We start from the raw sequence: 144,179 nt of genomic DNA on the forward strand, positions 1-144,179 counted from the left end.
CTCCCTCCCCCCTATCTCCCCTACCCATGGCATCTGCTCTCCCCTCTCCTTCTCCCACCGCCCCCTCCCCCTCTCTTGGCAGGTCCCCGGAGTCGTACATGGATAGTGAACATTCGCGCGCCTGAGATGAACGCCTTGTGTTCTGTGTGTGCCGTCGTTTTGTGCTTCAGTGATTCAGTGTTATTCGTTTTGTGCCCCTACGTTCACGTGTGACAATGTTCGTCTCTGTCTGTGTCGAAATGTCTGAACAATTTTATCTTGGACTCTACGCCCGTGAACGGCACCTTGTATTTTAAACAGTGTTTCTCTCCGTTTATGTGTCCACCATGTTTTTTCTTTCAATGTCTTCAATTGTATATTTGTGTTCTCTGCGGCTAAAGAGCGGCGCCGTCTGCTGCTGCATGGCCTGCCTGTAATACAGGTTTCAAAATACCAATAAAGAAAAAAAAATACTGTTAACGACTAACGCTGCAACTACAGCAACAAAGATATGTTTTTATTATTCGATGTTAGCTGTAGACTAAATTAATATCTGAATTCTCTGTTCATGAACGACATCTGTTCCCCGACCCTGCACACATGAAGTAATCACACAGCGCGCGTGGAATCCTCTGGTATATGTGTACATAAAAGTTTTTTGTGCAAAGCTTTATAAGAACCGTGCTACTGACTTACTAGGATCAGAATTCTTAATAGTAAAAATTAAAACCATGGTGCGCGAATTAACAACAAAAGGCGCCATAAAAATACTTACAAGATTTAATATCCCACGTTATCTAAATGGCACATTGCATGTTGCAAGGTACCATGAAGACCACAACTGATGCAACCACCAACGGCAGTGAGACTTGATGAAAACAGTTGTTAGTGATAATTTAGGTCCGGAGAGCGCCAAACATCCCTGAATTAAAATTTTTATAAAAGTAGTGGTCAGGAAGGTCCACCAGGGGCAATACATAGACCCAAATGTAAGAACAATTAAAACAATAATATCGAACTGACACGTGGTAACGTGAAATCGTCTAGACTGTTGAACATCTGAATGTTGAGATGACATCGCGTAATATACCGGTTTATACAGCCCCCACTTTGATAGCACCTATATATCATCAGAAGTGGTAGGTGTGTTCTTACAATGAAAGTCTATGAGAAACGAAACTTCTCATCGTCCTACATAATACGACAGAAACCGGACCTAAAGACGACACTTACCAGGAGGTGCTTTCACACATGTGTGTGCGGAATGAACATGCATTACGCACAGTAGTGTGTCCGGAATGAGCATTCATTACGCACAGTAGTAAGGCCGTCAGAATTGGTTTCATGGGTTAAAGAACGACATACTCCGTGGTGAACATGTGGACCACCAAACTGGGTAAACGAGCGTGGCGCGCGGATGACAGGAAGAGTGCGAGACATGCGCGCCATCAACCACTGTGGTGTCCTGAAAAAGCACTACGCTGACTGGATCGTCGAAGTCGCTAGTATAATACAGGGTGTTTCAAAAATGATCGGTATATTTGAAACGGCTATAAAAACTAAACGAGCAGCGATAGAAATACACCGTTTGTTGCAATATGCTTGGGACATCAGTACATTTTCAGGCAGACAAACTTTCGAAATTACAGTAGTTACAATTTTCAACAACAGATGGCGCTGCGGTCTGGGAAACTCTATAGTACGATATTTTCCACATATCCACCATGCGTAGCAATAATATGGCGTAGTCTCTGAATGAAATTACCCGAAACCTTTGACAACGTGTCTGGCGGAATGGCTTCACATGCAGATGAGATGTACTGCTTCAGCTGTTCAATTGTTTCTGGATTCTGGCAGTACACCTGGTCTTTCAAGTGTCCCCACAGAAAGAAGTCACAGGGGTTCATGTCTGGCGAATAGGGAGGCCAATCCACGCCGCCTCCTGTATGTTTCGGATAGCCCAAAGCAATCACACGATCATCGAAATATTCATTCAGGAAATTAAAGACGTCGGCCGTGCGATGTGGCCGGGCACCATCTTGCATAAACCACGAGGTGTTCGCTGTGCGTTTCGGATCTGAAAAATGGGCCAATGATTCCTTTGGAAGAAATGGTGGCCCAGACCAGTACTTTTTGAGGATGCAGGGACGATGGGACTGCAACATGGGGCTTTTCGGTTCCCCATATGCGCCAGTTCTGTTTATTGACGAAGCCGTCCAGGTAAAAATAAGCTTCGTCAGTAAACCAAATGCTGCCCACATGCATATCGCCGTCATCAATCCTGTGCACTATATCGTTAGCGAATGTCTCTCGTGCAGCAATGGTAGCGGCGCTGAGGGGTTGCCGCGTTTGAATTTTGTATGGATAGAGGTGTAAACTCTGGCGCATGAGACGATACGTGGACGTTGGCGTCATTTGGACCGCAGCTGCAACACGGCGAACGGAAACCCGAGGCCGCTGTCAGATCACCTGCTGCACTAGCTGCACGTTGCCCTCTGTGGTTGCCGTACGCGGTCGCCCTACCTTTCCAGCACGTTCATCCGTGACGTTCCCAGTCCGTTGAAATTTTTCAAACAGATCCTTTATTGTATCGCTTTTCGGTCCTTTGGTTACATTAAACCTCCGTTGAAAACTTCGTCTTGTTGCAACAACACTGTGTTCTAGGCGGTGGAATTCCAACACCAGAAAAATCCTCTGTTCTAAGGAATAAACCATGTTGTCTACAGCACACTTGCACGTTGTGAACAGCACACGCTTACAGCAGAAAGACGACGTACAGAATGGCGCACCCACAGACTGCGTTGTCTTCTATATCTTTCACATCACTTGCAGCGCCATCTGTTGTTGAAAATTGTAACTACTGTAATTTCGAAAGGTTGTCCGCCTGAAAATGTACTGTTGTCCCAAGTATATTGCAACAAACGGTGTATTTCTATCGCTGCTCGTTTAGTTTTTATTGCCGTTTCAAATATACCGGTCATTTTTGAAACACCCTGTAGATGGCAAATGTACACATTTGTGTTCCCGTAGTTAACGGCAAACATATAAAAGAGTATGTTAATACTCCATTGTGTCTAAGGACATATTAATAGACAAAGTACATAGTAATTCTACTGCACGTGTAGGCGAGGGGTAGCGTCTTTCATTAGAAATCAAAAGGTCCTTGGCCCAGGTTCAAACCCCGCCACTGCCTAAATATTGAATAACAATCATCACCAATATCGACCTCATTCTGCCAACGGCCTTGTCAAAGAGGGCGAAGGAACAGACAGAGGCTCAGGGCACCCTCTTGTACCTGGGTTGGGAAACTGCCCCTAAAAGGCGGAAGAACCAGCAAGCATCAACGGCATGAGGATGCAGAGGGCAATGGGAACCACACACAACGTGTATCCGCAGGACATGTGGCCTGTAATTTGAGAAAGTGTCATGATGATCTACCCATTGGCAAAAGATTCCAGACTAGTCGCCCATTCGGACCTCCAAAGGGGATTGGGAAGGCCAAGGCGATCATGAGAAAAAGATTTTATTTCAGTATAAAACACAGCCAAAGTTGCAACTTCGGTTGTCATGTTGAAATATTATCACAAGTTGCTCAACTTACAGCATCCCAACATGCTGGAAATTCGTAGAAAAAGACTGAATAACTAAGAAGTGGATAACGTTCTACTAGTCAGGGCGTGAAATGTCAGAAGTATGAACGTAGTAGGGAAGTTAGAAAATACGAAAAAGGAATTGCTCAGACACATTCTAGATGCAAGTGAAATGGAAAGAAGAGAAGGATTTATGATAAGGTAAACATAGGATAAGATTAACAACAGCAGAAAATGGTAAATGGGATCAGGATTCATTATGAGTAGGAAGGCAGGACAAAGAGTAAGTTACTGTGAACAGCGCAGGGATGGAGTTGTTCTCGTCAGAATATCAGCATATCAACACTGACAAAAGTAGTTCACGTGTACATGCCGACGTTGAAAGCTGAAGGTGAGGAGATATAGGGAGTATATGAAGATATTGAACGGCTAATTCAGTACATACAGGGTGATGAAAGTCTAACAGTCATGGTGGATTAGAATGCGGCTGTAGGGGAAGGAGTAGAAGAAAAGGTTACGAGATAATATGGGCTTTGTAGTAGAAATGAGAGAGGAGAGAGAGACTAACTGAGTTCTGCAATAAATTTCGGATGGTAATTGCGAATACTCTGAAGAACCACAAGATGTGGAGGTATATTTGGAGAAGGCCGGGGATACAGGAAGATATCATTTAGATTACATCATGGTCAGGCAGAGATTACGAAATCAGAAATTAGATTGTAATGCATACCCAGGGGCAAAAAAATCAAATGGCTCTGAGCACTATGGGACTTAACTTCTGAGGTCATCAGTCCCCTCGAACTTAGAACTACTTAAACCTAACTAACCTAAGGACATCACACACACCCATGCGCGAGGCAGGATTCGAACCTGCGACCGTAGCGGTCGCGCAGTTCCAGACTGAAGCGCCTAGAACCGCTTGGCCACCCCGGCTGGCACCCAGGGGCAGATATAGACTCAGATAACAGTTTATGATGAGGAGTGGACTGAAAATTAAGAGAGTGATCAGGAAGAATCAATGTGCAAAGGAGTGGAATAGGGATGCACTGAGGAACGAAGAGCTGAAATTGAAGATATCTGAGGCTATAGATACTGCGACAATGAATAACTCAGTAGGCAGTTTAGTTGAAGGGGAATGGACATCCCTAAAAAGGGCAGTCTGAGAAGTGGGAGGGAAAACAATAGGTGCAAGGAAGATAGCTGCGAAGAAACCATGGGTAATGGAAGAAATACTTCTGTTGACTGAAGAAAGAAGGAAGTACAAAAATTTTGCGGGAAATTCAGGAATACAGAAATACAAGTTACTTAGGAATTAAATAAATAGGAAGTACAGGTAAGTTAAAGCGAAACGGCTAAATGAAAAAATGTGATGAAATACAGAAAGAAATGACTGTAGGTAGGACTGACTTCGCTGAAGTTAAAAGCAATGGCGGTAACATTAACAGTGCAAAGGGAATTCCATTGTTAAATGCAGAGGAGAGAGCGGTTTAGTGGAAGGCGTACACTCAAGGCCCGTATGAGTGTGAGGACTCATCTGATAGGGTAACAGAAGAAGGGACAAAGTCGACACGGAAGCGACAGGGATGCAGTATTAGAATCAGAAATTAGAAGAGCTCTGGAACACTTGAAATCTAACAAAACCGAAGGGATCGATAACATTCCATCGGTAATTGTGGAATCATAGGGGGAAGCCGCAGCAAAACGATTATTTACATTGCTATGTTGAATGTATCACCTTGGCGACATACCATCAGATAACGTCATCCACAGAACTCCCAAGAGCCGAGAAGTGCGAGAATTACCGCATGATCAGCCTGACAGCTCGTGCATCCAAGTTGCTGAAAGAATAGTATAGAGAAGAATGGAAAGGAAAACTGAGGGTGTGAGCATCAGTTTGACTTCAGAAAAGGTAAATAGGCGGTTCTGACTTTGTAGGTGATAATGGAAACAAGATGAAGAAAAATCAGTGCACATTCATAGGATTTGACGACCTGAAAAAAGCTTTCGACAGTGTGAAATGGTACAACATGTTCCTTAGAAAGATGGATAGTATACAAAATGCACAAGAACCAAGACGGAACAGTAAGATTGGAAGAGCAAGAATCAATTGCTGTTCAGTCTGTACATCGAAAAAGCAATGACGGAAATAAAAGAATGGTTCCAGAGTGCTATTAAAATCCAACGTATAAGGATATCTATGATAAGATTTTTTGATGATCTTGCTACCCTCAGTGAAACTGAAGAAGAATTACAGGCTCTCTTGAATGGAATGTTGTAATGAATACACAATATCGACTGAGAGTAATCTAAGAAAGACGAAAGTAAAGATAAGGGGCAGAAGTGAGAACAGCGAGAAGCTTAAAATCAGAATTATGGATCACGAAAGAGACGAAGTTATGGAATTCTGCTACCTAGACAGCAAAATAACCCACGACGGATGGAGCAAGGAGGGCATAAAATGCAGAATAGCTACGGCAAAATAAGCTTTCCTGACCAAGAGAAGTCTTCTAGTATTAAGGATTTTAATTTGAGGAAGAAATATCTGAAAATGTGACAGAATTGAATAGAAGCAATTGAGATGTGGTGCAACAGGAGAATATTGAAAATTAGGCCGATTGATAACATAAGGAATGAGTAGATTCTCCGTAAAATCGGTGAGAAAAGGAATATATGGACAACACTGACAAGAAGAAGGGGCAAGCTGACAGGACATGTGTTAAGACATCAAGAAATAACTTCCATGATACTAGAGGGAGCTGTAGCGGGTAAGCATTGTAGGAGAACACAGAGGTTGAGACACATCCAGAAAATAACTGAGGACGCAAGGTTCAAATACTAATCCGAGATGAAAAGATGGCACAGCAGAGGACGGGCTTCAAACCAGTCAGAATAGTGACGAAAAAAAAGTGTGTGACGCCGAGGAGTAGTACATAAGAGAAAGATAAGGGTATGTGAATGGGAGGCGGAAAGAAGGAGGGATGCTGGTTTGTGAGAGAACTGGAATGAAAAAAAAAAGAAAGAACGAGGAGAGAGAAGGATGGTATTGGAAAGATGGGATGAGTGGATGAGAAGAGAGACTGGTTGAATGAAAAAGACGCTCTTGTCACTCCTCCCGTCCTAGTTGAAAAACCTGCACTCCTTTCCAAACACTGAGAAATCAAAAGATGTGCTCCATCATCGATGACTTCACCATCGACGCTAAACCCTTTACATCGTTTTCCACCTTTGAGTTTCACAAAACTTGAAGCTCTTTGCAACGAAGTATAAGAAGCAAAAATAAAAAGAAATTCAAAATCGGTGATTTGTCTTTTCTCATCCTTTTCGACTGAAACATCGCACGTATCTGACGACTCTGCATAGCTGAAGGTCCGAGAACCCTTGTGGAGAAAGGAAATTCAGCAAGCAGCACAAATTGTATGCAATTTATTGGCAGATGGGTTCCGAAGCTCTCTAGTTTCAGCATCAAGGCAGTCATCATCATTTGCTTGGGCCTTTGTCCCACAACAGCGCGTGGTCGGCCTTGTTACTATGGATTCAGCAAGGCCCTCGCCGTTAATCCGCCGGGTGGATTCCAGTCAGTGCCGGCGTACCTACCCGAATCCATGAAGCAACGCATTAGCGCCCTAGGCTAACCTGGGCGGTTCAGCATCAAGGCAATAAAGCTTCGAAATCTGTCTACTAACAAATTTCATACCACTGCATCTACATCTACATTTATACTCCGCAAGCTAAAAAATGGTTCAAATGGCTCTGAGCACTATGGGACTTAACATCTGAGGTCATCAGTCCCCTAGAACTTAGAACTACTTAAACCTAACTAACCTAAGGACAGCACACAACACCCAGTCATCACGAGGCAGAGAAAATCACTGACCCCCCCGGGAATCGAACCCGGGAACCCGGCCGCGCTCCGCAAGCCACCCAACGGTGTGTGGCGGAGGGCACTTTACGTGCCACTGTCATTACCTCCCTTTCCTGTTCCAGTCGCGTATGGTTCGCGGGAAGAACGACTGCCGGAAAGCCTCCGTGCGCGCTCGAATCTCTCTAATTTTACATTCGTGATCTCCTTGGGAGGTATAAGTAGGGGGAAGCAATATATTCGATATCTCATCCAGAAACGCACCCTCTCGAAAACTGGACAGCAAGCTACACCGCGATGCAGAGCGCCTCTCTTGCAGAGTCTGACACTTGAGTTCGCTAAACATCTCCGTAACGCTATCACGCATACCAAATAACCCTGTGACGTTCGCGCCGCTCTTCTTTGGATCTTCTCGATCTCCTCTGTCAACCCGACCTGGTACGGATCCCACACTGATGAGCAGTACTCAAGTATAGGTCGAACGAGTGTTTCGTAAGCCACCTCCTTTGTTGATGGACTACATTTTCTAAGGACTCTCCCAATGAATCTCAACCTGGTACCCGCCTTACCAACAATTAATTTTATATGATCAATCCACTTCTAATCGTTCCGTACGCATACTTCCAGATATTTTACAGAAGTAACTGCTACCAGTTTTTGTTCCGCTATCATATAACCATACAATAAATGATCTTTCTTTCTATGTATTCGCTACATTACATTTGTTTATGTTAAGGGTCAGTTGCCACTCGCTGCACCAAGTGCCTATCCTCTGCAGATCTTCCTGCATTTCGCTGCAATTTTCTAATGCTGCAACGTCTCTAAATACTACAGCATCACCCGCGAAAAGCCGCATGGAACTTCCGACACTATCTAGTAGTTCATTTATTTGTATTGTGAAAAGCAATGGTTCCATAACACTCCCCTGTGGCACACCAGAGGTTACTTTAATGTCTGTAGACGTCTCTCCATTGAGATCAACATGATGTGTTCTGTTTGCTAAAAACTTTTCAATCCAGCCACACAGCTGGTCTGATATTCCGTAGGCTCTTACTTTGTTTATCAGGCGACAGTGCGGAACTGTATCGAACGCCTTCCGGAAGTCAAGGAAAAATGGCATCTACCTGGGAGCCTGTATCTAATAATTTCTGGGTCTCGTGAACAAATAAGGCGAGTTGGGTCTCACACGATCGCTGTTTCCGGAATCCATGCTGATTCCTACAGAGTAGATTCTGGGTTTCCAGAAATGGCATGATAGGAGAGGAAAAAACATGTTCTAAAATTCTACAACAGATCGATGTCAGAGATATAGGCCTATAGTTTTGCGCATCTACTCGACGACCCTTCTTGAAAACTGGAACTACCTGCGCTCTTTCCCAATCATTTGGAACCTTCCGTTCCTCTAGAGACTTGCGGTATACGGCTGTTAGAAGGGGGGCAAGTTCTTTCGCGTATTCTGAGTAGAATCGAATTGGTATCCCGTTAGGTCCAGTGGACTTTCCTCTGCTGAGTGATTTCAGTGGTCGATAGGTATTCTTCCTCCACGAAACGAATTCTACAACTGCGGACCTACGCGTTGTAACCAGTCGCCAGATAGAAATGACCTAAGACTGGGGAATTTATATTCGTTCTTGTTGCAGAAAAGCTAACTTGATCACTTAAAATAAACGGACTGCGGTGTCATTTAAATTCAGTTTGTAAATACACAGATTTTGCGAAAATTTGCCACAAGTTTCTGTTAAGTAATGCATGCCTGTCCTGACAGAATAATTACCGATTTAAAATGATATTGCACAAGAAGGGAATACTCCAACATGTACGAACGCACACATTTGCAATCGCTGTTATCTCTAACCAACTGAATGACCAGGAGATAAGGCTGGTGGGCCAATATGTGGTAGTATGAACAGGGCAACTGTACTGATAAGGTACAATATGTCAGATAGCCATCACAGGGTGGGAGCTTCGTGTTACGAAATTCTGAGAACATGTGACGAAGTTTGATATCCGCCGCGATAAGAGTCTGGAAAAGGCTGGGCGGTCGCATGGCGCAATCGACAGCGATCTTGATGAAGGGAGGACTTAGTTCCAGTACTGGTGTACTGCGTAGTTTGTACTAAATTCTACAACACCAAAATTCACTGCAAATTTTGGTTCTATTGCTTTTAGCTGACTCTCTCACCACAGCACAAACAATTGCGGCTAGAGTAGGGTAAGAAAGCAGATAATTTTTGAGTGATTAATCTCGATTAATTATTGTCACAAATGAACTGCAGGTAATGATATATCGGCACATAGGTAGCGACTTCAGTTGCGCATCTTCCTGTACAGAACATCTCGGATGATAGACATTCGTTTCTCAACTGCGACAGTTTTATTTAAACAACAATAAAACATCCAAATCAAACTAGGGGCTATAGTGTCCCTTTCCATATATTTGACAAAAGAACTACACATGCGTAATGTTGTGTGAACTTTAATGCCTAATTGTGATACGGACGAAGTGACGAAATAACTTTAAAGACAATTTATCGATTCTGATAATCGAAAAAAGACATTATTCTCCATGATTTAAGATCATATGTGTAAATTTAAGTACTGAACACTATAATCTTTGTTATAAAAGGACTGGAAGACAATGAACTTAGTCGCCTTTGATGGTTTCTTGTGTCTTAGCTATTGTTTGAGTGCAGAAGGTACGATTGTATTGCGATAGCTTTTGTCTTGCTTTCGTTTAATTACTAGAACATAATTGGTGTATAAAAGAGTTACGAAAATATAATAAGCTAATCTGGAGTGCAGAGTAATCATTTAAGGAACCCACACCACATTTGTTATAACGCAAGAGTTTGTGTAGCATTTTTTGCAGCTGCTGCGGAGCTAGCTGCGATCATCTTTGACTGAGAAAGTTGGCCGCCATTACGCGGTGCATTTAAACTTTTTATTTCCACAGGAAATACGACGAATCCGGAGCAGAAGAACTTATTTAAAAATACTATCAAAATTAAGTAGCATCAAATCACAAGATTTATTTTATCATAAAGTGACTATTTTCAGTTATGCAATTTATTATAGGTCAGGTGCGTCTTTGCATAAATTTTATTACGCTAACGCATCTGATATTATTTGTAGGGAGCCTGGTGCTCGTTCTCAATCAGAATTTGAAGTTTTATTTGGCAACCTGCAAATATAATATTGCTTAATTGTAATTCTTTCTTAGAAGGTTTTATGAAAGATAGCTTTACGAAATTTAACTTCACGATTTTAATAGAATCCTCAAACAACTTATAGCAGAAAGAGACATTACAGGGTTTCGTGGGATTAGAAATTTTATAATGATAAAAATATAGAACAAATACGCTGTAGAATTTTTTGCATTGACGCAAATATATAAAGTAGTCGCTTTTGTCTTCAGTTTGAAGACCGTATTGATGCTGTTTTTCGCGCTATTATATCCTTTACAAGGCTTTGTATATCTTCATAACTGTTAAAAACTACGTCATTCGAACCCGTAGTAAAGCCTTGGTCTTGTAGTCAAGCCTTGAGCAAAAATTGAGGAGTAGATATGTTACCAAATTATACCTTCCTCTTTCACAAATCAAGTACGCAACGAAACATCGTAACATCTCCGTTCATTTATATAACAAGAAGTGAAATGTCCACAGTTGTGGAAAAAAAGTGGGAATAATCATTCATCAGCCGGCCGCGGTGGTCTAGCGGTTCTAGGCGCTCAGTCCGGAACCGCGCGGCTGCTCCTGTCGCAGGTTCGAATCCTGCCTCGGGCATGGATGTGTGTGATGTCCTTAGGTTAGTTAGGTTTCAGTAGTTCTAAGTTCTAGGGGACTGATGACCACAGATGTTAAGTCCCATAGTGCTCAGAGCCATTTGAACCATTTATCATTCATCCCATGACCACGGGTGCCTTTCATTGGACACTGAGAGCTTCAAAAACGTGTATGTCCTCGTGACACCTATGTGGCATGCTCTGCATAAGTTTACGGAGGTTACCGAGTAGTAACTGTTCCCACTCTGCATTGGGAGCCCTTGAACAGTCTTGGATAGTCTGCGGTGGAGCAGAACGACCACGAGTACGTCTGTAAACACCTACAACATATGCTCATTGGGGTTTAGGTCGAGGATCACCGCTGGCCTTTCCACTGCTTCAGCTGAAGTGGAACTGTTAGTTCCGCCCCATTTACTACTTCCAAACGATCTCAGTTTGATATCGCTAAATGTTGTCTGCGAAAGAGGATTACGTACTATATTGACGGCTTATTATTTGAAGAAAAAACACCATGAAGTAGTAAATTCCTTGTTAGCAGTTGTCGAAAACTGGAGAAGTCCGATTTAGGGACCGAGCGAGGTGGCGCAGTGGCTAGCACACTGGACTCGCATTCGGGAGGACGACGGTTCAATCCCGCGTCCGGCCATCCTGATTTAGGTTTTCCGTGATTTCCCTAAATCGCTCCAGGCAAATGCCGGGATGGTTCCTTTGAAAGGGCACGGCCGACTTCCTTCCACGTCCTTCCCTAATGCGATGAGACCGATGATCGCGCTGTTTGGTCTTCTCCCCCAAAAACAACTCAACCCGAATTTAGGAGGAAACAAATAGACTTCTTAGGGCACACTGTGTCGGCAAAAGGTATTCTCTATGGTCCGGATAAAGCTGCAACTCATTCAAGAGTATCCTATACCCAGGACCAAGTGGAGATTGTCCACGTTCTGCGGTGTGATTAACTTTTATAAGCATTTCGTCAAAATGGATAATGTTACTATCCCTTATCTGCGTCAGTTGGCAGGAAAACGGTCGCTGAGGCTTTGGGACGGAGATGCACAGAAAGAATCTTGTGCCGTGCACCGCGTTTAATTTCGCGTTATTCCCGCGGATGTAGAATGCCTATGGCCGCAAGAGAGTGTTGCAGTCGCCGGTAGAGGGCAAGTCGGAGGAGGAAGCAGTTGAGAGGTGCTGCGACGTGGAGAAAAGGAGTGTGTGGCGAGGGGCGCAAGACAGTCGGCGTCTTATTGTGGCAAATAGAGATGGGCAAACTGAAACACGTAACGGTTTCGAAACAAATGAAACAGTACAATGTAATGTTTCGATACGATGTTTCGAAACAGTGAAACAGTTTGTGTTTTGTAATCTAATAAACCTACACATTTTATCATCTTGAATGTCTACTGTATAAGTATGTCCATATAAACATAAATGAGGTGCGAGAGTGCTAATCATATCGCAGAATGTATGAAACTATCACTTAGGCGTCTTGGCAGTTTCGTATTTCCTGAAGCAAATGCTCTGCTTTCGTGTCGTGTGACTTTCATACTTTTCAATTGGCTGAGGACAGCCATAGCTGAAGACAGAAGAACCACCACGAACGGAACTGGAGGTGGGAGCAAACTGCAGAAACAACGGATATGCTACTGGGGCTAAAAATGGCTCTGAGCACTATGGGACTCAACTGCTGTGGTCCTAAGTCCCCTAGAACTTAGAACTACTTAAACCTAACTAACCTAAGGACAGCACACAACACCCAGCCATCACGAGGCAGAGAAAATCCCTGACCCCGCCGGGAATCGAACCCGGGAACCCGGGCGTGGGAAGCGAGAACGCTACCGCACGACCACGAGATGCGGGCGATATGCTACTGGGATTCCCACATTCCGTTAGTATGGGTAACATACCCATCTCGCTAATTTCCATGCACACAAAGGGAATCATTGTGGATAATAGGCACCGTGACTATAGACTCACAAATAATGCCAAATAATTCGAATGACTAACAAAATATAACAGAAAAAATTGTCTTTTAAGGTGTTTCGAATCGTTACTATAAATTCACTATGCTTCCCAGCCCTTCCCGTTCACCATTACACTATCAGTGATACGTCAAACAGATTGCTTGCAATTATACTTACATCAAATTTAAGTATATGTCTAAAACTGTCACTTTACGCTTTTTTTTTATTCAAAATGTTGTAGGCCTACTTGCGTTTCTTAATATGATTACTGTACATGACCAGAGAAACATACGTTATTAAAAAAAAAGTGAATGATTTTCACATATTTATTATTTTGAATGTGAATAGTATGCGTTGTTTTATTGTTTGGTTAGTGTTTATAAAGCAGATGTTACGCCATTTCAGAATAGGACAGTCAGATAGAAACGAAGCTTTATTTTCGGATATCTTAAGCTTCATGCTATTGCTTGTCAAAAAGATTTCGACACTCTTGAAAGAGTTTCATGAAGTGGTATGTTGTTCCAGTACCTGTGCCGAGCCCGAATCTCGTCCGACACAGCGCGGAATGAAACATCACTGTTTCGATACAATTAGTCCGTTCCAAGCAGAGGTGGACTGAAACAGCCTTATTTTGAAACAACGATACAGTTTCTCTGTCTGGCTCGAGATCGAATTTGGTCCGGTTGCCCGAGACAGGGGCGGAATGAAACACCACTGTTTCGAAACAGTGAACCACAGCCGTTCCGAAACACTGAAACAGTTCCACGTATAGATACACTGTATCGAAACATAGAAACAGTGGCCAAGTCTAGTGGCCAAGCGTCTGCCGTGGCCCGTCGGCAGGAGTGGTGCCTCTGCTCACTACGGGTTTAACGGAGCCGAGTCTCGGTCGCCGCCGTGAACATTGCTCGTTAAAAGCTCCTTCGGCAGGATGCACAGTATTCGGCGTGTCCTCTGCCATTGAAGTTGCAAGCAGTTTGTGCCCATTGTGGTACCGGGTCGGAGTCCAGTCTGACCTTCGCAATTACTGCATGCGGTGGCGTCTGCTGGGTGATACCTGTGGTGTCACCGCCAGACACCACACTTGCTAGGTGGTAGCTTTAAATCGGCCGCGGTCCATTAGTACATGTCGGACCCGCGTGTCGCCACGGTCAGTAATTGCAGACCGAGCGCCACCACACGGCAGGTCTTGAGAGACTTACTAGTACTTGGCCCCAGTTGTACGACGACTTTGCTAGCGACTACACTGACGAAGCCTTTCTCTCATTTGCCGAGAGACAGTTAGAATAGACTTCAGCTAAGTCCATGGCTACGACCTAGCAAGGCGCCATTAGCCTTAAAGTGCTTGTATTTAAAGAGTCTCATTTGTATTGTCAAGAGCTATGTACCACAAAGATGGATTAAAGTTAAGTATTACAGCAGCTACGTACTTTTCTTTATAGCATTCATTACGTATCCTGTTTCAGACCTCACGCCAGCCGGCGTGTGTAACGCGTGCATTTCGGCTACTTCCGAGTGGCGTGGCTGTCTTGCTACGCCACAACAATACCCGTGGGTTTGTGACTGAGTAATCTTCGCTACATCCTTCTCTCGGCACTCTCTAAGCAAGCGTTCGTCAGTGGGAGCTGGATTTTACGAGATATCGCGGTGAGCATCCGATTAGTGTTCACGTCACTAGGTGTCGCGTGGTGGCTATTTGACTCCGTATCCTGGTTTCCCGTTACTATATTTATAAATGTGTTATTTCTCAAGGTTTTGCCTGGTACTACTTCACTTCAGTTCTGTCCATGTGTGTGGATTTGTGGTTGTCGCTATTGGTTCAAATGGTTCAAATGGCTCTGAGCACTATGGGACTTAACTTCTAAGGTCATCAGTCCCCTAGAACTTAGAACTACTTAAACCTAACTAACCTAAGGACATCACACACATCCATGCCCGAGGCAGGATTCGAACCTGCGACCGTAGCGGTCACGCGGTTCCAGACTGTAGCGCCTTTAACCGCTTGGCCACACCGGCCGGCTTGTCGCTATTCCAAACTGATTTTAGAATCTAAGGGTATAGAATACATATACAGTTCTTCTGATTTACGAATTTTCCTTTATAGTCACTGAAAATTGTTTAATCTGGCTGTAGTGGACTGACAAGACAGCCAGTCCACAGTGACGGGTAACCGAAAGGCACGCGTTTACACACGCCGGCTGGCGTTAGGTCTGAAACAGGATACGTAATGAATGCTATAAAGAAAAGTACGTAGCTGCTGGAATACTTAACTTTAATCCATCATTTGTATACAGCATTCTTGATGATACAAGTGAGACTCTCTCTAGATATGGTTAATGGCGCCTTGCTAGGTCGTAGCCATGGACTTAGCTGAAGGCTATTCTAACTATCTCTCGGCTAATGAGAGAAAGGCTTCGTCAGTGTAGTCGCTCGCAAAGTCGGTTGTACAACTGGGCGAGTGCTAGGAAGTCTCTCTAGACCTGCCGTGTGGTGGCGCTCGGTCTGCGATCACTGACAGTGGCGACACGCGGGTCCGACATGTACTAATGGACCGCGGCCGATTTAAAGCTACCACCTAGCAAGTGTGGTGTCTGGCGGTGACACCACACTGGCTACCTTACTTCTGAGGCATGCCTATAGTTTACTAAATTGTTTGTAAACACTAAAACAACCTAAAGAAAAATTTTATGCCTCAGTAGTCAAGAAAAAGTTTGACGCATAACGTTCGCACTTTTCTGCATTTGTAGTATGTTTAACCCCTTCGTGCCCTACCGCAACGGGATGGCAAGGCAATTCTGCTGGCAGTTAGCAGAGCATCCTATCCAGACAGTAGTATGGGATGCACTTGCACCTACCCGAGCGCGGCGGTGTGGCTTACGAAAGCTCCCGCACGAGGACAAACGCTACCTGCCGCTGACCCGTACCTAGACTTTTTCGCCCACGTGATCGCTATGGATAATTTTGGCACCGTACCTTTTATCTGGAAGACTGAGAGGAGATCAGCAACTCCATCTCAGAACTACTCAACATGCAAACTGGAAAAAAAATAGTGTTGTAGTTTATGAGCGTCGAAAATGTAGCTCAGTTACAAGAATAAGCCCCTCCAAGCTACACTCACGTTCAGACTACTTATAATAACACACTGTGTCTTGTCGGCTGGAGATCGTGGAAATTATAGATCCTTAATTTCCTCATTGCTTAAATGGTTCAAATGGCTCTGAGCACTATGTCACTTAACTTCTGAGGTCATCAGTCGCCTAGAACTTAGAACTAATTACACCTAACTAACCTAAGGACATCACACACATCCATGCCCGAGGCAGGATTCGAACCTGCGACCGTAGCGGGCGCTCGGCCCCAGACTGTAGCGCCTAGAACCGCACGGCCATCATTTGCTTAACGCTGAAGCTCCAATCATTAAGGCGTTTACAGCACAGGCAAAGCGTATTTTACTATCCAGGATATGGAAGTGTTACTCAAAACCTGTTTCCAGACCAAAATAGCACAGCGACACCTCCTGTTGCACTAATAGATGCTATTGGGACCAATACGCCGTGCACGCTAGAATTATTCTAGAAAGATAAGCTATGTAAACAAATGTGGCAGGTTTCCTATTTTGTCTGAAACATTTGTAAATCGAATTTCAGTTTATAATAATGTACTTTTCAAATAAAAATCAAGAAAACACTTAAACGTATACATCACAGTTAGAACTAAAACTGTAAATATTACTGCAGATAGGAATTAATTAATTACCGGTTAGACAGGCTAGGAAAATGTTTCCTGTTTGTCAGATGACTTTCCTGAAAACAAGGTGCCTTTTCGTCTGTTGATACCCGGAGATCTCGTCAAATGAACATACTGACAATCTCACGAAAATGAAAAAAACTAGCACTGTAGTAGTTTGTTAAATCATTATACAGCGAGTGAATAATATCCTTATGTGACGATCAACAGTGAAAAGACGAACCCAAAACTTCGTTTTCTGCATTCTCTTTTTATTTCTGACTGGCACACAGAGCTACTACCTCTTCCATTGAGCGTAGACTGAAGGCACGCCTTTGGCGTCCCTGCTGACGCCTCATCCTGGCAGATCTGAGAGCTGCCAGCAGAACCGCCGTCGCGTCCCAGTGTAGTGGGGCCCTTACATGGTCCTAGCGGGAACGACAGGTGCAGCAAACGTGTGCACCAACATCACCTGCGGGTCGGTGAACGGAATGTTGTTGTTGTGGTCTTCAGTCCTGAGACTGGTTTGATGCAGCTCTCCATGCTACTCTATCCTGTGCAAGCTTCTTCATCTCCCAGTACCTACTGCAACCTACATCCTTCTGAATCTACTTAGTGTATTCATCTCTTGGTCTCCCCCTACGATTTTTACCCTCCACGCTGCCCTCCAATACTAAATTGGTGATCCCTTGATGCCTCAGAACATGTCCTACCAACCGATCCCTTCTTCTGGTCAAGTTGTGCCACAAACTTCTCTTCTCCCCAATCCTATTCAATACTTCCTCATTAGTTATGTGATCTACCCATCTAATCTTCAGCATTCTTCTGTAGCACCACATTTCGAAAGCTTCTATTCTCTTCCTGTCCAAACTATTTACCGTCCATGTTTCACTTCCATACATGGCTACACTCCATACAAATACTTTCAGAAATGACTTCCTGATGCTTAAATCTATACTCGATGTTAACAAATTTCTCTTCTTCAGAAACGCTTTCCTTGCCATTGCCAGTCTACATTTTATATCCTCTCTACTTCGACCATCATCAGCTATTTTGCTCCCCAAATAGCAAACGTCTTTACTACTTTAAGTGTCTCATTTCCTAATCTAATACCCTCAACATCACCCGACTTAATTCGACTGCATTCCATTAACTTCGTTTTGCTTTTGTTGATGTTCATCTTATATCCTCCCTTCAAGACATCATCCATTCCGTTCAACTGCTCTTCCAAGTCCTTTGCTGTCTCTGACAGAATTACAATGTCATCGGCGAACCTCAAAGTTTTTACTTCTTCTCCATGGATTTTAATACCTACACCCAATATTTCTTTTGTTTCCTTTATTGCTTGCTCAATATACAGATTGAATAACATCGGGGAGAGGCTACAACCCTGTCTTACTCCCTTCCCAACCACTGCTTCCCTTTCATGTCCCTCGACTCTTATAACTGCCATCTGGTTTCTGTACAAATTGTAAATAACCTTTCGCTCCCTGTATTTTACCCCTGCCACCTTTAGAATTTGAAAGAGAGTATTCCAGTCAACATTGTCAAAAGCTTTCTCTAAGTCTACAAATGCTAGAAACGTAGGTTTGTCTTTCCTTAATCTTTCTTCTAAGATAAGTCGCAAGGTCAGTATTGCCTCACGTGTTCCAGTATTTCTACGGAATCCAAACTGATCTTCCCCGAGGTCGGCTTCTACTAGTTTTTTCATTCGTCTGTAAAGAATTCGTGTTAGTATTTTGCAGCTGTGGCTTATTAAGCTGATTGTTCGGTAATTCTCACATCTGTCAACACCTGCTTTCTTTGGGATTGGAATTAATATATTCTCCTTGAAGTCTGAGGGTATTTCGCCTGTTTCATACATCTTGCTCACCAGATGGTAGAGGTTTGTCAGGACTGGCTCTCCCAAGGCCGTCTGTAGTTCCAATGGAATGTTGTCTACTCCGGGGGCCTTGTTTCGACTCAGGTCTTTCAGCGCTCTGTCAAACTCTTCACGCAGTATCGTATCTCCCATTTCGTTCTTCATCTAAATCCTCTTCCATTTCCATAATATTGTCCTCAAGTACATCGCCCTTGTATAGACCCTCTATATACTCCTTCCACCTTTCTGCTTTCCCTTCTTTGCTTAGAACTGGGTTTCCATCTGAGCTCTTGATGTTCATACAAGTCGTTCTCTTATCTCTAAAGGTCTCTTTAATTTTCCTGTAGGCAGTATCTATCTTACCCCTAGTGAGATAAGCCTCTACATCCTTACATTTGTCCTCTATCCATCCCTGCTTAGCCATTTTGCACTTCCTGTCGATCTCATTTTTGAGACGTTTGTATGGTGTGAACGGAAAGGCGAGCTTTATTTACGCACAGAGCCTGGCTACGGCCGTGTGCTTCATCTATGGCGACAGCCGGGCACCGCCGCGGGACTGACTACGTGTGGATGACACGCCCACATACGCCAAGTGGAGCAAATGTTGTCTTCGTTTAATGGTGTCAGTACGACTCTGAAGTTAGATTTCCTTCAGTCCACTAACGAGTGTATTAAAGACTAATGAAAGAGAGGGGGGAAACGGACACTGGCATTTGGTTCTCTTGTTAGCAGTTACTTACAAGTGGTGCATTTGCTACTAGGGCAATGACCTGTTCACTAAACAAAATAGCCCTTATTTTCTTATGGAAAGGAGGGAGTGTGAAGAAGAATGTGTTACACTTCACCTGAGATGAAAAACTGTGGTGAATACTACGGTTAAGATGAACTCACACTGTCATCAGTGGCGTGAACTAAAATAACAGACAGTGTGCTCTTGCGGAGTACCATCAGCTATGCATAAAAGGGGCTGACTCAGCTGTCTGCAAATGACAGACTGCAGATATATAAACCAGGAGACTTTTGTTTGAACTGCTATTTCTTCACAAGCAGTCAAGGTCTGCTTCAATGAATATTTCGTCTTTAAGGGACGGAATTATTAAGGCCATAACTGTTGATAAATACGAGTAAAACAGTTTCTGCTTCAGTCACTTGCTAAATCTGCCACTACGCGCTTCGATGGTTTATACCATCATCTGCAGGTGTAGAACTGTTTATTTACATATCTGGTGTAGGTAAAGAGCAGAGACATCTTTTCACACGAACAGACCAAGGGTACTGTAGGTTATGTTGCATCTTTTGCTAATTATTAAATTATTTATTTAGAACAGGCAGCTTTGAGATTAAAAGACATGAATTTTTGGCAGTGGATTGTACTTAGAGGGACGGTAGAGTTGTAAAAAGCCTCCATAGCTTTGCCTGATGTATGTCCTCTCCGCTGCACATTACGTTTATACTGTCACTTCGAAGATGTATATGTTACAGATATGCTTGTTTACATTGGATACAAAGATAAAAGATGCTTTCTATACAGGGTGTTACAAAAAGGTACGGCCAAACTTTCAGGAAACATTCCTCACACACAAATAAAGAAAAGATGTTATGTGGACATGTGCCCGGAAACGCTTAATTTCCATGTTAGAGCTCATTTTAGTTTCGTCAGTATGTACTTCCTCGATTCACCGCCAGTTGGCCCAATTGAAGGAAGGTAGCGGTGACTTCGGTGCTTGTGTTGACATGCGACTCATTGCTCTACAGTGCTAGCATCAAGCACATCAGTACGTAGCATGAACAGGTTAGTGTTCATCACGAACGTGGTTTTCCAGTCAGTGCAATCTTTACAAATGCGGAGTTGGCAGATGCCCATTTGATGTATGGATTAGCACGGGACAATAGCCGTGGCGCGGTACGTTTGTATAGAAACAGATTTCCAGAACGAAGGTGTCCCGACAGGACGACGTTCGAAGCAATTGATCGACGTCTTCGGGAGCACGGAACATTCCAGCCTATGACTCGCGACTGGGGAAGACCTAGAACGAAGAGGACACTTGCAATGGACGAGGCAATTCTTCGTGCAGTTGACGATAACCCTAATGTCAGCGTTAGAGACGTTGCTGCTGTACAAGGTAACGTTGACCACGTCACTGTATGGAGAGCGCTACGGGAGAACCAGTTGTTTCCGTACCATGTACAGCGTGTGCAGGCACTTCAGAAGCTGATTGGCCTCCACGGGTACACTTCTGCGAATGGTTCATCCAACAACATGTGCCTTTACAAGTTGTAAGTAGGCTGTTTAGGTGTTCTTATTGGTAACGCCACGTAGCGCTCTGTATGAAAAATCACTGGCTGTGCTGTGTACAGTCTGTGGCTAGTTTGCATTGTTGTCTGCCATTGTAGTGTTGGGCAGATGGATGTGAACAGCGCGTAGCGTTAGCGTTGAGCAGTTGGGGGTGAGCCGCCAGCAGTGGTGGATGTGGGGAGAGATATGGCGGAGTTTTGAAATTTGTAAGACTGGATGTCATGAACTGCTACATATATTATGACTTTTGATGACTATTAAGATAAATACATTGTTTGTTCTCTATTAAAATCTTTCATTTACTAACTATGCCTATCAGTAGTTAGTGCCTTCAGTAGTTTGAATCTTTTATTTAGCTGGCAGTAGTGGCGCTCACTGTATTGCTGTAGCTTGAGTAACGAAGATTTTTGTGAGGTAAGTGATTTGTGAAACGTATAGGTTAATGTTAGTCAGGGCTGTTCTTTCGTAGGGATTATTGAAAGTCAGATTGCGTTGCGCTAAAAATATTGTGTGTCAGTTTAAGCACAGTTACGTATAAATTTTTCTAAGGGGACGTTTCAAAGTACAACATGTGGTTCATGCACGATGGAGCTCCTGCACATTTCAGTCGAAGTGTTCGTACGCTTCTCAACAACAGATTCGGTGACCGACGGATTGGTAGAGGCGGACCAATTCCATGGCCTCCACGCTCTCCTGACATCAACCCTCTTGACTTTCATTTATGGGGGCATTTGAAAGCTCTTGTCTACGGAACCCCGGTACCACATGTAGAGACTCTTCGTACTCGTATTGTGGAAGGCTGTGATACAATACGCCATTCTCCAGGGCTGCATCAGCGCATCAGGGATCCATGCGACGGAGGGTGGATGCATGTATCCTCGCTAACGGAGGACATTTTGAACATTTCCTGTAACAAAGTGTTTGAAGTCACGCTGGTAGGTTGTGCTGCTGTGTGTTTCCATTCCATGATTAATGTGATTTGAAGAGAAGTAATAAAATGAGCTCTAACATGGAAAGTAAGCGTTTCCGGACACATGTCCACATAACATATTTCTTTCTTTGTGTGTGAGGAATGTTTCCTGAAAGTTTGGCCGTTCCTTTTTGTAACACCCTGTATAAATATGTAGAAAAGATACACATTTATCTGGAAACGGTTTAATCGTTATCTTGTAGAAAAGAAACATGTTTACGTAGAAATCATTTACTCTTTTACGATACGATTCTATAGTGCCTGTGTTATTGTGATAACGATGTCAACTTCCTTTGGAGATCCATGCGTATCCAAACGAACAGACAGTGCGGCGACCACAGCCGTTATGAAACACATCAAATGAATCCGCAATTGCGAATAAGGACTGTCATCAGATGTAGAATGGAATGACGGCAGTGAAAATTGGTTGCCGACCGGGAATCGAACCCGGATTTCCCGCTTATCGCGAGTGGTCGCCTTAACATTTAGCTATCCGTGTACGACTAACGGCCCGACCCAAATTTCCATATGTCGTCAACCATGCGTCTACGACCTGTACTCGCACATTTATCATCTATATACTCGTTCAGGTCAGACGTTGTACTTGGAAGCCACTTGCCCGGTATAGGCAGATAAATACGATATTGCAGTGGCTATGTTATTCTGATTATGATGCGAAGTTCCTTTGGACATGCATGCATGACAGATCGAGATACGTTGTCATCTGCAGCAACACGACGGAATTTCCATCCGTCTTCGATCAAACAGGCTTCCATTGTAATTTACACTGCATCAAGTTGTTACACTGCATGTGCTTGGTTCTGTGGAGTTACTTTATAGTGTAACGCGTAACACAGCCGATAGATGGTGAATGAGTTTACTTGTTGCATACATTGAAAACGAAATATCATGCTATGCAGTAAGACCACATGTAGATTTAAAAAGCTTGACGTTAATATACGTGTTCATGTAATTCTTTTGAGCAGTGGATTCTTTTAGCCCCATCGTACCATAAACCTTTCTTCTCCATTAGTTACCCAGTCTACTCACCTACAGCATTCTTAAATAGCACCCTAACTCAGAAGCTTAATCAACCCTCTTGTGAGACTGTCACAATCCAAGTTTCACTTCGTTGCGTGGCTATGCTCCAGGCAGATATTTTCGGGAAATTCGTTAACACTCATATTTTCAATGGATGTCAGAGAACGTGAAGCATCCAGGAGACATGATCATACGTTAATGTAAATTCGTACACGTACATATAATCGGTGGCTGTGTAAATGATGGGACTTACAATTCTCTGTGACGGGTAGAACGATCACCAATGTGCGTTAGTGTTGCTCGTGTTGACTGTAGTTTCCAGGCTGAGTAGCGTACATAAGGGGAGTGAAAAGCAGGTGTTGAGCGAACATTTTGAAGGAGGTGTCATGTACCCATGTGGGACAACATTATCAGCGCCTGACCAAGTCCGAAAAAGGCCTCACGAAACAACCTCTTTAATTATTTTTGATTAAACACTGACCTACAGAATTTTCCCTGACAGCGACAACTCGGACTTAACCTAATCATTTATTACCCACAATATACAAGCCCAACGCAATCTGACTACTATACATTGACAACATGACTACCAATAATTAACACAAAATAATGGCTCTGAACTGCAAGAAATCCTAACAATAATACAAATCCAACAGATATGAAATTAAAGAAATATGAAACTATTTCCAACTCCGAAAATTGCCTAAACTCATTTCAATTACGAATCCCGAAATTCGAAATCCCATTCATTTTTATAAGTCACGTACCTCACAGAAAATCTTCATAACACGAACTACAGCAATTACAGCAGGTAGCAACAACAGCCAGCTAAATAAAAATATTCTAACTACTACAGATTTTAACGACTAGGAGGCATATGGTTAGCAAAAAGAAAGATTTTGTTGAAGAGCAGACAATGTATTCAAAAAATTTTGCCTTATTCATGTGACATCCATTTCCAAAAATTATATAGTTGTGAATAATTGCACTAATCAAACATCATCAACAACATCCATCTTCATATATAGTCCTTGCGTATTTTCTTATAAACACATCTCACTTTACAATGCAAGTCCTACCAACACAGAGTCTCCACTAAGAATACCATGTCCATACACTTCCCTATCCACTCGCTAACTGTTAGTCCGTCCAACCACAGAATCTCTTGCCGAGGGTGCAGAGCGCTGTCAGCGATGTTAACACAGTGTATAGCACTGCCAACATACAAACAGGCTACTTACACTCATTGTGTGTTTCTATTTGGTCGCTTGGTCGAAGCTTGCAATATCGAGATTTCCAGGGCATTCGGATGTGACAGTGACCCAGTGTTAGACTGTGCATAGGGATGTGAAGGTTCCGAGACCCATGTGTGGCTACCACAAGGAAGGACCCCGAAATTGTGCACCATCAGTTATAAGAGAACCTCCCCATTGAACCGTTCTGAGATTTAGTGATAAGAGGGCCCAGATCAGACACGAAAATAGGAAGAAGGTGTACTGGACTGTGAAAAATAAACAAAATAGAAACAGTGAACAGTCCAAGGACAAGAAGTGCATTACGCAGCAACCTGAGAGGGCAATGGCGTCGTGGTTACGTGGTCACGGTATTAGAATGTCAAGTGGGCGAGATATGTTGAAACCTCCCTGGCACCATTTACATTTCTTGTCGCTATTCGCTGTATTCAAATTTGTGTCTGTATCGTAGTGTAACGTCCGTTTGAGACAACGAGGTGTAAGTTAGGGACATAATGACAGTTGATTCTTCAAATTTCCTTCGATATTATTGCACTTTTTATCGCTATAAACACGCCTCCCCCTTCACTGTCCAGCCTGTCTCTGCGGTATACATTCCAATCTGAGTTTACAATTTCATTACTGTTTACATCTGGTTTCAGCCAACTTTCCGTCTCTAGTACTATATAGGCATTGTGGCCGTTTATTAATGAGAGCAGGTCTGGAACCTTTCTATAGTTTGTGTGGTGCCCTGACTGGGAGGCATCGACTGCCGATTAATGGTGTTCTGTTCAGCAGTTGTGTACAGCCGTGGATAACTATCGCTGGGGAATATGGTAGCGACCAAGGGTCTATTGTTCCATTGTTCCGGGGAGACACAGCGGTTTGGGAAGCCATCGCGTACGACTTTCCGTTCCTGGTGATAGAGACGGAGGGAACTAACGGTACAACAGTAGGACGAGGACATCTAAGACCTCACGTGTTGCCTGTTGTGCAACGGTATGGTTGTGCGATTCTTAAATAGAACAGTGCTCATCTACAGGTCTCAAAGTGTCTCTCTGGAACTTCAACTGCCGCCCACTGCCATTATTTCTGATATCAAGGACGAGCTACAACAGTGTTCGGACAGCTTACCTCACCAGAAAATACGTCTTTATGACAATGTTGACAGTAGGATCGGTGCATGCGTCCTGGCCACAGACTGTGCAACTGCCGCGCGGAGTGGCCACGCGGTTTAGGGCGCTGTGGAACGGATCGCGCTGACCCTCCCTCTGGAGGTTCGAGTCCTCCCTCGGGCATGTGTGTGTGTGTTGTTCTTAGCGTAAGTTACTTTAAGTAGTGTGTAAGTCTAGGGGCCGATGACCTCAGCAGTTCGGTCCCTTAGGAATTCACACGCATTAGAACATTAGACCCGTGCAACGTCATACTTATAAGTGGGCTCACATGGGCCAAATTCTTTATAAATTTGACGCGACTGTAATCACTGTAGTGGTATCATAGAACTTGTCAAACCGTGAATTTTCGTTTTGTTTCATCCTGCACTTCTGGGTGCTTCACTTTCGTGTCAAGCAGTTTATATCCGATTTTAAAATCTTGATATTTTCCATAAATGATTTCCTTACTACTGCCAGTTTGCGTTCGATATTTACTTCTGTCTGTTACTTTGATTTCCAAATAACGAAACTCATTTACTGTTTCAGTGTCTCTGTCCTTAATCTGATTCCCTCAGCGTCACCTGATTACATGTGAGTACCCTGAATCTACTTTTGTCGATGCCCTTCTTATATCTTTGTTTAAAACAAAAAGTCCCTTGCTGTCTCACTCCGTTCTCACCTACTGCTTCCCTTTCATGACCTTCGACTCTTTCTAACTGCAGTCTGGGTTCTTCGGAAGTTCTAGACAAGTTTTCGAGGCCCTGTAGTATGTCCCAAAAATTTTCACATTTTCGAAATATGTATTACAGTCAACGATTGACAATTGTCAGTTGATAAAAATATAGTACTGCTTTTTTCATCTTATTTTCTAAATAAGTCATAGAACCGGGTACAAAAATTTATATCTAGGAATAGGTACCAGCCATGAGACTGGTATGAAATGAAATGACGGTATGGTAGTGATGACACAGAGATCCCACCTGGGGAAGTTTGGCCGCTGATGGACAGTGGAAGGAAATTGAAGCAAGTGAAAAAAAAAACTTTTCTTTAAGTGGCAATGTTGAGGATGATATCACAAACTGATGCATAATATTGACAATAATGTCTTCGAAACCGCGTACAGGAGCACTGGAAGTGAATGGTATTTATATTTTTTGACGATGCCATTACGGCTTTATCACATTAGGACAAGGTGTAGAACATATCTGAAGATGATTATTACTGACTGACACTAGTCATCGTCGAAGGACTGGAATAAAAAGACTGGAACAAAAATCATTTGGAAGTGAAATAATTGTCGTGGGAAATTCAGAGAAGAATAAACGGGACGCAGTTGGGGTACAATAGTAAGTCATGATACACTGTGTGTCAGTGAAGTAAAATGAAGATAAAGATTCCTGGTCAGATGAGTACAGCTTAATATAGAGACTAGCAGAAAGTAATGTGACGGGAATAGAATTCGTTAGGAATAGGAAGGTAAGGCAGAGAGTGTCTTCGTGTGAACAGCTTAGGGATAGGATTTGTCTCGTCAGAAACTACAGCAAACCAACGACAAAACAAAAAGGTATAGATACCATTGTCAGAACCAATAGATGAAGGGAATGAAAATGTACATGTGAATGTTGAACGTGTAATACATTATGCAAGGGAAGATAAAGACCAGATACTTATAACACTGAATCGATGTAACAGGGTGAGGAATAGAAGCAAGAGTTATGAGAAAGTATGTGCTCGGTAGTAGGAGTAAAAAAGGACAGTGTAATGTAGTCGGGTTAAATCAGGTGGTGCTGAGGGAATTAGATTACAAAAGGCGAGACTAGAGGTAGCATATTTGTATTGCCATTATGGTAGCAAACTAACTGCTGATGGCCGGCCGCGGTGGTCTCGTGGTTCTAGGCGCTTCAGTCCGGAACCGCGCGACTGCTACGGTCGCAGGTTCGAATCCTGCCTCGGGCATGGATGTGTGTGATGTCCTTAGGTTAGTTAGGTTTAAGTAGTTCTAAGTTCCAGGGGACTGATGACCTCAGACGTTAAGTCCCATAGTGCTCAGAGCCATTTGAAGTGCTGATGGCCAATGTAGACAGGGTATAAAATGCTGAGTGGGTATAGCAAGGAAAGCTTTCCAGAAGAGGAATTCGTTAACATGGGATGTAAATTTAAGTGTGGGAAAGGTATTTGGCTGGAGAGTACGGAAGTCAAAGATGGACTATAAGCAGTTCAGTCGAGAAGAAAATAGCAGCTTTCGAAGTTTCATGTTATAGGAGAATACAGAAGATTAGCTGTGTACGTTGTGTTACTCATAAGGAGGTACTTAATTGCATTGGGAAGAAAAAAACTGTTGTACTGCATCACTGAAAGAAAGGATCTGTCAGTAGGACACAGTCTGAGACATCAAAGAATTGTCAGTATAGTACTGCAGGAAAATGTGGATGGTAAAAGCTGTGTTGGGAAACCAAGACATGAGTACAGTAACCAGGACCAAATAGTTGGAGGTTGTACTTGCGCAAGCACAGACTAGCGTAGAGAGCTGCGTCCAAACATTCTTCGGAATTAAGGCCACTACAACATAAGTAGCAACAAGAAAAGATGACAACTAATTGACTTCTACAATAAATTTCAACTACTGATAGAGAATACAGGGTGCAATAATCTCAAGAGGGGAAGGAGAACTGCAAAGGACGTGGAAGCATGGCAAGATTCCAGCTGGATTACATCATTCGGAGGAAGTAGTAACCAAGTGATTGTTCGGGATCGTGTATGGAATTTATGAGTCTGAAGACATACCCACAGACTTTCGGATACATATGATCCACATAAACCGACGATGGAAAAGGCAGATAGTGCGAGAACTATCACTCAGTCATCTTAACAGTCATGTACCCAAGGTGTTGACAAGTAAAATATAAAGAAGAAAGGAAACGAAAACTAAGGATTTGTTAGATGTAAATCAGTGCCACCCAAGGACAGAAAGACACCAGAGACGCTGTTGTGACTTTGAACTTGATAGTGGAAACAAAATGTAAGAAAAATCAAGACACTTTTGTAGTATTTGTCGACAAAGAAAAAGAAGTTAACACTGTAAAGTAGAACAAAATTTTCGAAATAGTCAGGAAAATAGGTATAAGCTGTAGGGAAGGATGAATAATAAGCAACACGTAAAAAGAGCTAGGAGCAGAAAAATTAGGATGGAAGACCAAAACGATGGAGCTTGAATTAGAAACGCTGTAAGATAAATACGTATCTAGACTAAAGTTTTCACTCTGCAGTAGAGTGCTCGCTGATATGAAACTTCCTGGTAGATTACAACTGTGTACTGACAATTATACTTGGATGGTTCAGTCGGTAGGGCACTTGCCCGTGAAAGGCAAAGGTACCGAATTCAAGTCTGGCACATAGTTTTAATCTGCCGGGAAGTTTCAGGGACGTACCTTCTTCCCTACTGTTTAATCTATACCTCTAAGAAATACGTAAAATAAAGGTTCGAGAATGAGATTAAAATTGAAGATGAAAGGATAGGAGTAATAATATTCTCTGACGACTTTGGAATCCTTAGGGAACGGGAAGACTAACTGCAGGACATGCTGAATGAAATGAAGTTTCTAATGAGCAAACGCTATGGACTGAGAGTAAACAAAACGAAGAACAAAGCGACGAGGAGTAGGAGGAAAGCGATTAGTGATAAACTTAATACAGAATTGTGGAGCACGAAGTAGGTGAAATGAAGAAATACTGCTGCCTTGGAAGTAAAATGACACGTGACGGACGGAGAAAGTAGGGCATAAACAGAGTAGCATGGGCGCAGAGGGCACCCCTGTCCAAAAGAAATCCAGCGGTATTCTACGCCGGCCTTGTAAGATTGGAGCACAGCATTGCAGAGATGGAAAGAAGGATAACCGTAAAAGAATGCAACCAAAGTATTTAAACTGTGGAGCTCTAGAGTGACGATGAAGGTTAGGTGGACAGGTAAGATAAGAAATTAGGAGATTCTCCACAAAATGGGGAATACGAGAAAAACTGTGAAAGGAAAATGGGACTGGATAGTAGCATATTCGTTAAGAAAATGAGGAGTAACACCCGTGTTACTTGAGGGAGCTGTAGATGGTATAAACTGTAGGGCAAGACAGAGACTGAAATATATCCAACAAATAATTGAAGACATTGGGCGAAAGAACTACTTTGAGATGATTATGTGGCACTGGAGAACAATTCGTGGACTGCTACAAAAAGCCAGTCATGAAACTGATGACAAAAAAGGAAAAAGTTACTTAGTAAATACAAAGATTCTACAAAAATTAGCTACAGTTTCTGTTCAGTATTCGATGTCTGTCCTGATAGAAAACACAATGATCCAGAAAGACAAGCCCCCAGATGGCAATATTGCATACAACCGCATGGGTGCGTAATTGATTAGAACTGTTGATATCGGGAGCATTGAGGACGGCCAAGAAATTAAGCTAGTGGGAGAATATGTGACAGCGTTAAGAGGCCTCCTCTGATAAGGCAGAATGATTGCGATGGTTTGTCATCACAGGACAGGGGGCAAGGCTCGCCCTTTTAAAATCGTGTTACACGAGATTACGAGCAGGTGACGAACTTCGATATCTACCTCGTTAAGCAGCTGTAGGTGGCTGGTCGTGGAATTCCCCGTGATGCCGGGTATCCTGATGACACGAGATAAAACGAAGTCTTGATTAGAGTACTGCATTTCGCATCACACTTGCAAATTCCCTACAAATTATAGTTCTGTTGCCCTTTACTAACGCTTTCACGATAGGGCAAGTAACTGCGACAGGAACAGAGTTCTGGCGAAACTGTTATTTTAAGTGATGAATCTCGACTTATCACTGTCACAAATGACAAAACAGGTCGGCATCAAGGTAGAGACTTTTATGTAGAGCACAACAAAACGCCCAGCTCAAAATATTGCGTTCTTGGGATTAGAAATTTGAAGACGACAAAAGTAAAAATACATGGTTTCGTGGTTCGAACTGTTGGAATTAAACCAAAAATCTGAAGAAATTATTATTTTTGTTTCTTTGTCGTCTTCAGTCCGAAATCTCCGTTCGGTGCTGCTCTCTACGCTGGTATGCTCGGAGCATGTCAGTGTATCTCTGTACAACTGTTGAAACCTATATAAACTCGAATCATTTTACTGAAATCAAAGCTAGGTCTCCATCTTCACATACTCCCCCCACCCCCCCACCCCCCATGACTTCCGACTTCCCACGTTGAACAAATTAACGTTTCCTTGATGACTCAAAATGTGTCCCGTTAAACAACCTATTCTTCTAGCCAATTTGTGCCATGAAGCTCTCATTTCCCCTGTTCGATTAAGTACCACTTCCTTATTTACATGATGTAAGCAACTAATCCTCGACGATCTTCTGTAGCACCACATCTCAAAAGAATCAACTAGCTTCTCGTGTATATTACGTTACGCAGTCGCACAAGGCTACGTTCCAGACAAATACTTTAGGAAAATTCGTCCTAACACTTACATTCTATTTTGGTATATTTCTCAATTTTCACCAACGATTATCTCGCTATTGCCAGTTTACGTTTTATATCCTCTTCTGTCATCGAGTTAACTTGCTGTCTAAATAGCAAAACTTCTTCACTACTTTCTGATTCTCATTTCCAAATTTTGTACCCTCAGCATCACCTGATTAACTTAAACCCCATTTCGTTATCGTGGATTTACTTTTGTTGACACTCCTCTAATAATCCTTTTCAAAAATCTATCTATTTCTTTCAAGTGATCTTCCAAGTCCCATACTGTGCCTGACAGAATTATGATGTTACAAGCGAATCTTATAGCTTTTATTTATTCCTTCAGAACTTTTACTTCCTTTTCCGAGTTTCTGCTTGATTTCCTTTGTTGGTTGCTGGGTGTACCCGATGGATAACATCGGGAACAGGCTACATGAACGCCCCAGGCATTGCTCGATTACTACTTCCCTTTCACGATCTCCGCTCTTATAATTACAGTCTGCTGTTTTTGTAAGCTGTAGTTAACATTCTGTACTATGTATTACATCTCTGCTACCTTCAGAATGTCAAAGAGTGTATTCCAGTCAATGTTGTCGAATCGTTTTTCTAAATCTAGAAATAACATAAATGTAGTTCTGCCTTTTCTTCAGTTTCCCTTTTATCATACGTGATGGAACCGTTTACACACTTAGAAATACGGGAATAAGGGCCAGGAATATTTTTCTCTTTCTTCAAAAACCTGACTAAAATATGTTGGGTATGTATAGGATGTGGAATATAATCAGTTCCTTTAATTCAAAATGATTTATGAGTATTAGCTTAGCAAAAAGAAACTGAATACTTATCATAACACTCAAATACTTTTCTAAACTTTGATAATACTTTGTCAATTTGATTTTGTCACGAAGTTCGAAGATTTTCAGCGCTGGACGTTGGGTATGTTGATCTATACGTCTATATTTATAAATGCGCCCTTGTGAGGAAAATTCAATCTACATTTCTCATGTATATTATGGATAAGTGGTATAAATTTCACTGTCTGCTTGTTAAGACATAGGACCTCTTTTTCATTGTAACTACATAACACGTAATACACAGGGTGTAAATTTTAATTTGAAAAAAACCAGAATAACTCGAAACATAAGCTTCACACAAAAAATGTTTAAAATTCAAAGTTGATTATTTTCGAGGCGGTAAAATTAGCCTGCCACCCCAGACCCCTAGGGGTCGGGCGGGAGCCATCTTTAAAATTTCAAATGGAATCAAAATAGAATCAGATTCTAAATAAAAAGCTATGTACATTTTGTCTTAAACATTTGTTTTGATTCTTGGTACTGGGGGCTGCAATTCAAGAAAATCCATGTTCTCATTTTTGCATGGAAAATGGTTATGGATAAATAAAAAATACTTATTTACTTCATAAATTTTAATTCGCTAAAACTAAAACTTCCCTCTCCCCACAGGGTGGGATTTGATAGGAATTAGAGTTTTACAACTATTGACTCAAATATTAATTTTTTCCACATATTCGGATAAGTTTTGTTTGTTTTGTGGTCATGAGGCCACAAAACATTTAATTATGAAACAAATCATAAGAATAGCTAAGTAACTAACCAAACATCAAAATTTATGAAGTAAGTAACTAATTTTTATTTATCTGTAACCATTTTCCACACACAAATGAAAATATGGATTTTCTTGAATTACAGAACCAACTACCATATCTTTAAGACAAAATGTACATAGTTTTTTATGCCAGCCAAAGGGGCTGGGGTGGTGGGCTGATTTTAGAACCAGCAGATGTTCCCCTCGAAAATAATCAACTTTGGATACTACACATTTTTTCGAGTTATTGTAGTTTGTCAACTTAAAATTTATACCCTATATATTGTATTATGGAACCACATGCAACGCCATAAACGCTAAAGACAATTTTTTCTATAAAAATGTCAGTCCTCCAACCTAATGCAACGATGAAATATTTTTAGATGTGTGTACAATACGAACAAAAAGTGTTTAATTGAAGGAGAATTAATTGTAACAATTTCATGTAGATTGTGACCGGCAAATGAGAAAAGGACACAGTGCCAAGAAAACAGAATCTAGAATCATAATGTAGGAAAGACCTGAATATCCATGGTGAATAAGGAATCATTTTCTTTAAGATATTCTTATGAATCCTCAACGAACAAACCTATTACTTCTATTGAATATTGCATTAGATGATCAGTGAGAAAAGCTCGAATTACTCTCCTTATGTAAAAAGTAACAACCAATTTTCAATATTGTAGATTTCCATTCCCTTTATATTGATGCATAACACAAAAATGTATCGTGATTTGCAAGTACTTTAAAAATTGAACAAAGTACACTCCTGGAAATTGAAATAAGAACACCGTGAATTCATTGTCCCAGGAAGGGGAAACTTTATTGACACATTCCTGGGGTCAGATACATCACATGATCACACTGACAGAACCACAGGCACATAGACACAGGCAACAGAGCATGCACAATGTCGGCACTAGTACAGTGTATATCCATCTTTCGCAGCAATGCAGGCTGCTATTCTCCCATGGAGACGATCGTAGAGATGCTGGATGTAGTCCTGTGGAACGGCTTGCCATGCCATTTCCACCTGGCGCCTCAGTTGGACCAGCGTTCGTGCTGGACGTGCAGACCGCGTGAGACGACGCTTCATCCAGTCCCAAACATGCTCAATGGGGGACAGATCCGGAGATCTTGCTGGCCAGGGTAGTTGACTTACACCTTCTAGAGCACGTTGGGTGGCACGGGATACATGCGGACGTGCATTGTCCTGTTGGAACAGCAATTTCCCTTGCCGGTCTAGGAATGGTAGAACGATGGGTTCGATGACGGTTTGGATGTACCGTGCACTATTCAGTGTCCCCTCGACGATCACCAGTGGTGTACGGCCAGTGTAGGAGATCGCTCCCCACACCATGATGCCGGGTGTTGGCCCTGTGTGCCTCGGTCGTATGCAGTCCTGATTGTGGCGCTCACATGCACGGCGCCAAACACGCATACGACCATCATTGGCACCAAGGCAGAAGCGACTCTCATCGCTGAAGACGACACGTCTCCATTCGTCCCTCCATTCCCGCCTGTCGCGACACCACTGGAGGCGGGCTGCACAATGTTGGGGCGTGAGCGGAATACGGCCTAACGGTGTGCGGGACCGTAGCCCAGCTTCATGGAGACGGTTGCGAATGGTCCTCGCCGATACCCCAGGAGCAACAGTGTCCCTAATTTGCTGGGAAGTGGCGGTGCGGTCCCCTACGGCACTGCGTAGGATCCTACGGTCTTGGCGTGCATCCGTGCGTCGCTGCGGTCCGGTCCCAGGTCGACGGGCACGTGCACCTTCCGCCGACCACTGGCGACAACATCGATGTACTGTGGAGACCTCACGCCCCACGTGTTGAGCAATTCGGCGGTACGTCCACCCGGCCTCCCGCATGCCCACTATACGCCCTCGCTCTAAGTCCGTCAACTGCACATACGGTTCACGTCCACGCTGTCGCGGCATGCTACCAGTGTTAAAGACTGCGATGGAGCTCCGTATGCCACGGCAAACTGGCTGACACTGACGGCGGCGGTGCACAAATGCTGAGCAGCTAGCGCCATTCGACGGCCAACCCCGCGGTTCCTGGTGTGTCCGCTGTGCCGTGCGTGTGATCATTGCTTGTACAGCCCTCTCGCAGTGTCCGGAGCAAGTATGGTGGGTCTGACACACCGGTGTCAATGTGTTCTTTTTTCCATTTCCAGGAGTGTAGATTGAAGATGCCTTAGAAATATGTTCAACAACTTGCAGTCATTCCAGCTTTCTAAATAGATGTTCATTAGACTTTATTAAAAATCATTTCTTTCTATCATATAATTAATTTATGATTAGATGACATCTGTTCTATAAATTAAAAATAATCTACATCTTTGGAATTGTGAAAAATTATTTATTTTACATGCAAAAACAAACTTTTATGCTATTTCATACTGTGATTTTTTCTTAGTAATTTTACATTTTTAAAAAAGAATATTTGATTTCAGAAAATATAACAGCTGCCAAAATTTACAAATCATGGAATTAATAATTTTTATAGAAGCATGCGTTCCATAGAATCACACATGCATATTCCACACATGATCGCGTGAGGTGGATATTACATTAACCCAAGACTTATGAAAAATTCTTGAAATAACTCTCTTTTCACTAGTGTTTAATCTGACAAATTATGTGAGTTACGTTTCTCTCGTCTGTATGTTACACACTGGTGTAATTGCTAAACATTACATCTTACCAAAGTCACACATACCGCAAAAATAAATTTGCACGTTTCTCTGAACTAACCTCTTCCTAAAGATATTAGTTTCCTAGAGATTCTATATGAGTTACCAGAAAGGCCATGTATTTTAGGGCAATAGCCAAAATGTTACACTGAAGCGCCAAAGAAACTGGTATAGGCATACTAATTCAAATACAGAGACATGTAAACAGACAGAATGCTGCGCTGTGATCGGCATCGTCGATATAAGACAAGAAGTGTCTGCCGCAATTGTTAGATCGGTTCCTGCTGCTACAATGGCAGGTTATTAAGATTTAAGTGAGTTGTACGTGCTGTTATAGTCGGCGAACGAGCGATGGGGCACAGAATCTCCGAGGTAAAGATGAAAATTGGTTCAAGTCGCTCTGAGTACTATGGGACTTAACTTGTGAGGTCATCAGTCCCCTAGAACTTAGAACTACTTAAACCTAACTAACCTAAGGACATCACACACACCCATGCCCGAGGCAGGATTCGAACCTGCGACCGTAGCGGTCGCGCGGCTCCAGACTGTAGCGCCTAGAACCGCTCGGCCACCCCGGCCGGCGGTAAAGATGAAGAGGGGATTTTCCTGCACGACATTTCAGAGTATACCATGAATATCAGGAATCCAGTAAAACATCAAATCTCTGACATTGCTACGAATGGAAAAAGGTCCTGCAAGAATGGGACCAACAACGACTGAAGAGTATCGTTCAACATGACAGGAGTCGCTGCAGATTTCAATTCTGGGCCATCTACAAATGTCAGCGTGCGAACCACTCAACGGTACACCATCGATATGGGGTTATGGAGGTGAAGGTCCACTCGTGTAGGCTTAATGGCTGCGTGATACAAAGCTTTACCCCTCCCCTGGGCCTGTCAACACTGACACTGGACTGTTCATGACTAGAAACATGTTGCCTGGTCGGACGAGTCTCGTTTCAAATTGTCTTGAGAGGATGGACGTGAATGGGTATGGAGACAACCACATGAATGCATGTACCCTGCGTGTCACTAGGGGATTTTTCAAGTTGGTGGAGGCTCTGTAATGGTGTGGGACGTGTGTACTTATATGGGACCACTGATACATCTAGGTACGAATCTGACGGGTGACATGTGCGTAAGCATCCTGTCTGATCACCAACATCCATTGATGTCCATTGTGCATTCCGATGGACTTGGGAATTCCAGCAGAACAATGCTTTCACTGCTTGTAAACCCCGGGACGCCCACTCAGCGGAGCGAGCAAAAAACGGCCCGATGAGAAGACCGCTTGGGCAAGTCACCACTGGCAAAAAAAATATTGTAAAAGTCACACTACTGCTATTAAACAGCACATTGATGCCCAAAACTGAAGAAAACTTCCACAAAGTAAAAACGACATGCCCAAACAATTTATCAAACTGTTACTAAGAGGAGAACTTCAAAGCGACTAGTTATCAACAAATATTTCCATATCCTGCCCAAAGAAGAACCAAGAAGCAAGTAAGAAGCAGAGACAAAGCAGGAAGAACAGAAGTTGAAGATTCGCAAGATTGAGACCAGGAAAGAAGATGGGTGAAGAATAGACGACATACCTTCCCAAATCCCTATCCTATTGTAAACTAGTCGTCTGCGAAGTATTAACGAAAAACGACCGCTTTCAGCGACACATAACGATGACTTTCACGCATACAAAGCCAGTAAACCCCCATTCCATTATGGGACCTCCACAACAGCAACACACACTTGCAAAGCCAACAAAGAACGACGAACGAAGCTGTACATCAAATACTTGCCCACATCCATCTCGCTCAAGTCCATCACCTTAGTGCAAAAACATTCGCCAACCACATGCTTAAACATTCATAGGATTGTGTGAATGTGTGAAATCAAATTATGTGATGTAGGAATTGTGCAAAAGAAACGTGTGAAAAACTAAATAAGTTAAGCACACCAGACAGCTAATAAACTACAAAATAACAGCCATTGACTATGGACTTAAGTAAAAAATAGACTATCGATAAAAATAAGTCATTAGTTCTGAGATGGACAGTATATAAAGAACAAAAGTACGGTATAATAAACACTAAAACTATATGCCACTTATTATCTCCTCATAAAAATAAAAGAATAACTATATTTTACTTATTTTCTCCTTATAAAAACAAAGAATAAAAAATTATCTTGTTGGATGCTTTCCCTTTTTTTAAACATTTGTACCATTTGTTAGGATAATATCTCAATACTTGTGTATGTATATATCTTTGTCAAAGCATTTCTTGGAAATAATTCTTATTTGTTAGTGTAACAGTGTTGAAATGAGTGTCTAGAAACAAAAACATTTTACTTGTACATGATATTTAGAAAATGTGTTAGGAATAGATTTTACTTAATTGCCACATTTATAAAAAAATATTTCTAAGAAAATCGATGTGAAAGACTCCTCACTTTCGATAACAAACTTCTTTAAAAACAAACTACACACTTAAATCAATAAAGAAAATAATTAAAAATTAATAATAATATAAAAATATTCTTCTCTTGTCAATATAAACATATTTTTGAGAATAATGTGGAAGAATATAAAAATATAAATTAGTAATATAAACTAGCATAGAACCAGAACAGGGAGTGCAGTGGAGCTGACGCTGAAATCTTTAAGTATTTGGTTATATCATCGCTAGTCTCACTGAACTCTTCTGAACTCTACACATCATGTGTGGTCTGGCGTCTCCTTACCAGCATCAGGTCCCAGGTTCAAACTAGTCAATTCCCTAAAAAAACACGCTCAGAGCGTCGTTGCGCGAAAGTGGTAGGGAGACACGACTTAGAACAGACAGACACCACGCAGAATGTTAGCGTCTGAGCCACAGTACAGGGGAGCCGACAGAACTTGTCTGCTCCAGTTTTAGATGGCGTTTGTGCGATCTCGGCTCGATTATGGGTGCACGGGGTATGGGTCTGCAAGGCCCTCTTACTTAAAGATGTTGGACGTTCTTCACCATGAAGGGCTTCGGTTGGCCATGAAGCATTCAGAACTAGCCCCATACCAAGCCTCTGTGGAGAGGCTGGTGAACCGCCACTGTTTTGTGCTGTCCTTAGGTTAGTTAGGTTTAAGTAGTTCTAAGTTGTAGGGGACTGATGACCATAGATGTTAAGTCCCATAGTGCTCAGAGCCATTTGAACCATCTTTTGAACCGCCACTTCATATGCGGCGGCGGCTACTTACGGTGCGCGGGGCGTATAAAACTTTCTCCACACCATTCACACCTGCATACCATACCGTTGCTCAGCTTCCTCTGGCACAGCTATTTCATAACCGGCAGCGAGCGACGAGGCCCTATGGGATTCGAGCACAGGTTTGCCTCTCTGCTATGGATATGGCTGGTCTTCATGTTTTCCGTCGCGGTTGGAGCATATTTCCACCTTGCCTCCTCCGAAAACCCAGAGTTATTTTAGATTTGACTAATTTTAAGAAAGATTGTAGATCAGATGTTACATTCCAATCTCAGTTTTTTTAACATTTAAGATGCGCATCATGGTTTTACCGTCTTTTACACTGATGGCTCCAAACAGGAGAATTTCATTGGCTGTCCTGATCATGTTACCCGGATTCGCCTCCCTGATGGATATGCCGTTTTCGCAGCGGAGCTCCACGCGATCCTGAGGGCACTGGGGCGGATGAATCGTGTTCGGGGCGATCGATTTCTCCTCTGCTCCGATTCTCTTAGTGCCTTACAATCATTGCAGAATCTGTACCCAACCTGAGGAGATGGTCCAGCTGATATATGACCAACTGTACGTGCTCCAACGGCGGGGTCAGGAGGTGTCCTTCTGCTGGGTGCCTGGTCATGTAGGAATATGGGGCAATGAACAGGCCGATCGGGCTGCCAAGGAGGCCTGCAGAGAGCAGGATGTGGTCCGGTGTCCTATTCCCTTGCAGTCTGTCATTTCTGCACTCCACAAGAAGTACATGGAGTTGTGGGAGGAAGAATGGCTGGCGGTGACGGCCAATAAACTGCGGTTGGTGAAGTCAACAACTCGGCCGTGGCGTACCTCCTGCCGGGTGCTCAGGCGGGAAGAAGTGACCCTCACGCGTCTTCGGATTAGGCACTGTCCTCTCACACACGCTTTCTATTACGGCGGGAGGATCCCCGGATTTGTGATGCTTGTGGTGTGCACATCTCTGTCCGGCACATTTTAACAGACTTCATTTTATACCGTGATGCAAGGGCAGAAGCACAAGTTGATGGGGATCTGCCCTGTGTTTTAGCCAATGACGAGAGGTGTCTGTCTAGGGTTTTAAAGTTTCGTAATGTGTCTGGACTCTGGCCTAAACTTTTAGGCTGGAGGTTTTAGCGTATTGCACAGTGGCTGACTCGTCCCTTTTTCCTTGCGGCCATCCAGCCACAACCATCTGCTATATTGTTTTTTTTCCCCCTCTACCACTTTCTTCCTGGGTTGTCCATGTTTTACTGCTGGCGGCATGCTTCGTTCCACGCTTCGGTGTGAGTAGGCACATACACTCCTGGAAATGGAAAAAAGAACACATTGACACCGGTGTGTCAGACCCACCATACTTGCTCCGGACACTGCGAGAGGGCTGTACAAGCAATGATCACACGCACGGCACAGCGGACACACCAGGAACCGCGGTGTTGGCCGTCGAATGGCGCTAGCTGCGCAGCATTTGTGCACCGCCGCCGTCAGTGTCAGCCAGTTTGCCGTGGCATACGGAGCTCCATCGCAGTCTTTAACACTGGTAGCATGCCGCGACAGCGTGGACGTGAACCGTATGTGCAGTTGACGGACTTTGAGCGAGGGCGTATAGTGGGCATGCGGGAGGCCGGGTGGACGTACCGCCGAATTGCTCAACACGTGGGGCGTGAGGTCTCCACAGTACATCGATGTTGTCGCCAGTGGTCGGCGGAAGGTGCACGTGCCCGTCGACCTGGGACCGGACCGCAGCGACGCACGGATGCACGCCAAGACCGTAGGATCCTACGCAGTGCCGTAGGGGACCACACCGCCACTTCCCAGCAAATTAGGGACACTGTTGCTCCTGGGGTATCGGCGAGGAACATTCGCAACTGTCTCCATGAAGCTGGGCTACGGTCCCGCACACCCTTAGGCCGTCTTCCGCTCACGCCCCAACATTGTGCAGCCCGCCTCCAGTGGTGTCGCGACAGGCGGGAATGGAGGGACGAATGGAGACGTGTCGTCTTCAGCGATGAGAGTCGCTTCTGCCTTGGTGCCAATGATGGTCGTATGCGTGTTTGGCGCCGTGCAGGTGAGCGCCACAATCAGGACTGCATACGACCGAGGCACACAGGGCCAACACCCGGCATCATGGTGTGGGGAGCGATCTCCTACACTGGCCGTACACCACTGGTGATCGTCGAGGGGACACTGAATAGTGCACTGTACATCCAAACCGTCATCGAACCCATAGTTCTACCATTCCTAGACCGGCAAGGGAACTTGCTGTTCCAGCAGGACAATGCACGTCCGCATGTATCCCGTGCCACCCAACGTGCTCTAGAAGGTGTAAGTCAACTACCCTGGCCAGCAAGATCTCCGGATCTGTCCCCCATTGAGCATGTTTGGGACTGGATGAAGCGTCGTCTCACGCGGTCTGCACGTCCAGCACGAACGCTGGTCCAACTGAGGCGCCAGGTGGAAATGGCATGGCAAGCCGTTCCACAGGACTACATCCAGCATCTCTACGATCGTCTCCATGGGAGAATAGCAGCCTGCATTGCTGCGAAAGGTGGATATACACTGTACTAGTGCCGACATTGTGCATGCTCTGTTGCCTGTGTCTATGTGCCTGTGGTTCTGTCAGTGTGATCATGTGATGTATCTGACCCCAGGAATGTGTCAATAAAGTTTCCCCTTCCTGGGACAATGAATTCACGGTGTTCTTATTTCAATTTCCAGAAGTGTAGTTTTCCAAGCTTGTTTCCTGTGTTTTACTTTCTGTTTTATCTTATTGTTCTGAGTCTTTTCTTGACACCCGTCTCAATCTGTTACTGAGCGGGCGCTGAAGACCTTGCCGTCGTGCGCCCCTAAAACCCTCTCCATCCATCCTGTGATTCGTTGCCATCATGAAAAAGGCATATTGGTATGAAAAGAGTTTTCTTTGATACGTTTTAATGTCCTACAAGAAAGACAAATGGGAAAGAAAGCATCATAAATTGCTACTGTAAATAAGCTCCCATACCATGAATTCGAAAACCTCTACTCCGTCACTAGACAACAAAGAGAAGTAGTCTTGAGTTTGGAACTACTATATAGATGAGTACAAACATTTGTTCACGTAATAATTTTCTTAAGAATTTTTTTATTATCCACATTTCTCATAATAATAGAAAATAATGTGCTGCAGAAGTAGTGTTCATTGCTACCAGAGTACATATTTTGAGCTTAATATCTGCAAAAATGTTTGTTTCTTTACGGAGGAAGTAAAGTGCAACCTCATACTGCGTTCTTAGCTGTGATGGAGCGACACTGTGGGAATGTGGTATTTGAATCTTCGAATAGGTGCACGATTCATAGAATTACAGTTGGTGGCAGATTTCGTCTATTCTCAATATGTTACCAAAATTGCATGTTTAAAGTCGGTGGTAGACTTGAGACATAGTCCGAAACCGTACTAAATACTCTCCCTGAAAATTATTTGGAACAGTTTGTTCATATCCCAGACGAAGTGTAAATGGTATTGATAAGTTGCTAGATCTCTTAGTGAAAAATAATTCTGAGCAAATAGCGTCATAACTGATAGGTAAAATCGGAAGCACAAGGAAGTTCTAGTGAGATAGTAACAAAATCCACCAAGAATCAAAACAAAATACATGTGCTTGAAACAGAAAATACAAACTCGCTTGACTCGCTGTTAAGAGCTAGTTCAACTATACTATGTTAGGTTGGAAAATGTAGCTAAATTTGAAGAAATGGTGTTGGCTGCAGTTAAGAGTTTTGTACCAAGTAAATTAATAAGAGACGGGAAAGTTCACCCGTGGTACACAATCAGGTGAGGGCACAGTTGGAGAACAAAAAAGCATTCCACATTTAAAAGGACGCATCATCTGCAAATCGGCAACAGTTTTCAAATGCTCGGTACACAGCGCGTACGTCAATACGAGACTTTTTTTAATAATTTCGAGAACGAAATTCTGTCTGGAAATGTGGCAGAAAGTGCTAAGAGGTCCTCGTGGAATGCAATGTATACCAACGACAAGACACAATCTATACTTTCACTACGTGATGACGGAGGTAATGTTAGCGATGGCAGTGCCACTAAAGCAGAATTACCAAACACGGCTTTCCGAAATTCCTTCAACAAAAAATATACCTGAAATTTTGAAAAACACGGTTCAAAACAACTACTAACATGAGCAGTTTTGTAGCAGATGCCGTCAGTGAAGCGAAGCAGCTTTTATCGCTTAATAAGAGCAAGTTTTTCCGTCCTGATATGCTATTGTAACTATTTTACTTACACACCTTTTCGATGTTCTGTGGACGAGTGTAGTTGTATTTCAACATCCGCATCTATTCTCTATAGTAAAGTTAATGGTAGATGGTACATCCCGTTGCACCACCTATAATGGTGTTGTCTATTCTATTCACGTATGGAGCGCGGGAAGAATGACTGTTCAAATGCCACTTAGCATCTGTAATTAATCTCGCCCCCACGACCCATGTCGGAGCGATATCTGCAGGATGGTAGTATATTCCTAGAGCTATCTTTCATAGCTGGTTCTTGAAACTTCGTAAGTAAACTTTTTCGGGAAAGTTTACACCTATCTTCAAGTGTGTGCCAGATCAGTTCTTTCAGGATCTCTGTGGTACACTCCCGCGGGTCAAGCGAATCTGTCACCATTTGTGCTGCCCTTCTCTGTATAAATTCAATGTCCCCCTTAGACCTGCTTGTTAGGGCTCACACACAGTTGAGCAATATTGTACGTTGGGTGACGAGTGATTTGTAAGCAGACTCCTTTGTATACAGATAGTATTTCAGCAGTATTCTGCCAACAAAGCGAAGTCTATCACCTACTTTATCCACGTCTGAACCTATGTGATCGTTCCACTTCATGTCCCTACGAAGTGTTACATTCAGGTATTTATAAGAGTATAGTGATTCCTACTGTGACTCACGGATACTGTACTGGTAGGAGACTACGTTTTTATTTCGTTTTGTGAAGTGCAGAATTTTACATCTCTAAAAATTTTATGCAAGTTGAAAATCCGTGCACCACTTCGATGTCTTATTAAGATGTGACAACATTTGTGCAGCTTATTTCTGACTGCACTTCACTGAAGATAGCTGCATCATATACGGGAAGTCTGAGGCTACTATTGGCATTGTTAGCAAGGACATTAATGTACGCTTCCAGAATGTGTTATGAGAAAGGTGTGATTTTCGTTTCACGTTTTCGATACTTTCGAAATCCGTGTTGGTTGGCAAGGAAGAAGTTCAAGATACCTCATTACGTTTGAGCGCAGAGTAGATGTATAAAGATTGTAAAAAAAATTAGTGTCAAGGATATCTGACGGCAGTTTTGTGCGTCACTTCCCTTATGCTTGTAAATCAGTGCATTCTTCCCACTACTGGCCAGGGATTTTTGTTCAATGGATCTACGGTAGATTGTAATTAACTCAGCAGAACCTGATAAGGATTGCATTGCACCAAAGCATTCCGTCTTCAGGCCACAAGCTGCCCATCGGGACCATCCGAAACCTAAACAGCCTACTTAACAATACTACGAGAGGGGATATATCGATACGTGCTGCTAACGCCGCTCACGGTCAGGCAAAACGGCAACTCAGTGACAGTAGTAATTTAAATTAACGAAGTGAGGTGCAAGTACGTTAAAAACGAAGTGTAAAATACATGATGGCGGGAACATGAGCCACGCACGGCTCATAACTCAATTTTATTTTTTATTTTTTTTTTCTGAGAGCAGGTTGGTTTTATTCAGGATTCCTATACACCATATTTTTCTCTACTCCTTTGGTTAAAAAAACTATATTTTTAAACATAATCTCCGTTCAATAAGACGGTCTTACGCCACTCTACTGTGGGGAGTGGGTGAGGGGCGGGGGGAGGGGAGGCATGCCCGCATGGTCCACTGTACGAGGTGCATTCAAGTTCTAAGGCCTCCGATTTTTTTTCTAGTTAACTACTCACCCGAAATCGATGAAACTGGCGTTACTTCTCGACGTAATCGCCCTGCAGACGTACACATTTTTCACAACGCTGACGCCATGATTCCATGGCAGCGGCGAAGGCTTCTTTAGGAGTCTGTTTTGACCACTGGAAAATCGCTGAGGCAATAGCAGTACGGCTGGTGAATGTGCGGCCACGGAGAGTGTCTTTCATTGTTGGAAAAAGCCAAAAGTCACTAGGAGCCAGGTCAGGTGAGTAGGGAGCATGAGGAATCACTTCAAAGTTGTTATCACGAAGAAACTGTTGCGTAACGTTAGCTCGATGTGCAGGTGCGTTGTCTTGGTGAAATAGCACATGCGCAGCCCTTCCCGGACGTTTTTGTTGCAGTGCAGTAAGGAATTTGTTCTTCAAAACATTTTCGTAGGATGCACCTGTTACCGTAGTGCCCTTTGGAACGCAATGGGTAAGGATTACGCCCTCGCTGTCTCAGAACATGGACTCCATCATTTTTTCAGCAATATCTGTTACCCGAAATTTTTTAGTTGGTGGTGAATCTGTGTGCTTCCATTGAGCTGACTGGCGCTTTGTTTCTGGATTGAAAAATAGCATCCACGTCTCATCCATTGTCACAACCGACGAAAAGAAAGTCCCATTCATGGTGTCGTTGCGCGCTAACATTGCTTGGCAACATGCCACACGGGCAGCCGTGTGGTCGTCCGTCAGCATTCGTGGCATCCACCTGGATGACACTTTTCGCATTTTCAGGTCGTCATGCAGGAGTGTGTGCACAGAACCCACAGAAATGCCAACTCTGGAGGCGATCTGTTCAACAGTCATTCGGCGATCCCCCAAAACAATTCTCTCCACTTTCACGATCGTGTCGTCAGACCGGCTTGTGCGAGCCCGAGGTTGTTTCAGTTTGTTGTCACACGATGTTCTGCCTTCATTAAGCTGTCGCACCCACGAACGCACTTTCGACACATCCATAACTCCATCACCACATGTCCCCTTCAACTGTCGATGAATTTCAATTGGTTTCACACCACGCAAATTCAGAAAACGAATGATTGCACACTGTTCAAGTAAGGAAAACGTCCCCATTTTAAGTATTTAAAACAGTTCTCATTCTCGCCACTGGCGGTAAAATTCCATCTGCCCTACGGTGCTGCCATCTCTGGGACGTATTGACAATGAACGCGGCCTCATTTTAAAACAATGTGCATGTTTCTATCTCTTTCAAGTCTGGAGAAAAAAATCGGAGGCCTTAGAACTTGAATGCACCTCGTAGACTTCACACATAGCTCTGATGACAGCCACACACATATCGTTCAGCATCTTTCTGTCTTTAGCCCTATGCTTTGCTTTGTATCTGTTACACAATAATTACCGCATATTGTTTTATATGGACACAGAAGTATCTAGTTTTATCTGTCTGAAACGCTGAGGTGCTTCTGCCGAGAATAAACAAACCAGAGCAAATCTGAAAAGTTACATGGTAGCCACGTTGTAGCGTTTGAGGCTCTGAAGGGATTAGGGTCGCGTCTCCTCGATGCCATTTTCTTTTTCACTGTATTGTCTCTTGATTTTTTTAGAAGCGTAACAAAAATATAACCAAGGCACGTCGAAGATGATAATACACTGCATCGCAAACGGGTATACGACACAGTCATTTACTGCCAGGATGTGTCAGTGTACGCAGACCACAAGAGACAACGTTCTGGCACTCGTCCAGTATGATTGTTTCACTGCGCGTGGAATGATAGCCATGTGAAGTGTTCAATCTCACTGTGCCCAGAAATGGCGCGAGACAGTGGTACAAAGCCAGCTTCGAGGGCCTGGCTTAAAAATGGTGTCAATGCCTCAGTAAGATAATGTGTTAGTAGACACATGTATGGAACGCCACCAACTCATTAACGAGACCATTTTCTCTGGATGCTCGCAAACCGAAACCGAAAGAGGTTCGCTCTAATCAGGAACTTTATAGGCTTGCCTTCGCTGAATTGAACGAAGAGCGTGACTGGCACCACATGATATTTTCAGATGAACCATTATTTAAGACGGTGAATGAGGGTCCGGGGATGGTTTATAGGTCGCGGAACATGTTAGGAGCCACATCCATTTGTTGGCTGGACTGCAGCCTCGTGCTGAGTGTGGATGTCATCACATGGAGCCAGAATTTATCCTCATCTCGCCTTGGAGCAGAATCTGCACGTCATGGAACATACTATGCTGCCAGTTGTGGGGATGTTCTATCCCTGTGGAGTGATCTAGTTCCAATGGGATCGCTCACCGGTTCACACGAGTCATACAATTCAGCAATGGCTTTTGCAACAGGATACCGTAGACCTAGTCGACTGGCCTGTACGAGCACCGGACTTGAATCCCATAGAAAATTATGGTTCAAACTGAAATGCAACATGACCTTATACTGACCTACAGCGGCTCCAAGCACACCTGACCAACAGTGGGACCTTGTATTGGATACATGGGAGTCTCGTGGACAACGAGACGTGTTTCCAGAGGCTGACCGCCTCCAAGCCTCGTGTGATGAGGTCGGCCAGTAGTGGGTTGACCTCACACTAGCCTCGTCCCTAATGCGAAACTTTCCTTGTCTCACGTTACTCCACATTAAGACATTTGGTAGAACTGCACCTTTCATCATCATCATCATGATTTAAGACTGATTATGCCTTTCAGCGTTCAGTCTGGAGCATAGCCCCCCTTATACAGTTCTTCCATGATCCCCTATTCAGTGCTAGCATTGGTGCCTCTTCTGATGTTAAACCTATTACTTCAAAATCATTCTTAACCGAATCCAGGTACCTTCTCCTCTGTCTGCCCCGACTCCTCCTACCCTCTACTGCTGAATCCATGAGTCTCTTGGGTAACCTTGCTTCTCCCATGCGTGTAACATGATCCCACCATCTAAGCCTGTTCGCCCTGACTGCTACATCTATAGAGTTCATTCCCAGTTTTTCTTTGATTTCCTCATTGTGGACACCCTCCTGCCATTGTTCCCATCTACTAGTACCTGCAATCATCCTAGCTACTTTCATATCCGTAACCTCAACCTTGTTGATAAGGTAACCTGAATCCACCCAGCTTTTGCTTCCATACAACTAAGTTGGTCGAAAGATCGAACGGTGCACAGATAACTTAGTCTTGGTACTGACTTCCTTCTTGCAGAAGAGAGTAGATCGTAGCTGAGCGCTCACTGCATTAGCTTTGCTACACCTCGCTTCCAGTTCTTTCACTATGTTGGCATCCTGTGAGAATATGCATCCTAAGTACTTGAAACCGTCCACCTGTTCTAACTTTGTTCCTCCTATTTGGCACTCAATCCGTTTATATTTCTTTCCCACTGACATTACTTTCGTTTTGGAGATGCTAATCTCCGTACCATAGTCCTTACATTTCTGATCTAGCTCTGAAATATTACTTTGCAAAACTTTCAATCGAATCTGCCATCACAACTAAGTCATCCGCATATGCAAGACTGCTTATTTTGTGTTCACATATCTTAATCTCACCCAGCCAGTCTATTGTTTTCAACATATGATCCATAAATAATATGAACAACAGTGGAGATAGGTTGCAGCCTTGTCTTACCCCTGAAACTACTCTGAACCATGAACTCAATTTACCGTCAACTCTAACTGCTGCCTGACTATCCATGTAAAGACCTTTAATTGCTTGCAAAAGTTCGCCTCCTATTCCATAATCTTGTAGAACAGACAATAACTTCCTCCTAGGAACCCGGTCATATGCCTTTTCTAGATCTATAAAGCATAGATACAATTCCCTGTTCCACTCATAACACTTCTCCATTATTTGCCGTAAACTAAAGATCTGGTCCTGACAACCTCTAAGATGCCTAAACCCACACTGATTTTCATCCAATTGGTCGCTAGTGCTTGTGTAGCGTAGGGATAGTGTCTGTGATTGGTGCGCCGCCCTTGTAAGTTGCGCTCTGATTCATAACTGTATCTTTGTTAACTGGAAATCCATGGGTCATCATTGCACTTTAAATTTTACTTACTGAATTCGTGCTACTTAACAATACATGTAATTTGAAAACAAATGCACAGAAACGTCAGTCTGAATCAAAATAGAAATGGTGTCTTCGTATGAGACAGAGAAAATAATTTCAACCAATGTAAAAAAAAAATTAAAATTATATATTAATACCTTCAGCTGCTGACAGGCGGTGATATATATCAACGGGGACAGCTGAAAAGATGTATCCCGACCGGGAGTCAAACCCGGGATCTTCTGCCTATATGACAGACGCTCTATCCATCTTAGCCACCGAGGGCGCAGAGGACAGAGTGACTGCTGGGACTATCTCGCACACACCTCCCGCGAGACGCACGTTCTCGCCTTATATATCCACACACTACATTCTTAGTGTGCCTACTCAACACACTCATTACTCGTGGAAGAATAAGGAGATCCCGGGTTCGAGTCCCGGTCGGGGCACACATTTTCACCTGTAACAGTTGATATATATCAACGCCTGTCAGCAGCTGAAGGTATTAATGTATAATTCTAACTTCGTTCTAGAAGGCTGCAGCTCATCAATGGCGTCTGTTCTTTCGGACATGTCCGAAAGAACAGACACCATATCCATATAAGTATAATGTAAGAAGAGGTTGTCCCTCAAATGACAATATTCTCTTCCTTACTGCCTCTCCTACATTTTCTGCGTTTCTCGTGCAAAAAAGTGCAGTCAGTGCATAGAAAAGCTGTTTTTCACTTTAACATCCTTCGGACGACGAAAGATTGCATTCCATGCACTGTGCCCATTTATCTGTGTTATTCTTCAGAGAGACGATCACTGCAGAATATGCATTCAGTGTCTTCTTCTTCAAATTGCGCACCTGAAGCACTGTCCCCATTTACATTTGTATCAGATTCCCTATGACGATGATTTTGTTTCCTTCGTTTTTCTCTTTTGCTTTTTCAAGAACAAAATTTTCGCCTCTGTATCCTACAATTCCCCTACAGATTTCTTCACTTTGAACTGCTTGAAACGTTCCCTGTATAGAGACGGTGTTAGCTACTTAACACATTCAGCTTGCATATTTTCGTAGCTGGCCGGATACCATTTGGACTCACATTTACTCCGTGTTCGCGCCTTGTATGTGTACTGCAAAATCATTATATGGCGGTTACATGGGTACAGTCCCATTTTCCAGAGGTCGTTATATCATTTTCCATTGTTATGCGTTGTAAATAGTCCGATGCACTCCACACAAGAGTCCGCATTTTATGCTCGGAACTGCATGGTAAACAGGTGATTTAAGCACAGTGTTTTCTTGCTTTGTCCATCAAGTATTAGCACAACAGGGTCATCACCGAAGGGATGCCGGAAGTCAGACCACTTAGTAAAACCATGAGCCTGAATCCAGCTATTAGTGTGACAAGTTGAAGTTATCCTAATTTCGAGACAGGGTGTCCTAATACGCCATACTATTGGGTATTATGACACCCACGGTACCGTATATTAGGAGAAAGCTATCTTGCGGTATAAACCTAGCCTCACATACGAGCTGCTGAGTTAGAAGGAAAGTTCTTTATAGCGAGTGTGAGGAACATACTCTTATGAATATTGAAGCAGCAATTGATCAACTGCCCGCATCTCGTGGTCGTGCGGTAGCGTTCTCGCTTCCCACGCCCGGGTTCCCGGGTTCGATTCCCGGCGGGGTCAGGGATTTTCTCTGCCTCGTGATGGCTGGGTGTTGTGTGCTGTCCTTAGGTTAGTTGGGTTTAAGTAGTTCTAAGTTCTAGGGGACTGATGACCATAGCTGTTAAGTCCCATAGTGCTCAGAGCCATTTTTTTTTAACTAATCAACTTCAGATATTAAAGCCCTACATGCACATACACATGTCAAGGACTTTCGACAATATCCACCTCCGCAATTATCTTATTGTCACTACTCTTGGTCTTATGCGCTGTGAAAGCTACGTTGTGACACTTCCCAACAGAGCTGAGCACATAATGCAGTCAGAATCTACGCAGTCTCACATTAGCGAGACTGTAGTAGCCGGCCGGTGTAGCAGTGCGGTTCTAGGCGCTTCAGTGTGGAACCGCGTGACCGCTAGGGTCGCAGGTTCGAATCCTGCCTCGGGCATGGATGTGTGTGATGTCCTTAGGTTAGTTAGGTTTCAGTAGTAGTTCTAAGTTCTAGGAGCTGATGACCTCAGATGTTAAGTCCCATAGTGCCATTTTTTTTAGACTGTAGTAGTAGACACCTCTTCTTTCTATTCAAAATCATTTTCAGTAATAAAAATATTATCTTGACAAGTTGAAAACAACATCAAATCAGCAAATAAATAGCATTTTTTAAAATTAAATTCTAACTGTAGGAAGCCAAGCCGTAGTGCATCCGTCATCTGGCGTCTGTAATTTCGTTCCCGCATATCACAGAAATTCTCGAGTTCTACATTCCTCGGGAAACAGGGACAAACGAACCAGAATTTCCTTTGAGAACCATATTCTACGTTTTTCCTTCCACTTGGAAGGCCGTACAATATACATAAATAAAAATAATAGGATATACCAAAAAGAATCATCCGATTTAAAAAAAGTCTGAACTATTATGTTATTTGAAACATGTGCGCGAACAATGTAGTGCTGGAAACAGAAAACTCTCGAGTTTTACATGGTTCCCGTTAGGCAGCAGCAGAGTGCGCCCACTTCAATTCCAGTAAAAATTGAGTCTGGACAACAGAAAGCGTTTTGTTCTACGTTTTGCGCAGTGCAGTGCAGTATACCTCTTCAGCAGTAATAACTCTTCAGCAGTAATAACTCTTCAGCGGTAATAACTCTTCAGCGTGACTTTCGTAGTAGGTATGGGGTGGATCCTCTCACAGCACGGAGCACTAGAAGATGGCATGAACAATTCCGAAAAGCAGGTTGTTTGTGGAAAGGCAACTCGGCGGGCCGTCGCCGAGTGTCTGACACAGACGTCGAACGCATTAGATTAATTATTCATTCCATAGACCTACAAAACAGGGGATCCTCCTGGGTGTGGAACATGTCAGATAAACACATTACAAAAATTTAATTAGGAAAACTTAAGTTTCATTAATTTTAATAATCGTCAGCCTAAAAACCGTAAAATTATATACGTGAATTAAAATTAAACTTCTAATATTTACAGGTTTAATACGTACATCTGCTTTCATTAAATCCATCATTCACATTGTAGCTAATCACTTGGCTATTACAACCATGTATTGTCAAAAATTAAAGACAATGAATCATTTCAATGATCCTCAGTTAAGAACAGTCAAATTATGTACAAGATTTAAAATTAAACTTCCACTATTTACAGACTTAATACTTACATCTGCTTTCTATACATCCATCATTCACACAGTAGGTCGTTACTTGGCTGTTACAACCAAATACTGTAAAAAATTAAAGTATAATAAATTTTCATTAAAATGGTCTACTGGACTTGTTGAGAAATTCACGGATGGAACAGGAGTTGGCAACCAAAACTTCTTTTAAATTATGTTTAAATTGTGCCTTATCTGAAACTAAACTCTTAGTGCTTCCTGGTAACTTATTGAAAATGTGCGTTGCTGAATATTGGCCTCCTTTCTGGGCAAGAGTAAGTGATTTTAAATCTTTATGTTTATTGTTCTTATTCCTAAAATTGATTCTGTGTACTAAGCAGTTAGTTGGAGAAATAGATGTATTATTTACAACAAACTTTATTAAGGAATAAATATACTGAGAAGCTGTGGTTAGTATGCCCAATTCTTTGAATAGATTTTGACATGATGTCCGCCATAGTTTCGCAAGGAGTCCGCAGAAATCCGTTCGCCGTGCAGCTCGACAGCTCAACATGCCCCCAATGTTCGTCTCGCGTGGTTGCGTCGCTGTTAACACATGAAACCGTACAAAATCCAGCTGCTGCAAGCTCTTCTTGAAGCTGACAAACAACAGCTTGTGGATTTCTGTATTTTTGTTCTTGTCAAGATGGAGGATGAGAGTTTTCTTCCACGCTTAGTGTTTAGTGACAAGGCTCCATACCATTTAAATGGAAAGGTGAACCATCGCAATGTGAGAATATGGGCTACTGAACAAACACATGAAGTTGTACAACATACGAGGGACTCTTCAAAATTTTTCATGGGAGTTTCATGGGAGAAGGGGTATGGTCAGTTTTTCTTTGTCGAGAACACTGTTATAAGAAGCACATACCTCGATATTCCTGAGAACATTCCATCCCCACAGTTGGAGATTGATTCGAACGACTACGTTTACCAACAGCATCGGGCATCGCCACACTCGCATCAGGAAGTGCAGGAATTTATGGATCGGTGGCACTCGACCAAATGATTGAGCCTTACATTACTGACCTCCAAGGCCACCAGACCTGAGTGTATGTGTTATTTATCGTGGGGGTTTATAAAAGACTCTGTTTATGTGCCTCCCTCACCAACAACAATGAATGAACTGAGACATCGCATAACAGCAGCTGTGGAAGCTGTCACTCAAGACATGCTCGCTGCAGTGTGGGAACAATATGAATACCGCACTGACACATGCCATGCATCCCAAATGGTTCAAATGGCTCTGAGCACTATGGGGCTTAACTTCTGAGGTCATCAGTCCCCTAGAACTTAGAACTACTTAAATCTAACTAACCTAAGGACATCACACAAATCCATGCCCGAGGCAGGATTCGAACCGCGACGGTAGCGGTCGCGCGGTTCCAGACTGTAGCGCCTAGAACCGCTCGACCATTCCGCCGTGCATCTCAAGCGGGGCATATTGAACACCCATGAAAAGATATAACAAAAAGCTTTTTGACTTTCCCGTTCATCAAAAAACAAAATTCATTGTATATGTTCATTAGTTTCAGAAATATGGACGTGCCAAATCGGATGATTCTTCTTAATGCACTTTGTATCTTCGAGACTAAAAATTATGAGCTAGTCGTTAAACATCTATTCCCTCTTATTCAATTTCATTTTAATGATCTTTTTTTGTTGCATCTGTTTTCCCGTTAAGCGAGTAGCTTAAGGCATATAGACAAGACTTTCTCTTCGGCTACTTTATTTGCTCCTGATTGTTTTCGAAAGAGGCTTATATTTGAGTGTGAAAATTGATTAAAAAACGGGTATGTCATTACCAGTTGCATTCGTTCCAAAAAATTCGTTAACATGTACAGTCCTGCTCAAAAGTATCCGAACGACCTGAATTGCATTTCGCCTGCTTCTCATGCACCCAGCCTACCGCATCTGTCTAGCAGGTCCTGTAATCGCTCCTTGGTACAGTCGTTTGACTATTGAAAATGGTTCCAACAAGTCACCGCTAGAAAACACTGCTCTGTATCGGAATAACTCAAGATGTAAAGTAATACCAAGATACTAGAAATATCAGGAAACACCTTATCACAGGCAGGACTCTCCTTAACGCTTGTAAGCTTGTAAGTAGGCTGTTTATGTTTTCTTATTGGCAACGTTACATAGCGCTCTGTATGAAAATCACTGGCTGTGCTGTGTGCAGCCTGTGGCTAGTTTGCATTGTTGTCTGCCATTGTAGTGTTGGGCAGCGGCAGCTGGATGTGAACAGCGCGTAGCATTGCGCAGTTGGAGGTGAGCCGCCAGCAGTGGTGGATGTGGGGAGAGAGATGGCGGAGTTTTGAAATTTGTTATACTGGATATTATGAACTGCTATATATTATGACTATTAAGGTAAATACATTGTTTGTTCTCTATTAAGATCTTTCATTTACTAACTATCCCTATCAGTAGTTAGTGACTTCCGTAGTTTGAATCTTTTATTTAGCTGGCAATAGTGGCGCTCGCTGTATTGCAGTAGTTCGAGTAACGAAGATTTTTGGTGAGGAAAGTGATTTGTGAAAGGTACAGGTTAATGTTAGTCAGGGCCATTCCTTTGTAGGGATATCAGAAAGTCAGATTGCGTTTCGCTAAAAAAATATTGTGTGTCAGTTTAAGCACAGTCATGAATAATTTTTCAAAGGGGACGTTTCAAGCTCACATTTATTGCAATAAATGACATACCTGAAATGTTACCACTCTCTTTATTACGTCAGATAGGTAATGCACGTAGTAAGTTCGTCGTATTCATGATTTCCTCTTCAAAGTAACATACCGTACTTGTTATTTAACACAAAATGGCAATAAAAATTTAAGTTATTCACGAGCAGGTAGTTGAGAATATGTATGAACTTTAAATGACACCGTCTCGTTCTGCATATGGATTCAAGCCCAGGTCATGCAGACTAAGATTTCGTGACTAACGAAAACTAACAGTTATTCCTGACTAGGCATACAGAGAGTGATATACCTCGATTTTAGACAGTATCAGTTAGCAAATATCAACTTTAAACTACATAAAGTAAACATTTTTAACGGACGCGAATGCCTACCCGGCATCTATTGTCCCTGTTAGCGAACTACGGGAGATGTTAAATATTGCTTCTTCACAAGTAACGTACTTGAAATGTCGTGAGGTAAAGCTTTGTGGTGGACAGGGATTCGAACCCAGAACCTAATCGGATTGTTATCGAAGAACAATCAACTGTGACCTACGAGATTTTCTCGGCTGTAGCTAGATGTTTTAACTGACATGACGAGCCGAAACATTAACTTTTTCCTTCCCAGGACTTCAACCCGGCACCTATCGCTGTTATATTCTAGAGAAAACTAATGTTAAATGTGGGTTTGTTACATCAGCAGCTACATGTGAGCATGTTTGAACTAGAAATAATATGACGAAGAGTTCAGTGCTGACTGGGAATCGAACCCCACACATATCGTTTCTACACACAAACAGACGTCAGCTACCGAATTTTTCTCCACCATTAGCTCGGAATAACATCCTTGAACTTACAGTGATCTCGTAAATAGTTATATGTCTCACTGGGAGTCTAAAACGTCAGATATCGTTAGTGTTGCCAACAAATGAAAATGCATCAAAAATCAAAATTATTATCCACCAACAGATAGGTGTTCTCATGCTAGAGCTTGATAATGCATAATGAAAACCTTAGTGCCTGGCCAGGATTCGAACCCATTCACGCGCAGTTTGTGGAGATGTTGACGAATCTGCAGTTTTGAACAAACAACGAATTGTAGTCGAGCTGTATTGTCGGAAAGGAATCAAATTCCGCGTTAAGGGCGGTCTGAGTTGCATTCCCAGTTCAGAACCTATTTTATCGGCATACAGTAGCTCAAATAAAAGATGGAACAAGTGTCCTGTGACCCTACATAGCGTTTGTTTCGTCACTAGAAATACGTAATTAATATTGCGGTTCATCCTAACGTCTACTTGGTAGAGAAGGAACATCATGTTTAATGTGAATTTCAGACCACAATGCCATTATACCTTCTTCATTTAGCGTAGCCAGAAGAGAATAGAATCTGTCTCTCCCTATCAAAAATCATGGGCAGAAGATGGCATAGAACCGAGACCCTAAGAATGCGAACCCATCATCAACCGTCCACGAAGCTTTTGAATTATGTATCGGGAGAGCGCATCGTGCCAAAATAGTCACAAAAGTATTTTCTACATTAGCTGTCGTGATTCTTTTTGATTCATTTTCCTATCATATTACCGTTGCGCCACACTGGATAAAACTTCTGACACACAGGCTCCCTGTAATGGTTTGCTGCATGTTGAGTACATTCGTTTACTTGGCTGACCGATGGTTCAAATGGCTCTGAGCACTATGAGACTTAACTTCTAAGATCATCAGTCCCCTATAACTTAGAACTACTTAAATCTAACTAACCTAAGGACATCACACACATCCATGCCCGAAGCAGGATTCGAACCTGCGACCGCAGCAGTCGCGCGGTTCCAGACTGTAGCGCCTTTAACCGCTTGGCCACTCCGGCCGGCTGGCTGACCGAATCGCCATGAACTAGCTGCCACGGCTATCCAGTGCATACATTCGAGTCTGTTTTGTAATCACCGAAATAAAATCACGCAACTGCCTCCTGCACAGAACTGCCAACAGTGTAGGATGCAGAAATTTAAATAGGAAGTGTTCCTTTCCATTTGAGCTATTATATTGCGCTATCTGTTTGTTGAAACCGTCCTGCAGAAACGCTGTAACTGTCTGTCTCTCAGAATTCTAGATCCGGCCATATGTATTATCTCACAGCACTGTGGAATGCCGAAGTACTGGAGTAATTGTTCACTTCCGGAGCAGCTGTAGCTACATGCCAGCTAGTGGCGTAACAATAAGCGTTGTGCACTGTAGATAAGAAGTCGTGAGTTTGTGTACATTCCCTGCTACATTTTTTAAAACGCAATTCTGCTGTCTGCTGAAGTTATCAATTTAATGGAACTTTGAACAGAATTTCCCTTCACTTCTCAACCCAAAATAGTCGCATGTGGGAAAAGGGCCAACTTCTGCAACATTTTGTTCTTTTCAGGTTTAATAGGCGTCCAGGCAGCAGATGTATCTCAAAGCTTTTGTATTATGTATCGGGAGAGCGCAACGTGCCGAAATAGTCACAAAAGTATTTTCTACATTAGCTGTCGTGTGGTAGTGGCATTTTATTCTTCTTCAAAGCTTGTTTGATAGATTTAACTCAGAACAGGTTTTCTACGTGCATGTAATCAATAAACTGCATCCGCATTGTCAGACTGTTATAGATAACATCAGAAAATTCGCATATATCGTTGACGATTAGTTTCTATCTCGTGTTTAGTATTGTTTTAACAACACTGAAAGAAACCTTACGAACATTGTGCACTGTATTATAAGAAATGAAATGAAACTACCCATGATAACCTTACGACGAAAGTCTGTTTTAATAAAACTGAATATCTGTACACAAGTGTGCCTCTATCGGCACGAATTAGTAAAATACTAATCACTTAGATTTCAATTAGGTCTGTGTTTAATTGGTATGTTGTGTCATGCTCAACAGGTATGCAAATGCGGCATTTCATAAATAAAGTTACGTATTCCTAGAAACCCAAAATTTGCTTGTCAGCAGAGGAAAGAGGCGTTACCTGTTGTGCAGCATTGTAAGTTTTTCACCATTGCACTATGAGTCGAAAGCATTTTCTAGCGATTTCCTTATCGATGTTTGATCTGACTGCCTGTAGCTCTTTCACAGAAGAGATAAAAAATGTTACAGCCAGCAAGACTGGAACCGCAAACCCTTACAGACGCTTTCCCACAGCTCAGCACGTTACCACAGACCTAGGGAAGGGGCATGTATCTACATTTCGCCTTACTAGGTCAATAGCGACTACAACTCGTAAACCGCTGTTTAAAGGACGAGATTAGTTGCGATTTACACGTGCAACGACTTTCCTGGGCTGAAAACAGTAAATTTGAAATATTTTGTCACAGCTCAAGCGATAATAACTCAGATTATTCAATGGAAATGACAGGAAAAATCAAGTGAACTTTGAGGCTTAATTCCGTGCACACCAGGAAGTAATTCGTCGATCATAGAGTTGCCAAACATACGTTGCCTTGTTGCCAATTCTCATTTACAGTACCAGCAGGAGGAAGACGAACCGATGTGATCCTACAGCGGGCTGGAAAGTGACCATAGCTGGCGTGTCAAAGACGCGGCTGCTACGGCCTGGAATACGTAATGCGTCTCATTCGCATTTCAGTAACTAAGTTTAGGGACTGGAGCGTAGTTACTAATAATACTCAGACTGACTGCTAACTAAGCATCATAAATCAGTAACTCTCATAGTTGTTTTTATATTTCTTTCGTAACTATACTCAAAACTAAGAAACTCGTTCACGGACGTTTTCGTGCCTCGCCGATAGTCGAGCACAACAAACAAATAGAAAGAAAAAGAGTGTGTGTGTGTGTGAGAGAGAGAGAAAGAGAGGGAGAAGAGAGCGAGAGAGAGAGAGAGAGAGAAGAGAGCGAGAGGGAGACAGAGAAAGAGAGAGACAGAGAGATTAAAGTAAAAAAGAATGAGAGGGGAAAAATTGTTGTAAAGAAATTGAACACTGGTATGTAAAGAAATCTTTAATTAAAATGACACGTTCCACATCATTACGAAATGTCGTATTCATGATCTATGGGACAAGTATTAATCTAATCTAATCTAATCATATCTTATTGCTGACTCGTCATGAAGAGTCACGAATTACCGAAATTTTCGCCAATATCAGTAACAAAATCTAAACTTGAAAATGAAAGACGACAGCTTTTGTAATAAACTGGAGCTCCTATGAAGACCCTTTCATCCCTATTAACTAACCACGACAGATGTCTGATATACCTCAATTCAGAAGTAACAAAGTGTGTTTCCATTTAAAGATGAAGCGCATGATGTGAAGTTCTGTGACGGAGATACGAACCCAATACGTAATCGGATTGTTAACTAAGTAAAATCAAATGTTACGTATCGGTTTTTCTTACCAGCTGCTAGGTGTTTGAATCTAAAATAAGGATACAAATTTTTGTGCCTGAGCGACAATCGAATCGCACTCCTATCGTTCTTCTTTATCGTCCACGAATATAGCTTAAGTATCAATTGCTTACCCACCAACAGTAAGACGTGTGCGTGTTTGACCAGATATTGTTGGCAACACATGAACAGACATTAAAAATGCACGTTAATTTTCACCAGCCGGCCTGTGTGCACGTGATAGGGCTTGAAATGAAATTATGAATATTTTTATACTGGATCAGGATTCAGACCCACATACTTACCTTTGGAGGAGACCTAGAGAATTTTGCAGTCTTGGGAAAAGGAACGAAATGATTGAACTATACTGTTCCGGGAGATTCAGATCCTCGAAAGAGGAGATACGAATTCGAATCACAGTCCAGCACCAAATTTTTCAACGTCTGTAGGCCAATCAAGTACAAGTAAAATAAGTAACGTACTTTCCTTTATATGGCTATCGGTTAATCAAATAAAATAAAATTTTATAGTGTAAGTAAGTTTACTGGCGACAGTATTTCTGTTTACCGTGACCTCCACCTATGTCATTTCCCAACGTAAACCGGCTCTGCCCAGTTGGGAATGAAGGAACATGAAGTTTAATGAGGATTCTGGTTTATATCATCTTTCTCTTAAGATTACCAGAGGCAAAGTAAATCTGTTTGTGGCTCTTAAAAGTAAATGCCTGAACCCACGCATTGCACTTGTGATAGATAGTTCGTTCCACCAGACCATTGTGGCCACATTTCCCTGCGCCAGGAGTGTGCTGTAACGGATGATGTGCTTATCTTACAAAATTAGTTGCGGTGGAAAAAATGCGAGTCTATTAAATGGTTAAGTAGAAGTAGCTTCTGAAGTGGAGATTATGCTATACTCATGTCAGCAGAATGTAAAGACTCTTCTGGGCATCATAGCTTCGACGTGAAGCTATTTTGAAATTTTCACTAATTCAGGGAATTTATTTGTTCGAGAAAATCTACTGTGAAGTGTGAACTTACCGGATAATTCGATTATTACCGTCATTATTACTATCATTTTCTTCATACTGCTGCTGGAACACATGTGCTTGAAGATCATTAAAGCCTTTTGGTCATTATAGAAGTAGTTGCCCAAGAACAGGTTCTTTCCCTGTCTACGGAATCCTTTTCATGTGAATATCAGACGTCAGCAATTAATTGTAGATCACATTGAAACTAAAGTAATTGTAGAAGACGTTACTTGATAACAAAAACGCGCTGACTTTCTTCATTTACTTACGCCTAGAAATGGCTGTCGAATACTGCCAAACCAAAAGCCAAGGGATCTTACTGCCTTCCGATATACGTCGCTGTCAGTTCTTCCATATGATTTGTGCGACGTGACCTATTTCAAGTTGTGTATGGCAGAGAATGTTTTAGAAAATCGACTCTTTTCCTTTGCTATAAACAGAGAGATTTTCATTCTAAGCTGTCCAAGTCCATAATTTTCGCAATATTTGTTCAAATTTAATATTCGCTTATATAATGTAGGAAGTATTTCACAGTTGCAAAACTCGCATCCGACTCATTGTCCTTACACTTAGTCGCTGACCATAAATTCTAGCTCAGAGTGACGCCAGTTTAAGTAACCTAATGTAGCGAAGACTGTTTGCCCGTGTCTTTCTCACCGGAAAATACGCAATTCACTCATTGGGCTCCATAAGTACACTGTAACAGTAATTTTTGTGTGTATGCAATGCATGCGGATTGTAGAATTTAGTGGTGCTCTCTCTTCCACTTCTGTATACAATATGCCTGACTTAAGCGGGCCCTTTGTCATTACAGGCCTTGGCAGTGCATCATATTGATAACAGTAATGTGCATATACTGACAGCCTCACTGTTCGTTTTAGCTGATCTTGTAATCATTTCAATAAAACAACATGACCTTCCAGTGGGAGACATTTCGTCCCCCTTTTCCTTCTGTTAAATTTGTCAGTAAGCTTTTTGCCTTCCAGCCAGCGAAACGCGGCAGAGTACGGCCGGTAAACGATTCACAAACCATGATTTAGTGCCGTTAAGACGATTTATTTAAACATTGGCGTAGCTGAAGAAATTTAGTTTCTTCTTAAATCGTCTAAAAATGGTTCAAATGGCTCTGAGCACTATGGGACTTAACATCTGTGGTCATCAGTCCCCTAGAACTTAGAACTACTTAAACCTTATTAACCTAAGGACATCACATACATCCATGCCCGAGGCAGGATTCGAACCTGCGACCGAAGCGGTCACGCGGTTCCAGACTGAAGCGCCTTTAACCGCACGGCCACACCGGCCGGCTTAAATCGTCTTATGCAGCAACGTTCACAGATATATCAAATAGGAAAAGCTCTGTATGCAGGTATGAAGGTTGTAAAATAAACTTCCCACAGTTTGTGTCAGGTTGATCTTTTCGTCTGATACCACTGCGTAAGTATTTTGTCAAAGAGATATCTCAAGCAGTGTTCCTGTAGCTGTGGAAATCATTGGTTGAAAACGAGTTTAACACCAATGGATAGCCGGCAGGGGTGGCAGAGCGGTTTTAGGCGTTACAGTCTGGAACCGCGCGACCGCTACAGTCGCAGGTTCGAATCCTGACTCGGGCATGGATGTGTGTGATGTCCTTAGGTTAGGTTAGGTTTAAGTAGTTCTAAGCTCTAGGGGACTGATGGCCTCAGAAGTTAAGTCCCATAGTGCTCAGAGCCATTTTTTTGAACCATTGGTACAGTACTGCTAAATATTCAAAATGATTATCAACCTAAGTCTGCGTTCATCCGCAAACTGAGGCGTATTTGTAATATTGATGCTAGACTGTGTATCCTTGTCTTCCTTGAGTGGTCATTGGAAGGCGCTTACACACACGTATACGAGGGTAATCCCAAAGGTAAGGTCTCCTAAGGGACACGCAAGTGCCAACGCAGGCACAAACGAGAGGTCCTAATTTTAATGCCGAGCAGAAACCGCAGTGTTGGCTGCATGTGCCACGGTGATAAAGAGCAAGACTACGGATACGAAGGTCTGAGGTTCGATCCGTCAACAGTCTCACGATTTTTATGTGTCATTTTACACACATTTCCCCTCGGGCAGTGTTTTTTTGATGTGAAAAATGTCGAGTTGCATTGCGGTCCGAAAGGCACGTTAAACTGTAGGTTCCCCTATTAACTGCCTACGTAAGTCAACTCAAAGGTCGGAGGAGAGCAACGGCACACCACCTCCAACAAGACCGTGTCTATTAAAGCACTGTGGTGTTCAAAGCGCTCTTTCGACTGTTGACCGCTTTACTTTACTATGGGATCCAAAGTTAATGATCTTCGGGTTATTAACATTTTTGTGTTTTCATGCTGCAGCTTTGATACTAGTAAATGTAAGTAACCCGCCGAGCACTGTCACCGATCGAGTTGTCAAGGTGGTAGACGACGATGCTGTTGACCCCAGTTACAATCTTGGTCATGGCTATGTCTCAGTCGAATACCTCTATGTCCCTTTCTGCGTGTTTTTATATATACTTTTAAACACTTGGTACGCATCCAAATTGATATCTGATAGAGCAACATGTTTTCCGTGCTATATATCGGACAACAAGTCAGTGCAGCGAGATTTAGTTTGTGTGTTAAACATGGTGCAAGAAATATTTGTGTTTTGCTTGCTTTTATGATAGGTTTCACCCCACTGAATGCGAGCAAGCTCACGAATAGACTGTCAATAACTGGAATTACGCAATAATACACCTAAAAGTTGTATTTTTGCATTACGTATCCCAATTAAAATAACTGTAAACAGGTTACATGTCTATTTGCTTATTATTCGTGCTTCTTGATGGTTTCCTCGAAAAATAAAAATAAAAAGAGAGACAGAGAGAGACAGAGAGAGAAAACAGAAATGTATTTCAAACACCAGGTCGATGACGCCATGATCGTCTCGTCATGTAAAGCAAGAATAGTTGATAGTTAATATCTCGTTGTACTAGCGATATGTATGGCTACAGGGTTCTTTCTTTTCTCTACAAACAACCAGAACAGAATTCAGTAACGAAGTGGTAAGAACACCTATGCAGTGCGCTAATTAAACACTCGGCCTTTCTTGGTTATTTTGTTAATCGTCTGTAATGCAGTAAACATCCTCGATTATTGATTTGTTATTACTACCATAGTTATTGTGATTCGTCACCTCACAACAGCTTTCCTATAACTCATTGCCACCGATGCACGTAACGAAAGGACCAGGATGAATGGAATGTGGGGTGTTTCGTCACGGAGAATATACACATTTATCTCGGATTCTTGTGTTCAGGGTAATATGAAAATCTCAATAAAAGAAGACGACAACGGGATGCCGGTGATGCAGGCAATAACACCCAACTATTTCTGTCGACTTAACATCATGACGACAGACAAATTGGCGTCTCACTTTATTCTGATTATAATTCGTTAGCCTTCTTGTGACCTCGTTTTAATACCTCGTCGGAGCAGGCATAATATTTTGCTTTTTGAACACCGAACAATAATATACCAAAATACTGGATGGAAGGATACAAAGGAACAATCAAACTCATGGGTGTGGATGCAGTTCATCATTAGAAGACTAAACAAGAGGGAAACATTACAAAAGCAATGAATACGCTGGTTAGTATACATTATTTGTGTAGATCTGCAGATGAGAAAGCACAGATCTGCACAGTGCCCACATCTGAACTTTAGTTTCTGTCTTAAATGGGCATAATTTTTAGTTTCTTCTCTTCTGAATTTTCAAATGAATTGATTATTACGTGGTATAGAATAATTAATGGTTCAAATGGCTCTGAGCAATGGGACTTAACATCTGTGGTCATCAGTCCCCTAGAACTTAGAACTACTTGAACCTAACTAACCTAAGAACATCACACACATTCATGCCCGAGGCAGAATTCGAACCTGCGACCGTAGCGGTCACGCGGTTCCAGACTGAAGCGCCTAGAACCGCACGGCCACACCGGCCGGCTTAGAATAATTAGTTAACTGTGTTTCTTACAGCTTCCATTCGCACAAAAATTTTTCTACATTCTCGCGCAGTTCATGAAATTCTACTTGTATGATCACAAGACTGCACATAGATGCAATCGATTTCGAGATGCAAAGTTTTTGTTATCTTACTTTTCATGACATGTGGGCAAAGTTGATTTCCAAAGACATTTTATTGTACTTAAATAATATTTTGTCACAAAGTAAAAAGGTAAGTATTTTATTCGTATATATTTTGTGGGAATCTGTAATCGTGATGGAAGATTACACACCCGAATGTTTGACACAACTGGTAGGAGAAAACGCTGCGTATTAACCAAACCCCGCGCCTCCTCTCCGAATCCTCCTACGACACGAGCACGGGATTCTCCTCCTATAACTCTACAGAGCTGTTCCTAGCACAGCTGAGAATAGGCAACATCGTCACAAACATTTGGCAACACTGTGACAGTGCAATCACTTCCGCGTATGGTACTGAATTGACTCGCTAAATTCGCATCATATTCCCTTTCCATTTGAATGACTCGTGCTATATAATCCTCTTGTAACCTAAGACACTGAGACAGAAAATTCAATTTTTTGGCTACAGAAATGCTGTTCTTCACATAAATGACAACTTTTATTATCTTTCACGATGCTTTATGAGTCTGAGCGACCAATAACATGATGAGAGTGGCGTACAGGCAGCAGTGTGTCCGTAGCCCCGTGAAACCGCCCGTGTCTCATATTGCAACGGTTCAAAGAGTCGTCAGTTCTAGCCGTCGTAGGAGCCAGCGTGTGCGAGCTTTTTTTTTTTTTTTGTCCTCTGTTTTATGGAGCTGCGAACTTCCAGAAAGAATTCTGTAACGAAATCAGTAGAAAACCTTCACACATCAAATCCTCTTAGCAGCTCGAACCAGTAAGTAGTGTTAATGGTCATAGATCTCGGCTTTCTGACTGCCAAGCTGCTTCACAATACAAGCGCCTCTGAAGAAATTCGAATCGACCGTCAACGATACGAAATTCAATATTGTTCTTCACTTAACACTCACATGCCAGGGTGATAAGTATGAAGGAAATGAACTGATAAGCAAATGGCAAGAAAATACTTTCAGCTCATAGTGCAATGGTGAAAAACTTACAATGTTGCACAAAAGGTAACGCCTCTTTCCGCTGCTGACAAGCAAATTTTGGGTTCCTAGGAACACATAACTTTGTTTATGAAATGCCACATTTGCACACTTGTTGAGCATGACACAGCATACCAATTAAACACATACCCAATCGAAATCTAAGTGAGTAGTATTTTATTAATTTGTGCCGATAGAGGTACGCTTGTGTACAGATAGTTTTATTAAAACAGACTTCCGTCGTAAGGTTATAGTGAGTAGTTTCATTTCATTTCTTACAATACAGCGCACAATTTTCGTAAGGTTTCTTTTAGTGTTGTTAAAACAATACTAAACACGAGAGAGAAACTAATCACCAATGATATATGCGAATTCTCTGATGTTATCTGTAACAGTCTGACAATTCGGATGCAGTTTATTGATTACATGCACGTAGAAAACTTTTTCTGAGTTAAAGCTGTCAAACAAGGTTCGAAGAAGAATAAAATGCCATTACCACACGACAGCTAATGTAGAAAATACTTTTGTGACTATTTTGGCACGATTCGCTCTCCTGATACATAATACAAAAGCTTCGAAATGCATCTGCTGCCTGGTCCTCTATTAAACATGAAAACAACAAAATGTTGCAGAAGTTAGCCCTTTTCCCACATGCGACTATTTTGGGTTGAGAAGTGAAGGGAATTATGTTCAAAGTTCCATTAGATTGATAACTTCAGTAGATAGCAGAATTGCGTTTTAACAAATGTAGCAGTGAATGTGCACAAACTCACGACATTTTATCTACACCACACAATGCTTCCCATCAGCCTACCAGCTAACACATAGTTACAGCACCCCCAGAAGTCAACAACAAGTCCTGCAGAACTTTCGCTTTCCACAGTATTGTGAGATAATGCATACAGCCGGGTCTAGACTTCTGAGAAACGGACAGTTACAGCTTTTCTTTGCACTGCACGGCATTTTCAACAAGCAGATAGGGCAATAGAATAGCTCAAGTGGAAAGGAACACTTCCTATTTAAATTTCTACATCCTACACTGTCGGCAATTCTGTGCAGGTGGCACTTACGTGATTTTATCTCGGTGATTACAAAACACAGTCGCATGTATGCATTGGGTGGGTAGCCGAGGCAGCTAGTTCACAGCGATTCGGTCAACCAAGTAAATGAATGTACTGAACGTGCAGCAAACCATTACAGGGAGCCTGTGTGTCAGAAGTCTCATCCAGTGTGGCGCAACGGTGATATGATAGGAAAATGAGTCAAAAAATAAGGGGATTTGGTGGTCTGTGGGTTTGATGACAGGTTCGCACTGTTAGGGTTTGGGTTCGATTCCATCTTCTGCCCGTGATTTTTTATAGGGAGAGACAGATTCTATTCTCTTCCGGCTATGCTAAATGAAGAAGGTATAATGGCATTGTGGTCTGAAATTCACATTAAACATGATGTTCCTTCTCTACCAAGTAGACGTTAGGATGTACCACAATAAAGTTAGGAGTGACGACATGTAGAAACGCTAATCACCAGTATCCTTTCTTATATTTATTATTTATTTCTAGTGACGAAACAAACGCTATGTAGGGTCACAGGACACTTATTCAATCTTTTATTTGAGCTTCTGAATGCCGATAAAATAGGTTCTGAACTGGAATGCAACTCAGACCGCCCTTAACGCGGAATCTGACTCCTTTCTGACAATACAGCTCGACTACAATTCATTGTTTGTTCAAAACTGCAGATTCCTCAACATCTCCACAAACTGCGCGTGAAGGGGTTCGAATCCTGGCCAGGCACTAAGGTTTTCATGATGAATTATCAAGCTCTAGCATGAGAACACCTATCTGTTGGTGGATAATAATTTTGATTTTTAATGCATTTTCATTTGTTGTCAACACTAACGATATCTGACGTTTTTGACTCCCAGTGAGACATATAAGTACACTCCTGGAAATTGAAATAAGAACACCGTGAATTCATTGTCCCAGGAAGGGGAAACTTTATTGACACATTCCTGGGGTCACATACATCACATGATCACACTGACAGAACCACAGGCACATAGACACAGGCAACAGAGCATGCACAATGTCGGCACTAGTACAGTGTATATCCACCTTTCGCAGCAATGCAGGCTGCTATTCTCCCATGGAGACGATCGTAGAGATGCTGGATGTAGTCCTGTGGAACGGCTTGCCATGCCATTTCCACCTGGCGCCTCAGTTGGACCAGCGTTCGTGCTGGACGTGCAGACCGCGTGAGACGACGCTTCATCCAGTCCCAAACATGCTCAATGGGGGACAGATCCGGAGATCTTGCTGGCCAGGGTAGTTGACTTACACCTTCTAGAGCACGTTGGGTGGCACGGGATACATGCGGACGTGCATTGTCCTGTTGGAACAGCAAGTTCCCTTGCCGGTCTAGGAATGGTAGAACGATGGGTTCGATGACGGTTTGGATGTACCGTGCACTATTCAGTGTCCCCTCGACGATCACCAGTGGTGTACGGCCAGTGTAGGAGATCGCTCCCCACACCATGATGCCGGGTGTCGGCCCTGTGTGCCTCGGTCGTATGCAGTCCTGATTGTGGCGCTCACCTGCACGGCGCCAAACACGCATACGACCATCATTGGCACCAAGGCAGAAGCGACTCTCATCGCTGAAGACGACACGTCTCCATTCGTCCCTCCATTCACGCCTGTCGCGACACCACTGGAGGCGGGCTGCACGATGTTGGGGCGTGAGCGGAAGACGGCCTAACGGTGTGCGGGACCGTAGCCCAGCTTCATGGAGACGGTTGCGAATGGTCCTCGCCGATACGCCAGGAGCAACAGTGTCCCTAATTTGCTGGGAAGTGGCGGTGCGGTCCCCTACGGCACTGCGTAGGATCCTACGGTCTTGGCGTGCATCCGTGCGTCGCTGCGGTCCGGTCCCAGGTCGACGGGCACGTGCACCTTCCGCCGACCACTGGCGACAACATCGATGTACTGTGGAGACCTCACGCCCCACGTGTTGAGCAATTCGGCGGTACGTCCACCCGGCCTCCCGCATGCCCACTATACGCCCTCGCTCAAAGTCCGTCAACTGCACATACGGTTCACGTCCACGCTGTCGCGGCATGCTACCAGTGTTAAAGACTGCGATGGAGCTCCGTATGCCACGGCAAACTGGCTGACACTGACGGCGGCGGTGCACAAATGCTGCGCAGCTAGCGCCATTCGAGGGCCAACACCGCGGTTCCTGGTGTGTCCGCTGTGCCGTGCGTGTGATCATTGCTTGTACAGCCCTCTCGCAGTGTCCGGAGCAAGTATGGTGGGTCTGACACACCGGTGTCAATGTGTTCTTTTTTCCATTTCCAGGAGTGTATTTGCGAGATCACTGTAAGTTCAAGGATGTTATTCCGAGCTGCTGGTGGAGAAAAATTCGGTAGCTGACGTCTGTTTGTGTGTAGAAACGATATGTGTGGGGTTCGATTCCCAGTCAGTACTGAACTCTTCGTCATTGTATTTCTAGTTCAAACATGCTCACATGTCGCTGCTGATGTAACAAACCCACATTTAACGTTAGTTTTCTCTAGAATATAACAGCGATAGGTGCCGGGTTGAAGTCCTGGGAAGGAAAAAGTTAATGTTTCGGCTCGTCATTTCAGTTAAAACATCTAGCTAGTGCCGAGAAAATCACGTAGGTCACAGTTGATTGTGCTTCGATAACAATCCGATTAGGTTCTGGGTTCGAATCCCTGTCCACCACAAAACTTTACCTCACGACATTTCAAGTACGTTACTTGTGAAGAAGCAATAATTAACATCTCCCGTAGTTCGCTAACAGGGACTATAGATGCTGGGTAGGCATTCGCGTCCGTTAAAAATGTTTACTTTATGTAGTTTAAAGTTGATATTTGCTAACTGATACTGTATAAAATCGAGGTATATCACTCTCCGTATGCCTAATCAGGAATGACTGTTAGTTTTCGTTAGTCACGAAATCTTAGTCTGCATGACCTGGGTTTGAATCCATATGCAGAACGAGACGGTTCGTCGTGTCATTTAAAGTTCATACATATTCTCAACTATCTGCTCGTGAATAACTTAAATTTTTATTGTAATTTTGTGTTAAATAACAAGTACGGTATGTTACTTTGAAGAGGAAATCATGAATATGACAAAGTTACTACGTGCATTACCTGTCTGACGTAATAATGGGAGTGGTAACATTTCAGGTATGTCATTTATTGCAATAAATGTGACCTTACAAGCCTTAAGGAGAGTCTTCCCTGTGATAAGGTGTTTCCTGATATTTCTAGTATCTTGATATTACTTTACATCTTGAGTTATTGCGATACAGAGCAGTGTCTTCTAGTGGTGACTTGTTGGAACCATTTTCAGTAGTCAAACGAGTGTACCAAGGTGCGATTAGAGGACCTGCTAGACAATTGCGGTAGGCTGGTTGCATGCGAATCAGGCGAAATGCAATTCAGGTCGTTCGGATACTTTTGAGCAGTACTGTACATCGCATGGAATATCGTCTACATGATGATATCCATTACACTACAAGATTCATAATCTTTGCATTCCCTTAATTCTGATTATTCCCTTTGTACTACTAGGTAATCATTTCTTTCTGAGATACAGGAGTCCGTTTTCCATTGCTCCTGCAAAGTTGACTGTTGTTGTCATATAAACTGTAGTTAGGTGCCTTTAAGCTAGAACTTGTCGGAAAATTAGCTACGATCTGTTACATGTAATCCATATTTTATGGTATGAGTAGCTAGTACAAAGCAAAGAACACAACAATTACCTTTCAGCACGTTACTTTAACACAATACAGTTTTTAAACTCGACTTCACCCTATTGAGGAAAAAGGCGAAGTAGAACACTGAGGCATCTTTTGTAGTGCTTCCAAGTGGAAGAGTGATAATTTTACTGTGCAGTACAATAGGGTCGTATCCGTGGTCGTTAGTACAGAGGTCCTGGGTTTGATTTCTGGTGAAAGGAGTTTATCATCCCTAGGTGAGGCTTTAACCTCTAACTAGATCTTGGAAGTCGTGCAATGGCGAATAACAGATAGAATGGTCCACGTGACAACATTTTACTTTTAGCTTCAGCCCACAGGCATTGGTTTGCTTTCAGTAGAACGTCTGTTCAAAGTCCCGTCTTGTCAACCACATTTAGATCCTCCTTCCACAAATCACTTTAAGTAACTTCTGAACCGGCTCCTTTGAAAGACACAGCTGAGTTCGTGCCTCTTGCGTCACCACTAACTTCTGGCTTTTGAATGTTATTCTTGGGTCATCACTTCCTCATACATGCATGCTGATAAGTATGTATAGTATGTAAGTCTGGAGAGTATGGTAGCCACAGTCATTGACGGCAGAATCTTCTGAGTCGTCAGACTGCGTTACATTTCTCTGCGTACTACTTCACTGCTCGACATTTGAACCTCTCTGCTGGGACCTTTCTCATGACTCCACTGTTGCCTTTTGATGGCTGATCACTGGCGAAAAACAGTACCTTGTTCACTTATAAAAGGCTATTTTCCTGCGCTGTCTTAGAGGAGCTATTCAGTAAAAATCTTGCGGTTACTATTGGTGGACTGTCGTCATTTGGCAGATACCGAAAGCAGTTACTGACAGAGAGGAGGAATCCAAAATAGCGTCGTTTTTACGTCGTCTCTATTGTCTCCTGGCAGCTTTTTATGTTCCTCTTTCGCTGTGATTGAATGTTTCTTTCAGCGATACGGATAATCACGAATATGAAAGCCTTTGGCCGTCATCTCTATTGAAACTGTACTCGTTCTTCGTTGTTTCAACTGTCTCACAAACTTTCTTTCTAGGAATGTTACTTTCTCTGGCTAGAACGCATCCACAGCCTGGTTACGGTTTTCTTGATGCTCCAATACCGTTGATCCTTCCTTTTGTTTTAAGAGTGAGAGTCGTTCGTGATTTTTAGCGTGTTCTTTCACTGTTCTTCCAATGTCGCTGAGATATCCTTTGCCGCAACCACTTGTCACTTCATATACTCCCATTGTGAGTGGGTGGTCAGGCATATCCATTATTAGGTCTGAAGAAGACTTTCATCTTGTGTATAATACGAGTATTACGCAGCGTAACCTTTATTTAATTGATAAAGCATTACTGTAATTAACGGTTAATAAGTCACGCTACCAGCTTTTTACAGTACTTAATTAAATTTCCTTTATGTACCATTAAATCAATTTAGTGCGCGTCACCTCTAGCGCAGCTTATAACGTAGGTTGTCTGAGTACGACAATTACTTACGCAATAACGTTATCTAGCTCCCTTGGTACATGCAACACATGATTGCCGACTGAATTACAGCTGTGATTAATGAGACAGATGGACGGAGTTGAAGATAAGTAACTGAAAGTCATAGCTTTATTTACATTTAGCGTGAGAGATAGGATAAAACAAAACAGCAGCTCAACACTTTGAAGTATTCGTTTTCATCATTCTTATTCTGTTGCTTCTTTCTGAAAATGCAACCACGAGGTCAATACGCTTTATCACGTGTGTTAATTGATTAGAATTCATAACGCATCTGCACTGTCTGTCAGTACTTTAAATATGGCTGCAGAAAACTGACCACTGTCGTATCTCGTTCGCTTCAGCGTATCTTTTTTATTGCATGTGTTTCACAAACTCAGAATATTTTGGGTATAAATACAGTTAATCTAGAGCAGGGCCGCACAAACACGGAAAACCGCACGCGTGCAAAGCGAGGTGCAGCGAGTGCCTGGACAGTGCATCGGTTCAACTCGGCATACTTCGCCTCAACTCGGCTTGCTAGGTGAGGCCGACGCTGTGCGCTGCCGAATGCGCTGCCAGACGGCTTAACGGCTTAGTCAACGTTGGAATACGTAAGCGCAAGACAATTACCGGAATAATGGAACCATCTGCTCCAAAAGTCAATTTAAACCGGAATGAGAACTCTCCTACTTTTTTGTGCGTTGTGACGATAAAGCCAAATGTCTAATCTGCGGTACACTAATTACGTTTGTTAGAAAATCGTCTATTGAAAGGCACTACAGCAAATTGCATTCAGAAAAGTATAGTGATATAACAGGGGATGCCAGAGAGGAAGAATTACGGAAGTTGCAAACTCTTGCAGAAGAGAATTCTGTATCTACAAACGAGGTTTGTTGCAAGTACTTTAGCATGTATATTTTGGTGAAAGGTCATGCGAAACGAAATAACATTTGTTTAGATTGCTTAGTTTTCGTATTCGCATAAATTATTTCTAACATATCTTTTTTTCTCTGCTTTAGAGTGAAGAAGATGAGGGGTGTTGCGAAAGGACTCTCAGAGCTAGTTACAAAGTTGCTCTACGTTTAGCAAGAGCTGGGAGGCCTTTTATGGACGACCCATTAATAGAAAACATTATGTTGGACGTAGTAGAGACAATGAATTCCACATTAGCTCCCGCGTACAGGAGAATACCACTTTCCAGAATGACAATACACCGGAGAATCAACGACATTGCTGAGAATTTGCATGAACAACTGGCAGCCAAATTTAAAAACTTCCTAGCGTACTCCATCGCACTTGATGAGTCCACGAATATTAACGACACGGCTCAGTTAGCAATATTTTTGCGTGGCGTGGACGACGACCTTCATGTAACGGAAGTGCTCCTGGATATGATTTCGTTGAAGGACACTGTTACAGGGGCGGATATTTTAGCAGCTGTTGAAATGGCAGCTGAAGGAATAGGACTCCCTTGGGAAAAGCTGTTTTCCGTAACCACAGACGGGGCACCAGCAATGTGCGGTAAAGCAAAAGGGTTTATTGGCCTACTGCGGAAAAAAATTAACCTGCCGAATTTACCTTCCGTTCATTGTTTTGCACACCAAGAGGTTCTTTGTGCGAAAGTCATCGGTCTTCAAGATGTGATGAAGGTAGTGGTGCGTATCGTGAACTACATTCGTTCTCATGGACTCACTCACCGTCAATTCAAAGAATTTTTGATTTCCTTTGAAGAGGAGTATCCAGATATTCTCTACCACGCTGAGGTGCGCTGGCTGAGCAAAGGGAAAGTGATTTCCCGAATTTTACGACTACGCCACACTGTAGCTGAGTTTTTGGAGAGCAAAGGACGTCCGGAGCCACTTTTTCATGACCCTGAATGGGTAGCTGATTTAGGAGTTTTAGCAGACATTATGGCTCTCCTAAATGATTTAAGTCTGAAACTCCAAAAAGAAAACAATCTCATCAACGATATGATCAGCAAAATAAACGCTTTCCAGTATAAACTGAAGCTACTCAAAAACAACCTTTCAGAGAAAAATCGCAATACTTTCCTGAAGTAGGTAAGCGAGATATAAATTGTACCTTTATTAAAACAGCCTCATTTTTATAACCGTATGTTTTTGTTTGACAGAATCTGTGCAGGAAGGAGCGCGCTTTGAAAAATACATCGAGGTGCTACAATCCCTTGAAAATGCGTTTAACGACCGATTCCAGGTAATGTGCCGGTATATGACATACAGCTAAATAAAGGAGATTGCGTTACATATGCAAGTGTAACATTACATTAAAACCAATAGTACACATTACATGTTTATTAAAATCTGTCGCATTTTAGTACTTGGAAACAACGGCTTACATTACTTTCATTTATTAACATTGGCTTTGTTATTGTTTCAGGAAATTACCTACCTGCAGCCAATTCTCGATGTTTTTGTGAAACCTTTTTCGATGGATATTGAAAGTGCGCCTTCCGATTTACATTGATTTGCAAAGCGATGTTCACCAAAAGGATGTGTTTTACAATACAAAAGGTTTGCTCCAATTCTACCAGAATTTACCGAAGAAAGAATTTCCCAAGTTACACAGAGAAGCAGCGAAGATTATTTCTATGTTTGGTTCCACTTGTGTATGTGAAAGGTTTTTTTCTGTTTTGTCTTGAACAAAAACTAGATTGCGTGCGAGTATTTCTAATTGTAATTTAAAAAATTCTCTCAGAATTGCTGTCAGCCAATCTCTTGTTCCAGATCTTAGTAGCATAATTTTAATTAAAATAAAGAGCCCATAGGAAGATACATTTGTGTTGAAACCAAATTTAATATTGTTACCATTACAGTTACTATATAAATCTCTTTTGTACCGGTACATCAAACTAAGCTCTCCACCTAGTGTATATTAGTATTTGGCAATGACGAAGACAACTGGGTAAAAGCTTTGAAACAGATCGAGACAGGCGGCGCGAGCGACACAAGCTAGGGAACTGAGAGGCAGCGCTGTTGCGCACAGCCGAGGAGTGGGGGGTCTGCACCGTCGTCAACATAGCGCAGCCGTCTTCTGCACTCTGCACTGTGCGATGCACCGGTGCATGCACCTTGTGCGGCCCTGATCTAGAGGAACAAAAACGTAAAAGCTGTTACCTTCATAAGGAGCGTGCTAAATCTGTGTGATGCTTGCACACTGGAAAAGCAGAAAATCTGAAGGAAACGTTTTCTTAATCTTTCTCTGTCAGTAGTTCGGTGCCGTTTTTACTGCATGGAAGTACTGCGCATTAACTTGCAACAGACAAGTAATAGTAATTTCTATGTACAAAGTAAATAGTGTCAAAGTAAGAGTATTTCAAGAAAGCCGTCCATGTACTACCATTACTTCTTCAAGGGCCGTAAATAAGAAAACTCTACGGTGAGAAATTCTGCTCATCTGGAACCGTGCAGTTCGTCAGGACTGTGCTTTACTGCCCTTCGGTGCTGGTTGAATGTTCCGTCAATTATGATACAAAGTGTGTTTGCTCTTGTTTGCATGTTTCATAGGGCCTTGACAACGTGCAAATGCCACAAATTGCAAATTGCGAACTGTACCGAAACTGCTGTGCCACAGCGCATGAGCAACAAACAGCTTGTGCTGTTAAGAAAAGTAAAATAAACAGATTTATGATGATGAAAAGTCACTACAGCGTGTATTGGTGAAAAAAATAAGAAACTGTGTTTTGCGTTGAGCAGAATCTTTAAAAAACAAATTAACTGTTGAAGTAATCGTGTTCACGAAACGTGACCTCGTACATCAAGATAAAAAGGACAGAACAAATCGAAATTCCTGCTGTAAGTCGCAGACCGCGAGTACACGTCTGATCGTTAATGTCACGTTGTAACGTCCTATCTGCAAGTTACGAAGATCTAAATCGCTTTTTCCATCAGCTAAACTTCCAGGTTCGGCTGAGGCAACATACAACTGCTCGCATGCACCGGATGTATACATTTCCCGGCATATACAGTTCTTACAGCTAGCAAGCCAGACAACTGGTGTGGACTTCTCATTGCGTGTATACGATCTGTCCTCAAACACAACCTAAGCACACTGAACCACTGTAAGCCATTACAAAATGCAATTTTTGTTTCTTTTTTGTATTTTCTTTATACCGCTGTCACTATTCGCCACAGGGTAGGGGTGATTCTCTGTAGTTAATAGGGACGTGGAGCAGCTACTTAAAAGATAACTGAACCTTTAAAAATAAGATATTTCATTTCAACAAACAAAAATTATAAATAATATTAAAAACCTGCAAACATTTTATGACAATTGACACACTTTTGCCTGATGGTTTCACCAAACGCGTAATGCTCTCTGTTGCACTTCGGATTCTGAAGAAGTGCTGCAACACCTGCTTTCTTGAATTTGTACTCATCGGATATACACTCCTGGAAATTGAAATAAGAACACCGTGAATTCATTGTCCCAGGAAGGGGACACTTTATTGACACATTCCTGGGGTCAGATACATCACATGATCACACTGACAGAACCACAGGCACATAGACACAGGCAACAGAGCATGCACAATGTCGGCACTAGTACAGTGTATATCCACCTTTCGCAGCAATGCAGGCTGCTATTCTCCCATGGAGACGATCATAGAGATGCCATTTCCACCTGGCGCCTCAGTTGGACCAGCGTTCATGCTGGACGTGCAGACCGCGTGAGACGACGCTTCATCCAGTCCCAAACATGCTCAATGGGGGACAGATCCGGAGATCTTGCTGGCCAGGGTAGTTGACTTACACCTTCTAGAGCACGTTGGGTGGCACGGGATACATGCGGACGTGCATTGTCCTGTTGGAACAGCAAGTTCCCTTGCCGGTCTAGGAATGGTAGAACGATGGGTTCGATGACGGTTTGGATGTACAGTGCACTATTCAGTGTCCCCTCGACGATCACCAGTGGTGTACGGCCAGTGTAGGAGATCGCTCCCCACACCACGATGCCGGGTGTTGGCCCTGTGTGCCTCGGTCGTATGCAGTCCTGATTGTGGCGCTCACCTGCACGGCGCCAAACACGCATAAGACCATCATTGGCACCAAGGCAGAAGCGACTCTCATCGCTGAAGACGACACGTCTCCATTCGTCCCTCCATTCACGCCTGTCGCGACACCACTGGAGGCGGGCTGCACGATGTTGGGGCGTGAGCGGAAGACGGCCTAACGGTGTGCGGGACCGTAGCCCAGCTTCATGGAGACGGTTGCGAATGGTCCTCGCCGATACCCCAGGAGCAACAGTGTCCCTAATTTGCTGGGAAGTGGCGGTGCGGTCCCCTACGGCACTGCGTAGGATCCTACGGTCTTGGCGTGCATCCGTGCGTCGCTGCGGTCCGGTCCCAGGTCGACGGGCACGTGCACCTTCCGCCGACCACTGGCGACAACATCGATGTACTGTGGAGACCTCACGCCCCACGTGTTCAGCAATTCGGCGGTACGTCCACCCGGCCTCCCGCATGCCCACTATACGCCCTCGCTCAAAGTCCGTCAGCTGCACATACGGTTCACGTCCACGCTGTCGCGGCATGCTACCAGTGTTAAAGACTGCGATGGAGCTCCGTATGCCACGGCAAACTGGCTGACACTGACGGCGGCGGTGCACAAATGCTGCGCAGCTAGCGCCATTCGAGGGCCAACACCGCGGTTCCTGGTGTGTCCGCTGTGCCGTGCGTGTGATCATTGCTTGTACAGCCCTCTCGCAGTGTCCGGAGCAAGTATGGTGGGTCTGACACACCGGTGTCAATGTGTTCTTTTTTCCATTTCCAGGAGTGTATTTGGGAGAACAGAAACATTTGAATCCGTTTTGCGAAGAAAAGTTCCGTTGCACGATTCATCTGACACTTTTTCCAAGATTTTTTCTATGTTTGTTTTGATCCCCATATTATAATAACAGTTCACCTTTATTCATATCCTTTATGAAAATTCGCTGCCGTCCATGCCATTGGGTTCGGCATCTTCGTCACCATGCTTTGTTTTCCGTGTCATCCACTTCGGACGCTGAGTATCTTCTTCAATACTCGCGAAACCTTGAAGCGAAATACTTCAACAACTTTTTATGGGCTTTTTCGGCTACAGTGTTTTCTTGATCATAGCAAATTTCTTTCATAAACGTGATCTTCCTGTCACTCAAGAAATTTTTCACATTGTCATTCTTATCTTCAATTTCAGGAAGCAGTATATCTAAGACTCTGTTTCTGGTAAAAGAAAACGTGCATAGCATAACAAATATTGATTTTATGCCTTGTGCCAGAGATATCTCCATGAGAGGAAGGTTTTTTTTTTATAGATATGATGGTTTTACATTTGGCACTTTCAAGCATCTTAGGCCTTCTCTCTTTCATTGGCCTGAATAGCGCAATATCTAACGGCTGAACTAGGTGCGAGGAGTTGATTGAAGGGAACGCAAAAGTAATTTCGAGTGCTTTACATAGCATTATCCCGGCTGGAGATAAATGTGAACTCAATTATCATCTCTGACAATTTATTCTTAAATCCTACGAGATTAGGTTATTGCAGTATCCTGTAACCAGTCTAAAAAGCTGCTCACGTCCATTCAGTCTGGCTCAGAACGGTTGAAGGTAGTTCCAGACAGCCTGACTGGAACACATTCACATCACAAACAGCACAAATATGTGGCTTTATAAATGACGTAGGGAGCTAATAATTTTCCGGAAGCACTAGCAGAAAGCGTTGCTGACACGTTGCTTCTACCTTGGCTGATTACTCGTTCTGGATACTTACAGCCTTTCATAAAAGTTGGCTTACGTCGACGAAGACCATCCCACAGAGCCGTTTTATCATAATAATTAATGCATCTGATGAGACGTCATAACACTTCCTTCGAGCTCATCGAAGTAACTGTTCACAGTTGTCTGTAAAACGCCAACCCTACTTTGCTCCACATTTTGGCATATGCTTTACAGCTGTTTGTCATGTTCCTGGTCAGAAACGAAACTGCCCTGTCTGGTGCGCGGCAATTTATTCTTTAAACTTTTTGCAGGTCAGTCGTCTCTGTCACGGTAGTTTCACCACAGTTTACTAAACATGAAACACCTATCACCTTGAAGAGGTAGAAGATTAGTAAATGTACGAAGATCAAAAGTAGCTAAACTTAACTTTTTGAAAAGCTTAGTAACATGCTTCTTCCAGTTCAGGTTTTCATCAATATGTACACTCAAAAATTTGGAGCATTCTATCCTATTTACCGTCTCTTGCTCACCTATTCCATCAGTTGTTGGCAAGACACTATTTGTTGTACAGAATTAAATGTAGTGTTGTGTTTCAAAATGTGGAGAGAGTCCATTGTGAGACAATAGCTTAATAATTCCTTCGATAATATGATTTACTAACTGTTCTGTGAATTTCTTTCTAATAATATTTATTATAACACTAGTATTGCCTACAAAAAGTACCGTGTTTACTCGTTGAAAGTTAAGTGGAAGATTATTCTCATATATATATATATATATATATATAACCTTGTGAGACTCAAATTTGAGAATTTTTTCTCCTCCAGTCACTCAAATTCTCTTCCTTCCTGATACAGTCTGAATAACTGAGCACAGCTCTTCGCATTCTCTTTGTTGAGTATGATTCAAACCATGTGTAAAGCCATAAGTTCCATAAAACCTGAGTTTTTCTAGTAGGGTTTCATGATCTACTTAATCAAACCCTTAGAAAGATAACAAAAAAGTAGCACCTGGCGATATACTATTACTTAAGGCTTGTACTATTTGATGAGTGAATGTATAAACAGGATTCTCAATCTGATGAAAGAATGCATAAATAGCATTCTTAGTCAAGCAACCCTTCTGGAATCCAGACTGTGATATGACAAGTAAATTAGTGTTTTCTCTTCAGTGTGTGAGTACTCTTGAATACATTAATTTTTCAAATATGTTGGAAAAATATAGCTGTAAGGAAATGGGACAATAATTGTTTAAATCTATCTTATAATCTCTCTTATGAAGTGGTTTAATAACTGCATATTTGAACCTGTATGGAAAAATTCCCAGGGTCAGTGATGCATTGCATGTATCATTAACGACTTTGCTTGTTAAGTTGGAAAAACTTTCCAGAATTCTGCTTGAAATTGCATTAGTCCCACAAGAGCGTTTGTGATTTAGAATTTTTATAATTGTATTAATTTTACTGAAGGATGTTGGTACTACTTGTAGTTGCTTGAAGTTTTGTGGAATGACATTTTTAATATATTCACTTGCTTCTTCAACTGAGCCATTTAATCCTATATTTGCTGCTAGGTTTAGAAAGAGACTGTTAAAAGTACTTACTAATAGTGAATTATCAGCCGTAAAATTGTCATTTAGTTTAACTGGAATGGAGTGTTGTAGACTAACTGACTGTTCTGTCCCTAGTTTGACAATGTCCCATATAGTTTTAACCCTGTTACCGTTGTTATTTATTTCTGTTAGGAGGTTCTAATGTTTAGGAGAAAGGAACAGCTGACGCAATTTTGCCACCGTGGAGTATATAAATTTTAGAATAATATGTTCTTATACCATTGTGCTTTGCTTTATCTAATTACAGAAACTTTATTTAAATTATGTTGAAACTAAGAAAAAGAAATTCCATTTTCTCAGGATATCTCCCTGTTCACTTCCATGTCCGTGTTCATTCCGTTTTACGGTATTCTAACACAAACTGATTAGCCCTGAATTCCAGCAACAATTCCCTCCTGTTCCTCTCGATTGTATCTGTAACGGGTACCAATATGGTTGAGATAGTGAGTGTAACTTTGGATGAGCACCTCAGCTGGGCAAAAAATACTGTCGGTACGTGCAGAAAACTTCTGCTTGTCTCAAAGCCCTCCAGAAATTTCTGAATGTATATCGACAGGACGTGAAACGAAAACTGAAACGTCCCCTTAGAACAATTGTACATGACTGTGCTTAAACTGACACACAATATTTTTAGCGCAACGCAATCTGACTATCAAAAATCCCTACAAAAGAATGGCCCTGACTAACATTAACCTATACCTTTCACAAATCACTTACCTCACCAAAAATCTTCGTTACTCGAACTACTGCAATACAGCGAGAGCCACTACTGCCAGCTAAATAAAAGATTCAAACTACAGAAGGCACTAACTACTGATAGGCATAGTTAGCAAATGAAAGATTTTAATAGAGAACAAACAATGTATTTACCTTAATAATCATAATATATACAGCAGCTCATGACATCCATTTTTACAAATTTCAAAACTCCGCCATTTCTCTCACCACATCCACCACTGCTGGCGGCTCACCTCCAACTGCGCAACGCTACGCACTGTTCATATCCAGCTGCCGCTGCCCAACACTACAATGGCAGACAACAATGCAAACTAGCCACAGACTGCACACAGCACAGCCAGTGATTTTCATACAGAGCGCTACGTGGCGTTGCCAATAAGAAAACATAAACAGCCTACTTACAAAACTTGTGCAACCACTCGTACCTCCGTACTTCCACTTCAGCGATGTAATCCTATGTGGTATGAATATTTAACACTATAGACAGTTAGAAATTACTATGAGAGCATTTGCACATTACATCTGTTACACTCATCTATTTTCCCACGTCAGTACGTCGCACATCCGATTCGGATGTCTGTGACCAGATGTGTTAGTGACTGTCAAACACACGTATGCTATATAGACTCCTCCGTGAGCTTGCACTGCAGTACCTCGTATCAAGCAAGTACCTAAACAACGTCACAAAACAATCACAAAATCTTACTGGTGTGTACCCTTGAAACTAAACTGTTCCTACTCTCCTTCTCTGTTGATGGAATCTTCTCGGGACATCATCCAAATCGCGATGTCGTGTTGTCGTAACGTTTCGACGAGTTCCCTACTCGTCATCTTCAGGTGAAACGTTTATGCAACACGACGTCACGACTAGGCTGATAACCTCAGAATATTTCATCAGTGAAATTCAGCGAGAGAGATAATGTTGCAGTATCATCCTCCACTGCAGCTGTCCATACAGGGATAGACTACCTTGTACTCCAGGGAACATTCAGTGCACAGTACCCCACCATGCTTCGTGGTATATGATTACCATCATCGTCACTATCCATATGACGTCTAATTCACGATAAAGATGCTCACCAGGCTTCTCCATGTGTCACAGTATCCAGCTATATATATCCATGTTGTTCCCTGTGTGTCTTCATCCCATTAAGTTATTATTCCAGGTGCTGTCTGTGGCTGACGCTGTCGCTGAGCCAGATGCTGTCGCCTGTCCTGTTTCAGAGGAAACTACTCAGCCTGCAAGATCCGGGCAGTCGCAGAGGGTGGGATTATTGACAGTTGGGAGCTGCAACGTTAGGTGCGTTATGGGGCTCCTTAGGGACATGGCTGCCAAGAAGGAGAAGAAAACCAATGTGCACTCCGTGTGCATACCAGGTGGAGTCATTCCAGATGTGGAATGGGTCCTCCTGCATGCCATGAAGAGTATAGGGTGCAGCCAGCTGCAGGCGGTGGCTCACGTCGGTACCAATGATGTGTGTCACTTTGGATCAGAAGAGATTCTCTCCGGTTTCGAGCGGCTAACATAAGTGGTAAAGGGTGCCACTCTTGCTTGCGACATGAAAGCAGAGCTGATCATTTGTAGCATAATCGACAGGACCGGTTGCGGGCCTCTGGTACAGAGCCGAGTGGAGGGTCTGAATCAGAGGCTCAGACGATTCTGCGACCGTGTAGGCTGCAGATTCCTCGAATTGGGTTGCGGGTTCCGCTGAATAGGTCAGGTGTCCACTATACGCAGGAGGCGGCTACATGGGTGGCAGGGGCTGTATGGCGTGGACTGGGCAGTTTTTCAGCTTAGAGGGTCTCGTTAAAACACGAAAAGAGCTTCCGTCACAAAGGGTGCAGGCCGAACACAGGAAGCACGTAGATACAAGAACCATAGGTATAACAGTTGCAAATTGTCGTAGTTGTGTTGGGAAAGTACCAGAGGTCCAAGCGCTAATAGAAAGCACTGATGCTCAAATCGTTAGAGGCACTGAAAGCTGGCTAAAGCTGGAGATTAGCTCAGCCGAAATTTTGCGAAGAACCTAAATGTGTTTCGAAAGGATAGGATAAACACGGTTGGCGGTGGTGTGCTTGTTGCTGTTAGAAGTAGTTTATTTTGTCGCGAAATTGAAGTAAATAGTTCCTGTGACTTAGTATGGGAAAACGTCGTTGTTGGCAACCGGAATTAAATAGTAATTGGATCCTTTACCCGATCTCCCCATTCAGATAGCACAACTGCTGAAAGGTTCAAAGAAAACTTGAGTTTGATTTCAAACACGTACCCGACTTATACGATTATAGTCGATGGAGACTTTAATTTACCCTCGATATGTTGGCGAAATTACATGTTTACTTACGGAGGTACGCATAAAACAAAATGTGCTAAACGCATTCTGTGAAAATCATTTCGAGCATTGAGTTCATGAGCTCACGCGAATAGTAAACTGTTTTGGGAACACACTTGACCTCTTGGCAACAAATAATCCTGAGTTAATAACGAGCATCAAAACTGATTCAGGGATTAGTGAACACAGGATTGTCCTAGCGAAATTGAATATTGCAACCCCCAAATCCTCCAAAAATAAACGAAAAGTATACCTGTCCAAAAAAGCAGATGAGAATTCACTTGACACCTCCCTGAGAGACAATATTTACTCTTTCCAAATTAACAATATAAGACTAGACCAGATATGGCTTGAATTCAGATAAATAGTATCGGCAGAAATTGAGAGATTTATACCAAATAAATTAACAAAGGACATAGCTGATCCTCTTTGGTACACAAAACAATGTTGCATAAACAGCGAACAAACATGCTAAATTTGAACAGACGCAAAATCCCCAAGATTGTCGATCTTTTGCAGAAGCTCGAAATTTAGCGCGGACTTCAATGCGAGAAGTTTAGAAAAGTTTCCACAACGAAACTTTGTTTCGAAACCTGTCAGAAAATCCTAAGCGATTCTGGTCATATGTGAAGTATGTTAGCGGCAAGACACAGTCATTGTCTTCTCTGAGCGATAACAATGGAGATACTATCGAAGACAATGCTGCCAAAGCACAGTTACTAAACAGAGCCTTCCGAAATGCGTCAACATAAGAAGACCAAGTAAAGATTCCAGAATTCGAATCAAAAACACCTGTCAACATGAGTAACGTAGAAGTAAATACCCTCGGAGTAGAGAAGCAATTTAAATAACTTAATAAAAGTCTTCTGGTCCAGACTGTGTACCAATTAGGTTCCTTTCAGAGTATGCTGATGCATTAGCTCCATACTTAACAATCGTATACAACCGTTCGCTCGAAGAAAGATCAGTACCCAAAGACTGGAAGCTTGCACAGGTCACACCAATATTCAAGAAAGGTAGTAGGAGTAATCCACTAAATTACCAGCCGATATCATTAACGTCGATATGCAGCAGGATTTTGGAACATATGTTGTGTTCCAACATTATGAATTACACTGAAGACAATGGTCTGGTGACACAAAGCCCACAATGATTTAGAAAACATACACTCCTGGAAATTGAAATAAGAACACCGTGAATTCATTGTCCCAGGAAGGGGAAACTTTATATACACATTCCTGGGGTCAGATACATCACATGATCACACTGACAGAACCACAGGCACATAGACACAGGCAACAGAGCATGCACAATGTCGGCACTAGTACAGTGTATATCCACCTTTCGCAGCAATGCAGGCTGCTATTCTCCCATGGAGACGATCGTAGAGATGCTGGATGTAGTCCTGTGGAACGGCTTGCCGTGCCATTTCCACCTGGCGCCTCTGTTGGACCAGCGTTCGTGCTGGACGTGCAGACCGCGTGAGACGACGCTTCATCTAGTCCCAAACATGCTCAATGGGGGACAGATCCGGAGATCTTGCTGGCCAGGGTAGTTGACTTACACATTCTAGATCACGTTGGGTGGCACGGGATACATGCGGACGTGCATTGTCCTGTTGGAACAGCAAGTTCCCTTGCCGGTCTAGGAATGGTAGAACGATGGGTTCGATGACGGTTTGGATGTACCGTGCACTATTCAGTGTCCCCTCGACGATCACCAGTGGTGTACGGCCAGTGTAGGAGATCGCTCCCCACACCATGATGCCGGTTGTTGGCCCTGTGTGCCTCGGTCGTATGTAGTCCTGATTGTGGCGCTCACCTGCACGGCGCCAAACACGCATACGACCATCATTGGCACCAAGGCAGAAGTGACTCTCATCGCTGAAGACGACACGTCTCCATTCGTCCCTCCATTCACGCCTGTCGCGACACCACTGGAGGCGGGCTGCACGATGTTGGGGCGTGAGCGGAAGACGGCCTAAAGGTGTGCGGGACCGTAGCCCAGCTTCATGGAGACGGTTGCGAATGGCCCTCGCCGATACCCCAGGAGCAACAGTGTCCCTAATTTGCTGGGAAGTGGCGGTGCGGTCCCCTACGGCACTGCGTAGGATCCTACGGTCTTGGCGTGCATCCGTGCGTCGCTGCGGTCCGGTCCCAGGTCGACGGGCACGTGCACCTTCCGCCGACCACTGGCGACAACATCGATGTACTGTGGAGACCTCACGCCCCACGTGTTGAGCAATTCGGCGGTACGTCCACCCGGCCTCCCGCATGCCCACTATACGCCCTCGCTCAAAGTCCGTCAACTGCACATACGGTTCACGTCCACGCTGTCGCGGCATGCTACCAGTGTTAAAGACTGCGATGGAGCTCCGTATGCCACGGCAAACTGGCTGACACCGACGGCGGCGGTGCACAAATGCTGCGCAGCTAGCGCCATTCGACGGCCAACACCGCGGTTCCTGGTGTGTCCGCTGTGCCGTGCGTGTGATCATTGCTTGTACAGCCCTCTCGCAGTGTCCGGAGCAAGTATGGTGGGTCTGACACACCGGTGTCAATGTGTTCTTTTTTCCATTTCCAGGAGTGTAGTTCTTGTGGAACGGAACTAGCTCTTTACACACATGAAGTGTTGAACACTATTGACAAGGGATTTCAAATTGATTGCATATTTCTAGATTTCCAGAAAGCTTTTGACACTGTACCACATGAGCTGCTTGGAGCAGCGTGCTTGTGGTGTATCGTCTCAGTTATGCGACTGGATTCGTGATTTCCTGTCAGAGAGGTCACAGTTCGTAATAATTGACGGAAAGTCATCGAGGAAAACAAAAGTCATTTCTGGCGTTCCCCAAGGTAGTGCTATAGGTCCTTTGCTGTTCCTTATCTATGTAAACGATTTAGGAGGCAATCTGAGCAGCCGTCTTGGGTTGCTTGCAGATGACGCTGTCGTTTATCGACTAAGAAAATCATCAGAAGATCTCAACAAATTGCAGAACGATTTAGAAAAGATATCTGTATGGCGCGAAAATTGGCAGTTGACCCTAAATAACGAAAAGTGTGAGGTCATCTACATGAGTGCTAAAAGGAATCCGTTAAACTTCGGTTACACGATAAATGAGTCAAATCTAAAGGCAGTAAATTTAACTAAATACCTAGGAATTACAATTATGAACAACTTAAATTGGAAGGAACATAGAAAATTTTGTGAGGAAGGCTAAACAAAGACTGCGTTTTATTGACAGGACACGTAGGAAATGTAGCAGTTCTGCTATGGAGACCGCCCCCACTTCGCTTGTCCGTCCTCTTTTAGAATCCTGCTGCGCGGTGTGGGATCCTTACCAGACAGGATTGATGGAGTACGTCGAAATAGTTCAGAGAAGGGCGGCACGTTTTGTATTATCGCAAAATAGGGGAGATAGTGTCACTGAAATAGTAAAGGATTTGGAGTGGACATCATTGAAACAAAGGCGTTTTTCGTTGCGACGGAATCTTCTTACCAAATTCCCATCACCAAGTTTCTCCTTCGAATGCGAAAATATTTTGTTGTCGCCGACCTACAGACGGAGAAACGATCACCATAATAAAATAAGGGAAATCAGAGCTCGTACGGAAAGATGTAATTGTCGTTCTTTCCGCGCGCTGTACGAGATTTTAATAATAGAGAAGTGAGAAGGTGGTTCGATGAATCCTCTGCCAGGCACTTAAATGTGATTTTCTGAGTATCCAAGTAGATGTAAATTCTTATGTTATTTGTTTCAGTTACCATCACTTTTAATTGTATCACTACTATGCCTTTCACTGAAGTCTGACCTCTGAGACACCTATTTGTTCTTCAGTCTCTCTTAGAACGCTATCTCTCCCTGACAATCCATCAGTTTTTGAGAAACTTTCCTAATAAATGCGTATTGCGTATGTCAGTCGAAACTAACAGTATATTATGTATGTTATACTTTATCTGATGAAAATTATCCAGACACCCCTATGTAATCAGACTTGACCACCTGACTTCAAGAGAGGCGGACCCTACTGTGTGTGACATTACAGCCTTTATCACTGCGATTTTTAACATGTAAAAGTTTTTTTTCTGTATTCGCGTCAGTATGTGCGAACTTTTAACATATACCAATGAATGTTGTAACCAGATATCTTTGCCGCGCTCCTGAAAAGCGCAGAATATCACGATAGCTATGAACTGTTATACGCTGCTATCGATCAGTAAAAAAACGATGCACCTATGTTTCAAAATAACAATTGCCAATTTTTACTTCTGCAGGGAGCCGCGCCGCTCTCTAGCTGTTCTTCTGTGAATGTGTTGCGAGTCGGACGCAAAAGTATTGTGCTCCATACTGATATAATCATTTTATTGTAAATGTAAGAGTTTAAGTGATTAAAAATATATGTAGCCACAAACAAGCGAGAATGTGTATCATGAAAATTCGCTCCACCGCCACAATGGGTGGCCATGTTAATGTAAGTTTCCGTTTCATAATATAATACTTGAAGCCTTGATGTTTATTTAATTTCAAAGAAAATCTCTCAACCGTATTTTCATTAATTATACTTGTGATAATCTTTCCTGTTTAAAAGATTTATGCAGCTTATGATCCAGCGTGTGTTCTGTCGGAACAGGAGGCTGTCGTGACGACATCGTTATAGTATTTATTCCAAGTTATTTCAGTTCCGTTTATATGTTCGTACAAATCCAATTAGTTGGTCCCTTAGGTTTCTTTCATGTAACTTCTGTCTGTTTTCTCCGCGCGATATTCCTCCGAAAAAAAATTTCTGTTCATTTTTTTTGTAATTTTCGATATCGCGAATGAGAAAAGACAGCCGCCTCCTGCTTCGAACGGAACACCACGACTTTTCTAACGTCGGAGAGTACCGCACGAATTTTCCGCTAAAAGGTAATAGAATTTCTTAAAGCTGGATCAATTACACATGTTGCTGCTGTTCTCCGACAAATCTGGTGTGATTAATAGTAATTTAGTCTGTCACGACAAAAAGAACCAATTTTATTTTTACCAAAGCAACAAAGCTTTCAATTAAATTACTAAAAAAAAATCATACCAGATGTGTAAAAGTACTTGGGAAGTATTTTGTTTTCAGAAAAGCACGACAATGCACTCTGTCATAAAACAACAGCGCTGAGGCAATGGTGCTGACCTACGCAGTCTCGGCCTGAACCCAGTGCACAGCTGTTGGATCAGACAGAACGTCGACCTCACTCCAGACTTCAGCGTCCGACCTTCTCTAGTTTCGACTCTTGAAGCGGAATGGATTCCTCCACAGGGAGTGAGACACCACATTGGAAGTGTCGCCGGGAGAGTTCAATAATAGATATGCGGATGTCCATTTAAGAAAACGTAAGTTTGTTTTGAAAATAATATTTGCTTCCTCTCTAGAATGTCTCATAGTGTTTACTTTCATGAGCCCCTGGCTCATATTCATACCCGTGAAAGTCGTTTTTCTATATCTACTATTGTTCCAGAGATATTTGCGTTGAAACGTTTAAGTGGGCCACCCAGTACATGTGTAAGTAGGCTGTTTAGGTTTTTCTTATTGGCAACGTTACGTAGCGCTCTGTATGAAAATCACTGGCTGTGCTGTGTGCAGTCTGTGGCTAGTTTGCATTGTTGTCTGCCATTGTAGTGTTGGGCAGCTGGATGTGAACAACGCGTAGCGCTGCGCAGTTGGAGGTGAGCCGCCAGCAGTGGTGGATGTGGGGAGAGAGATGGCGGAGTTTTGTAATTTGTAAAAATGGATGTCATGAACTGCTGTATATATTATGATTTTTCAACACTATTAAGGTAAATACATTGTTTGTTCTCTATCAAAATCTATCATTTGCTAACTATGCCTATTAGTAGTTAGTACCTTCAGTAGTTTGAATCTTTTATTTAGCTGGCAGTAGTGGCGCTCGCTGTGTTGCAGTAGTTCGAGTAACGGAGATTTTTGGTGAGGAAAGTGATTTGTGAAAGGTACAGGTTAATGTTAGTCAGGGCCATTCTTTTGTAGGGATTATTGAAAGTCAGATTGCGTTGCGCTAAAAATATTGTGTGTCAGTTTAAGCTCAGTCCTGTACAATTTTTCTAAGGGGACGTTCCACATGATATAACTGATTATCTAACTTTCCTGAAATATTTATCTGTCTCCCATCAGACAGGAAGAGGTGTCATATATATGACTGGTTTAATGCCAAAATAATTATATAACTATATTTCTTAAAATACATACTACACATGTTGTTAAGTGGAACTCGTCAAATATTTATGCTCCTCTAATAGCAAGAATAATAAAATTATTGATTGCATCACCTCTGAACAAGCAGAACTGAGTTAATCATGTGAGTGACATGTGACCTCAAATCCACTTATCACTGACTTAGAAATAACGGCTGTCACCATTTACCCGAGATATTCGGAAAATCGCGCGTAATAAAATTATTCTTCCGTGACTCCTTGTCATGTGCAACATCATCCCTTTAGGGTTATTGGGAGTGCCTTGCTTCAAACCCTTGCGTTTGAAATATGTAAACGGTTACCAGTACAGATTATGCAGTAATTGTAGATGCTGTCTAGGCTGCTATATATTTTGCAATACTTCGTGACTAGTCTATAAAACTTTTACTTTTAGTGGGTAAGTTTTATTTAAATCTTATGAATTTCTCACTTGAGATGATCCATGTTGTGAACTTATGCAGACATTTTACAAGCATTTGTTATTAAATTGATCGCATTGATGCCGAAGACGAAATCCAGTAATTACTTTGTGACGAAAAAAATGTTGAAATCATGTATAGATACTCAGAATAGGTTTCCACTCTGCAGCGGAGTGTGCGCTGATATGAAACTTCCTGGCAGATTAAAACTGTGTGCCCGACCGAGACTCGAACTCAGGACCTTTGCCTTTCGCGGGCAAGTGCTCTACCATCTGAGCTACCGAAGCACGACTCACGCCCGGTACTGACAGCTTTACTGGCAGGTACTGGCAGAAGTAAAGCTGTGAGTACCGGGCGTTAGTCGTGCTTCGGTAGCTCAGATGGTAGAGCACTTGCCCGCGAAAGGCAAAGGTCCCGAGTTCGAGTCTCGGTCGGGCACACAGTTTTAATCTGTCAGGAAGTTTCATGTATAGATACCGTTTCTGTCACAGGCATCGTTTAATGCTGCAGATATAACTTTCGATATCTTTTCCTTGTTAACATGACTTACACGTCCAAAACTGCAGGCGACACTCGTGGACTGCTTGTTGACTACTGCTTGCTAGGTGTCACTAAGACACTCACAATATTCATTTCACTCTTTTCAAAGTTTAGTTAGTTACATTCATGTTCCATGGATCATTTTGCACAATAAAACGTCAAGATGTGAAACGAGTCATATTACATTAATATTGCAAATTAATTTGTACATCTATCTATACTCTAAACATCACCGTATTATTATTATTATTATTACTTCCCCTATATGAAAACAAGATACACAGATTGAGTTAGTAATTCCTACCCATCGTCTTTTACACATTACAAACATACAAACTCTTCTGTGGTATAGAAGGAGTTGTCAAGGAGAAACTTTTTCAGTTTATTTTCAAATTTTACCTTGCTGTCTGTTAGACATTTTATATCACTGGGTAAGTGGTCAAAAATGTTTGTTCCAGCGTTGTGCACCCCTTTCTGTGCCAAAGACAACATTAATGTTGAGTAATGAATGTATGTTTATCTTCTATTATTGTAATTATGTATGTCATTGTTCATTTTGAACTGTATTGGATTATTCACAACAAACCTCGTGTGGGAATAAATATACTGCGAAGCAGTAGTCAGAATGCCCAACTCCTTAAGCAGATGTCTACAAGTTGACCGTGGATGAGCACCACACTTTATTCTTACAGCACGTTTTGGGGCAAATGAAGACCTTCTTTCTTAAAAATGAGTTACCCCAGAACATTATTCCATATGACATCACTGAATGAAAATAAATAAAATATATCAACTTACTGATTTCTCTCTCAATTTTTTTTTTCAAATTTAAACGCTCATCAATGTAAAATGAAGAACAAACCGCCTTCAGTCACTTCTAAACAATGAACAAACAGAGTTTAACAGCCACAATTTTTTCTACACCTATAAAAGTTTATTTTTTCCTGAGGAAACAAATCTGTAATAGTACACACAGCAGACAACCTACAACATGGTGCCAGATAATTATTTTAATAATACCAGTGTACTAATAATACTATATCATATTATCTTCTGTGAAACAAGAAAATCGATTGTATTTAGAAGTAAAACATCTGTATCAACGAGAATCTTTGGCATGTTTACGTTCTGCTACTACAATGTGCGAAAAAGTGTGTGACTGTGTATATATCCCAGTATGTACTGAAAAATTAAAGATGTATATTGTGTATACCAACCGCACAACAGAAGCAGACATCATACAATGTTAAACTGTAAGTTGTTTTCATATTATTAACGCTGTTAAACTTATAACTACAATATGCCATGTTGTAACACAAAAATGTAAAATCAACAGACAAACAACTAAAAAACCTGATGTAAATCACTAAAAAGCACCTGAAGGTGAGCCTTCAGGGCTCGAAATGCATAGTGCAGTAAATAAACGCAACTTGTAACTGAAGGCGGTTTGTTCTTCATTTTACGAAAGTAAAACAGTCGCGGACGAAACACTGAAAAACAATGGATAAAATTAAGTCTCATCAGTGTGGATATCTAAGAATTAGAAGTGCTAATTCATCATTCTGACAACCTCATGAATACTGTTCAGAAAATAATTCTGTCTGTTAAAATGTCAGAGATCTGTAGACGAGATTAGCTCTATGTTGTTACTGCCTAAGAATCGTAATTGTCCTACCACGCGCCTGTGCGATACTTACATTACAATTTCGCATCGTAAATCTGTCAGCGAGTAAAGCGCAACTGCATTAACGATATGGAGGCAGTCCTGTGAGCAGACGGTTTCCTGGAAGAGACTGCCGGCCAGTGGGTGGCCGCGGGCGGTTTGTTGCCCGAGCTCCCGAGTGAATGCAGCGGGGCGCAACAACACGGCCAGACGCCCCGCTTCCACGAAGCACCCGGTGGGCGTCCCCACCTCACCTCACCTCACCTCAGCCGTGGGGGCCACGCCACCGCTTTGACTAGCTGGTGAAGCCGGTAAACTGAGTGCGGTGCTCCACCCACGCGCAGAAGCAGCCACTCGTCGAGACGCAACAAACAGAATGGCGGAAAATTCATTAACGACGGCGTGAGAGAGCAGAGTAATGTTAAACGTTCCTGTTTGCCGAACCTGGCGACGAAACTTTAAGGGGCTCCGGAAAGGCTCAAAATCATGAAAAGTTCAATTTTTACTTTTTTGCGTTTTCTGAATCTGCAGACTATTACCTTTTAATAGACATATAATTTATTCAATTCCGAAGATTACAACTATTTTTAAATTTTTTTTGAAATGTGTTCTACATGGGCGTGACCCACTGTGGCGCTGTTAAACTGCTGTCAAATGGTGTTATTATTAACGTCCGTGTTCATCAGGTACATTTTAGTGATGTGAGATAAAGTATGTGTTGTGGCTAACCTGTGATGGTTCAATATATATCGCAGGTGTGATTGTCGATTGTTTCATGTTTATTTACTCTGTCGTTATCTCGAAAATATTCGTAATTAATTCTGTTTCTTGAGTCTCTGTTTTGTTGAAGTATAATAATGAGTAAAAGTAAAGTTGCTGTTGCGACTTTCAATGATGGCAACATTGTAAGATGCAAGGTATTTAGAAATATGGGAATGAAGATAGGTTCTAACATGGTACGAGCGATGCTTGCTTTAGACAAGGAACGCCTTCGGGCTGCAGACAGGGCTGTAAAGAGTCTAGAAATACAAGCAAGAGTAAACAGGAAGAGGAACAAGAGGAAGCTGGAGGAGGAGTTTGCAGAGGATGAAGATAATCCATCCTATGGACCTGGAATGCTCTAAAAAGTTAATCCAATCTTTGTCGCTCGATTCCCAAAACTTTTATTTTCTCATACTAATTACATGTTTTCTAAGGATCTTCCAAACATATTTGTTTCAAACTTTCAGTAAATGTTACACAGTACCTTCTGCATAATTTAACACAGCCTTTTTCCAAAAAACTGTATATTTTTGAATATATAAATAAAAAATTGCAAAAAAATGTTGTGAATTTTCATTACAATTGAAAAAAAAATCATCTTTAATAACTGAACTAAAATTTTGTAAAATCCCTGTGTTAAGTTGTAGCCCATATTCCAATAAATAATCTGTAAAAAGTTCAACTTCCTACCTCAAATACTTTGTGAGGAAAGATGTAATTTATAAGCGTTATTTGAACATTGCAAGTATAGGGCGTTCCGGAGCCCCTTAAGTTGTCTGCGTAGGTACTGACCAAGGGGCGGCCTTACGGTACGAAACTGCTATAAAATTTTGTTACTTATTACTGACGACTGAATAGTGCAAGGTCGTCAGCCGCGTAGTTATGGGAAATGTCCAGTAGGCTTGTAATACTAGTGGAAATCGAGCGGCTCTCCCTAGTCAGCAAAGAGACTTGGAATAAAACAAAGCGAGTGGGTGCAATTGTAGTTACGAGGGCTTTTCGGAAAGTAAGGTCCGATCAGGTGCGAAACGGAAGCTTTGCGCAAATGCGTTGGGCAGTGTCTCTGGTACGCCCGTCGATCGCGCCGCGTCGCTCTTTTCAGTTCTAAGCTCACAGTGGGCAGCTACATAAGTATTGAAAATAATGCCTCCCGCCAAGATCGAAGTCCAGGGGACGGGTTCCGCCTGATTTCATGCAGCCCGCATAACGTAACTGATGTGCGGTCTCTTCTTCGTGTCAGTTCTCAGCCACATTCTGCAGGGGCAATGAAATGGTTCAAATGGCTCTGAGCAGTATGGGACTTAACATCTGAGGTCATCAGTCCCCTCGAACTACTTAAACCTAACTAACCTAAGGACATCACACACATCCATGCCCGAGGCAGGATTCGAACCTGCGACCGTAGCGGTCTCGCGGTTCCAGACTGAAGCACCTAGAACCGCTTGGCCACATCGGCCGGCGGGGGCAATGAAGATACTCCTGCAGCGTTTTCGACGGGAAGCGATTGGTCACCCACAGTACAGCCCGTAATTGCCTCCGCCGGTTTCGTATCTGCTCGCATGAGCCGCTGACTATGAAGACAACATTTCGACTTATGCAACTAGCTGTAGACCGGCGTAGGGAACTGGCGGAAAACACAGCCGGCTGTCTTGTATGACCAGGGAGTTTTAAACTTGGTAGGACACTACGGCAAATGTCTATGTCGGAATGGCCATTCCGCAGAGAAGTAGCTGGAATGTGCAGCTAACTGTTGCAATTTTTTTTTTCCAGTGTAGTTTCCATTTCGCGACTGATCGGACCTTACTTTTCGAATAGCCCTCGTACCTTCGCTAAATAATAAGAGAACGATCGTTGAATCTGGTCACAGTGAGAACAACAAGCTTAACTGTGCAACAGATCATATTTGTTACTGACGAACCCGGCAGTGCCTCGCTATTGCCAACTATGTATGGGAACTGGATACCCTCCTCTTCCTCCCCCCCCCCCCCCTCTGTCAGCACTTCTCGTCCATGCCCCTCTCTGTGTCCATTTCGTCCCCTCCCTTCCCCCCATCCCCCCATACATACACGCACACACTTTCTGTCCACATCCTCTTCCCCATGTCTCCGACCTTGAGACTTGTTTATTGTTATTGCCTACGAATCTTTGACGTGTGTGAAATCTTATGGGACTTAACTGCTAAGGTCATCAGTACCTAAGCTTACACACTACTTAAGCTACATTATCCTAAGGACAAACACACACCCCCCCCCCTTCTGACCGAGGGAGGACTCGAACCTGCGCCGGGACCAGCCGCACAGAACGAATCTTTAAGTGAGATCTGAAGTCGCTTAAGCCGAATGGGTAAATCGGTTGGCATCACTGTATACAAGGTATAGCTTAGTTTCCATCGGCAAACGGGTAAGATTGTAAAATTTCGGACGATTCAGGTTCCGTAGTAGTATTCTAATCATAAGCCGAAAATCCATAAATACAACTTTTCCATTTCCTGTTAAAACCGTCTACAAGGAAGAAAGCAAAACAGCAGATGGTGGTGCAAAAAATTTTTGTTTGAAATTGTACGCAAGGAGAGGGAATATATACGGGAGAAGCAATACGTATAACGGTTTAAATGCACTTCTATTGCAGTTAAAATCGACTGAGAAAAAGAAAATGAAACCACACATTTTCACAGCACAGCAAAGCATTTTCTTACCCGGTCTTCACATAGAAACTGTACGTTCGTGTTTAAATAGATATAAAGTGTATGTCTGTCGGAATATTTATTACAGTATCGTCCAAAAATTTCAAGTAAATCGTTGTAAAACTTTCTGAGATTATTGCTAGCAATGTTTCGCGTTATTAGAGCAATGAGAAGAAATTTGACGCAAATCGGTCAGAACTAACCGAGATTTTTGCTAACATCGATATTTATATACAGCCTGTCTTCCTCGAAATGTTTATTAGAGAATCATGCAAAAATTTGAAGTAACTCGGACAAGAACTTTTCGAGATGATACATGAGGTCACCGGAATCTATGAAACTAGTATCCTCCACACAGTGTGTGATTATAGAGAGTTTGTAATTACAGCAGACGATCTTGAACTTAGATATGCAGTAATGCCACTAGGTTTCGAAAATGCTCTTGTCATGGTGCGGCGGGGCGGGGTTGGTGCGCTCGTCTCGTTTCGCGATTTATTTAATGTCCACTTACCTCAGTATAGTGTCCATATTCACCACCCGTTGCTCAGCATCCGTAGTACTATGTAAACGATCAGAAAAGCAGCATTGAAGAAGACCACCGTCCATACTTACGATTACAAAGTCTGCGTAACTCAAGTAACAAGATAAACCTGTAAATCTCTATTAATAACGGTCAAAGTGGGTGCTTCCTCCCTTCATTGTAAATGTTTGTTTGTAGATACTGATGTTTTATTACGGTCCTTTTCATTTATGACGTCGTCAAGCCCACATTTACGTTGGTAGTACATCTACTACTAGTTCGTGCAGCTTATATCACGCGTAAGACAGCCGGAAATATGGTAAGTGCAACCCGAAATACTACGAGATTCACACAGGCAATACACTGTCACAAAACGAGTCCATATTCGGTTCTTTTCAGTGGATCGTTCGAAAGAAGATGCTCGCCAAAATGTTCTGTACATGCGTACGGAATACGCCACGCAGAATTATACACAAAGACCGAAAGTTTCACACGCGGTTTTTTTTTCTGCAACTGACATACCAAAACCTCTCAAAACTTCTGAGAGTTGCATTTCTAGCAATTTGAAAATATTACATACTGTGCCAAAAGGACCACTGCTAAATACCTTAGAAGAAATTGAAATTTTTTCACTTCACAAAAGTAATCCATTATCTGTTTTAAACGAACAACTTCAGTTCAAAGACAAACATTTCTTTGAGCTTTTCGATGATCTGCTTTAGAATGTCTACTCTTCTGTATTTTTTTTAAAAAGGTCTTTTAAATTATTAAGACTTTTAGCAAATATTTTGTCTTTACATTGTAATTGTATTTTACCAAACATTATTTTATGATTGACTATCTGTTTTAGAATTATTGCTTTTATGCTTTTTGACAGCATTTTGCTAATTCACATCGTTTTATTTTATTTTTGACAATGGCTCATAATTTTATAATTTTAAATTCTTTCATTTTTATTTGCTTATATGACTGGTATGTAACTTGAGGAATAGCAATGCCTTAAAAAAATTGGCACTTGTAATCTACATATTAACTTCATAGATAATATTTCATATATACGGTCAACTACTTCGTAGCGTATTTGTGCAGCATGTAGTATACATATCAGCTACGTATTATTGTAGCTTACTCTTTTCGTTTCAATAAAGACAAGTTGCTGCTCAATAATACATCGTCTGACGCCACAGTCTTTTCCATTCCACTTCGCAACAACTTCGTTGGAGAGAAGCCTGCTGCCACATCTTTGCACCGGCGTTTGTCCTCACAATGACAACCACTAGTTCGACTATCGACTCTACAACAACTTCAGTGGAAAAAGCCTGCTTCTGCATCTTTGCAACGGCGTCTAACTTCACCATAGCAACCAGTGGTTCCAAATGGTTCACTGACAGGCCTTGAGAGGGCAACCCATGTACTGCCAAAGCGAAGATCATTTTCCTACATATTTAAATATTTTTAACGCATTTTAATTGACAATAGCTGTTTAATAAGCTAAGTTTAGTGTGTATTTATTTCTAATTCTTGACAATGTTCTTTTAACTAAGAAATTTTAAATTGTAATTCGACTTATAACTCATTGGTTAATAATGACATCATGCAGTCAGAAGTCGGTGGAGCCTCCATTATATATAGTAAGACGTGCACTGGTTTCTCCAGTAGTGATTCTCCAACAGAAAGAGCTTTCTACTCAATGGTAATTCAACGTTTTATAGCTTTATAGCTATATAACTTTATGTATTTTCATTAATGCATGTAGCCCTCTAATTAGTGCTTTGTATACATCTTGTAGGTCTGAAGATGACCACAGTAGTGGTCGAAACCGGTCACCTTGTTAAATAAATCGTGATCAAGACTGTTTTTAATAGTAATTATTTACAAGACATTGATCACTGCTGTTCCCGTAATGCATTCAAAAGTAATTCACCGAAATGTTCGCAATTGCATCTGCTAACTCGGCGATATAAACCGAGCGCGATTTAACCGTCCTTTCTTCATCTTACAAGTAATTTTTTCGGACACATTTAACATGATCTTCTCGTCCGACAGCGACTCCAGGACTGACTGAATGCCGTCGCTCACACTCATTCAATTACGCGGGAAAGACTTTTCTCTCATTGGTTGAACAAAATGATCATCCAGTCAGAAAACCTTTGTGATCAATTTCGCGCGCAAACCGCTTTACTCCAAACAGCATTCCCAGATGCATTTAAGTAATTTCATATTGTAGTATTTCATAAAATGTTCCACGAAACCACACGAAACGAAAATCAAAAGAAAACTATTCTTGAAATATACTTTAGGACTAAGTATCCTCTTACTATCATTTTGTTCGCCTTATTACAAAAGCGAACGCTCCTAGACATACGTCATCCACCAGTTAGGGGGATCCACAGTTTCCAGGACATCCTGGCTACGTAACACTTGCTAGTTACGGATGGTGTAATACGTTATAAATTTGAAATTTGACGTATGTCCCCACATACACACTCACCGAACAGTTTGAATTTATTAGAGTTGAGGCGAAGCGAGGCGAGTACTCAACCATATGGAAAACGCAACCATGTGGAAAACGCGACAAGTTATCTTTATCTGGATAGCTCGCGAATTCAACGTCGTTGGGCCCAAATCACAACTACTAACAAATGGGAAGCTAAAATTACATGCCACAACAAGTACATAACGTGTAGCTCAGAGTACAGATCGTCTTACTCGAGATCCACAAAAACCGTTTCCCCAAAATCAGCAAAGTGTGTGAACATCAGCGCCAGACGGCGACTGGGAGACTAATCCTACTGCCACCAATATATGTGAAACGTCCTCTTAGAACAATTTATACACGAATGTGCTTAACCTGACACACAATATTATTTAGCGCAACGCAATCTGACTTTCAAAAATCCCTACAAAAGAATGGCCCTGACTAATATTAAACTATACCTTTCACAAATAACTTACCTCACAAAAATCTTCATTACTCGAACTACTGCAATACAGCGAGCGCCCCTATTGCCACCTAAATAAAAGATTCAAACTACAGAAGGCACTAACTACTGATAGGGATAGTTAGCAAATGAAAGATATTAATAGAGAACAAACAATGTATTTACCTTAATAGTCATAATATATATATAGCAGTTCATGACAAATTACAAAACTCCGCCATCTCTCTTCCCACATCCACCACTGCTGGCGGCTCACCTCAAACTGCGCAACGCTACGCGCTGTTCACATCCAGCTGCCGCTGCCCAACACTACAATGGCAGACAACAATGCAAACTAGCCACAGGCGCACACAGCACAGCCAGTGATTTTCATACAGAGCGCTACGTAACGTTGCCAATAAGAAAATATAAACAGCCTACTTACATAGCGCCAATATATGAAAGCAAATCCCGAGGAACTTACTTCTCCACCTTCAATTCCCTGTCTTAAAACAACTCTTTGTGGTGGGGATAACTCAATGCCAGTGCCAATGTAAAAGGCCGACAGCATCACTTATTTCATTGAGAAATCGGGGAATGCAACAGAAACTTCAAACTGTTGGCATACGAAACACTCTTTAGCAGACATGGGGTTGGTACTCGGCTAGAGTGTGTCTTCTCACTTGGTCCGCCTCTTTGGACCAGGTGCAGTGACGGGGCGATTCATTGCAACTCTATGACCAAAATTTTGTGTTCATCCAGAAAAGGCAAAAATGTCACACTTAATTATTCTCTGGGGATGGCAATGGCGGCACGGCAACCGCTGCCTTGGTCAGGTGTGGGCTCTGCTAGCAGAAGCTTGAGGCAGTTTGCAGCCTCACTTCTGCAAAAACCGCCCATTTCCCTGCAAAGGCTCACCTCTCCAAATGAAATTCACTGACTGTCTTCTACCAACAACAGGACTCTGGGATCATGGCTGTGTAACTTCCAAACGAGAAAAGTACGAAGCCTTTCTCCCAAGCCCACATGTCCCATACTCCCAATAAAATAACCCTGAAGCAATGGCAGAAAATGAAACATAATCACTTTGTGGTATGTGACATTAATGTCTAAATGGAGACAAACTGATAGCATGATCTGAGAGGACGAGGAGCATAACAGGTCATTCGGAAATATGACTGGAAATACGTTCTAATAGAGGTGGAGATAAAACGTCTTTAACAATGTAGGTTTCGTTGATTAAAAGCACTCATGAGAACACAGCAGGCAAGTGAGAATGGCCGGCCTGTGTGGCCGAGCGGTTCTAGGCGCTTCAGTCTGGAACCGCGCGACCGCTACGGTCGCAGGTTCGAATCCTGCCTCGGGCATGTATGTGTGTGATGTCCTTAGGTTAGTTAGATTTAAGTAGTTCTAAGTTATAGGGTACTGACAACCTCAGATGTTAAGTCCCATAGTGCTCAGAGCCATTTGAACCAAGTGAGAATGTGATAATGTTTTGTCTGTACTAGGTGTTTAGCTCCACGTTCAAAATGGGAATGAGCTGGAGCACCAGCATGTAGTGGGCGCATTACACTTCGCTTCACCAAAGGGAGTCTTCGAGCTTGCATAATAGGGTCACATGCAAGAAGTGTAGGTAAACCCCCCTGTGAGAGGTAGTGAATGGACGACTGGTCACATGAGGAAGTCGCCAATAATCCTCACCCACATGTTGAGGCTGAACTCCTGTGATGATTCGCTGCCACCATACCACTGGTATTCCCCCACAGGTGGCTGTCGTGAAGCTTGATGAATCCATGCCTCATAAAGGCTGCCTGATCTGTGAGTGAGATGTATGCCAGCCTGTGGTCTGTCCGACGAACCAGCAACAAAACCGTCGCGATGGAGGCAAGTCAGTGGGTAATAAGGCCTAGACGCACTGTGTGTGATTTGGATAGTGGCAGTGGTCATGGAGAATTTTCCACATGGTCGTCTGGATTTTCCCATGCCGGCAGGCTACCTGTCAAAGATCGTGTTACCGTCAAAGATGTTTCAACTCCACAATAAAAAATGGCTCTTTGAACGTATATACTACCATATACACATCAGACCTTGTTTGCTCCATACTTGTCAGGGACCGTTTCCTATGGTACGTCTCCATTTCGTATAACCGCCCTCTATACCGGTTTCTCTCCTAACAGAGTGTAAGGTGGTCATAGTTTCACACTCATCCACATACTTTGCCGTGACCTACAAACACAATTAGGTATCATGTGATAGGTTGTACATCATATACAGGGTGAGTCACCTAACATTACCGCTGGATATAGTTCGTAATACACGTCAAATACTGACGAATCGATTCCACAGACCGAACGTGAGGAGAGGGGCTAGTGTAATTGGTTAACACAAACCATAAAAAAATGCACGGAAGTATGTTTTTTAACACAAACCTACGTACTTTTAAATGGAACCCCGTTAGTTTTGTTAGCACATCTGAACATATAAACAAATACGTAATCAGTGCCGTTTGTTGCATTGTAAAATGTTAATTACATCCGGAGATATTGTAACCTAAAGTTGACGCTTCAGTACCACTCCTCCGCTGTTCGATCGTGTGTATCGGAGAGCACCGAATTACGTAGGGATCCAAAGGGAACAGCGATGGACCTTATGTACAGAAGAGACTGGAACAGCACATTACGTCCACATGCTAACACCTTTTTATTGGTCTTTTTCACTGACGCACATTTACATTACCATAAGGGGTGAGGTACACGTACACACGTGGTTTCCGTTTTCAATTACGGAGTGGAATAGAGTGTGTCCCGACAAGTCAGGCCAATAGATGTTCAATGTGGTGGCCATCATTTGCTGCACACAATTCCAATCTCTGGCGTAATGAATGTCTTACACGCCGCAGTACATCTGGTGTAATGTCGCCGCAGGCTGCCACAATACGTTGTTTCATATCCTCTGGGGTTGTAGGCATATCACGGTACTCATTCTCCTTTAACGTACCCCACAGAAAGAAGTCCAGAGGTGTAAGATCAGGAGAACGGGCTGGCCAGTTTATGCGTCCTCCACGTCCTATGAAACGCCCGTCGAACTTCCTGTCAAGGGTCAGCCTAGTGTTAATTGCGGAATGTGCAGGTGCACCATCATGCTGATACCACATACGTCGACGCGTTCCCAGTGGGACATTTTCGAGCAACGTTGGCAGATCATTCTCTAGAAACGCGATGTATGTTGCAGCAGTTTGGGCCCCTGCAATGAAGTGAGGATCAATGAGGTGGTCGCCAATGATTCCGCACCATACATTTACAGTCCACGGTCGCTGTCGCTCTACCTGTCTGAGCCAGCGAGGATTGTCCACGGACCAGTAATACATGTTCCGTAGATTCACTACCCCGTGGTTTGTGAAACCCGCTTCATCGGTAAACAGGTAGAACTGCAACGCATTCTCTGTTAATGCCCATTGACAGAATTGCACTCGATGATTAAAGTCATCACCATGTAATTGCTGATGTAGCGACACATGAAACGGGTGAAAGCGGTGACGATGCAGTCCACCGGCTCTCGCAATGTCCCGTGTACTCATGTGTGGGTTCATGGGAACAGCAGCTAACACACCAACTGCACCCGCTTCTCCTGTGATGGGCCTGTTACGGACCCGTTTGCGTGCTACGACCATACCTGTTGCATACAGTTGGCGGTAGATGTTTTGCAATGTGCGGCACGTTGGATGCTCTCTGTCCGGGTACAGTTCTGCATACAACCTGCAGGCTTCAGCTGCATTTCGTCGACAAACGCCATAGATGAGTATCATCTCCGCCTTTTCAGAGTTCGAATACACCATGGTCACAGTTCCTACAACACTACACTATCACAGACGTCTGGTAACAATGTTTACTACAGTTGGTCTGCGTGCGGAGACGAATGCTGATTAACAATAGCAGCAAGCGCTACATGCGGACACTGCGACAGCTAGACCAAACCACAACAGTGCACTACAGCCACACTCGTAAACACGGTCGTCATCGTAAACATGTCCCTGCAGATGCTGCTCGCCGACCGTGGCCCGTGTTTGTTACAACACGCAACTGAACGTCGGAGGTTTCAAGCGTCAACTTTAGGTTACAATATCTCCGGATGTAATTAACATTTCACAATGCAAGAAACGGCACCAATTACGTATTTGTTTATATGTTCAGATGTGCTAACAAAACTAACGTGGTTCCATTTAAAAAAACGTAGGTTTGTGTTAAAAAACATACTTCCGTGCATTTTTGTATGGTTTGTATTAAACAATTACACTAGCACCTCTCCTCACGTTCGGTCTCTGGAATCGGTTCGTCAGTATTTGATGTGGTTTACGAAATATATCCAGCGGTAACGTTAGGTGACTAACCCTGTATATGAATATATAAAGGAGACTGGCATTGTCACGTACGTCTTGTAAGTAATTGTTAACGCTTATTGCATGGAAGGTGACAGAGTGTCTTTATTATAAAATAACGTCTTAATGAATTATTGCCTACACTAGTAGAGGTTGGAACGCCATTGGAAATGAAATGGCTGGCGGAACTGAAACCCTCGGTGGAAGGCCCACAAAGGTGTGTTGGTCCTGCTTAAACATAGGAAATAGCAAGATGGACGGCGTAGCACCTGAGCGCTAGAGCACAATAGAGTGGCGACCGGCCAATCTTGTAGCCGAACCGGAAGGATTATACTTCGGAAACGCTGAAACTCTTGGACGCAGGTGACAGGAACGACGAAGCGGCACCTCGGAAACCACGCAGGATACGTTATTTCCATGTATTTTTACTCAGAAGCGTACCATTGCACGAGTATAGGTTTTTCCTCGCAAACTTCGCTGGACGACAAAAGACTAAAATATGATTGGTCGGCGTTCGGAAGAATCTGTAGAGAAGGAGAATATTCCGTGGTTTCGAGAATATGATTCGTTTTCGGAATTACGATGGTGGGGAGCCGAGCCTTGCTGGGAAGACAGCGCTGGGGAGACGAGGTCTTCCGTTTCGAGCTCCCGTGTGTGACGGTCGATCAGTATCTGCTTCTTGTTGGTACAGACGGACTTGCTGTCTTTGTTCTCACGAGATTTTATAGTTCCAACGGTTAGGCACTGTACTGTTGTGAACTTGTATGACTGTGGACTTCGCCTCTGGGTTGGAAGTCGTCGTTGAGTACGCAGCGTTCAGTGATTGAGAGCACTTCTTCTGCCTACACTTACGTTGAGACGTTATCTGAACTCCGTGCATGTGGCTGGGAGTTCGCGTTTCTCGTCTGTAGAACACAGGGAGGAGAAGACAGTATTAGAGTATAGTAGTCAGAGGACCGCCTTCAGCCGTCCTACTCTTTGAAAGAGTTTATTTTGTGGCTGGAGTTCTTCCACCGTCGCTCACGTGTACGAGAACCATCACACCGATGCACCGGACGCAGTACATACGGTGATGTTGCTAATTGCATTGGCTTATTAGGGGCTATGAGGCTAAAAAGCTGTGATCACATAGGATTTATTTCCACTGACGTTGCACTCCATTGTAGGTCATCTCTAAATGTAATGTCTTCTTGTGTTGGGTGCACAGATGATGTCAGTCATTTCGTGTTATTTACACTCCTGGAAATTGAAATAAGAACACCGTGAATTCATTGTCCCAGGAAGGGGAAACTTTATTGACACATTCCTGGGGTCAGATACATCACATGATCACACTGACAGAACCACAGGCACATAGACACAGGCAACAGAGCATGCACAATGTCGGCACTAGTACAGTGTATATCCACCTTTCGCAGCAATCCAGGCTGCTATTCTCCCATGGAGACGATCGTAGAGATGCTGGATGTAGTCCTGTGGAACGGCTTGCCATGCCATTTCCACCTGGCGCCTCAGCTGGACCAGCGTTCGTGCTGGACGTGCAGACCGCGTGAGACGACGCTTCATCAAGTCCCAAACATGCTCAATGGGGGACAGATCCGGAGATCTTGCTGGCCAGGGTAGTTGACTTACACCTTCTAGAGCACGTTGGGTAGCGCGGGATACATGCGGACGTGCATTGTCCTGTTGGAACAGCAAGTTCCCTTGCCGGTCTAGGAATGGTAGAACGATGGGTTCGATGACGGTTTGGATGTACCGTGCACTGTTCAGTGTCCCCTCGACGATCACCAGTGGTGTACGGCCAGTGTAGGAGATCACTCCCCACACCATGATGCCGGGTGTTGGCCCTGTGTGCCTCGGTCGTATGCAGTCCTGATTGTGGCGCTCACCTGCACGGCGCCAAACACGCACACGACCATCATTGGCACCAAGGCAGAAGCGACTCTCATCGCTGAAGACGACACCTCTCCATTCGTCCCTCCATTCACGCCTGTCGCGACACCACTGGAGGCGGGCTGCACGATGTTGGGGCGTGAGCGGAAGACGGCCTAACGGTGTGCGGGACCGTAGCCCAGCTTCATGGAGACGGTTGCGAATGGTCCTCGCCGATACCCCAGGAGCAACAGTGTCCCTAATTTGCTGGGAAGTGGCGGTGCGGTCCCCTACGGCACTGCGTAGGATCCTACGATCTTGGCGTGCATCCGTGCGTCGCTGCGGTCCGGTCCCAGGTCGACGGGCAGGTGCACCTTCCGCCGACCACTGGCGACAACATCGATGTACTGTGGAGACCTCACGCCCCACGTGTTGAGCAATTCGGCGGTACGTCCACACGGCCTCGCGCATGCCCACTATACGCCCTCGCTCAAAGTCCGTCAACTGCACATACGGTTCACGTTTACGCTGTCGCGGCATGCTACCAGTGTTAAAGACTGCGATGGAGCTCCGTATGCCACGGCAAACTGGCTGACACTGGCGGCGGCGGTGCACAAATGCTGCGCAGCTAGCGCCATTCGACGGCCAACACCGCGGTTCCTGGTGTGTCCGCTGTGCCGTGCGTGTGATCATTGCTTGTACAGCCCTCTCGCAGTGTCCGGAGCAAGTATGGTGGGTCTGACACACCGGTGTCAATGTGTTCTTTTTTCCATTTCCAGGAGTGTACAATAAATGTATAAGCAGCGACAACGTTTATCATTCATTTCTGTTTAGGTTTGAATTTATGTGTTAAAGAGCATTAAGAGATCCTAAGATCTGCTTCATGGGGTAGTCAGACAGGGCCAAATCTTCATTTTAGCTTTTATTATTTTCCGTTGCGCAGAGTCACTTAACACCCACCTGCAGTAGCATCTTGGAAGAGAAACTTGCAATTTCGTATTTTCAGTGTATCAAACTGCAATGCTTCTTCTCAAGTATTCCATGCGATGGGTAGTGTCGACAGAAGGCTTCTGATTTCTTCCTTTTACAAACAAAATTGTTTTTAAAGCGGGATATTAAGTCCCCATTCGACAGATCCGTCCCAAATTAGTCTAGTGTGACGTTCGTTTTATCGATATACAGTAAGAGGGACAGTAAGACTTGAAGACTAGCGACTGTGATACGTTAGGCTACAGCCACACCGGACATGCCTTGCTTGGCGGCTACGTAGCTCATGACTCACCTGGATCCTTACCGGCCACACCCGAGCATCGATGCCAGGGGCCGTTGGTGCAATGCTTGCTCGCACTGTGGAAATGTGCCTTCCAGTGCTGAGTGAGAAAATGCTTCTAGCAGAAAATATGTGACTGCTACATTAAAACCTGCCCTCTGACACTAAATTAAACCTGCCCTCTGACAGTGGTTCAAATGGTTCTGAGCACTATGGGACTTAATATCTGTGGTCATGAGTCCCCTAGGACTTAGAACTATTTAAACCTAACTGACCAAAGGACATCACACATATCCATGCCCGAGGCAGGATTCGAACATGCGACCGGAGCGGTCGTTCGGCTCCAGACTGTAGCGCCTAGAACCGCACGGCCAATCCGGCCGGCTCAGAATGGTTTGACCGTGCGCAACTGATAAAGGCTGATCGGTTAGTATTAGCACGGGAGTTGTTTCGTATCAAATCCAACAAAGCAATAATCTGTACATACTTTGTTGTTGAGGTACTGTACAGGGTGTCCCATTTATCTTCACCACCCTATATATCTGTTGGTCCAGATGAAGATTACAAAATGTTTCAAGCAAATGTTCTTTAACGGTCAGGGGGACATCAATCAGCATGATTGCCTCCTTCGTTGTAGCTTTGTTTTTTACAAAGTTATGAACAGCGGTATGACTTTTTTAATGGCACCCTGTATTTTTTATTCGCTAATTCATTTCCTCTCCTAAAGACCTATTCAAAAACGTATCACTGTATACCATTCACTGAAACACAACGTCATTAAATACACTCCTGGAAATTGAAATAAGAACACCGTGAATTCATTGTCCCAGAAGGGGAAACTTTATTGACACATTCCTGGGATCAGATACATCACATGATCACACTGACAGAACCACAGGCACATAGACACAGGCAACAGAGCATGCACAATGTCGGCACTAGTACAGTGTATATCCACCTTTCGCAGCAATGCAGGCTGCTATTCTCCCATGGAGACGATCGTAGAGATGCTGGATGTAGTCCTGTGGAACGGCTTGCCATGCCATTTCCACCTGGCGCCTCAGTTGGACCAGCGTTCGTGCTGGACGTGCAGACCGCGTGAGACGACGCTTCATCCAGTCCCAAACATGCTCAATGGGGGACAGATCCGGAGATCTCGCTGGCCAGGGTAGTTGACTTACACCTTCTAGAGCACGTTGGGTGGCACGGGATACATGCGGACGTGCATTGTCCTGTTGGAACAGCAAGTTCCCTTGCCGGTCTAGGAATGGTAGAACGATGGGTTCGATGACGGTTTGGATGTACCGTGCACTATTCAGTGTCCCCTCGACGATCACCAGTGGTGTACGGCCAGTGTAGGAGATCGCTCCCCACACCATGATGCCGGGTGTTGGCCCTGTGTGCCTCGGTCGTATGCAGTCCTGATTGTGGCGCTCACCTGCACGGCGCCAAACACGCATTCGACCATCACTGGCACCAAGGCAGAAGCGACTCTCATCGCTGAAGACGACACGTCTCCATTCGTCCCTCCATTCACGCCAGTCGCGACACCACTGGAGGCGGGCTGCACGATGTTGGGGCGTGAGCGGAAGACGGCCTAACGGTGTGCGGGACCGTAGCCCAGCTTCATGGAGACGGTTGCGAATGGTCCTCGCCGATACCCCAGGAGCAACAGTGTCCCTAATTTGCTGGGAAGTGGCGGTGCGGTCTCCTACGGCACTGCGTAGGATCCTACGGTCTTGGCGTGCATCCGTGCGTCGCTGCGGTCCGGTCCCAGGTCGACGGGCACGTGCACCTTCCGCCGACCACTGGCGACAACACCGATGTACTGTGGAGACCTCACGCCCCACGTGTTGAGTAATTCGGCGGTACGTCCACCCGGCCTCCCGCATGCCCACCATACGCCCTCGCTCAAAGTCCGTCAGCTGCACATACGGTTCACGTCCACGCTGTCGCGGCATGCTACCAGTGTTAAAGACTGCGATGGAGCTCCGTATGCCACGGCAAACTGGCTGACACTGACGGCGGCGGTGCACAAATGCTGCGCAGCTAGCGCCATTCGACGGCCAACACCGCGGTTCCTGGTGTGTCCGCTGTGCCGTGCGTGTGATCATTGCTTGTACAGCCCTCTCGCAGTGTCCGGAGCAAGTATGGTGGGTCTGACACACCGGTGTCAATGTGTTCTTTTTTCCATTTCCAGGAGTGTACATAACGCAACATTGGGGTTGACGCTCGCAGTGCTTAGTGCAGGTACTCGGGGTAATGGGACATATCCACGTGCTGACGCTGACAGAGGACAAATGTAAAGCATTAACATGCATGGTAAAGGAGAACTAGGAAATGATGAAATCAGCAGCGCGTATCAGGTAATACAATCTTCAAAGTCACAAGAATCAGCACGACCGTTTTTCTAGCGACACGCCGAGCGACTAGCTCAGTTACCTACCTCCGAGTGCAGCCTGTCTCGTAGGTTGACAGCTGTTTGTTTATCGAGCTGAGAGACGTGGAGCATGGCAAGTTAGTTCGAGCCGCGTCCGGAATGGTGTAGGCTTACTGCGTGACAGTAGCAGTCAGCGGGCAGCAGAGATGCGGTGTCGCTACTGGAGTTTACTGTCCCGGTTAATACATACCAGTTCCTCGCTAATGATTTATTACAGCATCAAGATAACGGCTTCACGACCTACGTGCTGTTTTCTGCTCAGGCGACAACGACTGTGGAAGACTGCAGGTTGGTCAACATTTATTAGAACTTACGCACTCCACTCAGGGCGGTGGAAGCAACTAGGCAACTCGCGTGTACTGCAGTCTTAGTACAAATGAGATCAGTGGTAACACAAAGGAGGTATGAAGGAACGAAATAATTCTCATGGACAAGGGATATATATATATATATATATATATATATATATATATATATATATATATATATATATATATATATATAGGGTGAGTCAGCTAACGTTACCGCTGGATATGTTTCGTAATCCACATCAAATACTGACGAACCGATTCCACAGACCGAACGTGAGGAGAGGGGCTAGTGCAATTGTTTAATACAAACCATACAAAAATGCACGGAAGTATGTTTTTTAAAACGAACCTATGTTTTTTTAAATGGAACCACGTTAGTTTTGTTAGCACATCTGAACGTATAAACAAATACGTAATCAGTGCCGTTTGTTGCATTGTAAAATGTTAATTACATCCGGAGATATTGTAACCTAAAGTTGACGCTTGAAACATTGTCCTCACTTCATTGCAGGGGCCAAAACAGCTGCAACATACATCGCGTTTCTACAGAATGATCTGGCAACGTTGCTCGAAAATGTCCCACTGGAAACGCGTCGACGTATGTGGTATCAGCATGATGGTGCACCTGCACATTCCGCAATTAACACTAGGCTGACCCTTGACAGGATGTTCGACGGGCGTTTCATAGGACGTGGAATACGCATAAATTGGCCAGCCCGTTCTCCTGATCTTACACCTCTGGACTTCTTTCTGTGGGGTACGTTAAATAAGAATGTGTACCATGATGTGCCTACAACCCCAGAGGATATGAAACAACGTATTGTGGCAGCCTGCAGCGACATTACACCAGATGTACTGCGGCGTGTACGACATTCATTACACCAGAGATTGGAATTGTGTGCAGCAAATGATGGCCACCACATTGAGCATTTATTGGCCTGACATGTCGGGACACACTCTATTCCACTCCGTAATTGAAAACGGAAACCACGTGTGTACGTGTACCTCACCCCTCATGGTAATGTAAATGTGCGTCAGTGAAAAAGACCAATAAAAAGGTGTTAGCATGTGGACGTAATGTGCTGTTCCAGTCTCTTCTATACCTAAGGTCCATCACCGTTCCCTTTGGATCCCTACGTAATTCGGTGCTCTCCGATACACACGATAAAACAGCAGAGGAGTGGTACTCAAGCGTCAACTTTAGGTTATAATATCTCCGGGTGTAACTAACATTTTACAATGCAACAAACGGCACTGATTACGTATTTGTTTATATGTTCAGATGTGCTAACAAAACTAACGGGGTTCCATTTAAAAAAAACGTAGGTTTGTGTTAAAAAAACATACTTCCGTGCATTTTTTTTAATGGTTTGTATTAACGAATTACACTAGCCCCTCTCCTCACGTTCGGTCTGTGGAATCGTTTCGTCAGTATTTGATGTGGTTTACGAAATATATCCAGCGGTAACGTTAGGTGACTCACCCTGTATATACACTCCCGGAAATTGAAATAAGAACACCGTGAATTCATTGTCCCAGGAAGGGGAAACTTTATTGACACATTCCTGGGGTCAGATACATCACATGATCACACTGACAGAACCACAGGCACAGAGACACAGGCAACAGAGCATGCACAATGTCGGCACTAGTACAGTGTATATCCACCTTTCGCAGCAATGCAGGCTGCTATTCTCCCATGGAGACGATCGTAGAGATGCTGGATGTAGTCCTGTGGAACGGCTTGCCATGCCATTTCCACCTGGCGCCTCAGTTGGACCAGCGTTCGTGCTGGACTGCAGACCGCGTGAGACGACGCTTCATCCAGTCCCAAACATGCTCAATGGGGGACAGATCCGGAGATCTTGCTGGCCTGGGTAGTTGACTTACACCTTCTAGATCACGTTGGGTGGCACGGGATACATGCGGACGTGCATTGTCCTGTTGGAACAGCAAGTTCCCTTGCCGTTCTAGGAATGGTAGAACGATGGGTTCGATGACGGTTTGGATGTACCGTGCACTATTCAGTGTCCCCTCGACGATCACCAGTGGTGTACGGCCAGTGCAGGAGATCGCTCCCCACACCATGATGCCGGGTGTCGGGCCTGTGTGCCTCGGTCGTATGCAGTCCTGATTGTGGCGCTCACCTGCACGGCGCCAAACACGCATACGACCATCATTGGCACCAAGGCAGAAGCGACTCTCATCGCTGAAGACGACACGTCTCCATTCGTCCCTCCATTCACGCCTGTCGCGACACCACTGGGCTGCACGATGTTGGGGCGTGAGCGGAAGACGGCCTAACGGTGTGCGGGACCGTAGCCCAGCTTCATGGAGACGGTTGCGAATGGTCCTCGCCGATACCCCAGGAGCAACAGTGTCCCTAATTTGCTGGGAAGTGGCGGTGCGGTCCCCTACGGCACTGCGTAGGATCCTACGGTCTTGGCGTGCATCCGTGCGTCGCTGCGGTCCGGTCCCAGGTCGACGGGCACGTGCACCTTCCGCCGACCACTGGCGACAACATCGATGTACTGTGGAGACCTCACGCCCCACGTGTTGAGCAATTCGGCTGTACGTCCACCCGGCCTCCTGCATGCCCACTATACGCCCTCGCTCAAAGTCCGTCAACTGCACATACGGTTCACGTCCACGCTGTCGCGGCATGCTACCAGTGTTAAAGACTGCGATGGAGCTCCGTATGCCACGGCAAACTGGCTGACACTGACGGCGGCGGTGCACAAATGCTGCGCAGCTAGCGCCATTCGACGGCCAACACCGCGGTTCCTGGTGTGTCCGCTGTGCCGTGCGTGTGATCATTGCTTGTACAGCCCTCTCGCAGTGTCTGGAGCAAGTATGGTGGGTCCGACACACCGGTGTCAATGTGTTCTTTTTTCCATTTCCAGGAGTGTAGTTTATGCAGGTTAGGAATTGCAGATGGCCTCTAACACTTTCTTGGGGAACCCAGGTATTACTTCTGTTTTACTCGATGACTTTCTGACAGTTACTACGAACTAATCATAACGTGTAGACTTTCACGGCCGGTGTCTTCACCCATTAAAACTTCCGGGCTCTGGGGCCATGATCGAACGGTAGAAATTCTTCCTGCTGACGTTCCGTTGCCAACTGCGGCCAACACCTTCCGGGGTTAGCCTACGACTGGCTGCAGGGCCGTGGAGGTTCCGTTTATATAGAGCGCATAGAGGGCTGTCGACAGTGAAAATATCTCTGACTTATGTCATTACTCTCGATCACAAGTAATCGATTGTCATATCGCTGGTGTAATGTCGACCGCCATTTCTTATCTAGCTTTAAGCCTTCTCCTTTCCTGTTAAAATTATTGTGGTGTTTATGAATCTCTTGGATTCTCTGTACATACGTGCATGTCTTATCTAGCATGATCGTCTCATTACATTCTATTTCATAATCACCATCTTTAAAAACTTGTTCCGCTACAATCGATTTGTCGGTGTGTCCTAGACGACAGTGTTATGTTCGGCTAGGTGGGTTCACAGGATTTGTCGACCTGGAAAAAGCGTTCGACAATGTAAATTGGGGCAAGATGTTCGAAATTCCGAGAACAAAAAACAGGTAACCTATATTGAGAGACGGATAATATACAATATGTACAAGAGCTAGGAGGGAATAATAAGAATGGACGACCAAGAACGAAGTGTTCGGATTAAAAAGGGTGTTACACAGGGATGTAGTCTTACGCTCCTTCTGTTCAATCTGTACATCGCAGAAGCGATGATGGAAATAAAAGGAAGGTTCAGAAGTGAAATTAAAATTCAAGGTGAAAGGATATGAATGATACGATTCGCTGATGACATTGGTATCATGAGTGAAAGTGGAGAAGAATTACATGATCTGATGAATGGAATGAATAATCTAATGAGTGCAGAATACGGATTGAGAGTAAATCGAAGAAGTATGAAAGTAATGAGAAGTAGCAGAAATGAGAATAGCGAGAAACGTAACATCAGGATTGATGGTTATGAAGTAGATAAAGTTAAGGAGCTCAGCCATCTAGGCAGTAAAATAACCAATGACAGACGGAGCAAGGAGGACATCAAAAGCAGGCTAGCAATGGCAGAAAGGTCATTCCTGGCCAAGCGAAGTCTACTAGAATCAAACGTAGCCCTTAATTTGTGTCATAAATTTCTGAGAATGTACTTTTTGGAGCACAACACTGTATTTTAGTGAAACGTGGATTGTGGGAAAACCGGAACAGAAAAGAATCGAAACATTTCATATGTGATGTCACAGATGATTGTTGTAAATTACAGGGTGTTTCAAAAATGACCGGTATATTGGAAACGGGAATAAAAACTAAACGAGCAGCGATAGAAATACACCGTTTGTTGCAATATGCTTGGGACAACAGTACATTTTCAGGCGGACAAACTTTCGAAATTACAGTAGTTACAATTTTCAACAACAGATGGCGCTGCAAGTGATGTGAAAGATATAGAAGACAACGCAGTCTGTGGGTGCGCCATTCTGTACGTCGTCTTTCTGCTGTAAGCGTGTGCTGTTCACAACGTGCAAGTGTGCTGTAGACAACATGGTTTATTCCTTAGAACAGAGGATTTTTCTGGTGTTGGAATTGCACCACCTAGAACACAGTGTTGTTGCAACAAGACGAAGTTTTCAACGGAGCTTTAATGTAACCAAAGGACCGAAAAGCGATACAATAAAGGATCTGTTTGAAAAATTTCAACGGACTGGGAACGTGACGGATGAACGTGCTGGAAAGGTAGGGCGACCGCATACGGCAACCACAGAGGGCAATGCGCAGCTAGTGCAGCAGGTGATCCAACAGCGGTCTTGGGTTTCCGTTCGCCGTGTTGCAACTGCAGTCCAAATGACGCCAACGTCCACGTATCGTCTCATGCGCCAGAGTTTACACCTCTATCCATACAAAATTCAAACGCGGCAACCCCTCAGCGCTGCTACCATTGCTGCACGAGAGACATTCGCTAACGATATAGTCACAGGATTGATGTCGGCGATATGCATGTGGGCAGCATTTGGTTTACTGACGAAGCTTATTTTTACCTGGACGGCTTCGTCAATAAACAGAACTGGCGCATATGGGGAACCGAAAAGCCCCATGTTGCAGTCCCATCGTCCCTGCATCCTCAAAAAGTAATGGTCTGGGCCGCCATTTCTTCCAAAGGAATCATTGGCCCATTTTTCAGATCCGAAACGATTATTGCATCACGCTATCTGGACATTCTTCGTGAATTTGTGGCGGTACAAACTGCCTTAGACGACACTGCGAACACCTCGTGGTTTATGCAAGATGGTGCCCGGCCACATCGCACGGCCGACGTCTTTAATTTCCTGAATGAATATTTCGATGATCGTGTGATTGCTTTGGGCTATCCGAAACATACAGGAGGCGGCGTGGATTGGCCTCCCTATTCGCCAGACATGAACCCCTGTGACTTCTTTCTGTGGGGACACTTGAAAGACCAGGTGTACCGCCAGAATCCAGAAACAATTGAACAGCTGAAGCAGTACATCTCATCTGCATGTGAAGCCATTCCGCCAGACACGTTGTCAAAGGTTTCGGGTAATTTCATTCAGAGACTATGCCATATTATTGCTACGCATGGTGGATATGTGGAAAATATCGTACTATAGAGTTTCCCAGACCGCAGCGCCATCTGTTGTTGAAAATTGTAACTACTGTAATTTCGAAAGTTTGTCTGCCTGAAAATGTACTGTTGTCCCAAGCATATTGCAACAAACGGTGTATTTCTGTCGCTGCTCGTTTAGTTTTTATTGCCGTTTCAAATATACCGGTCTTTTTGAAACATTCTGTATGTGGACTGCTAAGGTAAGGAATGAGGAGGTTCTGCGCAGAATATGCGGAAAACACTGATAAAGACAAGCGACAGGATGATAGGACATCTGTTAATAAGACATCAAGGAATGACTTCCGTGGTACTAGAGGGAGCTTCACAGGGCAAAAACTGTGAAGACAGAGACTAAGAGAACCTAAACAGCCTACTTACAATACTACGAGAGGGCATATATCGATACGTGCTGCTGACGCCGCTCACGGTCAGGCAAAACGGCAACTCAGTGACAGTAGTAATTTAAATTAACGAAGTGAGGTGCAAGTACGTTAAAAACGAAGTGTAAAATACATGATGGCGGGAACATGAGCAACGCACGGCTCATAACTCAATTTTATTTATTTATTATTTTTTTTCTGAAAGTAGGTTGGTTTTATTCAGGATTCCTATACACCACATTTTTCTCTACTCCTTTGGTTAAAAAAACTATATTTTTAAACATAATCTCCGTTCAATAACACGGTCTTACGCCACTCTACTGTGTGGAGAGGGTGAGGGGCGGGGGGAGGGGAGGTATGCCCGCATGGTCCACTGTACGAGGTGCATTCAAGTTCTAAGGCCACCGGTTTTTTTTTTCTAATTAACTACTCACCCGAAATCGATGAAACTGGCGTTACTTCTCGACGTAATCGCCCTGCAGACGTACACATTTTTCACAATGCTGACGGCATGATTCCATGGCAGCGGCGAAGGCTTCTTTAGGAGTCTGTTTCGACCACTGGAAAATCGCTGAGGCAATAGCAGCACGGCTGGTGAATGTGCGGCCACGGAGGGTGTCTTTCATTGTTGGAAAAAGCCAAAAGTCACTAGGAGCCAGGTCAGATGAGTAGGGAGCATGTGGAATCACTTCAAAGTTGTTATCACGAAGAAACTGTTGCGTAACGTTAGCTCGATGTGCGGGTGCGTTGTCTTGGTGAAACAGCACATGCGCAGCCCTCCCCGGACGTTTTTGTTGCAGTGCAGGAAGGAATTTGTTCTTCAAAACATTTTAGTAGGATGCACCTGTTACCGTAGTGCCCTTTGGAATGCAATGGGTAAGGATTACGCCCTCGCTGTCCCAGAACATGGACACCATCATTTTTTCAGCACTGGCGGTTACCCGAAATTTTTTTGGTGGTGGTGAATCTGTATGCTTCCATTGATGTGACTGGTGCTTTGTTTCTGGATTGAAAAATGGCATCAACGTGTCATCCATTGTCACAACCGACGAAAAGAAAGTCCCATTCGTGCTGTCGTTGCGCGTCAACATTGCTTGGCAACATACCACATGGGCAGCCGTCTGGTCGTCCGTCAGAATTCGTGGCACCCACCTGGATGACACTTTTCGCATTTGTAGGTCGTCATGCAGGATTGTGTCCACAGAACCCACAGAAATGCCAACTCTGGAGGCGATCTGTTCAACAGTCATTCGGCGATCCCCCAAAACAATTCTCTCCACTTTCTCCACCTCTCGATCATGTCGTCAGACCGGCTTCTGTGAGACCGAGGTTGTTTCGGTTTGTTGTCACACGATGTTCTGCCTTCATTAAACTGTCATACCCACGAATACACTTTCGACACATCCATAACTCCATCACCACATGTCTCCTTCAACTGTCGATGAATTTCAATTGGTTTCACACCACGCAAATTCAGAAAACAAATGATTGTACGCTGTTCAAGTAAGGAAAACGTCGCCATTTTAAGTATTTAAAACAGTTCTCACTCTCGCCCCTGGCGGTAAAATTCCATCTGCCGTACGGTGCTGCCATCTCTGGGACGTATTGACAATGAACGCGGCCTCATTTTAAAACAATGCGCATGTTTCTATCCCTTTCCTGTGCGGAGAAAAAAACTCGGAGGCCTTAGAACTTGAATGCCCCTCGTACTGGTCGACGATAGAGCCAGTGTCTTGCTGAAGCAAAACCCTCCCCATCATTTACATACTGTGATGTGCATCGTTTATTGAGTCAAACAGATGAAAGTTAGAAGGTGCGTGAACTGGTCCGTAGGGTGGATGACAAAGAACGGTGTAATGGCGTTTCGTGAGCTCCACTCGGGTGCGTAGACTTGTCTGAGGCGTTGTGTTGTCATGGAGGAGGAGGAGGAGCGTGTTTGCGTTTTAGTGACGAGGTACACGCTGACGTCATTTCTTCAATTTCTTGAGAGTAGAGTTGGTGGTTGCGTTATGACTGGGGACGTGACACGGACAGAATCGCAGAAGACTATCGCCGTCACTACGGCCACTTTAAGCTCGAATGAGATGTCCGCACGTTCCAGCACTGCAGAAGTCAACAGCTGTGTGCGGTCAGCCGGCACGCGGGAGGTGGGACAGGTTTGCGCGACGTTGTTGCGATTATGACGTACTCCTCGCCCAACGATTCACCGTGCTTCTGTTCGCAGACATTCACGCATGCGCCTATGAATATCTGCGATGCTCTACTTTTCCACGAAAAGAAAATCAGTGACAGCTCTCTGCTTGGAATGCACCTTCGTTGCACACGTCAATTTGAAGGCAACGAATAGCGCCGCCGTCTATGGGAACTTCAGCTGATGTGGGAATATTCCACGACGTCCAGCAACAACTACCTCATTTTTTTTTTCAGCCGAAATTGTGGTATCGATAGCTACGACGCCACGGCGTAGGTGCAAGTTCATAGGTTGGTACTACGACAGACTCCGGCGACAGCACCCTCTAGCCGGCGATGTAGATATCTACGAGCGTCGTTCGAGATTCACCCCATTTGATCGAGAGCAGACGGCCGGGACACTTCGCTTCATATAGAGACTTTGCTCTACTTATGATGGGTCTAAGGCTTCGCACCTACGTGCTCATCGGTGCAAAGTTATATATGCCTCTGTATATATTAATGCACCAGTTGATCCCTTTTACGTACTTGCAGTACCGACGTGTTTTACCTCACCTGCTCCTACTCGGTTCCTTTATTCGGCCAACTTTTCAGTTTACAGGAGCAAACCCACGCGCCGCCTACCAGGCGGGATACAGAAGAAATTAGTCTAAAAAAAACTGTGTTGCATTACCCACTGAACGCCTCTCCTACTTCCTCTGGTAGGCTCAACAGCTGCCTGAAGAGCACATCGCTGAGGCCCAGGAAATGGTATGTTACCTTCTGTGAGGTCGATTTTAGGATCAGACAGGAAACAGGATAAGAACTACAGAAATCGTTACAGTGCGGCGGGCAATGTAGTCACAGCCTTATAATGGTTTATTCCTAGATACAGGGTATTTCAAAAATGACCGGTATATTTGAAACGGCAATAAAAACTAAACGAGCAGCGATAGAAATACACCGTTTGTTGCAGTATGCTTGGGACAACAGTACATTTTCAGGCGGACAAACTTTCGAAATTACAGTAGTTACAATTTTCAACAACAGATGGCGCTGCAAGTGATGTGAAAGATATAGAAGACAACGTAGTCTGTGGGTGCGCCATTCTGTACGTCGTCTTTCTGCTGTAAGCGTGTGCTGTTCACAACGTGCAAGTGTGCTGTAGACAACATGGTTTATTCCTTAGAACAGAGGATTTTTCTGGTGTTGGAATTCCACCGCCTAGAACACAGTGTTGTTGCAACAAGACGAAGTTTTCAACGGAGGTTTAATGTAACCAAAGGACCGAAAAGCGATACAATAAAGGATCTGTTTGAAAAATTTCAACGGACTGGGAACGTGACGGATGAACATGCTGGAAAGGTAGGGCGACCGCGTACGGCAACCACAGAGGGCAACGCGCAGCTAGTGCAGCAGGTGATCCGACAGCGACCTCGGGTTTCCGTTCGCCGTGTTGCAGCTGCGGTCCAAATGACGCCAACGTCCACGTATCGTCTCATGCGCCAGAGTTTACACCTATATCCATATAAAATTCAAACGCAGCAACCCCTCAGCGCCGCTACCATTGCTGCACGAGAGACATTCGCTAACGATATAGTGCACAGGATTGATGACGGCGGTATGCATGTGGGCAGCATTTGGTTTACTGACGAAGCTTATTTTTACCTGGACGGCTTCGTCAGTAAACAGAACTGGCACATATGGGGAACCGAAAAGCCCCATGTTGCAGTCCCATCGTCCCTGCATCCTCAAAAAGTACTGGTCTGGGCCGCCATTTCTTCCAAAGGAATCATTGGCCCATTTTTCAGATCCGAAATGATTACTGCATGACGCTATCTGGACATTCTTCGTGAATTTGTGGCAGTACAAACTGCCTTAGACGACACTGCGAACACCTCGTGGTTTATGCAAGATGGTGCCCGGCCACATAGCACGGCCGACGTCTTTAATTTCCTGAATGAATATTTCGATGATCGTGTGATTGCTTTGGGCTATCCGAAACATACAGGAGGCGGCGTAGGTTGGCCTCCCTGTTCGCCAGACATGAACCCTTGTGACTTCTTTCTGTGGGGACACTTGAAAGACCAGGTGTACCGCCAGAATCCAGAAACAATTGAACAGCTGAAGCAGTACATCTCTTCTGCATGTGAAGCCATTCCGCCAGACACGTTGTCAAAGGTTTCGGGTAATTTCATTCAGGGACTACGCCATATTATTGCTACACATGGTGGATATGTGGAAAATATCGTACTATAGGGTTTCCCAGACCGCAGCGCCATCTGTTGTTGACAATTGTAACTACTGTAATTTCGAAAGTTTGTCTGCCTGAAAATGTACTGTTGTCCCAAGCATATTGCAACAAACGGTGTATTTCTATCGCTGCTCGTTTAGTTTTTATTACTGTTTCAAATATACCGTTCATTTTTGAAACACCCTGTAGAACGTTCAACTGTAGAAAATGTCACCGCTGTCACACAGCCCATTCAGCAGTAACTGCGGAGCAAGTGGTCCACACGAGGCGCTCGGACTCTGTCTCCCTCTCTCCCTGTCTCTCCCTCTCTCTCTCTCTCTCTCTCTCTCACAGACACACACACACAGCGATGAATGGGACGCGCCGCTGAATGGCTACTGACAGAGGCGAGGACAGCGGCCCCGCTTAATCCAATTAACTGCGTCCTCCGCCCATTGTAGCCGTCAACTCCCAGTCGCGCTTCTCGGAAGGCCCACGCTGCCCGGCCACCGAACTCTGGTGGGCCTTCCGAATTTCCCGCTGGGTCCCCTCCGAGTTAGACTGCAGCGAGCTCTATTATTAGAGTTACCACGGCCCCGGTCAGCGCCCGTTGTCAAATCGTGTTGAATTACGCCGCACGCTGGCCGAACGCTGCTGCCTCGTACGGCACGGAGGCAGGAAACTTCAAACGTATCGTTTTGTGGCAGTCGTGTTGGCAGCAACTAAGATGGATGATTAACGAGGAAAATAAAAAGGAAAATGAATCAGTGTTTTGAATTTGTGTTTCTTAGGCTTGTAGTTGTGGACACGACATTCTGCGATTTCCTACGCTTATTACGTACCCTCAACCTACAAAAAAATTATTGTAACTGGAATGGTCCGGATGAACAAGGTGCTGAAATGAAATATTGCTCTTTTCAGACTTACAAGGCGAGGTTCAATTCAAATGTGTGTGAAATCTTACGGGACTTAACTGCTTAGGTCATCAGTACCTAAGCTTACACACTACTTAACCTACATTATCCTAAGGACAAACACATACACACCCATGCCTGAGGGAGGACTCGAACCTCCGCCGGGATCAGGCGCACAGTCCATGACTGCAGCGCCTATGACCGCTCGGCTAACCCCGCGCGGCTATAGCCTGTCGGTAAACTGAAGAGCGAGCGCGCGAGTCCCCACTCTGCCTACCCAGCTACGTCACAGGGCGCTTCTACAGGCTGTTCCACAACGTAGTACCGGCCCTGCCGCGGCGCGCGCGTTAAATTTGTGACGACGCCGTGTACAGATGCGTCCCGTCTGCGTTTATTTTTAGACAAATGCGTTAAGATTATAAGGAAAACGAAAGACGATAGCTTCTTCCGAAACACAACATTATAGAGTAGATAATATTAACATAAGAACGGAAGTCAGGATTCTAATACAAACATAGAACCGAATGCCTATTCATATGAATGTATGTTCATCTATTCGTAAGACGAACCAGATATAGTGCAATCAGTCTGTAGAATTTAATGCTTGCTCTTACTTTGTGTTTCTACTAAAAGGTAGAAGTTTTCTCTGAAGGGCTGCATTAAAACTTAACAATTCTTGCAACACGAAGAGTGTTTGAAAAGTAACCAAAAATCTATAATTACGTGTGTTGTATTAGTTCGATTCGCACTGCTTTTTTTTGTCATTGTCTTCGTAAACATGTCTGAAAAGTATTTCCAGGTGCATCCCATTTCACGCAATGTCTTGTGTAAAACATCTTTCTGCAACGAAAATGTATTTTTCGCACGCCAGTGAGTAATTTCCATAATGTGGGCATTAATTTTTGGTTTATGTAAAAGTCCTCCATCGTTTGTCGAATGACCGATTTTGTGAAGCTGTCTATATCGATGGGTTTCCTCCCTAAATTATTAGTTTTTCTTCGCTACGATTCCAGTAAACCATGCGCCTTGTTTTCGCGCTCCTTCCTTATGCGTCATATTTTGGCGAGGCTGACGTTTGCATAAACTGCAACCCTTTGATTGGGACTGGTAATATTAGCCAACAATTTTTTTTTTTTTGTGCAGCCTCCTTAATACGAGCTGTAATAACGTTACGGGCGATCGAACGCTCATTCTGTGCAAATATCTCCTTCGTATTCTGCACATTTTCTTGCAATTTAGGGCGATTATTCATCACTTCCGGATACTGAAGTGTATCAGTGAGTACACAAAGTCTACTGACTGAGACTGGCAACCAAGATCCCACGAACAGAACCGACGTATATCACTGCACGCCGAACTACACCGAGACAGGTAACTGACAACTGATTTTGGGCTGCCCTATAGGCCAGTGGCAGGGTTCTTCCGGGAAAGACCACTTCCCCCACCAAAAGCGCTGCTCGCTCTTGAGTTTACAGACAGGCGAGGCCACGACCACAGTCTAACACAACACTCGCGACACTTCGCCTCCATTTTGTTGCCTACAGCGCCAGCAGCGCCCCAAGCGGCGGGTAGGTTGAACTGTGAGTTCGCCGCGATCGTGAAAGCGAATAGTGATTTATTATTTTGATTTATACAATGGTTTTTACCATCGGGAGCGTTTGTAGCGCAATAAATTGCAGCAACAACAGGAAGAAGACACCACAGCTGTCTCTTTTTAGGTTTGCTAAGGATCCTGAGAGGTATATACCATCATGTTACCAAACTGTATCGTCAGGATTCCCTTGCAAACTATATGTGTATAAATGATGAATGTGTCGTTTTAGGTGCAGATAATGGCTTGTTAATAGCAGATGAGAAGACCTTATGAAGAAAGACCCAGTTTACCTGTATAATAATATTAGGTTTTGACCGCTACATTTCGAAGAAAACCAGTTCATGAACGCAGACAATAACAAACTCGTTTGGAATGCAGTACCCACACTGTTTGATATCCAAAATAAGCCACCTCAACTGATGGTGGAGAGGAAACTGCCACAAAGATTCGACAGTCAATCTAAAGCTGTAAAACAGTCGTATGACACAGTAGCAGCCAGTTCAGCTCTCCATGTATCAGTGCCAGATTCGTGCGAATCGTCACCACAGACGTGCTTTGACGATAAAGTGGTTAGATTAAGTGTAGCTGTTCATGTCTTACAAAAGCGAGTGAAGTGTCAGAATGTGCAGATCGAGCGAAACTATTACGGGACAAGGAAAGTGCCTACAGACAGATTGTTTGAAAATTATTCAAATATTTGGTTTTTCGTGAAATGTGAAGGAATCAGCTCATTATAATGTTTTCAGCATAATTCAGCCACTATTTGGCAGTTGCTTTACCCACTTTGAATAATATAAAGATTAAGGTCGTACTTGTGGCAACAGGTAACAATGACACACACAGTAGGCCTACAGAACGATAAACGAGCTGTCGATCGCTTTTGCATGTAGAGGTACATGGCTGTGCTTCTTACATGTGAATCTGTGTGTTTATATTCTTTTGATATCAACGTGGTAAGCTGCAATCCTGTCCAATGTCACAAGTGTTTCTCCACGAATGTGTTGTAGCTTGCCACTCTATTCATGGTTTTTGTCCATACTTGCGCTTATTTCAGAATCATTAATAGAAACATATATGCCTTCCGATACTAAACAAACTCTTGGAGGCAAGAAAATAACTCGAATAATTCGGAAATTACGTAGGAAATGGATGTAAACAAACATTATGCTTACAACGCGTCTGACGTTCGCCTTACCTGCCGCTTGGAGCGCTAGTGTCGCTCCATCTGTCAAACGGCAACAACTTTTACAGCAGTGAGTGTCGCGACTGTTATGTTAGACTGTGCCACGACGCTGGGATCACAGATATATTTCAAACTCTTCACACCTTTAGTAAGCCTTTAAAATAACGTAATGTGCAAGTTGTAACGTGCACTACCCTGGCAGTTCCGAGAAAATCGCAAGAGAAGATTTACGCGTCTATTGTGTACCTGATGCATAGAAGCCGGATGTTTGAGTTCATGATGGTGAAGTGGCAAGCGTTCGAGCGTAGTATACTTGACTTTTGCTGGTTCCTTAATGAACGCCATTGTGTAGTTGTCCGCAATCCGAAATGCACACACTTTTTCTCCAATTTCCTCTGCAGTATCTTCCTTAACCTACCCTAAAGCTGGGGTGTTCCTGTCATGAAGAGTTGATCCCCGCCTCTTCTACAGAACCAATATATGCACTGGTAATCGGTATGTTCTTCCGAAAAAAAAAAAAAAACTTTGATAGCCTCAATTAGTCTGAGGTCTTGCTGCGCCCTTCTCCTCCGCGTGCCGCCAGTTTCCTTATATTCTCGTTGGTATTGGCGACAAAAATAAATAAATAAATAAATAAATAAAAATAACAAAAAAGAACGAATAGAAAAATACATAAATAAACGATGTCCATTGTCCCTCTACTCCACGTTCCCGACGCTTTCCTTGGTTCCTGGAGTGCGGGAACGGGGCATGGCTGTCAGGCTTCGGGTTGCGACCCCTGTCCACTTTGCCCCCACCCCTCCCTTTGGGAGCCGGGAAGATTCCTTTCAAAACAAAACAAAAAAAAAATGCGTATAAGGACGAATGTGTATGAGGCGATGGTTCGACTCTCGCTCAAACTTAATTTTAGATCTATATTTCTTCAACGCTAGTCATATTATTTAATTTATATGACACTTCAGAGGTAATACAGGGTGATTCAAAAAGAATACCACAACTTTAAAAATGTGTATTTAATGAAACAAACATTATATAACCTTCTGTTATACATCATTACAAAGAGTATTTAAAAAGGTTTTTTTTCACTCAAAAAGAAGTTCAGAGATGTTCAATATGGCCCCCTCCAGACACTCGAGCAATATCAACCCGATACTCCAACTCGTTCCACACTCTCTGTAGCATATCAGGCGTAACAGTTTGGATAGCTGCTGTTATTTCTCGTTTCAAATCATCAATGGTGGCTGGGAGAGGTGGCCGAAACACCATATCCGTAACATACCCCCATAAGAAAAAATCGCAGGGGGTAAGATCAGGGCTTCTTGGAGGCCAGTGATGAAGTGCTCTGTCACGGGCTGCCTGGCGGCCGATCCATCGCCTCGGGTAGTTGACGTTCAGGTAGTTACGGACAGATAAGTGCCAATGTGGCGGCGCTCCATCCTGCTGAAATATGAATTGTTGTGCTTCTTGTTCGAGCTGAGGGAACAGCCAATTCTCTAACATCTCCAGATACTGCAGTCCAGTTACAGTAGCACCTTCGAAGAAAAAGGGACCAAAAACTTTATTGGCTGAAATGGCACAGAAAACGTTCACCTTAGGCTAGTCACGTTCATACTGAGTTGTTTCCCGCGGATTCTCAGTGCCCCATATACAGACATTGTGACAGTTGACTTTCCCGTTAGTGTGGAAAGTTGCTTCATCACTAAACACAATCTTTGAAACGAAAGATTCATCTGTTTCCATTTGAGCAAGGATAAAATCACAGAAATCGATTCTTTTAATCTTATCAGCTGCAGACAGTGCTTGAACCAATTTCAGACGATAAGGTTTCATAACTAACCTTTTTCGTAGGACTCTCCATACAGTTGATTGTGGAATTTGCAGCTCTCTGCTAGCTCTGCGAGTCGATTTTCCTGGGCTACGAACAAATCCTTGCTGGATGCGTGCTACATTTTCATCACTCGTCCTCGGCCGTCCAGAACTTTTCCCTTTGCACAAACACCCATTCTCTGTAAACTGTTTATACCAACGTTTAATACACCACCTATCAGGATGTTTAACACCATACTTCGTTCGAAATGCACGCTGAACAACTGTCGTTGATTCACTTCTGCCGTACTCAATAACACAAAAAGCTTTCTGTTGAGCGGTCGCCATCTTAGCATCAACTGACGCTGACGCCTAGTCAACAGCGCCTCAAGCGAACAAATGTACAACTAAATGAAACTTTATAGCTCCCTTAATTCGCCGACAGATAGTGCTTAGCTCTGCCTTTTGTCGTTGCAGAGCTTTAAATTCCTAAAGTTGTGGTATTCTTTTTGAATCACCCTGTATAATAAAAAACCACATGTATCTGAATGAATTTTAGCGAATTTTATGTTACTTCACTACTTGCCTTTTTTAAATACTTTTAATTATTAGAACAAACATATTTATGGGTTTCAGGAATTACTGCAACCAATCGCCGTTTTTTCTTCAATTTTTATTTATTCATGACCGGTTTCGAATCGCCTGGCGATTCATCATCAGATGATACAATTTAGTTTGGAGTATTGTGGGGGCCTTGCATCTGTGGCAAATACAGAGACGAAAAGGCGAGCACTGTATGTGGAAAGAATATTACGATTGTAAGATTAATTAGATGGTATTACCCACTGTTTTTATTTTTGTGGCACGTGCTGCTCTGGAAAACATAATGTGTGCTTGCCAGCATCGTTAAATTTCAAGTGCAACAGGCACTTTTCCACAGATGGCGACTCAAACATACTTTACAAAATATAAACAAACCAAAGAGTGTGGCTATTGTTGTTATGCTTATGGCCCAACCATAGTTGACAAACTAGATGCAAGAATGAAAACTAAAGAAAAACCATCAACAAACCTTTCCTCAGCACCAGAAGAAACTAAATATGTCTGTATGCCTTTCCTTGGTAATGTATCATATCAACTTGCAAAACCATTTAAACCATACAAATCCAAAATCAGTTTCCACACAAACAACAAAATACAAAACAAAATAATTCACAACATTAAAACAACCAGACCACTACATCACAAATCAGGTATGTACAAATTAACTTGTGACATCTGTTCTTGCTACTACATAGGACAGACAGGAAGAAATTTTGAAATCCAATACAAAGAGGACGCTGACACACTACATTTAAAAAATTTAAATAAATTCACTTTTGCAGCCCATCTAGCCCAAAATAGTCATTCAATCACAGATATGAAAACCAACCTCCATATTCTACACACTGTAGACAAAGGAATAAAAATGGACCTCTTGTAACAATTAGAAATTTTCATACACAACAATAAAACACTCCACACCATCTTAAATGAACAAACTGAATTAGCAAACAACCCATTCTTCCAAAATTTTAAAGAGTCCTTAAATTTGAAAAACTAATAAGTAATTAACTCATCTGCTCCCATACCGATTGCCCACCTCGCTCACCGCATCCTCTCTACCTCTTTTTTTACACACACACACAATTCATCCACCCCCCTCTCTCTCTCTCTCTCTCTCTCTCTCTCCCTCCCTCTCTCTTCCTTCACCCCTCCCATCCATCCCTCACTCCTTCCACTCCCTTCCCCCCCTCCACTCCCTATATGTATACTATCCTATTTCTTGAGCAATGGGAAACATGCCAATCATGGCTTCACTAACAGAAATATTGTCCAAAACACTTTGTTGTAGATTTTGTTAACAGCATAAGAAAATTTTGCAATGTAAAAACGTAATAATAATTTTTATAAAGGAAGTAATGTAATAAACATATATTTTACTACGAATGCCACACAAAACGAAAAATGAGCGAAGAAAATCTCTGCCTCCACAAAACTCTTTGGAGACAACAATAGCCACACTCTTCGGTTTGTTAAATTTTGTAAAGTAAGTGGGAGTCGCCATCGGTGGAAACGTGCCTGTTTCACTTGATATTTAACGATACTGGAAAGCACACATTATGTTTTTTAGAGCAGTGCCTGCCACAAGAATAAAAAGGAGTGAGTAATACCATCTAATTAATCTTACAATCGTAATATTCTTTCCACATACAGTGCTCACTTTTTCTTCTCTGTATTTGCCACAGATGCACGGCCCCCACAATACTCTAAACTAAATTCTATCGTCTGATGATGAATCGCCAGGTGATTCGAAACCCGTCAAGAATAAATAAAAATTGAAGAAAAAAAACGACGATTGGTTGCAGTAGTTCCTGATACTTTTAACAACCCAGTCGCAGTGTTCTAAATCCAGAATCAATAAAAATTTTATACACATGTTTATAATTCCTGAGAAGTAAATCGAGCAATGCATAGAGTTTTCCTGAAAATGTACGCCTGCCGCGATCTGCTAAATCCCATACACCATGCAATCTGCTAAGGTACCCGAAACTACTGTGCTGCTCGAAGCTTCGAGCTGCAGGGATACAGGCAGACGCCATTTGGCAGTTAACCTGCGTAGCCCTGAGACGTCGCTAATGTACCAAGAAGGAATAGTGTAGGTGCAAATTTTTTGAATATCACAGAATTTACACTTACACTACAAAAACGAAGCTCTGAGCGGGATGGAACCATCGCCTCAAACACGTTGGTCTTACGAAGCAGGAACGCTAACCACTTGACGCCCATGGTCTGGCCCCTACGCACAGATACACTCCTGGAAATTGAAATAAGAACACCGTGAATTCATTGTCCCAGGAAGGGAAAACTTTATTGACCCATTCCTGGGGTCAGATAAATCACATGATCACACTGACAGAACCACAGGCACATAGACACAGGAAACAGAGCATGCACAATGTCGGCACTAGTACAGTGTATATCCACCTTTCGCAGCAATGCAGGCTGCTATTCTCCCATGGAGACGATCGTAGAGATGCTGGATGTAGTCCTGTGGAACGGCTTGCCATGCCATTTCCACCTGGCGCCTCAGTTGGACCAGCGTTCGTGCTGGACGTGCAGACCGCGTGAGACGACGCTTCATCCAGTTCCAAACATGCTCAATGGGGGACAGATCCGGAGATCTTGCTGGCCAGGGTAGTTGACTTACACCTTCTAGAGCACGTTGGGTGGCACGGGATACATGCGGACGTGCATTGTCCTGTTGGAACAGCAAGTTCCCTTGCCGGTCTAGAAATGGTAGAACGATGGGTTCGATGACGGTTTGGATGTACCGTGCACTATTCAGTGTCCCCTCGACGATCACCAGTGGTGTACGGCCAGTGTAGGAGATCGCTCCCCACACCATGATGCCGGGTGTTGGCCCTGTGTGCCTCGGTCGTATGCAGTCCTGATTGTGGCGCTCACCTGCACGGCGCCAAACACGCATACGACCATCATTGGCACCAAGGCAGAAGCGACTCTCATCGCTGAAGACGACACGTCTCCATTCGTCCCTCCATTCACGCCTGTCGCGACACCACTGGAGGCGGGCTGCACGATGTTGGGGCGTGAGCGGAAGACGGCCTAACGGAGTGCGGGACCGTAGCCCAGCTTCATGGAGACGGTTGCGAATGGTCCTCGCCGATACCCCAGGAGCAACAGTGTCCCTAATTTGCTGGGAAGTGGCGGTGCGGTCCCCTACGGCACTGCGTAGGATCCTACGGTCTTGGCGTGCATCCGTGCGTCGCTGCGGTCCGGTCCCAGGTCGACGGGCACGTGCACCTTCCGCCGACCACTGGCGACAACATCGATGTACTGTGGAGACCTCACGCCCCACGTGTTGAGCAATTCGGCGGTACGTCCACCCGGCCTCCCGCATGCCCACTATACGCCCTCGCTCAAAGTCCGTCAACTGCACATACGGTTCACGTCCACGCTGTCGCGGCATGCTACCAGTGTTAAAGACTGCGATGGAGCTCCGTATGCCACGGCAAACTGGCTGACACTGACGGCGGCGGTGCACAAATGCTGCGCAGCTAGCGCCATTCGACGGCCAACACCGCGGTTCCTGGTGTGTCCTCTGTGCCGTGCGTGTGATCATTGCTTGTACAGCCCTCTCGCAGTGTTCGGAGCAAGTATGGTGGGTCTGACACACCGGTGTCAATGTGTTCTTTTTTCCATTTCCAGGAGTGTACATCACATACATAATAGACGCGTAAAACTTCTCTTGTAATTTTCTCTAAATTGCCAGAATAGTGCACCTTCTACTTCGACGTTATGTTGTTTTGGCTACTAAAGGTGTACAAAGTTTGAAGTAAATCCGTGATCCCGACGTCGCGGCCTCCCCCTGATAGTTTATTACAAATCCAACAGGTGCATTCCCGGAATTAGCAAACAGATCACCTAACAAATACACGGTGATACATGATGTCAAAAAAAAAAAAAAGAAGTTCTAATGTGTGTGAAATCTTATGGGACTTAACTGCTACGGTCATCAGTCCCTAAGCTTACACACTACTTAAACTAAATTATCCTAAGGACAAACACACACACCCATGCCCGAGGGAGAACTCGAACCTCCGCCGGGACCAGCCGCACAGTCCATGACTGCAGCGCCTAAGACCGCTCTGCTAATCCCGCGCGGCCGTACATGATGTCGAACACTGTCAAAGTTGTAATTCTTGAGTTTCTCCCGGCGTATTTGATAATCAAAATATCCACGGGTGTGCTGCCGGTCTATAGTGTCCAACGGGCACAATATTTCGGCGATCATACATGTCGCCATCATCAGGTGAACTGACGGACTGAGCTCCTGTGAACGTGCCGGCACGTAGATCCTTACGCTATGGCTGCTCAGAGGGAACTGGATTCGGTCGCGGCGGCGGCCGATTTAAATACCCTCCGCCCGCCCTCTGACGCAGAGAGTCTACCCCAGGAATTGGAACACCTGAGAACTGTATTTCGAAAAAATGGGTACTCAGAGTGGCAGATTCAACGTGCTCTCCGCCCAACCACTGCAGCACAACCTGTTGAGATGGATGAAGTCACGAGGGAGGAGGTAGGCACTGCATTTATTCCATACACAGGCGCACTCTCGGGGAAAATCGCCCGCATTCTGAAGAAGCACCAGGTCGGAACTGTGTTTTGTCCTCCGAATAAAACTCGTGCACTGGTGGGGAGCGCCAAAGATGACCTCGGTTTGAGGAAGGCCGGCGTGTACCAGATTCCGTGTCAATGTGGCGAGTCGTATATTGGTCAGACGATGCGTACCGTCGAGGATCGATGCCGTGAACACCAGAGGCACTCTCGACTGATGTATCCGAGCAAGTCGGCGGTCGCTGAACATTGGTTGTCGGAAAATCACGCCATGAAGTATGACCGCACGAGGATTCTGGTACAGTCGTCGAGATACTGGGACAGCGTTGTTAGAGAGGCCATCGAAATTCGCGCCAATGACGACCTCATAAACCGTGACTGTGGCTATAATCTTAGCAAGGCTTGGGAACCAGCGAATGGGTTAATCAAGAGTAAATCGGGCAAACGTATAGTTGTGACGACCACGGCGGACAGAGCCATCACACCGACGTCATCTCAGACGCCGTCGCAATCTGTTCCACCGCGCGACCGTGGCGCGGGGCGCGGACGGCGGAGGGAGCGCGCCGCGGGCGGAGGGTATTTAAATCGGCCGCCGCCGCGACCGAACCCAGTTCCTTCTGAGCAGCCATAGCGTACGGATCTCCGTGCCGGCACGTTCACAGGAGCTCAGTCCGTAGCTCAGCCCGTCAGTTCACCTGATGATGGCGACATGTATGACCGCCGAAATATTGTGCCAGTTGGACACTATAGACCGGCAGCACACCCGTGGATATTTTGACTGTCAAAGTTATTAAAGGGAAAGGGGGACGAGGGGGGGGGGGTCAGCTGAAACATTACCTCCGTCAAGATTATAGCAATAACGCTTTCTGACTATATGTGAGGCTCCGACCGAGATTGTGAACCGCTAGCTGAACGTCAGTACTATATAGGCTGGTTGAAATACAGTGCTGCAGGTCAGATGAACTTGCTGCACTGAAGACTAGGGTGTCTCAGACAAAGACTGCTAACAGGCCTGGGCTGGCGATATGGTCACCACTTAACACCCCCAACGGGTGATGTGGAGAATGGCCGTAGGCATGCAACTGCAAAGGCCGCGTCCGTCCCAATCTCGCTCCAAGGTGTGGACGGAATCAAGGCTGGCGCGCAGGAAAAACCGAGACTGTTGTCTGTGACGGCCATCCGCCAATTTGCAGAGCGTATAGCGTACTGCAGCCGAGCTGCCCAAACTGTCCCCTACTGTGGACATCCACCGAATGCCTCGAAAATCTCTCTTCCCTCCTCGACAACGAACCCTCTTGAAGTCCCCTCCAATGGCCAAACTACCCGGACATATTGCGTCAATGGTGTACTAATAACATCGTGCCAGAACGCCCTCCTAAACGCGGCTTAGCGGTATTCCTCCAATGAGAAAGTCTACTGGCCAAATCTATGCTCTCCGCCGCTAAACTTGGCGCCAGAGAAACGCGCGTATATTCCACACTTGCGGTTGACAGTGCTGTCCTGCACAGCAGTTCTGTCGGTCGCACACCCTAGGTGGACGATACGCCTCCACAATGTAGGCCGCTGGCCATTGTCGTGCTTACGACCGGGCCCTCTCGGAGGCTGACTTTATGGTCAGAGACCACCGCACGTACTCAAAAGCAAAGCGGTCACGCTTTTGAAGAAGCTCTGATTCTTTCCTGGGATAAGCCTATGGATGTTTCTTTAACTTCTGCCACCCTGGTTCACGTCTCCATGCCATCCTCACCCACACAGAAAAAAATCTAGTGCCACAATTATTATTACTAGCGCCAAACAAACTCTGTCATTCCCTGTCATACCCTTAATTACTCGTCCTGATGGCTCATTACATAGCCGAGATTTCTGCAGTGCCTCTGAAGGGACTACGTAATTATCAAGGGGTGGAAGACAGTGTGCTCAAGGAGTCGCCACCTATCAACATTTCATTAGGGATGCTTCCATATACGGGGTGACTATAACAGAAACAACAGATTTCGGTTGTTTATTACAGAGGAACTATGAAAGAGAGAGAAACATATTACAAAAAAATGGCTCTGAGCACTATGGGACTCAACTGCTGTGGTCATAAGTCCCCTAGAACTTAGAACTACTTAAACCTAACTAACCTAAGGACAGCACACAACACCCAGCCAGCACGAGGCAGAGAAAATCCCTGACCCCGCCGGGAATCGAACCCGGGAACCCGGGCGTGGGAAGCGAGAACGCTACCGCACGACCACGAGATGCGGGCGAAACATATTACAGAAATATTGAATTCATACAGCACGATTCGAAAGTTTTGTGTTCGGACAAACACTGTGCCATGCACTCAACATGAGCACCAGCCTTTACTCGAGCAACATCGAAACGGTAGTCCATTGCGGTCCACACACGAATCAACAGGTCCCTGTTTACTCGATCGACATTTTCAATAACTCGGTTTTCAGCTCTTGAAGAGTAACTGCCGTAGGTGGGACAATAATTCTATCTTTTGTGTATGCCCCAGAAAAAAATAAATCGCATGGTGTAAGGTCTGGTGACAATGGAGGCCAAAAGAAATGAACAAGATCGTGTTGTCCATCTCTTCCTGTCCAACGTTGTGCAATGGTATTCGGCACTTCAAGGTGAAAGTGGGGCGGGGCGCCGTCGTGCATAAAAATGAAATCATTGTGATGTTCGTGGAGTTGAGGAAATTACCAGCTTTGCAGCGTGTCTGGGTATGACATTCCTCTGAAAAAGAAAAATGTCAGTCAACCTTGTGAAGAGAAACAGTACAAAACACATTCAGTTTCGGTGAGTCTCTTTCACGTTCGAAGACGAAGCCAGGATTTCGTGTACTTGCAGGATCGACGGCGGAATGCACGTCGACCTTGAAAAATGGATTGAACTAGCGCAGATTCCAACACAAAAAATGATTTCTCTTACGGCGTAATCGCCATGTTGCTATAAACAAGCAACAGCGCCGCGGTGGCGAAACTTTGTATCTTCCTCTATCCCGTGACATGCGCAGTGTGTTTCTGTCTTTTATGATTTGTTTCTAATACTCAAACTGAAATCTGTTCTTTCTTTTTGATTCACTCCGTATTATTACAGTAGGAGCTTGATAATCCCGCATGCTCGGGGATCTGTCAGCGACGCATCATCAAATATGATGGATAATGAAGGTCAGTTTTGAAATCCTAGTTTAAAGAAAATGATATTAGTGAAACCTTTGGTTTTAAAGTACAAAAACAAGTAATTGTTATTTATCAAACACAAAACGAGAGTTTACAGTATGAAAAATCGAAAGTATCTATTGCATTCCTGTAAAAGAAAACTCAGAAGTCGAATACTGTAATCCTTTTTCAAATAAATTTAAGACATCAAGTTTTAGAAAAGTTCAGTACACGTCCATAATTTTTAGTATGGTTGTTACGAAACATAATAAGCAGCACTGGTTTGAGAATATCAAGAAGAAGCTAATTAGTAAAAATTGTTATCAAGAATTAGGTACAGCTTAACTGGAATCACTTTCGCGGAACTAACTGACTGAAGGCAGTTTGTTGCCATATGCGTTTCGCTTCTTTTATTTGGGAAGCATCGTTAGGGGCCTGTAATACATGTTTCCTTTTACACATGCAATAAACGTATTATGTGGTACATACAATATACTTCTATGTAACATAGCAGTATATTATATCTACCGCATGTATTACAGGCCACTGATGATGATTCCCAAAGAAAAGAACAGAAACGCGTGTGGCAATAAACAAACTACCTTCAATGAGTTGCATAGACGTTACATACCTCCACGAATTGAATGCAACTAAGGGGAAGACAGAAAACAGAAAAAAGTTATGGAATCACTTTATTTAGAAATAGCACAGACATCTGACATTGCCGAGGGCGTGAAATGTGTCAGAACTGTACCTATCACTTGTGGTTGAGCTGAAATTTTCTTCTGAGCCTTCTGGAACGTTGGAGAAATGCTAACTTGTATCTTTTGTTTTTCGCTCATTTTTGACCAAAATCACTTCATATGATGCAGTTTCATAACTTCAGAAGCGCTTTAGCCTTGGCAACGCTCAGCGAATTTCACAAAAGCGTTCACAGCATCCGAAACCTCAGCCCAAGAGATATCAGCTGTAGGCGTCTCTTGGTCGCCATTCTCATTTTCTGGTGCCTCCTGTGGATTGCAAAAACTTTCTAATGTCACATCGTCATTCATCTCTTCTTTGATAGTTAAATTTCTGTCAATATCGGCTCATTCTGCAACTTCTTCTTCTGATAACACATTCATTCATAAGGGGATGCAGAGTTTATCACTCGTACAATTTGAGAGCGAACCGTTGTCGATTCAGCATCATTTACGTCGCTTCCCATCTCGGCTTCTTCGACCACCTTAGGCCATACTTTACTAAAAGCCCTGTGAAATTTTGTACTTTTAACAGACGTCCAAGCAATTGCAGCCTTCAAAACAGCGTCTTGCATTGGAATCCTTGACGCTGCAATCTGATGTACATTCCTCTGTATCGTTATTTTAACCCTTGGTCCATGGGTTGAACTAGTGACCTAACATCGGCAGGAAGACATGCGCACAAAATATTGCCTAATTTATTATGAGTACCGGGCTGTCGAGTATCGGATAATCGTGGTCTTTCTGTATTTTTGTTGTTATTAATGTTTGGACCACGCGATGTTCAACAAGGGGCATTCTGAAGGTTTTTTTCATTTTGGCTTTTCTTTGTGCTTTCCTTCTCTCACAACTTCTGCATTCGGGTCTTCCTGATCTTTCTTATGGGCCAGTTGTCCTGTCGTGAATTTCATGCCCTAAAATTTTTCTGTCTGGTATATGTTATTGCTTCCTTCATGTCTTCTTTTACTGCTTCAATTTTAGCTTCAGTGCGGGTTAGGCAGAATTCCAAAACCTGTTTTGTTAATCTGGTTGGCTCCATTCCTTTAATTATCCACGGACATTTTGACTGTTTTTTTTCATATCCAAATAAGTGTTACTATAATTACAATTTATTGATGTTCTTTCAGTCTGTGTGTTCCTTATTCAGTGCAACTAAGACCTTAAAATTTTTCTTATTACTTCTCTATTTTGGATTTCTTCATTGCCCATCTTTCCGTTTAAAATGAGTTTTTAAGCCCCATAGAATAATGCAGTCTGATTTGATGGATGTTGTAGAGACTCAGTTTGGTGCATCCTGTGATTACTTTTTGTTTTAGATGTCTTTTGTAAGCTTGAAATCTGTTTCCACTTTGTGACAACGAATTTCGTAATCAGTCTCTTCCCGTTCAGTTCTCTGAATGATTTCACCTAAATATTTTAACTGAGAAGTTCTGTCTACTTTCTCGCAATTATTTTTTAGAATTATGGGTACCAGGTAGTTGCAAGATAGTTAGGGCCACACTATTTCTGTTGTTTCTTTTACACTAATTTTCTGACATAGAATTGCCAGGGCGTCTTGAAACAGGGTATATGTAATTGACATCCGGTTCTTCAAAAATGGTTCAAATGGCTCTGAGCACTATGGGACTTAACTTCTGAGGTCATCAGTCCCCCTAGAACTACTTAAACCTAAGCAACCTAAGGACATCACACACACCCATGCCCGAGGCAGGATTCGAACCTGCGACCGTAGCGGTCACGCGGTTCCAGACTGTAGCGCGTAGAACCACTCGGCCCATCCGGTTCTTCTCTATGTTTCTATTTACAAACCCGAAGAGACTCACTACCAAGAAAGTGACTCGTGAACGTTCGCTGCATGCGCAAAGATCGTCCATGATCCTGATGTTTTAACGTAACAGGCGTAGCCCCTAATTGAATTAACCCGAAGTACCACAAAAGAGTTTTTAAAAAGCAACGGAATCGCAAGATCCGGTACGAAAATTCAGTGACGAACTCTTTATTGGCATTCGCTGTCGATTATGCTTGACATTTTACGGGATCATGGCTCAGAATTCCCTGAGGAAAATGACACGGGACAATCTTTTATGAGACAGTGGCTGCATTCTGAAAACTGATAGTAAAATTTGCTGACGGATAATACAGTAGGCAAAAACACATACAAAATTATTTACACGAGTGTCTCGTATGTACAGAATGGATCGCTTTAATCAAGCACGAAGGTCAGCATGAAAGGAGGCTACATACATTTGGGAGAATGATCTACTAGGATGAATCTACTACCATTCACTCACGTGGAGATTCTAAAGGGATGGAAGCTGACAAAGATGGACAGCGTATCATCCTAAATTACAGTAAATTCCAAGGATCCATGCATAAGTTATTTTATTTCATGAGTATTGCGGTTCTGTCGATTCGTAGGCCTGAGATCTTTCCAAGTACGTTACAATGGAAATCAGAGTGGGTAGTTACCATGTATATTACAACATAATGGCAAGAACATTTACAAAGCTTGCCCAACATTATTTCAGAGGCACACAACAACTCAAATTGGTAACTGTACATTCCATTAAAAAAAATTAATCTTCAAAAAATGGTTCAAATGGCTCTGAGCACTATGTGACTTAATATCTGAGGTCGTCAATCCCCTAGAACTTAGAACTACCTAAACCTAACTGACCTAAGGACATCACACACATTCATGCCCGAGGCAGAATTCGAAACTGCGACCGTAGCAGTTTCGCGGTTCCAGACTGAAGCGCCTAGAACCCCTCGGCACACACCGGCCGGCAATTAATCTTCACACGCAACATAAAATAAGTCGAATGAATCACTTCCTACAGCTGTGGGTGCCGATACCAGCGGGTTTGAATGTGACCTAACTTATAAAATCTCTACCACTAACACCTCATTGCTTCAGAAACGTGTATGCTCACTTGTTGCCTATCTCTGAGTGTCTCTCACAAAAATTTTACCAATCACCCCCGGATGCAGTTTCCCACGTCACTTCTTTATAGAGGTCAATGATTCAAATGACAGTGACAATCGCATTATTTATTTTGCCGCCAACCGGTTTCAACCCACGATGGGGTCATCTTCAAGGGAATTTACACTATTTGGTCGCTCGCTGCAGTCGTCACCCTTCCTGTGCACGGTTACCTGAAGATGACCTCATCGCGGGTTGAAACCGGTTGGCGGCAAAATAAATAATGCGATTTTGACTGTCATTTGAATAATTGATTATAAGTAAATTAATCGCTGCTCATCTCCATACAATTATGTTGTCTAAAAATCTTTATAGAGGGCCAGCAACTAACCAATCCCTACCCTCTGTTACAAAGGGTGAACCGTTCAGCCAGGGCTGCTGAAGACATCCGGGCGGCCATTGTTCTTAGGTTCTCTATTAACAAAGAAAAGTTCCAGAGAGTTGTAGAAAGATCGTTGCGGGATTGTGCAGGGCCGCGGTTATAAAACTGACAGGAAGGCTGCTTTCTCCTCTAAGGTATAAAGGAAGGGCAACAAACTTTTGCCCAGCTCCTTCAAAAGAAGCCAGAAAAGAAGTCCCTTTATCTAGTGGCCAGACTGCCATATTCTCATCTTGTGAAAGTGGCTCCACTGGGACTAGGTATATGATGACGACTGAGGCTGCTGATTGCCATAACAGAAATAAAAATGGTTAAATCGTGCCTAGTCGTCGAATATGGGGTGTCTAGGAAACCTGATTTCTCGGATCCCCAGACAACATTCTAGACCATCCTGCAGACACTTATTTAAAGAGCTAGAGATCTTCTCTGTAGCCTTACAATATCTATCTATTCACTTATGAAATTTGTTATTAACAATCCGAACGAATTCAGAAGTAATAGCAGTGTACATGGCTACAATACTAGGAGAAAGGATGATCTTCACTACTCAAGGTTAAATCTAACTTTGGCTCAGAATGGGGTAAATTATGCTCCCACAAAAGTCTTTGGTCGCTTAACTAATAGCATCAAAAGTCTAACAGATAGCCATATAGCATTTAAAAGGAAATTTAAAAAAATTCTTAATGGCAACTCCTACTCATTAGATGAATTTTTGGATATAGTAAGTCGGTAATTTCCCCAACCCCCACCAAAAAAAAAAAAATTAAAAATATTAAGTGTCGTGTAATATTTTGTGTAATGTAATATCTTGTATAGACACCTTTTACTAACCTGACACGTTCCACATCATTACGAAGTGTCGTATTCATGATCTATGGAACAAGTACTAATCTAATCTAATCGAACAGATCGCATTAATGAGTTTTATTACGAAAAGTAAATGACAATACTTAACTTCGAGACTTACATAGATATGTCACAAGCCAAGGGTGACAAACAAAGAAGCTTCTTCAGTACATGCAATCCCTAAGTTTGAGCTACATAGAATGTACGAGCAAAGTAATGAGGTTTGACGCTTCTATTCAGGTCGCTGGTCTTGAAGCTTCTCGTAGAACTGGGCCGCGACCACTTAGGCGAGGCTCTTAAGTTCTCACCGATTAGAGGCCATAGCTGTCGCCTTGTCGTCCTGGAGAGCAGTCAGTCAGCGTGCTATTGGCTGACGTCTTCTCACAGCCATCTCTGCTCTATCGCTCCCGACTGGCGTGCCGGTGCTTGACTTTACACAGTAACTAGCAGGAAATCCTCCTCCAAACATCTGTATATGAAAAACCTATAAATGTATCTGACGTGAAACGTTGTCCACGACCCGTTGTGCTGGAACAGTATACTTGACTAATAATCAAAATGTAATCGCTCCTAAGTTCGAACCTCGCCACTGCTGAAACTTTAAATAAAACACACCAGCAGTGTCGACCTAAGACTTCCAGCACACGAAGTCACCCTCATTCAGCCAACGGCCTTGTCATAGAGATATTCTCTTCTCTTTAGGGTGGAAAACTGTCCCTAAAGGCGGAATAATCAGTAATGACCAACAGCACGAGAATGCAGAAGGCAACGGAAACCACTGCATTAAAGACACATAATGTGTATCCATACGAGCAGGCTGAAGTTTAAGAGATAAGTTAGGAAGAATCAGTGCTCAAAGATGTGAGATATGCAAGTACTAAGATATGAAGATATACGGTTGAAGCTGTCTGAGGCTATAGATATTGCGATAGTGAATAGTTCAGCACACGGTTCACAAGAGGAATGAACGTTTCTAAAGAGGGCAATCACAGACGTTGGAAAGACAACCATAGGTTCAAGGAAGGTAACTTCGAACATATCATGCATAACAGAAGAAATAATTATGTTGACCAAAGAAAGAAGCAAGTACAAAAATGTTCAAGGAAATTCAGGAATGCAGAGGTACAAGTCACTAGGGAATGAAATAAAAAGGAAGTGCAAAGAAGCTAAGATGAAATGGCTGCATGAAAAATATGATGAAATCGAAAAAGAAATGATTGCCGGAAGAACCAACTCAGCATGCACAAAAGTCAAAACTACTTTTGATGAAATTGAAAGCAAGGGCGCTAAAGTTAAGAGAGCGATGGAAATACCCATGTTAAATAAATAGCAAATAGCTGATAGGTGGAAAGAGTACAATGAAGATTTCTATGGGCGGGAGAACTTGTCTGTGATGGAAGAGGAAACAGGGGTCGACATGCTAAAGATAGGGGAGCCAGTATTAGAATCAGAATGTAAAAGAGCTTTCAACGACCTAAGACCAAATAAGGCAGAAGAGAAGGATTCATTCGGAATTTCTAAAATCATGAATGAAGTGGCAGCAAGCGACTATGACGTTGGCGTGTATAATGCATTCTGGCGATATGGCATTAGACTTTCGGAAAAACATCATCCGTACATTTTCTAAGATAGCAGAAGCCAACAAGTGCGACGATTATCGCACAATCAGGTAACAGCGCATGCATCCAAGCTGCGGAAAAGAATACTATACAGAAAAATGGAATAGGAAATTGAAGATCGGTTGGATGACGGTCGGTTTGGCGTTAGGAAAGGTAAAGACAGCAGAGAGGGAATTCTCATGTTGCGGTTGTGGTGGAAGCAAGACTGAAGAAAAATCATGAGACGTTCATAGGATTTGTCGTCCTGGAAAAAGTGTTCGACAGTGTAAAATGGTGCGAGATGTGCGAAATTCTGAGAAAAATAGGGGTAAGCAATAGGGAATGATGGGAAATATACAATATGTAGATGACCAAGAACAAACAATAAGACTGGATAACCAAGAAGTATGCCGGTCGGAGTGGCCGAGCGGTTCTAGGCGCTACAGGGTAGAGCTGCGCGACCGCTACGGTCGTAGGTTCGAATCCTGCCTCGGGCTCTGATGTGTGTGATGTCCTTAGGTTAGTTAAGTTAAAGTAGTTCTAAGTTCTAGGGGACTGATGACCTCAGAAGTTAAGTCACATTGTGCTCAGAGCCATTTGAACCATTTTTGAACCTAGAAGTATTCGGATTAGAATGGTTGTAAGACGGGGATGTAGTCTTTAAATCTGTATATCAAAGAAGCAATGATGTAAATAAAAGAAAGGATCCAATGGGACGAAATTCAAGGTGAATACCAGTGATACGATTCGCTGATGACATTGCTGTCCTGAGTTAAAGAGAAGAAGGATTACATGGTATGCTGAGTGGAATGGTTAACGAGCACAGATTATGGACTGAGAGTAAATCGAAGAAAGACGAAGGTAATGAGAAGTAGCAGAAATGAGAACAGTGAGAAACCATGAATGATGGCCATGAAATAGACGAAATTAAAAAATCTGCTACCTAGAAACCAAAATAACCCACGAAGAATGGAGAAAGGAGGACATAAGAAGCAGACTAGCATTGGAATAAAAGGCATACATGACCAAGGAAAGTCTACTAGTATTAAACATAGCTCTCAATTTGTCAGAGAGGTTTCTGAGACTGTGCGTTTGGAGCACACCATAGTATGGTAGCGTAATTTTGCCTGTGGGGAAAGCATTTGAGATGTGGTACTACGTACAAATGTTGAAAGATAGGTGGACTGATAGGCTGGCAGGAGCGGCCGAGCGGTTCTAGGCGCTACAGTCTGGAACAGCGTGACCGCTACGTCGCAGGTTCGAATCCTGCCTCGGGCATGGATGTGTGAGATTCTAACATTCTGCGTGGTGTCTGTTTGTTCTACATCGTGTCTCCCTACCACTTTCGCACAACGACGCTCTGAGCATGTTTTTTAGGGAATTGACTAGTTTGAACCTGGGACCTGTTGCTGGTAAGGAGACACCAGACCACAGATGACATGTAGAATTCAGAGGAGTTCTGTGAGACTAGCGATGATATAACCAAATACTTAATGATTTCAGCGTCAGCTCCACTGCACTCCCTGTAAAAGAATCTTAATAGTACCTAAATTTAGTGGAAGGGGTTCAAGGCTATCCTATTTTTAGTTAGCTGGTAAAATAACGTCAAAAAGCAGTTAAGTTTACCATTGGAAATTTTATTCTACTCACAAAACATTGTTTATAAATTGCACTATTGATAAAAGGAAATGTTTTAATACGGGATGGTAAAAACCAACTGCATTCAACAAAAATGTGAACGAATATTCCCTGAATGGGTTCTACAATGGACCGAAGGATGACCTATGCCATATCACATCTATATTCTAGGTTTAAATTAAGTTTCACAAAAGAGAAAACTATCAAAATTGTCTACAGTGACCCTCAATTATCTTTAATTACTTATCTAACTTGTCGTAAATAACAGTGGCTGATGTGGCTTCTCAATAACTATATAAAAATAACTATAACAATAACTATAACAATAACTACAATAACAATAAATAACAATAACTATAACAATAACTATATGACAGAAAAATCATCGTATTTCAGATTTTTACTTCAAGTGGCAAATGTGAACACCATGAGCTTTAATTGACGATCGACACTAGTATTACGCAAAAAGGGGGTGTAACAGATGAGACTTCTGCAGTTCTGAGTGAAGCTTTATGCGCTGTTATGCGGCACCGCGTGCGTTCATTACCTTGTCGGTGTTCGTCAGGGGGCGGCGGGCAGCACAGCTCCGCTCACCTCACCGTCTCGGAAGCAACTCTCCCCTAACTTCTCCTTACTACAATTTACCGAAGTTGGTTTAAAAAAACTATCTGGCTGTGTTTTCATCTGACCAATCAGGGTCTCCATGTTAACCTTAAGCTGCGCCTACAAAAATTATGTCCATCCAATGAGAAACGTTATACTTTTCGTGGTGGGGCAATGTTTTTAAAGTTTGCAACGTAACAGAGACGCGAAAAAGTCTCACGCTAAAACTTGCAGATGGTGTGGTCCTTTTAGTGTTATCGTAAGATCTATAATGTTCTTCTGGAGGGCTCTAGCTTTTAACACGGGTCGGGGGGTATTCCTGACGTAACAGAGACGCGAAAAAGTCTCACACTAAAACTTGTGGCTGGGGTTGTCCTAGGGGTTAGCTGGCGACGTGGGTGTCCGTCCCTTATCGTAGGGCCTTCCAGCTTAACACGGTTCTGCTCTCGCCTTCTGTTCTCGTTTCTCCCCTTGGAACTGCGTCTGTCTCACGGTGGGAAGGTATGACACGCACTTAGGCATACTTGTGTTAGTCTGTGGTATTCCATTTGCTCATTTGTTACTCGTATTACTTTGGTTGATTTGATGTCACGATTTATTCGGAGCTATGTGACATACTACTGGATTTGCTTATCATGTCAGGGTTTTCATGGAAGGTATTGGATTTGCCTGACACCTTACATGATGTCCTTAGGTTAGTTAGGTTTAAATAGATCTATGGGACTGATGGCCTCAGAAGTTAAGTCCCATAGTGCTCAGAGCCATTTGAACCATTTTTAAGTGAGCTGATAAGGTAAAAAATGAGGAGATTCTTCCCAGAATGGGCGAGGAAAAGAATACATTGAAAACACTGACAAGAAGAAGGGACAGGATGAGGGGACCTGTTGAGACATCAGGGAGTAACTTCCATACTACTAGAGGGAACTGTAGAGCGTAAATGTTGTAGAGGAAGTCAAGGTTTGGAACACATCCACCAAATAAATGAAAAAGTAGGTTGCAGTTGCTACTCTGAACTGGTGACACAGGACAGGAATATGGAACACATCCACCAAATAAATGAAAAAGTAGGTTGCAGTTGCTACTCTGAACTGGTGACACAGGACAGGAATACATTGCACGCTGCACTAGACAAGTCAAAAGACTGAGTATTGTTATTATTCAGTGAAAGATAAAACTGCGAAAGGGGATGCAAAAATAACACATCCCTTTCATTGTGCAAAAGTTAAATATTCTATCCTAATACCGGTATTTCCTAAGGCTACTGGCTTCTCAAGTGTTAATCTCTGACTTCAGGTTTCGTAACTCTTGGATTACTTTTTTTAAGATGAAGTTAAAAACAAATGAAAAAAGTCCATCATCACGTGTCACTCCTGTTAAAATTTTAAAATTTTCCCTGAATTTTACATTAGATTCCGTTACCAGTATTTTTATATACAGTATTTTACAATTCCTTTAGCACGCTTCGAGGAGACATGGAATGGGACTCGCTATACGGGACTTACACGAAAAATTTAAGTTTGGGTGTAAAATAACTTGGCTTACAGGAGTTGCAAACAGCAGAGCCAATGAGCTCTCATCTGTGTGCTCTATTTGTTTAATTTACTTATCTACACTCCTGGAAATTGAAATAAGAACACCGTGAATTCATTGTCCCAGGAAGGGGAAACTTTAATGACACATTCCTGGGGTCAGATACATCACATGATCACACTGACAGAACCACAGGCACATAGACACAGGCAACAGAGCATGCACAATGTCGGCACTAGTACAGTGTATATCCACCTTTCGCAGCAATGCAGGCTGCTATTCTCCCATGGAGACGATCGTAGAGATGCTGGATGTAGTCCTGTGGAACGGCTTGCCATGCCATTTCCACCTGGCGCCTCAGTTGGACCAGCGTTCGTGCTGGACGTGCAGACCGCGTGAGACGACGCTTCATCCAGTCCCAAACATGCTCAATGGGGGACAGATCCGGAGATCTTGCTGGCCAGGGTAGTTGACTTACACCTTCTAGAGCACGTTGGGTGGCACGGGATACATGCGGACGTGCACTGTCCTCTTGGAACAGCAAGTTCCCTTGCCGGTCTAGGAATGGTAGAACGATGGGTTCGATGACGGTTTGGATGTACCGTGCACTATTCAGTGTCCCCTCGACGATCACCAGTGGTTTACGGCCAGTGTAGGAGATCGCTCCCCACACCATGATGCCGGGTGTTGGCCCTGTGTGCCTCGGTCGTATGCAGTCCTGATTGTGGCGCTCACTTGCACGGCGCCAAACACGCATACGACCATCATTGGCACCAAGGCAGAAGCGACTCTCATCGCTGAAGACGACACGTCTCCATTCGTCCCTCCATTCACGCCTGTCGCGACACCACTGGAGGCGGGCTGCACGATGTTGGGGCGTGAGCGGAAGACGGCCTAACGGTGTGCGGAACCGTAGCCCAGCTTCATGGAGACGGTTGCGAATGGTCCTCGACGATACCCCAGGAGCAACAGTGTCCCTAATTTGCTGGGAAGTGGCGG

The sequence above is a fragment of the Schistocerca cancellata genome, chromosome 7 (assembly GCF_023864275.1).
Source record: "Schistocerca cancellata isolate TAMUIC-IGC-003103 chromosome 7, iqSchCanc2.1, whole genome shotgun sequence".
Taxonomy (NCBI): domain Eukaryota; kingdom Metazoa; phylum Arthropoda; class Insecta; order Orthoptera; family Acrididae; genus Schistocerca; species Schistocerca cancellata.